At 45.7% G+C, this 144,179-nt stretch overlaps 4 protein-coding genes and 2 non-coding genes across 12 annotated transcripts; 3 read left to right on the top strand and 3 right to left on the bottom strand.

Annotated features, from left to right (window-relative positions):
- Positions 1–7,033: 7,033 nt before the first annotated feature.
- On the bottom strand, positions 7,034–19,777 carry LOC119403332 (zinc finger protein 189-like). Of its 4 annotated transcripts, XM_049418731.1 has the most exons (3): positions 19,521–19,777; positions 15,738–16,234; positions 7,034–7,143 (listed from the first exon to the last, which is right to left on the bottom strand). In XM_049418731.1, exons 1-3 carry the CDS (start codon positions 19,697–19,699, stop codon positions 7,058–7,060), a joined length of 762 nt encoding a protein of 253 aa, XP_049274688.1. In that variant the 5' UTR covers positions 19,700–19,777; the 3' UTR covers positions 7,034–7,057. The 4 variants fall into 4 exon arrangements, 3 of the variants coding, with proteins under 3 accessions (XP_049274688.1, XP_049274689.1, XP_049274687.1); XM_049418732.1 differs by lacking the exon at positions 15,738–16,234 and having other exon boundaries at positions 7,040–7,550; XR_007417300.1 differs by lacking the exons at positions 7,034–7,143; positions 15,738–16,234; positions 19,521–19,777 and adding exons at positions 7,231–7,550; positions 10,405–10,568.
- A 6,505-nt stretch (positions 19,778–26,282) lies between these two features.
- Positions 26,283–30,429, bottom strand: LOC119402829 (zinc finger protein 2-like). The gene is made up of 3 exons (XM_037669891.2): positions 30,322–30,429; positions 28,411–28,573; positions 26,283–27,409 (listed from the first exon to the last, which is right to left on the bottom strand). Exons 1-3 carry the CDS (start codon positions 30,365–30,367, stop codon positions 26,986–26,988), a joined length of 633 nt encoding a protein of 210 aa, XP_037525819.1. The 5' UTR covers positions 30,368–30,429; the 3' UTR covers positions 26,283–26,985.
- Positions 30,430–35,134: 4,705 nt separating this feature from the next.
- On the top strand, positions 35,135–110,781 carry LOC119402122 (zinc finger protein 502). 3 transcript variants are annotated; one of them, XM_049418508.1, is made up of 9 exons: positions 35,135–35,189; positions 62,471–62,612; positions 63,679–63,843; positions 65,132–65,231; positions 68,743–68,838; positions 74,592–74,691; positions 75,922–76,072; positions 81,231–81,659; positions 110,191–110,781. In XM_049418508.1, the coding sequence occupies exons 1-8, from the start codon at positions 35,183–35,185 to the stop codon at positions 81,610–81,612; spliced, it is 1,143 nt and encodes a 380-aa protein (XP_049274465.1). In that variant the 5' UTR covers positions 35,135–35,182; the 3' UTR covers positions 81,613–81,659; positions 110,191–110,781. The 3 variants fall into 3 exon arrangements, with proteins under 3 accessions (XP_049274465.1, XP_049274464.1, XP_037525171.1); XM_049418507.1 differs by lacking the exon at positions 110,191–110,781 and adding an exon at positions 77,349–77,646 and having other exon boundaries at positions 81,231–81,592; XM_037669243.2 differs by lacking the exon at positions 110,191–110,781 and having other exon boundaries at positions 81,231–85,329.
- Positions 82,462–82,535, top strand: Trnap-ggg (transfer RNA proline (anticodon GGG)). The gene has a single exon. It is a non-coding gene; the product is annotated as a tRNA-Pro (tRNA).
- LOC125756269 (zinc finger protein 239-like) lies at positions 89,172–141,445 on the top strand. 2 transcript variants are annotated; one of them, XM_049418505.1, is made up of 7 exons: positions 89,172–89,437; positions 89,503–89,616; positions 90,961–91,083; positions 101,369–101,427; positions 132,172–132,262; positions 134,482–134,623; positions 138,719–141,445. In XM_049418505.1, the coding sequence occupies exons 1-7, from the start codon at positions 89,233–89,235 to the stop codon at positions 139,227–139,229; spliced, it is 1,245 nt and encodes a 414-aa protein (XP_049274462.1). In that variant the 5' UTR covers positions 89,172–89,232; the 3' UTR covers positions 139,230–141,445. The 2 variants fall into 2 exon arrangements, with proteins under 2 accessions (XP_049274462.1, XP_049274463.1); XM_049418506.1 differs by lacking the exons at positions 89,172–89,437; positions 89,503–89,616; positions 90,961–91,083; positions 101,369–101,427 and adding exons at positions 123,392–123,603; positions 128,295–128,344 and having other exon boundaries at positions 138,719–141,444.
- Trnal-cag (transfer RNA leucine (anticodon CAG)) lies at positions 132,679–132,752 on the bottom strand. The gene has a single exon. It is a non-coding gene; the product is annotated as a tRNA-Leu (tRNA).
- Positions 141,446–144,179: the final 2,734 nt, after the last annotated feature.

Here is a 144,179-nt window from a genome sequence, read left to right as displayed (position 1 = left end):
AAACATAATATCATGTCATGTATGACATGATTTACATGCTCTACTCATGGTGCACTTGCGGCCATTTCGCTCCTTTGATATACACCAAAATTGGTATTGCGCGATGTGAATGTGACGAACATAAATGAGAGGTCTTGACATGCGAATCATGTTATGCATGTCATGTACGGTATGATTTACATGCCACTGTCATGGTGCGCTTCCAGCCGTTTTGTTAATGTGATATATACCAAAATTGGTATGGCATGACACGAGTGCGTGATGAACATAAACGACAGGTCATGCATTATATATCAGAATATGCGTTTCATTGGCATGGTGTACACTAGTTTGTGCATGCATGCATGCATGCATGGCCATGGCGATAATGGTGGACTAGATGCCATGGCATGAATGATTCTTTTCTTTGGGCTGAACCCAAGCGTGTGCATGCGGTTGCCGATAGGCCAAAACGAGGGTACGCAGGTTTTTCCTTTAAGTTCTTATTTATTTATTCTATCTCTTTACTTCCCCGCCCTGCGCAGCGGCTTAATACCCGCAAGCACGAAGGCATTATAGAAAGCTTCGGAAAAAAATAGAAAAAAACATGCCAGAGACGTGAGATGGGAGTTTTTTGTTCGCGACTCCATTTGACGAATGGTGTCACATAGTGAATTTACCTCTTTTATCCCACAATTTGTTAACGAAGTAAAATTGAGGACGCAGAACCTTTAATACACCCACCTATTACAGCCCTAAGGGAGTACGTCTAGATGCAGGTAGATTTAAGAAAGGGGCTGAGTGGACCTTAAAACGCCCAATTTGGCTAGATTTTGCTTGCAGTGCACAAGCACTAGCCCCTCAAAAAACAACAGCTACTTCCCCTTCAGATGCGCGCATAACTCATTTAATGCGCGATGAAGGTGCGCGGTGACTTTCTAAGTAACCAGAAGGGGGGAACTTTCGGGAACCTGATGACGTAGTAAGCTGTTTTCCGTCACATCGGTGAATGCAAGTTGCCGAGACACGCTCTAAGTTGCCTAAACACATTTTGTAGGATTAAAGCTACCACTACGGCGTTCGAGCTCATACCCGCTCAGGGGCATATGCCTTGGGACTAGCCAGGATGCGGAGTGGGTGAGGTAACTTGGGCAACTGAAATGCTTTGACTCTATAACAGTGCCGGTGTCGTATGCGCGCATTTGTCGGGGACACTGTGAACAGAAATGATCATCACAATAAATTGGCACGTGCCAGCTTCATCCTCTTCTTCCTCTTCGGATCTTCTACTTCGCTCCTAGCACACGTGCGTCGATTTGTCGTGCGTGGCCTGCAATTACTTGAAGGATGAGAGACGAGTACAGCGAGGAGAGAGAAAGGAGAGAAAGAAAGACAGAGAAACGAAGGAAGACATAGAAAGAGAGGAATACTGGCAAAAAAAAAATTCTTGACAAGCCGGATTCTAGCCCGCGTGCTCAGGGCCCGAAGGCGAGCATCGTAATCACTCGGCAATCAAGTGACGCTAGCAAAGCATAAATAGCCTTGTATAGTATAGTGCATGAAGGGGTGAGAAAGGCAAGTCAAGGTGAGGATCAGAGACGTGATGGTGAAGATGAGGGAAAGGAGGAGGGGAGAGAGAGTAAGGCATAGAAAGAAAAAGAGAAGACAGAGGAAGCGAGAAAAAGAGAGAGAGAGAAGGGAACAGAAGAAAGAGATAAAACGATAGAAGGACCGAGAAATATAAACAAATAATAGCGAAAGGGAAAAGAAATAGAAATAAACAAGACAAAAAAGACGTCGAAAAACCACAGAGAACCGAAAAAAGTGAAAAAATGAAAAATAAAAAAGAAAAAAAGAAGGCCGCCCAGCTCCACGCTTCGTTCAGTCTCGGTACGACTAGAGCGAAGCTGCTGAATTGTTTTATCCATATCACACGATAATTTGAACACCATTGCGCAACAAAAAGACATGGCCAATAGAGAAGTGGAAGCACCCAGCGCAATTTGCCAAGGCGTGTTTCTTCTTTGTTGTCCGTGTCTTCTTGCTGCGCGATCGTACCGAATAATCGGTTACCAGCATGCCCAGACTGCTGCTCCCACAACAACAAATTTCAGGACGCACCCTGTACAGTTTAACTAAAAAGTGAACGCGGAATTGATAAACAGCGCAAAGGTTGCGCGCAGAAAATAGAGCACGGGAGCAACAGCATGGTACGCGAACTCGCAACTGGAATTTCACTGAAACCACAAGGTACACGAACCTTTCATACATCATTTAGACAACGAAGTAAGAATGACATAAGCAAAAGAGGAAAGAAAAAAGACCAACAACACAAAAGAAGTGAAGGTATGAAGGAACAAATGGTGATGCCACCAGATGCGAAAAATTTTCTCAATTCTCTAAAAAACTCTCTAAAAAATATTGGACGAAAAGAAATCTGTCATGTTAGTTCGATGTCTCCCCACAGGTCCATGACCTCACTGCCAATCGTCTATTCTGCAATCCTGGCCTTCATTCGCCGGACTGCTCTTGTGAGAAGGATACATTAACGAAAGTTACGTATAATAGAATAACAGAGAGCTGAGCTAGTTGGTAAGTATTCATTCTAAAAAGACAGGGCGTGCAAACACGGACACAAGAAAGAAGTCAGGAGTCGGCGTTTGTGGTGTCCCGATTTCTTCTTGTGTCCATGTTGCATGCCCTGTCTTTTTAGATGATACCTATGATATTTACATTCTTGCACCATCAATTGCACTTAGTTTCGATAATACTGACGTATTACTTAACGTGAGGGCTGACATGACGTCGCACCATAAGTTACCCTTTAAACGCCAGTGTTGTCAACGTGCTCGTAAGTCCACGATGTGCACACAGCTACTACAATTACAAAAACACGTCGATCCACCTCGTAACGCTGGCTCAAAGCCATAAAATAGAGCATAGAAGAACTCGCTGACTACTTCGCATGAAACCGACTCCCACAACGCGTGGGATCCGCCAATTTTTTTTAGTTTGATGCATTGTCGACACCCCTTGAAAACTAATACTGCCGAACTAATCAACCTAGCAGCTGCTGACTGTGTCCAAGTAGTGGAGCAAGGTATGCCATGAAGTTGTAAAAGCTGCATCTGTACAATTCGGCATGCAAGTTTCGTTCTGGATGTCCGGCATTGTTTTTATTTATTTATTTGTGGTACACTCAAGGCCCAGGGCATTACAGAGGGAAGTGGTAAATTGGAAATGAGTTGTACAACAGTAGAACAGTAGTACAATTCAGTAGCATAGATAAAGGATAGTAATATAACACATTTGTAATGCCTGGCCATACAGTGTTTGCTAATGCCTTACTCAAAGGACCAAGTTCAAAATATAAATGAATAAGATAACAAGAGACCCTTTCATAATTGTAAAGCTAGCTTTCTGCTATGCAGTTTGCCCAACTAATGGCGGCTAGTCACTTACTGCAGCGATTCCACTCCTGCGCCAACTGCGCCAAAATGCGCCAAATTGTATTTACTGCGCCATCCTGATAATCGTCAAAAATGCGCCAAACTGCGCCAAAGTCTCAGGTTTGGGGGCGTCTATCACCGGCAATCGCACCGCCGGCGCGTCAGAACATGTGCAGCTGATTTTGGGGCTGCCAAAGTCGCAACCACGGACCAAGAATTATTCGCTGAATAATAGCGCTCGTTGCGTGCGTCCGAGTAAGCCACCATGCCAGCCCGGTGCCGACGCCGCTTCTGTTCTGCAGTCGGTTCTACAGCAAAATGCGATCTCCGCAGAGGCTCGTGACGTCTAGGCCTATCGGTAGCGAGAAAGTTGCGACGGTGATTCACTCGGCGGACGTCGTCTGTTCCCGAAACGCTGCTGATAGCTCGTTTCAAGCGTCGCACGGCACGTAAGGAAAGCAATGTTCAGTAATACTACATGCGCGCCGCTAAATGTCTGTCACTTCTGTTTCTGCACATCGCGGAGGTGAATCTGGGATCGCTAGCAGTAGATATGGAACGGATATCGGATTTCCTTGCTTCGCGTTTATGGAAGAGCACGCGAACGGTGGGAACGCGTTGACACTTTTCCTCAGATATACTTTATCCGTGGCTCTTCATCAGAAGAGCCTTTTTCATAATTCCTTCCACCCACACATCCAAGTTTGTAATCACTCTGCGGTAAGTACGCCCTAAAAGGCCCTGCCCTTTCGAGCTCACGAGCTAGTGTTCCAATTCGAATTTTTTGCTTGCTTTTTTAAAAATGTATTGTGTACTCAGTTAATGTCGGGATATCTACATTTTATTCTAGCTAGTACCTTCTTTGGTGCGAGCAAACTACTTATGGTAGCAAGCACATGGCAGAATAACTAGCGTTAGGTAAAGGAGCTAGACAGTAATTTCAGGTCCGGAAGAAAATAATAAAGCTCTGCGCCTAGTCATGTTGTGAGGACGAGAGTAGATAGCAGGAAGAAGAGGCACCATTCTTGTGTCATATGTCCAGTACTCACAGATTGAAATAGAAACAATTTAGGGCTAAGTAATGCACATATTTCTAACATCTCCAGTTCAGGTCATATTGGCGTAATTTTGACTCGAACCCGTTGATCAGAGCCAACATTACCTTTAAAGACCAGATTCATCTTAACGTGACGTGTTTATCTTGAGCAGTTGGCATACCAGTCCTTATACTAAGAAATTTGATGTAGTGTTTTGAGTACATGAGTACGTACCTTTGTTTCCAATAGAAAAACTCGTGGGGGCCCAGCACAACTAGAGATCGAAACACAGTGCCTCCTACATTAGAGGCACACAACACACACCCTTTACCACTGCTGTGGTGTGGTGTAAAGTAGCCACCATTGTCAAAAAACTCTTTCCTTGCTTTTTCGCAAATATCGGCTGCACATGCACCCTCTTAGACACAGCGTATTGCTTGCAAATGTCTGTTGATGCTCAGCTGTGCTGCCCCATCTCTACCCGCGCTGAACATACTGCACGCTGTGACATGGGCCGATACTTCTTTTGACTTGAATCTTGTTGTGCGATGGCGCACTCGTGTGTAAAGAATGAACACTTGAACAAAAACGATAAGCCTGTTTACCTCGTTCATACCCCCTTTGGCACTATACGTACCAGATTGTGTTGTACCAGATGCACCAGATTGTTTGTAGCTAAGGCCAGTAATACAATGACTGCAACACGAAAACAGCTGTGGCTGACTAAGTTGAGCCACTAGAGATGCCGATACTATAGTGAACTTCAAGGGCTGCAGAAATAGTCTTAACATATACATCAATACCACAGTTTCCAGCTAACTTGCATAAAGGCGGCAACATAATCGGCAACGGATTTTCCACTTACTAATCGTGTTTCGCGAACCCGTACCTCAAGTAGAGTACGGATGGCCTTGGCTGGACGTGGTTCCCCATGCTGTCGATACTAACCTTGCAATCCACATTGGCGGTTCGCAGAGGCTTGACAAGCATCCTGCGTGTTGTGTTTCTGGTCTGTAACGGCTAATCAATGCAGTCCTCTTGTCTGCATCCATTGTTAGCTTATTAATGGCACACAATAATTCGATGCACTTGACGAATTCTTCCCATACTGCAGTACCGCTAACACCGAACTCTCCAGTGAAGACACTCCACACCATTTCGTCAATTTCACTGGCCGCACGGACAAGGAGGCCATGTCTCAACACCACTGTAATAACACGCGCCGGACAGCAGATAAGCCAGTAACCAAAAAAGATTTATTTCAAGAGTGCATTATAGATGAATCTGTGCTCAAGAAGGCCAACACGATAACAGCGCATGTTTTGCAGGCACGTCACTGCACATTAGTTAAGGCGATGTTGCATTGAGAAGGCACTTAAAATCAAATTTAATGTAGGCTGCACAAAAGTGGGAACCTTGCGACCACCTAAGTCACATGTTCTTGTTGGCTGCCATGCTCCTTGCCCATGCTGTCTGCCTCTGTTGTCATACAGTACTGATCTGAGCGTGTTCCTGTCCACGGTGCATGCGTCGCCATAGGCATATGCAGGGTTCCCCATTAGGGGGGTGGCAAAGTCTCGCTGCATCAACCCCCCTTCATTGGTCGAGTTCGAACAAAAACAAGCTTAACAGTGGATGCAAAAATGAATATAAAGCAATGACGTGCTTCTCAGAAAATGGCCTGCCTTGGTCCCCAGCTTTCAGGGGGTAAAAACGGGAAGTTAAACAGCTCTCTGAATGCAACAGCAATGGTCCTCGGCCGCTATTATCATAAAATAACTGCATGGCGATAACCTTGCACTTTAAACAATGACAGGGCAGGTACGATTAAGTAAAGGTGTGTGGCAGACTTGGGCCCCCCATGCCCCGCTCGTGCACAACGCCTATGTACGTCACTAGTTCATTGGTCGTGTGTGGCAGTTGTGTTTATTATCTCTAAATATATAGCTGCCACACGCTTGAGCAAAACAACATTTCCAGCCGTTATAAATGGGCCATTACCTATTATGCAACAGAAAAGCACAATACAAAATTTTGTGTCGGTGCTTCTGTAAAATACCTTTGGAGCACCCTGTGATAGTAGCAATAGGTGTGCTTTAAAGTGCCAGCCTTTGGAAACGCTGGGCAGTCGAGCTCGCTGCGATTCGCCCTATCACACTCGCGATGCCAACACACCATTCACTGCACCCTGTTTAGGTGCCAAACACTGCACACATCGGACTGCCTTCTTGGAATAGAAAACTGTGGTATTCAGCAGTTGCGTTTATATGACCTAGATGGCACTAGGCACGCCCCTTATCATGTCAGCTAACACATGCATCTGTGTATATGCCATCGTGGACTAACAATACAACAGAGTTGCTCTATGTACTGGGCTGGTGCAGTGAACTTCGCTGTCCTGCGGCTCTCCGATGTAGTCTGGCAGGGCATCGTGGCGGATACAACAAAAACTGAGCTAGTTGATATGGATTCACACATGGGACTATGCAGCACTCACAAAGAGACTAAGAACAAAAGAAGTGCACACAACAAGCACTTCTTTCATCCTCGTCTTTTTGGTGGCGCTGCCACAGTCCTAAGTATGGACTACTTTCATTCTAACTTCACGGTCTGCATCTCTTCCTTGTTGTCAAGTGCCACTGTAACCTGAGTGGTTCGCACGAATGCATATTCTCCGCCTGTAGCTGTTGGCGAGGCTGCTGCGGCAGAGCATGCACTATTGTCCAAAGCCCTGCACTCTTGCGATAGTATATTAAAGTGGCGAAATGAGGGAAACACCTCCTGCACTGCCATGGCCGCTTGTGTGTGTGCGTTGTAAGATGCTGCCTGAGGTATTGTGCCCTCTGGCCAAACGTCTTGCCGCAGCAGGGGCAGGTGTGTGCTTTGGTGTCCTGCGAGTGCTGCTTCTTGTGGTGCCTCGGGCTTGTCATATTGTCCGTACTTGCTGTGCTCCATCGACATCTCCCTAGTGTGTATGTTCATGTGTCTCTCGAGTCTGTCGGCTCGGCTGAAGCCCTTCTGGCAGACAGTGCAGGTAAACGGACGCTCGCCTGTATGGGTCCGCTCATGCCTGGTGGTGTGGGACCTGGGTTTGGAGAGAAGTGTAAAAAGTCGTTAACATCCCTGCCAACCGTATTTCATAAAGGTGCAGTTGAACCCACCTATATCCAACCCATTTACATCAATATTAATGAGCACTAACAGACAAAAATGCCAAGGAAAGTATATTGGACGTTATTAGTAGTAAATGTAATGTAAATGTGAAGAAAGAAAAGTGGATGAAAAGAGAGCTTGCCGTAGGCAGGGACCGAACCTGCGACCTTCGAATAACGCGTCCGATGCTCTACCAACTGAGCTACTGCGGCGGCCATCCCCCCGTCCACTTTATGGGGTATATATGTGTATTTTAAATGTGGGAGCGTCAGTCAGCGCCGCCAGTAGCCATGACACTGCGAGTGTGGAACACTCTTTTTCTGCCTGTTGGCGTCACGTAGCACGTGAACTTATTACGAGCTGGCAGCTGACCAATAATCCCTCGCATACTACCTGAAAGCATCAAGTCTGCCAGAACGAGACCCTCGCTATGAATGAAGAAAAGAAGTGGAAATCTTAAGGGCTTGTTTTTCTCTGTTATACACAATATTAATGAGCACTAACAGACAATAATGCCAAGGAAAGTATAGGAGACGTTATTAGTAGTAAATGTAATGTAAATGTGAAGGAAGAAAAGTGGACGGAAGCTATCAAGCTATCTTTTCGTCCACTTTTCTTTCTTAATAATTAATATCAGCCTTATTTCGGCTCACGTTAATACTCCCGTCGACTCAGCCATACTTCAAAGCGCTAGTGTTCATACGCCAGCTCAATATTTATTGATCAGAGGCGTGAGTTACGGAGGGGAGGTGAGGGGCAGGTGACCCCTCCCCCCCACATACTCTTTCACCGGTAGTTCTTAATAAAATATCTCGTGTGAGTCATCTCCTTCAATAAAGATGTCCTTACTGGATTACAACCACTGATAAATCATATTTGAAGGCACGAGATCAAAAAGCACCAAGTAGAGCACCATTTATGCGAGATATTGGCGTTGACGCCATGGTTGAAAAAGCTAATGATGCGCTAACGGACTGATGAGTCGACTCACTCAGACTTATATGGAGCAGTGAGTCTGAGTTTGAGTGAGTCCGAGTGAATAATATTTTGGTGTGTTCGAGTTCGCGTGAGTCTGGTTGAGAAAATTTTTAGTGATTCTGTGTCCGAGCGAGTCCGGCTGAGGAAACTTTTATTGAGTCTGAGTCTGAGTGAGCTCTAAGGGCAAAATATATTTCATGAGTGAGTCTGAGTGAGCTCCACACTTTTTGCCGACCTATGATAGCTCACATTCTTTGCAACCCTTCAGTGCATAAGATAGAAATGACATACATACAAAAGGCTATACACTCAAACCTCATTATAACAAAGTGGCATCTGCCACAAAAATAACTTCGTTATATCCAAAAATTTGTTAGAAACATTTACTTGTGCACTGTATCTATTACAAGACTATTCTTAATTTACTTCGTTATAACCGATAATTCGTTATATCCATGTTCGTTCTATCGAGGTTTGAGTGTATAATAATTTTGCTGATCAATGTAGGGTAAAAGTAAGCATGTTACAGTGCAGAGCACCCTTCAAGGATCATAAGCAGATTAAAATGATCTGAAATGGTTGACAAGATCCACGAGATCAAGGAAGAAAATGTTGTAACTCTGAAAGTATTTGAGATTGGAGGGCGATATCTTGCTTAATAGCTCATACTGCAGCAGCATCAAACATGGGTGCCGAATTTCATCGCAGTAAGACTAAACATTAGAGCTGTGCGAATAGCAAAATTTTGGGTGCGAAGTGAATTCGAATATTGAAGTCTGAGTGTGAATCGAATCTAATATTTTTCGAATATTTCTCGAATATTTCTAGTATATTTTTCGAATACTTCGAAGCGAAATTGCAGAAAAAAAAAGTTCGAAAGGATTCCTAAGCATATTCTTATGAGATAGCAACATAAAGTGTTTCTTTTCGCTAGGTTGATGAAGCACTGGCGGGGTGGTGTTTCATAGTTGTCCTATCAAGAATGAGGCAATGTAGAGGCCGTATTCTATTTATGTACATGATTTGGTGCAACCTAAGTGTTGCTGAGAACACTTTACACGTGATAGGCAAAGATGCTATTTCCTCAGCCTCTCCTCCTCTTTCAACTTCTGTAGAAGCCCAACTGATGTGGTGGTCAAGGGTGTTCTCCCTTCAAGTCCGGAGTTCCAAATCTGCCTCGTAGACGTCGATATATAAGAACATCTGAAATTTTGGATGCTAGAAAGCTTCGGCTTCCGATTTTTCGGACTACCTGCCCAAATTTCAGGTCCAAAACAGCATCAATTGAGCCCCCACCTCTGCCACATCTTTCATCTCCATGTTGGAACCAGCGTTTTCTTGAGTTAGTGCATTTGCGACCGTAGCAGAGCTCGAAAGGCAGCTTTGCCACAATACCGGGGTGTGATGAGGTGAAGCATATTGAAAATCTAGGGACCACTTTCAATCGGACGTTGACTGCGTCTTGGCAAAGTTCGACCGTAACGGAGCTTGAAAGGCAGCTTTGCCGCAATACGAGAGTGTAATGAGGTGAAGCATATTGAAAATTTGAAGGGGTGACTTTCAATCGGACGTTGACTGTATTTGTTTTTGGGAAGTTCGAATAGTTCGAATAGTAAAATTCCAGTGCGAATCGAATCGAATAGCAAACACTATTCGAAAAATATTCGAAATTTCGAATATTTGCACACCCCTACTAAAAATGAAACTGTTCATAACGATCCCCGCACCCCCCTTAATATAATGCACATAGGACGATTGAGTCACCTATGTACCACTGTGGCAATAACAAGAACTGAAAATGGGCTCACTTGTTATCACTGCTGTAGGGGCAATAAGAGCACCGGTGCTTGCCCTCCGGCCTCTCGTGGTGAGGGTCCTGCCGGTGGTTGTCCAGATCCGCAGTTGTTGGGAAAGCTTCTCCACATACGTCACAGCAGTACACGACACGCCGGATGATCACAGCATTCGTGCCTGCAGTGAAGAACATCACAGTGTTCGTGCAAAAGCAGTTTTGTGACTGTCTCTTGCATTTCAGAACTTGCGCTTTGTCATATGGTCTGTTGGATTCGCCTGCACCACTCTGAACTGGTCGACAAAACTTCAAGGAACGGCGCAAGACATGACAGGACAACACAAGACGCACACAATGCTGAAATCTCTTCGGTTGTCCTGTCATTTTTCGCGCTGTTCTTTGAGTATGTACAGGGTCGTACACATCTAAGATGAACACCTCATTAGTAATTCAATACTTCATAGATAAAGCTTCAGTTTAGTAGATAATACAGAAAATTATTAGTGTGTTTATCGAAACCATGATTAGGAGTCATGTAATGAACATTTCCCTCTTGAAGAAGAATAGATGTAGTTTTACTGGCTTGAATACTTACGAGGTGTTCACTTTAGATGTGGTCGACCCTGTACAACCAACAAGCCCAACTATCTGCACTTTTGGTTGACAATATTCAGAAATTGCACAGCTCAAGTTCATGGTGCAACGCAAAGCTAAAGAAGAAGTTCGTGGTGCTACAACTAAAGAAGAATGGCAAACTCCCTCCACTGGCTACATCAGTGTCATGTTACGTAGACACCTCAGATTCACATAAGCTGGTTTTCAACAGTGTAGACACCCGTGTCCTGCATTGCCTACTTGTGTTACTTTGCAGCTGCATGCTTGCACCAGGCCAACACTGTCACCAGGGAGGGCACAGAAAAATCATGAACAAGACCTGCACCTTTAAAGACGAACATCATGGTTCAGAAGACACCACTGCCAAACCATTAAACTGAATGGTAGGGTGCACCGCCTTGTAAACTAGTTCAGGCGGTGCAAGCAATTCTTAAGCATACCTATAATAAATCAACACAGTAAAAACATCATTGGTAGGATTTTCTCTAAATGTTCATGAACATTTGTGTTGTAGGAAATGTGAATAACAAAGACAACAGCAATCAACACATCAAAACGAAACAATAAGCAAGAAGAGTTAGGGGAATTGAGGTGCAAAGTTGGTTTTTTCATTAGTCGCAACGCAACTAAGAAAAAGTCATGGTTGTCCATTCCTGGGAAAGATGCAGCTCCACTTCAGCGTCCACACTCTGTCGCGAGATCTGAAAAATGCAATAGAGCAAGAGCTGAACCACTGGCAGATGCACAAGTCTCAGTTTATTGCCTTAGTATTCCTCAGCAGAAGTGAAACTTCAGCATATTGACACAGCAGATAAACACACTTTGTTATATTCGGGTTATATATACGAGTTGTTCCATGTACACTACTCAAAGATTGAAATGCAAAAATTTACGGCTTTGTGCAAGTTGTCTGGCTTTGTGTAAGTTGTATCTTGCAGTTTCTGACCTGCTGCTAGCTCTGTGGTCACTCGCCACCGTAGGTCGGCAAACTGAACCATCAGTCGACTCGACTCGGATCGAGCCGTGAGTCCGAGTCTCATTAAGTCCGGGTGGGCAATATTTTGGTGAGCTTGAGCCTGAGTGAGCACTTAACGCAAAACATATTTCTTGAGTGTGAGTGAGCTCTAAGTCTTTTCGCCGACCCATGGTCCCATCTATTCAACTTCAGCATTACTATCGGCCTGGCGTCGGCTCACGTTTATAGTCACGTCTACTTGCACATACTTCAACGAACTAGTGTTCATACGCCAGCTCAATATTTATTGATCAGAGTGGTAAGTTAGGGGGAGGAGGGTCGACATCCCTCCCAAAAGCTCTTTCACGGCAAGTTCTTGATAAAGAAATATTCGTCTCTTTCAATAAAAATGTCCTTTCTGGGTTGCAACCATTGCTAACTCGTATTTGGAGGCACAAGATCAAAAGGCACAAAGTAGAGCTCCAATTATGTGAGATATTGGTGTTAAAGAGCGTTGACACCATCTTCGAAAAAGTTGAGTATATGCTAACAGACTCATGAGTCGACACACCAAATGATGCTAGAGGACTTGGGTAATTGTATAATGTTGAAAGCTGAAGCTGTCGTGATTATAGAGTGGTTTATCAGTCTCAGAAGACTTCCTAGTAGCACCAATTGTTGATGCAACATTGTGAATGTTGCCTTAACGTTGAAGGCATACATTGCTTCAATGTTATAGCAACATTGCGTGCTACTAAGGCTGCTTCTCATTCTGCCTCGGCGTTGTGCTCGGAGCACTTTCTACGCAAAGCAGTATGGTTTACTCAGTTAATGTTCGGAATCGCTACATTTTATTCGAGCTAGTTCCTTCACTTGACGCAAGCAAACTACTTACTGTAATGAAGCGCACGGCAGAATAAACTAGTAGTTAGGTGAAGCAGCAAGACAGTCATTCCAGGTGCAGAAGACCATAACAAAGCTCTGCGCAGAGTCATGCGGGGATGAGAGTAGATAGCAGGAAGGAGAGGCAACATTCTGGTGTCATATGTACAGTACTCGCGGATTAAAATGGGACAATTTAGGGCTAAGTAATGCACATACTTTCGTTCCTACCATCGCCAGTTCGGGTCATATTGGTGTAATTTTGTCTCGAAGGCATAGGTTAGAGCCAAAATTACCTTAAGAGACCAGATTTGTCGCGACATGACATCATTATCTCGAGCAATCATGCATACCAGTTGTTACACTAAAAAATTTGATGTCACGTTTGAATCCGTTAGTACTGTACCCCTCTTTCCATTGAAAAAATTCGTGGATGCCCAGCACAACTAGGGATCGAACCCAGTGCCTTCTATGTTGGAGGCGCACACTCTGCCACTTTACCACTGCTGTGATGTGTGTTGAGTAGCCGTCATTGTCAGAAGAACTCTTTCCTCTCTTTTTCGCAATATATCGGCCCTACATGTGCCCTCTTGGACACAGTGTATTGCTTGCAAATGTCCAATGACGATCAGCTGTGCTGCCCCATCTCTACCAATGCTAAACATACTGTGCGTTCTGACATGGGCCAATACATTTTTTGCTTGAATCTTGTGCGATGCGCACTCGTGTAAAGAATGAACACTTGAACAAAAATGATAGGCCTGTTTCCTCGTTCATACCCCCCTTTTGCACTAAACATACCAGATTGCCTTGTACCAGATGCAGCAGATTGTTTCGTAACCAAGACCAACATATACAATGATTGCAACATGAAAACAACTGTGGCTGAATAAGTTGAGCCACTAGAGGTGTCGAACTATAGTGAACTGTAGTTCCCTAGAAGGGCCGCAGAAATAGTCTTACGCAACATATTCGATACCACAGTTCCCGGCGAACTTGCATAAAGGCGGCAACATAATTGGCAACGGATTTTCCACTTTACTAATCGTGTTTCGCGAACCCGTACCTCAAGTAGAGTACGGATGGCCTTGGCTGGACGTGTTTCCCCACGGTGTTGATAACAACCTTTCAATACACATTCGGCAGTCGCAGAGGCTCAACAGACATCCCTGCTCTTTACGTTTCCGGTCTGTAACAGCTAATCAATGCAGTCCTCTTGTCTGCATCTGTTGTGAACTTATTAATGGCACACAATAATTCGACGTGCTCGGCGTATTCTTCCCATGTTACAGTACCACTAACACCGAACTCTGCAATGAAGACACTTTATGCCATTTCGTCTATTTCACTGGCCGCACGGACGAGGACACTGTGTCTTGTCACCACTGCAATAACTCACGCTGGACAGCAGATGAGCAAGTAACCAAAAACTGTTTATTTCAAGAGTGCATTATATAGATGAATTATATATATAGAATATATAGAAGAGCAAACACAATAACGGTGCATACTTTGCAGGCACATCACTGCACAACGTTAGTTAAGGCGATGTTACATTGAGAACGTACTTAATATCCAATTAAATGTGTAGGCTGCACAACGGAGTACAAAAATGGGAACCTTGCGACATGAATGTCAACTTGGTTTTAACGTAAACGATCACTTAAGTCACTTGGTTTTAACGTAAACGATCACTTAAGTCACAAGTTCATGTTGGCTGCCATGGTCCTTGCCCATGCTGTCTGCCTCTGTTGTCATGCAGTATTGATCTGAGCGTGTTCCTGTCCACAGTGCATGCCTCACCATTGGGGGGGGGGGGATCTTGCCACAGCGACCCCCCCGCTGTTGGTCGAGAAGTTCAAACAAAAACAAGCTTAACAGTGAATGCAAAAATGAAAATAGACCAGTGACATGCTTCTCAGAGCGGCCTGCCTTTGGTCCCCAGCTTTCCGGAGGTGAACATGAGAAGTAAACAGCTCTTGGAATGCAACATCACTAGTCTTCGGGCTCCGTTATCGACAAAACTGTGCATGGCCATAACCTTGCTCTTAAAACAATGATGAAACAGGTACGACTGCCTTTCCCCCATGTGCACGCCTATGCGCGTCACTAGTTTGTTTGGTCATGTCTGCAGCTCTGTTTATTATCTCCAAATAATTAACTGCCACACGCTTGAGCAAAACAACGTTTCCAGCCGTCATAAGTGGGCCATGACCGACTTAATTCAACAGAAAAAACACGATACAAAATTCTGTGTTAGTGCTTCCCTAAAACACCTTTGGAGCACCCCGTGATAGTAGCAATAGGTGTGCTTAAAAGTGCCAACCTTTGCAAACGCTGGGCAGTCGAGCACGCTGCAGTTCGCCCTATCACACTCGCGATGCCAACACACCATTCACTGCACCCTGTTTAGGTGCCAAACACTGCACACATCGGACTGCTTTCTTGGAATAGAAAACTGTGGTATTCAGCAGTTGCGTTTATATGACCTAGATGGCACTAGGCACGCCCCTTATAATGCCAGCTAACACATGCATCTGTGTATATGTCATCGTGGACTAACAATAAAACAGAGTTAGTCGATGTATTGGGCTGGTGCAGTTAACTTCGCTGTCCTGCGGCTCTCCGATGTAGTCTGGCAGGGCATCGTGGCGGATACAACAAAAACTGAGCTGGTTGGTATGGATTCATACTTCGGATCGTGCAGCGCTCACAAAAAAGACGAAGAACAAAAGTGCACACGACATGCACTTCTTTCATCCTTCGTCTTTTTGGTGAACACTGCACAGTCCTAAATATGGACTACTTTCATTCTAACTTCACGGTCTGCATCATCTCTTCCTTGTTGTCAAGTGCCACTGTAACCTGAGTGGTTTGCACGAATGCATATTCTCCACCTGTAGCTGTTGGCGAGGCTGCTGTGGTAGAGCATGCACTATTGTCACATGGCACTGTAATTTGGGTGGTTCGCACAATTGCACATTCTCCGCCTGTAGCTGTTGGCGAGGCTGTTGGGCCAGAGCACGCACTAGTGCCCAAAGCCCTGCCCTCTTGCGATATCTTAAAGTGGCGAAATGAGGGAAACACCTCTTGCACTGCCATGGCCGCTTGCGTGTGTGCGTTGTAAGATGCTGCCTGAGGTGTTGTTCCCTCTGGCGAAACGTCTTGCCGCAGCAGGGGCAGGTGTGTGCCTTGGTGTCCTGAGAGTGCTGCTTCTTGTGGCGCCTCAGGCTTGACATATTGTCCGTACTTGCTGTGAACCACCCATATCTGCCTAGTGTGTATGTTCATGTGTCTCTCGAGTAGGTCGGCTCGGTTGAAGCCCTTCTGGCAGACAGTGCAGGTAAACGGGCGCTCGCCCGTATGGGTTCGCTCATGCCTGGTAGTGTGGGACCTGGGTTTGGAGAGACGTGGAAAAATTCGTTAACATCCCTGCCAACCTTATTTCATAAAGGTGTAGTCAAACCCACTTATATCCAACACATTTACATCAAGTTATCCATACCTGCCAACCTAGGCACCTCGAAAATCAAGAGATTCACAAAACAAAAGGGAGTGGAGGGGCAATGACATAAAAATGACAGCCACTATTGGGGTTGCACTTGCGTTTTCGGTTTTGTTATAAAAAGAATGTCACTGAAATGAAGCGTGCCCAACCAAAGTGTGTAAGTTCGCTATAACCGATAATTCGTTATAACGAGGTTCAAATGTTGAGCTTGGCAGTAGTATGTGTCTGGCCCTACGTTGCACTCCACTGTGCCATGGCCAGACGTATCGCTGGCACCCCCTTGAAAACATACCGTCCCGGCCTGTCTGCAGCACTTGCTTACGCAGCCAGTTAGAAAGCTATCCTTCTTGTCGGCTCCTGCCTTTGCCTTTTAACAGCGAAGCTGTTTAGCAAACCGTTCCTTGTGAGTCGATCCAGAAAACTATCATCATCATAAGCGGGTATGTGCCACAGATGGGTAAATCCCACTACTCACTACTGGTCCACTAAAAATGAAGAAGGCAACAGTTAGCCCAACAAATGGTTGCGAAGCAAAGGCGGAGAGCAGAGGACCCCGAGTATGTACGAGAGAATACTAGAAAACAGGAGAGGCAACGGCGGCTGAGAGAAGACCAATGGAAGGCCTATGCCAGTGAAGACGGTGCCCGTAGATCTATGAGAGGTGCGAACGCTTGGTTTCAGCGCGAGGTTCTGCCTCTGTAGTTTGGACAACCGTGTCGTGCCTGTGACTGTCTGCGGTTTAACTCGAACTTCTCTGCGCTGAGAATCAACGTAGAAACAACCTAGCATCACCTAGCTAAAAGCCTAGCAACGGCCTAGAAGCAACCTAGAATCTGCATAACCTAGCTAAGGCCTAGAAACAACCTATAAGCAACCACATTAGTCTTCAGAATCATCCAGTTTCACTGTTTCAAGCCTTGCGCGTCTTAGTGCAAGCTTCGCCATTTTTTTTCTTGGCTTTTTGGAGGAATTTGAAACTCGCCTCCCTCCTCCACTTGCCTCCGCTATAGCAGGCCATACCCTGCCTTCTTCTCACCCTCACATAATTTCCCCTCACTGTCACTTCCCTTCCCTAGGCTACCCCATGATATATACTATACTATACGAAGCTATGAAGATGACTTTTAAGGGCTCGTTTTTCTTTGTTATAAACAATATTAATGAGCACTAACAGACAATAATGCCAAGGAAAGTATAGGGGATGTTATTTGTAGTAATCGAATATAAATGTGAAGAAGGTAAAGTGGACGAAAATATAACTTGCCGCCGGCAGGGACCGAACCTGCGGCAGGTTCGGTCCCTGCCGCAGGTTCGCTATAATAAATTTGCTGATCAATATAGGGTAAAAATAAGCATGTTACAACAGCACCCTTCAAGGATCATTAAAATGATCTGAAGTGGTTGCCAAGATCCACGAGGTCAAGGAAGAAAATGTTGTAACTCTGAAAGTATTTGAGATAGGAGGGCGATAATTTGCCTAGCTCATACTACAGCAGCATCAAACATGGGTGCCGAATTCCATCGCAATAAGATTAAAAATGAAACTGTTCGTAACGATCCCCACGCCCCCCTTAATACAGTAAACTCCCCTTAAGACGAACTCGGCTAAGACGAATTCTCGCTTATGCCGGACAACATGGGACCATTTGTTTGGTTTCCCATAGACTCAATGCAAAAAAATCTGCTTAAGATGAAGCACCTAACTGTACTCTTCTGTTAAGACGAACTTTTGCAGTGACCGACAACACTGGCAATTCTGTGAAATGAACATTGCAGTCTTGGTGGGGCATTCAGGTGACCGAGGAAAAGAACAAAAGCAAAGAAGTGCTTCCTGGAGCAAAGACGCGAAGCAAACCGCGACGCGGAGGGCGCGAGATAAACGAAAAAGAAAGGTCAGCGGATAGAGCTGGTATCCTCCTCACCCCAAGCCTGTGGGTGGAGGAGGTGCCAGCTTTATCAGCATAGAAAGCCACAACAAGAGTTCGGGGATTTACAACTGGGACCTCCAAGCCATTGTGTCCTTTTGTGTTCCCCCCTGTTCTTTGGTTTCCCAGCTGAAGTACAAAGAACAGAAGAGCACAAGAGCTTGGGACCCCCCCTCGCTGTGGTCAGAAGGGCAAACGACACAAGGACCAAACGCAAGCGGAGTGAAAAGAAATGAAAGTGACAACGAGAACAAAAATTGTCTCTGCATTAGAATCGAGTACGAAACCGAACCAAGTTTGTGGTGCTAGCACTCCCATCAGAGGGATCAGGTGCATTGTCATTGCCATCAAAGAATGGCGGCCGACCACATTTTGTGTTGGTCAGTTTGCATTCGTTCGCATAGGGCCTGTGTGCGTTGTATCTGTCCTCAGTGAAGTGCAAATTGTGATGAGCCATTTTATTATGGAAGTGCACGACAAAGGAAGGCTATTTTGCGCACTCAATATAGCTGCGTCGTGTCTTTTTCGTGCGCGCAAGGCTTGTGACTGTGAGTAGCACGGTGGGATATCTTCAGCTGCACGTCGATCAGGAAAAGTTACTATGGGAAAATATCCGGACCTCAAGGAAAAGCTTGCAGGCTTTCTTGGGCAAGTCAGCGTATAATGACTTTGTCAAGGTAACAGCACGAGACCGAGGCGTATCCAGAAGTGACCTTAGAGCCAGCAAAACAGGCTCACAGAAGAAATTGACTGCCAGGAGAATAAATTTTATATCTTTGAAGGAAAATTGTCCTTGGCTCTCTTTCTTTTTTCTAATCATCAACATTGGAGCATGCTACAGTTTCATCATTAAAATGTGGTAGCAATATCTTCATGAGCATTTTTGTTTTTGAATCCGCAAAATCGGGTGCTCATTAGATTCGTGTAAATACTCTACTTTAAGGCACAGCTTTTATCAAGCTGAGCCAATAAAATCCTTTTTTCTTGTCATTTTGCCCCATTGTAAGTCCACTCCATTCAGTGTTTTCAAGTAACATATTTGGATGCACTTGGCATGTTGGCATGCCTCTTTTTTGGGGGTACTTCTGATAAGCCAAACTCTTGATAAGACGAACAGATGACCATGGTCCCTTAGAGTTCGTCTTAGCGGTAGTCTACTGTACAATGCATACGCTCTCTGGAAACATAGGACGATTGCGTCCCCTATGTACCACTGTGGCAATAACAAGAACTGAAAATGGGCTCACTTGTTATCACTGCTGTAGGGGCAATAAGAGCACCGGTGCTTGCCCTCCGGCCTCTCGTGGTGCGGGTCCTGCCGGTGGTTGTCCAGATCCGCAGTCGTTCGGAAAGCTTCTCCACATACATCGCAGCAGTACACGACACGCTGGATGGTCACAGCATTCGTGCCTGCAGCGAAGAACATCACGGTGTTCGTGCAAAAGCAGTTTTGCGACTGTCTCTTGCATTTCAGGACTTGCACTTTGTCATATGGTCTGCTGGATTCGCCTGCACCACTCTGAACTGGTCGACAAAACTTCAAGGAGCGGCGCAAGACATGGCAGGACAACACAAGACGCACACAATGCTGAAATCTCTTCGGTTGTCCTGTCATTTTTCGCGCTGTTCTTTGAGTATGTACAGGGTCGTACACATCTAAGGTGAACACCTCATTAGTAATTCAATACTTCTTCATAGAAGCTGTAGTTTACTACATAATTCAGAAAATTATTAGTGTGTTTATCGAAACCATGATTAGGCGTCATGTAATGAACATTGCCCTCTTGAAGTAGAATAGACGTAGTTTTATTGGCTTGAATGCTTATGAGGTGTTCACTATAGATGTGTTCAACCCTGTAGAACCAACAAGCCCAACTACCTGCACTTTTGGTTGACAATATTCAGAAATTGCGCAGCTCAAGTTCATGGTGCAACGCAAAGCTAAAGAAGAAGTTCGTGGTGCAACACAAAACTAAGGAAGAATGGCAAACCCCCTCCACTGGCTACATCAATGTCACGTCACGTAGACACCTCAGATTCACATAAGCTGGTTTTCAACAGTGCAGACACCCGTGTCCTGCATTGTCTACTTGTGTTACTTCTTTGCAGCTGCATGCTTGCACCAGGCCAACACTGTCACCAGGGAAGGCACAGAAAAATCACGAACAAGACCTACACCTTTAAAGACAAACATTATGGTTCAGAAGACACCACTGCCACACCATTAAAGTGAATGGTAGGGTGCACCGCCTTGTAAACTAGTTCAGGTGGTGCAAGCAATTCTTAAGCCTAACTATAATAAATCAGCACAGTAAAAAACATCACTGGTACGATTTTCTCTAAATGTTCACGAATATTTGTATTGTCGGAAATGTGAATAACAAAGACAACAGCAATCAACACATCAAAACGAAACAATAAGCAGGAAGAATTAGGGGAATTGAGGTGCAAAGTTGGATTTTTCATCAGTCGCAACAAGACTAAGAAAAAGTCATGGCCATCCGCTCCTGGGAAGAATGCAGCACCACTTCAGCGTCCACTCTCTGTTGCGAGATCTGAAAAATGCAATAGAGCAAGAGCTGTGCAAACTGAACCACTGGCAGATGCACAAGTTTCAGTTTATTACCTTAGTCTTCCTCAGCAGAAGTGATGCTTAGTTATATTGACATAGCAGATAAGCATGCTTTGTTATATTGAGGTTACAAATACCTGCTGTTCTATGTACAGTACGCATAGATTGAAATGAAAATTTAGGACTAAGTAACACACATACTTTTATCTCCAGTGTCTATAGTTTGTGTATCGGCGTAATTTTGATTTGAGCACATACATCACAGCCAACATTACCTTTAGCAGCCAGATTTGCAGCGACCTGACGTGTTTATCACGACCAATTGCTCATGCCAGTCAAACTAAAAAAACGATATTGCATTTCAATCTGTGGGTACTACACATCATAGAGTTTCACAATAATGCACTAGAGGGAAATGTGGCGCTAGTGTCTATGGAAGTTGCAATGCAGGGTGCATCAGCCAGCATGGGCATGCTGGGTAGTACTACATGGATTTGCCTAAGCTTCGTTGTTTCAGCTCTGTGTGACTTTTCTTACTTTTAAAACTGGCAATTACATAAAAAGTTCAGCAGTCTTACTTCACCACCCTGACCCTTTCAGGCTGACCAATCCAAATTGGCCCGTGAGGTTCACAACGAGCCATTTTCTTTATCTGAAACAAAAGCCGAAACACAGCATATAAACGAAGCCACAAGTGCGTTCGAAGCCGCAAGCAGGAAGGCTAGGCAAATCCAGGTACTACCCACCATTCCCATGGTAGCTGAACAATCGCAGTGCCACAGTTCCCTCTACTAATTATTGTAGGAAACTCTACGCTGTACACGATGCATAAAAAGTTACATCATTATGTCAACTGTTTGTTATGCCAAAGCTTGTTACAGAGGCATAAAACACAAAAAGGGGGAAAAGAGGTTGATTTTCATGTATTTTTCTTGTTCCCTTCTTTTTAAACAGAACAATTAGCAGCACATTTTCCCTGGCTTTATCTCCTTTGAACGCTAACAACCAAAACGAAGCCGAGTTGAAGGTTTACGCGGGGCGATAAACTGCGGCCGAAGGAAGCGCTTCTCAATTATGTGCACTTTCTCTATTAGAGTAACAAAAAGCAAAGATTTTGTGGGTCAACCCTGAAACTTACTGGTGCAGCTGTACTCACCAGACTTAGCAAGACAGTTCTTCATGTAAGTTATCCAGTTACTACAAACACACAGAAAGACATGACAGGACGGGCACTGTCATGTGTGTCTGTGTGTTTGTCGCAAAACTTGGTGCTGGATAACTTTCATTAAGAAAAATATGCATCCCCATCTAGTCCTGCAACATGTTTTTTTTGCTTAGCAAGATAATGCAGTAACTCTTGGTGCTTCACAATCAAATGCAGTTTACCGAAATATAAAAAAGCTAACAAATAAACATGTTTAACCATAGTGACAATGCAATTAAAGCATTGAATAAAAAAGGACACTGCAGGATTTATCTTGTTGAATGTTTCGGATACTCGATATTGGTGATGCACAACATTAATGAGAACTAGCAATCAAGCAAAGGAAAGCGTAGGGGATGTTATTTGTAGTAAATGTAATATAAATGGGAATAAATTAAAATGGATGAAAATTGGTAGAGCATCGGACGTTTTATTCGAAGGTTGCTGGTTTAGTCCCTGCTGGTGGCAAGTTACGTTTTCGTCCACTTTAATTTCTTCTCATTTATATCACAATAACTACAAATAATATCCCCTATATATCCTTGGCTTGACTGTCTGTTGGATCTCATTAATGTTGTGTCTAACAAAGAAAAACGAGCCCTTGAAATTCCCCTTCTTTTGTTTATTGGTGATGCAGAAGGTTCAAAAAGCCTTATTCCTCAATGCATATATGATACCCCTGTCACATGGACAAACTTAAGTGTGCGTTAAGCAAGTGCATTGGGAGTCACTTTGGTAGCGTGTTGCAAGACTAGAATAGCAAGGGTACTTTGGAAATGACAGTGATGATGATGGTCAGCAGTACTACGTATATTTGCTGCAATGCAGTGCCTCGAAACACAGGGGACCAGGAAAAGGGGGAGACAACCTGCACATACTGGGTGCATTAACAAAAGAGTTTATTCTTTGAATGCACAGCATAAGTACTGGTTGTGCAAGAATAAGCAGGGGATGGAAAAAATTCAGAGCCCTTCCGCTGCTGGGAAGGTGGAAGCCAGCGAAAGCTGTGATTATAGTGGATCTGGTGTATTGAATATTAGTATAGTGAATTTACATATTATCATTATTGACTGTACTGATCGAATAATGAGACACACACTCAAAGATCCCGGTGCTTGTCTTATGCACGACGCATATTATCTCAACGGTGGTCTCAATATGAAATCGTGTAGTACACAAGAAACCTCGTTGTTTCAAAAGTAAAAAAATGGCATGACATTCATTTCTTATGCAAGTGGTCTTGTCCTTGAGGCAAAATCGTCCACGTCATTCTGCCATGTTGGTGAAAATATCCACCTCTATGTTTACTTCTCTATCACATCCATTTTTTTTGATGCAAGAACGCTGGATTAGCATAGTTAATCGGCTCGCCGAAAATTGTTGTTCAACGCATCTTTTGTCCATGAACAACGATCGACCAGAACGTAGTCATATGCACCTTCACTGCAACATACAAAAACATTAACCCCTTGTAGTCCGTTGTTGGCCCCTGCCCGACACTGCAACACAGCCGCAGCGGTCCATGGTCGGGCATTGCTGGACAAGTTCTTTTGCGGTTGATTCATGTGAGAGTTTTCTCGCTACATTATTGCCATCTGTGAAAGAGTAAGCAAACTTCTTATAATTGAGTCTCTTACTTTTGGATCAGAATGGACGGGAGGTGGGAAAAGGCTTCAAACCGCAAAGGGTTAAGCGGTGACGTCTACCACGTGTGCAAAACAGGTCAGTCGCATCCCTCGTCAACGAGAGAGGCAGACAAGCTCTCCCAGCTTCCAGAACCTGCAAGTTGACTCTCGCAAATGCATTACTAGCTGTCCTGAAAAGAGCACAAGTTAAACCCACTCAGCATCGCCACAGAACCCCCTGCACTGCACAATGACGAGCCTCGTGAACTGACGCCACTGCCGTCGCATAGACCTCGCGCTGCTCTTGGACTAACGAAGTGCGGATGGCAGTGTGCGATGGTTTCGTTAAATCCAAAGTGGAATGTGAAATCGCTTCTCTATTTCGTGAAGTTGCGTATGTTGTCGGGGGAAAAACTGACATTGTGTCGTGTTTGTTTTGAATAATAACAGAACCCTAAAGCACACTTTATGCACCCCATCCTACCTCCACCACTCTTGCGATTTGCAGAAGCTCGTTAAAATCAATGTTAAAACTAGGGGTGTGCGAATATTCGAAATTTCGAATATTTTATTGCGATAGCAATTATATCGACAGTCTCGGCTGGAAAATGTCCGTCCCCGTCGCCGTCATGCACCGTATATGTATAAGTATGTATATATATATAAAAGCCCCAAAGAAAAATAATTCAGAAAAATGCTTCCGAAGCGCGGAATCGAACCAGGGACCTCTTGCTCCGCAGCGAGTGGCGCTATCCACTACGCCACGAAACGCAGATCCTCCACGTAGCTAACGGCGAGCGTTATATACATACCCTTTACCGCTGGACGGACTCAAGAGACGGCAGGCGATAATAAGCGTTTCCTCATTACCAGCGAGATGGCGCTAGCAGCACGACGGGCGCATTTAAAAGTCGTCGTCGAGCTCACTCGCTTCTTATATTTGCGCAGCGAGAACATTGCCCTTCCGTTGTCTGCTCGCGCGGTTTTCTCGCGGTGAGGGTAAGAGGAATGTTTCATGCTTTCACCGTGATGTCCGCGCTCATGTTACCGAGCGTACGAAAGTCACTCGAGCTGAAGGGACGCCGCTAAACGAACAAACAGAAGATGAGCGCGAACTATCAAGTGTCACAGCTCGACAGTTGAAGCACGCTAGTTTCCTTCGCTGCTTCAGCCGCTTTTGCAACAGGAACGCTGTTCAAACTGAGAGTATCCATTGGCGAGCCTCACTTCGTATAGCATTAATTTCTTGCTATCGCATTCATTGCTTCGCCCTTGCGGCGAAACTGTGACTTTTTTTTTTTCGAATAGTGTTTGCTATTCGATTCGATTCGCACTGGAATTTTACTATTCGAACTATTCGAACTTCCCAAAAACAAATACAGTCAACGTCCAATTGAAAGTGACCCCTTCAGATTTTCAATATGCTTTACCTCATTACACTCAAGTATTGCGGCGAAGCTGCCCTTCAAACTCTCTTACGGTTGAACTTAGCCAAGAGACAGTCAACATCCGATTGAAAATGGTCCCTAGATTTTCAATATGCTTCACCTGATTACACTCTCGTATTGCGGCAAAGATGCCTTTCAAGCTCCGTTGCAGTCGAACTTAGCCAAGACACATCGTCCGATTAAATGTGACCCCTTCAGATTTTCAATATGCTTCACCTCATCACACCGCGGTATTGCGGTGAAGCTGCCTTTCAAGCTCCGCTACGGTCGCCACTGTATTAACTCAAGAAAACGCTGGTTCCAACTTGGAGATGAAAGATGTGGCAGAGGTGGGGGCTCAATTAATGCTGTTTTGGAAGTGAAATTTGGACAGGAAGTCCGAAAAATCAGAAGCTGAAGCTTTTTAGCATCCAAAATTTCAGACGTTCTTATATGTCGACGTCTACAAGGTAGATTTGGAACTCCGTACTTGAAGGGAGCACACCCTTGTCCGCCACATCAGTTGGGCTTCCACAGAAGTTGAAAGAGGAGGAGAGGCTGAGGAAATGGCATCTTTGCCTACCACGTGTGAAGTGTTGTCGGCAACACTTTGGTTGCACCAAATCATGTACATAAATAGCATTCGGCCTCTACATTGCCTCATTCTTGATAAGACAACTATGAAACACCATCCCGCCAGCACTTCATCAACCTAGTGAAAAGAAACATTTTCATGTTGCTATCTCATAAGAATATGCTTAGGAATCCTCTCTAACTTTTTTTCTGCAATTACACTTCGAAATATTCGAAAAATATTCTAGAAATATTCGAGAAATACTCGAAAAATATTCGATTTGCACTCACACTCCAATATTCAAATTCACTTCGCACCCGAAATTTTGCTATTCGCACAGCTCTAGTTAAAACGATAACAAAAAAAAAATGCAGAGTCCTTCCACGACTGTGAAGATGGAAACCAGGAAAGCCTGTGGCTGCACATTCTGTGGCAGTGGCTTCACGTCGCCTCCCGCCCGTTCCCACTTCTGTGTGCGTTGGCGCTCATTCAATTCCTGCTCTCCTTCCTCCGAGCGAATGACACACGTCTTCCCCAGAGCGAGTCCAAAGGGCAACTGTTGATAACAGCACTAGCCCGATCTCTAGGTCATGAGACAAAGGGGCGCAACAATTGGTGGGAAGTGCCAACTTTAAGTATCACAACACTGGTGAAAGAGGCATTGGCGGCGGCAAGGGGCACCGAAAAATTGTTGTTCTACACATCATTTTGTCCGCGGGCGCAATCCGCCAGAACCTAGCCATATGCAGATCCACTGCAAACACGACATATATGTTCACAGTCGCATCAGTCGCAGAAGGGATTGTCTGACACTCCAATGAGGAAGGAACATGTTTTTTGAAAGGGACCACTATGGTGCAGCACAGTAAAGTTGAGTCCCAGCGAGAAAGACGTGATGAAATCTGCAGCAATGGGTTTGTTCATCGATGGGTCCAGTCTACGGAGGCATTTCAAGATAGACCTGTTCCTCCCCGAAGTTTTTGTGTAGGTGTGACCAGGCAAATGGGCCTCGCGCCATCTGTCCTTGACAGGGGTATTGGAACACGCCTCGGTTCCCTCCTGGGCTGAGCAGGTGGCATCCTCAGCGAGACTGTTACTAACGATGCCACAATTGCCATTGTATCCCACCACTGTAACCTCAGAGTGGCTTGCATGTATCTGTAATTTCAGCTGGGCCAGTTCGTATGAATCCATTGTTAGTACATCGTTAAATGAGTACACAAACACACAAGAAAGGCAACGGCTTGTTTGCGTCCTTACCTTTCTTCTGCGTTAGCGTCTCTATTTCGCGCTGCACTTACAATGCGTTTTCAGCTTGACGTTGTTGGCGAGGATCTTGCTGCAGTAGGTGCAGCCATGTGCACCTTGCGCTGGTGTTTCTTTACCCTGGCGAGCTGAGTGAAAGACTGGTGGCACTGACTGCACTGGTACAGCCGCTTGCCCGTGTGTGTCGGCAGATGGTTCTGCAGGTTCACCTTCTGGGAGTACGTCTTGTCGCAGTAGGGGCAGGCGTGCTTGCGTGCATCTTCCGAGTGTGCCAACTTCTTGTGTCGGCGCAGGTTCGGTGAGCCGTAGAAGCGCTGGCTGCATTCACTGCACTCAAATGGCTTCTCCGCAGCGTGCGTTCGCATGTGTGCCTTTAGTCCATCAGCCCGGCGGAACGCTTTCTGGCAGATGTCACAGGCAAATGGGCACTCGCCCGTGTGGGTCCACTCGTGCCTGGTTATGTTGGTCCTGGGTGTGGGTGGGGAGAGACGTGTAAAAGCTCATTAGCGTTTCTGCCAACCTGTGAACTTTATTTCGTAAGCATGCGCTTAAGCCGGACTACATCTTAACCCACTTACATTGGATTTATAATTTATATTGAACGATTTAGCACCGCCGTCAGCTAAGGTCTTACTGCAGCCCGATCTGGCTACCTTACATGTTTGTTGTCAGTCGACTAGTTGCACGAAGTATTCAGGCAGATAATTCTCGCATCGTTTGTCATCAGATCTTCACCTTATCAAAAGGTCATTAAGGAACAAGTTACCGACATGCAACCGTTCCGTACGTCACCAAGCTCTGCTCACTGGAGTCAACATGACATTTTCCTACGCTCAAGCCTGCAAATGGCCTCTCAAGCATTCATTCGTGTTGGTGTGTTTTGTCATCCTCATTAGCCTCACTACGACGACCCCTTCCCAGGTGTCAAGGTTTTAAAACAATACTTTACCATGTTGCAAATGGGAGTGAGGACACAGTTGCTTTTGAGAGAATTGAATCTGCCCCCACTGTCAGCCTTTCGACCTATACCACTTAAGAACCGACCACAGTCACTTGAGTCCGAATGAACCCATCTGTGGCATGCCTTTCTTCTTCAGCACAGCACTGGTCAGCCAAGTGAGCTTGTGTCAAGAAGGCTAATTAGAAGAGGAAAAGCTTGTAACGAAAGAGGGGACAAGCCATGATGTCTCTCACAACCCCCGAAATAATGTAGTGGAGTCCTCAGCATTGTTTTGTAGCCCACACCATCTTGGAATTAATTGGGGAAAGTTACCAAAACTGAAAATGCGGTTTTCAGAAAATTGATTTCTTGGCTGCTTCTCACACTGCAAAAACTTCATTTCCCCTTGCCATAATGCATAAGCTTGATAGAACAGGAGGACAATTCTGAACTGCAGAAGTTTAACTAATTAAAGATGGCTGAATTAACAGTGTGTTAGTGTGGCAGTAAGTAGTAAAAACCGACTCACTTATTGTAACTGGTGTAGGGGCAGTAAGAGCACTGGTGCTTGCCTTCCCGTTTCTCTTTGTGCGAGGTCTGGGAATGCTGATCCAGATGTGCAGCCGTTGGGAACGTGTCTCCACATACGTCGCAGTAGAACACACCGCACTGGGTGGTGGCGGGGTTCTCGCCTGGAGCAAACAAACAACATTGCAACGCTAATGCAAAACCTTGCAATGGCCACTTCCGAAACTTGTGCTATGTCATAAAGCCTGTTTGATTTGCGTGCACCACTCTGAACCGGTTCACAGCAGTGCATCAGAAGTTTAGAAATTGTGCAGTTTGAGTTCAGCAGTGTGGGTACAACACGAAACTAAAGATGAATGGCTAGCCAGCCAACGGTGTGAAGGCCTTATAAGTTGTCTGCATAATGTGCATAAGGCTGGCCATTGTGAGAAGCACTTCATTGCTTCATTTTCATTTTTGCATCCGTCCACTACGAAGTTTTTTTTTGTTTTTTTTTCTGACTCTACCAGCTTGGGGGCAAGGTCTGCGGTTAAACTTGCTGGACACAAGGGCCTTTGCAAGCATGCACCAGAAGATTGTCACAAAACTAACTGTGCTATGGGGAGTGATCGCAGAAACTGCCTTGTCAGGGTTGACAAAGCACTGCTATTTAAAGACTGCTTTCGCTATTCATTTTGTCTGTCCGCTTGACAAGGAAATCATCTCTTGCCAAGGAGCGAATCAAACCGTAGTGACAACATTGACATCGAGAAGACAGAGCATCCAGTGTCGCAAGGGCACTCTTGACTGCGATCAGATTGGGTCAGAGTTGATTGCAGTTTCAAACTAATCCGGATCGATTTTAGCCAATGCATCGGTTTGGCACGGAGACTGCGATATCTTCGTCGGGACTGGGGGACTGTGTAGCATAAGCTGACCCGCATCGAGTGGCTTCCACTGGCGTCATCAAAATCGCCATGTTGGTGCACTGCATGGTAGGACGCAAGGTTTGTGATGTTGCGTTTGAGGTTATCATTATGTCACTTGCAGGCTCTTTTGTTATTGACACACAGAGGCCAATAACATTGTGGCCACAACCAGTGGCCCCCCTCCTGAAGTTTTTTTGCCATGGCATACAGAGCACAAAATGACATTCGACCACATCAGCCTTTCCGACCCCCACTTATGATCAAGGATATGCCACCCCTCACCCCCCTCCCAAAAAAAATTTCTGCCTACGCCCCCTGCGCATCGTTATGAAACAGGTTAACTGCAATGTAATTACGCTGCCTTGGGGAAAGTTACCAAAACTGATAAATGGGTGGATACCTCCACATTCAATCAGAACAAGGCTTCGTCGCTTCCTTATTAGCTTCCCCACAGCATGTTCATTGTTCTTCTTCTTTACCGAATCTCGCTTTATAACTACGCGTTCTAAGGCAACCCGACCTCGCTTCAAACAGTACGTGCAAGCTATACGGGCACTTTTGATCGTGATCAGGGCCGATCGGGATTAGGCTCGATACGGATCAGGTGCTGCCACACGATTCCTTTTAATCGCGATCAGACCTGATCGGATTCAAGACGATCGCAATATGTGCATCGCTATCTGGCTCCCAGATCGCTACTTAAACGCACAGCGGCAAGCTCGGTCTGGGCCGTGTACCAGCAATCATTGTTGATCGCGATCAAAAAATCCGGTCCGGATTGGCCCTGATCGCATCAGAAGTGCCCGCGTGACACCAATATAATCTGGATCGCTCCTAATCGCGGTCAACAGTGGCCACACGAGAAGGGGAATGGATAAAAAGTTCGTTTCTTTGTTGATATTGGTCAATGTGTTGTTCATGTGGTTCATAGCACAGTGCGCGGAACATCGGATGCGAATGTTAAACATGTGAAGCGGCGGGCCACAAAATGTAGAATAACTCACCGTCATCTTCTTTGCCGTCTCTGTCACCATTTGTTGCCTCATCCATGGCAGTGTTTCCTTATTTTGTATCTCCGCAGCGCAGTCGGTGCTTGCCGTGCCGCCGTGCTTGCCCGCCACTCAATGCCTCACCTTCCCTAACTCAAATTTTAAAATTCCCTAGATGTCATGTGCTGTCTCTGGCCTAGGGGCCCCAGGTCGCCGTCGCAGACGCCTCCTGGCCTCCTCTCTTCTCGCCGCGGCATTGGCGGTGAGTGTTGACATGTGCAGGCGGCACAACAAATATATTTGTTGTGCATAGCGCGATGCCGGCGACGTGTGCCGCTTATGGACTTCCCGAGGCGTGCCCGGCAGCAACATTCATTTCTTCCGCTTCCCATCGGTGAAACGCGATCGTCAGCGCCGTGAAGCGTGGATCAGAGCTGTGAGGCGACAGAATGAAGACGGCAGTCCGTGGCAGCTTTCGGAACATATAAGACTGTGCGAAAAACACTTCGTTAAAGGTATGTGTGCTAATTATATGTTATAATAGGTGTTTTACGTGGAGAGCATGTCACGTTTCCTGCAGGGCGCGGAACAAGAGTGCCCTTTTGTGTCCGTCTCGGCGCACAGCAGCTCAGTAGCGAGGAAGCTCGCGCTACGGCTTTTCTTTCTACGATAGCCAGAAAGGGAGTGTCTAGCTCTAGACGTAACGGTAGGAGCCGTTGCAGTTACGTCTGGACGTAAGAACATATACCTACCAAATGACTTACCGAACCGATTGGCTCTAGTGGCGCAGCGGCTAAAACGTGTCGTGCTCCGAACTGCGAGGACGTTGGCTCGAACCTCGCTGCTGATTTTTTTTTTTTTTTTTGTCGCAGAAGGTGTTGCAGAAGTCTGTTGCCAGAGAAGCGCGACGCGGCTCGTGGGTTAACGTGCGCCGACGCCTGCCCGCAGGCGCGCGGGCTAAACAGCGCGTGGCCGCGACAGCGCGTGACGGAGACCCTGCCAACCAGACATTGAGCGTTAGCGAAATGGCCGCACTCGCGAAGCGAGGGCGAAGCCACTATTAGTTTTCCGCGCCCGCAGGGCGCAGAGGGCCTTCACTGAGCAACAGGAAAATAATGTACTCACGTTCGTGGAAAACCACATCTGGACTAAAGTCCCTAGATGTTTCCCTGCTCTGCAACAGGGAAAAATCTAGGGACTTTAATCTGGACGTAACGATAGCGGTGACTACACTTATGTCTGGACGTAACCCTAGCCACAGCCTTCTACGATATCTTTTCTGCATTTGTTTTGAAATGACGACAACAGCAAAGTGTTGCCAAGTGCCCTTTGGTTCGCTTCGGTCTCAACATATAATTACGCTGTTGTTTACATTGGTGTCTTCAGAAAAGTCGCTGTAAACCTCCGCTAGAGCATAATGAATGCAGTTTCGTTGCTCGTCATTCATCAACATTTAGCGGTTCGTTTCTGTCGTCAAAGCACATTCGTTGTTCAGCGAAAAAGAAAGAAAAAATCCACGTATCTTGACTGTTGATGTGCCTGCCGCGCACCGATTCATAAATCTTGCGGCGTTTTGCTTATGTTAGCGAAGTTTCAATGTGCGTGCTTTTTTCTAGTCAATCACCGTAGTGTGATGTTCACGGATTTTGCAGGTTCGCCGTCCAACTCGCCCAGGCACCCCGATTTCGTGCCATCTCTGTTTGTCTACACCGATGTGTTTAAGAAAAAGGATGCCTTTCAGCGCTTCTCACGCATGGCAGCACGAACAAGACGACGCGATAAACACCGACCTGGTACGTTTTCTGGAAGGGAACGCAGCATGACGATCGAGTGTGCGCTTGCATAAGAAAACACCAGCTTTTGTACACGGTCTACTTATCTTTAACTACCCTCCGTCACTGCTTTAGTAGCTGTCAAATATGTCAAAGGAATCTTGTGAAGTGTGGTTATGTGTACTTTTTGGGACAAGAGTTCAGACTGCATGAGGTGAACACTCCATTTTTTATCGTTATATTGTACTTCTAAGCACTTTCAGGTATAAGCATCTCGTTTAAACTGTACGGTGTTTGAAGTAGTGCCAGCGTTTATTTCCGTCGCAAATTTTTTGCTTCACTGATTTGCTTCTTTCACAACTTCAGCTGTTTCAGTAACGCCAGTCAAACCAAAACAAGACCCTGGGGCAGCTGACACCTCTTCAGGATGTGCGCCTTGAAATCCTAGACTACAACACTTTTATGCAAGTATTCCAGTGCAGTTACACCTACCAAATTATTTCCTCAGGTGAAGAAAATTCTGTGGAGGTGGAACAGTCAGATAACGGCTATTCTGAGACCACAGGTGAGAATTTTGTAAGCTTAGTCCCCCTAAAATGCGACATGACCTGCTATAGTCAGTGGCAGGTGCATACCTTGGGCTGTTTGTGCATGTGGTGCAAGCCTACGGCACATTTCCTATTGCTGGCTAACAGACGCAACTCTGAGCTCGTTGGAAACACTCATTTTTTTGTTGGTGGAGTGTTTACAAAGGTGAGGAAGAAGTTTAAGTAATGAATAGAACATGATCAACTTGCAACTATATTTTTTATTTGGAAAAACATAATTGTTTACATAGGTACACACAACAAAATTAGCCAAAAAAAAACAGCGAGACATGACAACAAAAAAGCATTGCAACCGAACACTGGCACAGACAAAAAAGCGACACCTGTGTTAGCCTACCGTCCAACACCCCGAGTGATGTTGAGTCTAAGTACCTCAACAGCATGTATATCTGCGAGTCAGTACATGCTGTGCGCATTTATTACACGTTGTCTCCCTCATTTGGTGGCAGTGCAGTGGAAGAAAGCTGTTTGTAACACAATAACACAAATTTACTCGCACTAGAGCAAACTACTGCAGCTTGCATGGTAGACAGAAGGCTGGAACCTTGCATGATGCCTGGGAAGCTTACTGCGACTACTGAGATAGGGTTGCACGACAACTTTCAACAGGAGTTGTTTTTCAAAGTTGTCGTCGCTGGTTCTTACCCGTATCCTCGTTAAAGGCCAGCTGCTACACTGAATGCTCTTGCAGGGCATGTGCTGGAGGGATGAGCGGTGTTATAACGTAGGAACACCATGCGCACCAGCTAGTAGTTGCACAGTGCTTCAATGCTAGTGTCTATGTCCATTATGAAGCCAAACCTCCCCCATCTAACAGGACAGGAGGTACCCACAGAGCAGTCGCATATTTTTCGGGACTACAACTGCCATAGAAAACTGGTCACAACTTGATTTTGAAAAAAAAAAAAAGAGTAAGTGATTACCAGTAATCAACTACAAGAAAATGCAACCAAGTGACCCAGAACATTACAGTTTCAAAAAGTAATAGACTATATTTCAAGATCACAAGAAGATGTAACTGATTACAAGTAATCGATTACTGGTAATGCGTTATGTACAAGTCTCCTGTCTAGCCACCTTCATCTTATATTTCATCTATGCTGTTTTTATATCTTTTTTTGTTATTCACTTTTACTCTCCAATGTGTATATGATTCTCATTGGTAATAAAGACGTTAAAGGGATTGTCTACCGTCCTTCATCGCTTTTCTGTTTTGTACCGCAATCGAAAGCATACAGTCTGAAGTGTCCAGCCTTGCAACGGTTTCTCTGGAAAGTGAGTAGAAATTTTTAAAACAAAATTTTTCGATCTGCGTTCGGTCTTCTTCCATTGGTGTGAAACATGCCCACAACACTGGTTGGCGGACGCGATGACGATTGTACTGCCGGTAAAAATTAAAACCGAAAGCACATGCGATTTCTGTAGGATTACTTTATTTTCACTAAACACTAATGTAATTAATGTAACAGCCGTCTTCAGCGCGCTAGCGGTTAAATGAAGCCTTATTATACGATTACAGAGCACTTGTTTTGCTGTAATCGCAGTCTATGCGTTTATTTTAGCACTGCTTCTGCAATCCACGCCAAGTTGATTCATCAAAAAGAGATGATAAATGCACGCCTTCATGGCACAACACATGTGAGACATCCTAACAATAATACAGCGGCACGGGTACGACCAGCACGGAGGACCGCATGGCAAAACGCATGAGTTGAAGCAGACGAAATCGAAGGCGGCGCTGCAAGGAGCGCCACTGGGCACCTTTCTGGACGCGTGAAAAAAAAAAGCAAAAAATTGCTCTCTGACGCAACCGAAAGCTACCTCAAGTGTGTAAAATACAATTTCAAGTTATACATGTGAGTTTTTATGCAAAATGAGTCTACCTGCGAGGATTTCTTGTCCTACCAGTAGATTGAACCTCATCGCCGTTGGGTGACGCTAGCGGTCATTCTTTCACTATATTCAACATCAAATTAAAAATATAATTCCTTTTTAATGGGACAAAAGCATGCTCGTTGCCGCCGATATGACGAACAATCTTCTCATTTGCACCACAATCAGAAAAATTTTTTCCGAGCGTTTAAGTTTGAAAGCTAGTTGTTGACACGTGTGCTCTGCGATTCGTCATGCGAAAGCATGGTGTCGCATTTTTAATAATGTTCAAGGTACTATGTACATCATTTGATGCCTCATGCATTTTTGCATATTGCAAAAGCAGGCAGCCAGGAGAGACCTTTGTCAACTTCCCAAAGAGCTTTACCGGGTCAGATGGCAACAGTGCCGGTGTTGGATCATACTGCCGCTTTCTCTTCCGGCTCCACTCAAAAATAATTTCAGAAAGTGGCACATTTCCTTCTAGCTTCTTGGCTGAAAAGACAGAAGAAAAGAATAAACTTGTTTCTTTCAGTGACGCACTGCATCAATAAATCTGTCTGTCTTTCCAGAAACAACAAGTTCAGAAAGACCACAGAACATGCAGAAAGCTTCATCCAAGGGATGTCAGGTATGATGACTATCTCATGCATGAAACCTTTGCATGAGTATCCATTATCATGTCTGACAAGATTGCCTTGGCCCTTTACAAGACCTTCGCCCATAGCTACTTAGCGGCTCTGTTGCCTTGTGCAAAGGACACTGGAGAGAACATGTCAAATTGTACTGCTAGTAAGTTGTACTTAGAGCTCCATGTTTTCGGATAAATCTGAAAAAAATCTGGTAAACACTCGCTGGCAAAATTTTTGACAATTCGAATTTATCCAATAAACACCAATTTTAACAGTAAACAGGACCCTGTTCCGCTCTTTATCAAAAGGGCATGTTCTAAGTGTTCATTGATACATCGGCCGGTTTCGCCAATATAAACTTTAGCTCACATCGCCAGTATCTCATACACCACACCCATCACACATTTAACGAAGGGCATGTCGTGCATGGAGCAAAACATGTCAATGTACAACGCACGTAGGGCCCCCGGGAGCACGAGACGACATCTTGATATACGGTCCCCTGGCTGCACTGGGGCACGCCAGACAACATTGAATGTGCGAACCTCGTAAAGTATGCTTGCATCTATTACAACAAGCTTTAAGGTTGTAAGACCCACAAACGTAGACGTTTTGTGTTCAAGTATTTGTGTTTTTGTGCATATGTGTTTGGTGTTAAAACCTTCCAGGCAACTAAAATATCATTAGTGTGTTCAGATATCATTTCAGCTAGGTTATTGAACTATTGAGAATATACTGCAAAATTAAACTGAATTTCAGAGAATTGGGGATTTACAAAAGATAAACTCTAGAAAACATGGAGCCCTGGTTATATTATAGTCAATTTCAGCCTAAGAAAAAATGTCTGCTCCGCACGCGGCCATCACTATCCCTCCCTCAGATAATTTGCATAAGTGCTCTGTGTTCTAGCACTTACTCATTTTCATAACGTCAAGCACTTCTCAAGTGTTTACGAATAATCGACTCCCATACAGACACAGGTTTCTGTCATTGGTTTTAGGTCAGAAACATGAACGTCCTCGTAAATTTCGTCAGAGCTTCTGGCATTGCTGCTCCACCAGACCTAATGCTCTAGGTAATGACGATGAGCCTTGTAACTAGGGATGGGCGAATAGTAAATTTGAGGTTCGAAGCGAATCCGAAGCGAATAGTGATTTGGCCGAATAATTTCGAATCAAATAGTTCGAATAGTACCCACCACATATTATTAAGAAAGATGAGCATTTTGGTCATGACCCTTGCTCAATATTTTTAAGAATTGGAACTAGGTATGAGTGAATGTCACTTTTTTGTTTTGAAATGAAGTGGAAGAAACCTTGAATAGTATCAAAGTTTGAATAGCAGTATGGTGCAAGTTATAAGTGGTACAACACGGTACAATTTAAAGGCTACTGTACTTAGCGCATATAAGCCCACGTAACACGCTTTTAAACTTAAAAAAATATGTACTCTTAAGGGGAGATGCGGGTCGAAAAACGCGAGTTTTCTGAAAAATTATCGATTTTTTGTTTTCACCTGTTTTGTTAAGATTAGTACCTCTACTGTTCTGAAAAAAAAAATCAATGTCGAGACTTAACTGGAAATGCTTTAAAATTGCGTCTAAAGAGCACAAGGTGGCTGTCAAAAGGCCGAAAGTGTGACATCTTCGAGCACCTTGCCGCTGATAATGCGCCGCCGCTCGCCATTGTCGACCGAATGAGGCGAAGAGCCGTGCCTCACTCTTCAAATAGCGATGGTTTCCCGTGCTGCTGCAGCGCAAGAAATAATAAAGAGAAGCACGCTTTTGCCGCCTTTTTCGAGCGCCGCGACTGGCTTTAAATCACGTGGTACGGATCGGGAGCCGCCGTTGGCCGCTGCGCGCGTGTGTGCTGTGAAGCCTACTTGCAGGATCCGTGTCTCGTCGAGCAGCGCAGCTGAACAGCGCTTTTCTCGAGTGCTTATCCGTTATGGATGAAGAAAGCCGTAGGAAGCGCTGTCACCGGCCTCTGAAGTTTCACGTGGCGCACAAATTTCGAGGACGTTGGCGCAAATCAAAGCCGAACACTCAAACCACGAAAAGATCGTCTGCTGCCGCAAGGCGTAGTGGCAGTGGCGCCGATGCGTCCGACGAGTTTGCCGCGGCATTCGAATATGTGAGTGCCTCCCAGAAAAAGATCGGACTCTTCGAAGACGAAGAAAAATCACAGGACGACGAGTCTTCGTTGATTGCTGATATGACAGCACTGAACATGTTGGTTTAATCGAGGGCACTCCAGTTTTGAACGTGTTCTGGAAGAGCTTGGCGTGCTCCTGCCTCATGATCTGGTTGCTCTTGGCACATCACGGGACAGCACACGCCAGAAAAAAAATGTCTCAAAAACTAACAGGAGAAGCAAGGGCTCGTCGGCGTGCGCTGAAGAAAAAATCTCTTGTCAAAGAGTCAGCCTGAAAGAGCCGTGAGGGCGAAACCTATGGTGCTGGCGCATTTTAATGGAAGTGGCCACTACAAGGAGGATTGTTCTTTCTTGTGTACAAATTTTGTGGCATTCAATGACATCTTTGATAAATAAACATGCAATTTGGTCTTTAAAACTCGTTTTTCTCAAAACACAAATTTTGCCATTTTTGCCAATGTGCCCCTCCTTTTTCGGGTACTTCTGGTGCTCAGATCTGCATGAAATTTTTTCCAAATTTTTTCCAAAGTACGAGAAATGCAATTATCTTGTTCAAGTTTCAATATTCTTATTATATAATAAAAAAAAGTCATGTAAACTTTTACTAGGGTAGGAGAAGTATGAACTTCCCGCGTTAAAATTTTTCATGTCTAGTACATATTTTGTATGGACTTCCTAATTAGTTATTTGCATTTCACACTTTATTTGAAACATTATGAACTATCAATTGTAAAAAATTATTGAAGTTTAGGTCTGAAAAGAGGGGGGGCAAGAGGCTTAAGTTTTTCGCTTTGTCATGTTGCAGAACTAAAAGTATGCAACTTGCAAGAAAAACTAATTATATATTTGAAATCAGCATAAAAAGTTCTGTAATCAACTCAAGTTTCATTGCTCTAGGGTGAATATTAAAAAAAAGTGTCTTCGAGTAGCATCTCCCCTTAACCTTGAAGTGTGGCTTCGCGGCAGTGCAGATTTCTCTTGGATAGGTGGTTTCACGGTACAGCAATCCGATGCTGCAGTGAAACCACTTTTACAGGGGGTTATATGCGGTCAAACATATATTCGTTCATTTCGAAGACTTCAAAATTTCGAATAATCTAAATTCGTATCGAAGCAAATTAGAATACTTTAATATTCCTTTGAATATTCGAAACGCCCGAATATTCGCCCATGTCTACTTTTAAGTCTTAATGTGCGTAAAAGTATTTACATTAGCCGGAAAAGAAACACTTAGGGTTCGACCAGAAACCGGCTAGTACAACTGTTTTTCACAGGTGAAGGACAAGGAATCCTTGGTGGGCGGAGCTTACATTCTCTATTCGGTTGTACGGTGCGATCAACAATAGGTGTGTGCAAATATTTGAGACATGCAAATATAAAACTCAATTCAGCCCGTTTTGATTTGGCCTTTAAATCCAATCACCGCTATTCGTAAACGAATGTTTTACAGCGAAAGCTGTTATCACATGACAACAGCATGGGGTAGCTGTTCGCCGCCATCACCGGCGTCCATAACCACTATCGTGCGAAATAAGAAAAAAATGAAATAAAAAATATCCAGGAGCGGTTGGGATTTGAACCAGAGCACTCTGCGTGAATGGCGGGTATTCTACCACAGAGCCACGCTGGTGCTTGAAACTCCTTTGCAAAAAGACCCATACAGGCGTCATGTTGGGCAAGGAATCCCATTAACATGTGTAATATAGTGTAGCAGAAGAGTAAAATAGCAAACAGGCATCACACAGTGCTAATTGCGCAACAAGTGTGTGGTTTAAAGCTTACCACCCACTGCAATGTGCTCAACCATAATTCTTCATTGTCATCAGCCACATGCAGCATCAACAAAGTGTGCATAATGCCTTACGTATGTGTAGTGGCTACCTCGCTTATCCACAGAAAGACGAATAATGGCATAGTGGGTGCTTCCCTACTTCACAAAAAATTATTTTTGGCGTAGTGGATACCTTGCATGTGTACTTGTATTAGCTTCCCCAAGAGAGTTTAGAAAGGCTGCTCTTCTAGCTTTTGCTGTGACTGTGCTGCGCACTCCGAGCAGGCCTGGCATTTTTTGTACTAGCTTACGAATGTTTCAAAATGCAACCTTTGAGGCAAAGTACATAGACATGAGTCACAGTGAAACTATCGGATGCACATGTCGTCTGCTTAGGTGCTGTTTGAAGGCCAATAACTGAGAACAGAAGGCCGCTAGCTAGAAAACCGTACCATTATCAGGCCAGCAGCTTTGCAAATATTCGTTCAGATTAGTTCAGTTAGCCTTTAATGCATCATTTGAGCTCGAAAATTGATCCTTTTGAAATTATTTGAGTTTTCCCCGTTGCATGTGTCCAGACGAGCCTACCAATGACCTGCACTCAAGAAACCCAGACACAGGAAGTTGTTGAGAAGTCCGGGACTGAGCTTCCAGAGGCGCCCTCGAATTGCAGGACGCGTAAGTGCGGTTTGTTTCAGCGAATGTTCGCCTGGCACTTGTGACATTGGGAGAACAAAGAACAGGTTTAGACGCTTGGCACCCAAGAACTGTCTGTAGAGATGGCCCTAGAGCAGGGGTTCTCAACATACTTGAAAGTAAAAGGTTGCGCAAAAAAAAAAAAAAAAAAAACCATGTTCACAGGGAAGGGTATGGGGACAAGCGCCTATGTAGACCTTTCTACTTAGTTGCGGAAAGGTCTACATAGGTGAAATGTTGCATAAATGATAGAGCGAGGGAGCGTCTGCTAAAGGTGAAGGAAAAGGGAAAAAAACTAATTTAGCCGGACATTGTAATGCAGGCACGTGTGATCCTTGACTGTATGAGATTAAGATTATAGGAAGACGTGATAATATGAATGCACGGTTGGTACTTCAAGCTTTTGCTATAACACGGAGGGCAACTACTTGTGTTAGTTATCGTTCCACCAGCCTGCACAGTCAAAAAAAGATGCTTCTGTCCGCAGCGGTGCCATAGCAATTATGGCACTTGGCTGCTGGCTCGAAGGTCACGGGTTCAATCCCGGCCGCAGCGGTCGTATTTCAATGGAGGCGAAATGCTAGAGGCACGTGTATTGTGCGATGTCAGTGCACGTTAAAGAGCACCAGATGGTTGAAATTTCCGGAGCCCGCCACTACGGCGTCTCTCCTAATCATATCTTGGTTTTTGGGACGTAAACCGCCGAATATTGTTATTAGAAGGTGTTTCTGGCTGCGAATGTGTTGTTAGCACCTTATTCTTGGTTTATGTGCATGTGACTTTGGTGTAACATTTTTTTATTTATTGAGTGGTTCCACCCATGAATAAACAATGTGAGTTTGCGCTTGTCCCCATACCCTTCAATACAAACGTGTCCTTCTTCGCGCAACCTTTTACTTTCTAGTATATTCAACACACTAGGCCAACAACGAGTTTTAGTTGGTGTTCTCAAATTGGTTTCCGTGGAACCCTGGAGTTTTGCAAAATGTGTTTTGGAGTTTTGCGAGTGGTCAGAACGAATGCATACCTGCCAACTCTCCCGATTCGACCAGAAGACTCTTGATTTGTGACCAGTCTTCCCGATTGGATGGGCGCGGCCATAAACCTCCCTATAAACAGCCCTAACCCCACCTGAAGTGGAACTAACGAAGGACAGCTGTTCTAAAAATTTGCTTGCCTTGAGGAACCCCAAGTGCTTTCTGAGAGTATGTTCCCTCTACCCACTGATGTAAAGGAAGGGGAAGGCCGCTGTGTTTGTGTGTGGCCTTGGTTATTTACAGTTAGGCATGTCATCTTTATCTCTATGATGAGCTTTAGATAACATCATACTGCAGCACACGCCAGTCAGCTTTGTCGTGCACTGATATGCGGCGAAGTGCAGTTAGTCTGGGAAGGGGCTACTGGATTTCACGGGCCATAGCACATTCTGCCCTGCGCGTATGTAATAACAGCACATGCGCACTGTGGTTATGAGCGCTGGTATGAATGCAGGCATCTGAAAACATTACTGCAATTCTTCAGAGCCGTATAATGTTGCAGCGGCCATGAGAAGCAAAAAAAAAAATAGACGCGTGTGTGTGAGTTTTCTTTTTGTTGCGAATAAGAGATTCTGTGTTAGTTGTAAGTTCCGTTGCACAGGTTTTGAAGCATCGTGTGCAACTGAAAAGACCTCTTGCATGAGTAGCCCAATTTTGTCCACTGCAGGTGACTGTGGTATGACCACAGATCTGACATTCTACTGCAAGGAGTGTGGTGGCACATTTGTGACAGCTATGCGACTGTATAGTCATCAGCGTGCCTCGCACCAAAATGCCTCACTCAAAAAGGATGGTAGGCTCATTTACAAGTGCTCCTACTGCTCCTATTCCAACTACAACAAGTGAGACAGTGTTTCGTTTCCCTATGTTGTGAAAGAAGTGACAGTCAAACCCATGTGTATTGAATTGTTTGCTATGTCGAACATTCCTGGCATCCCCTTCGTAATCCCATGCAAGATTATAGTATTGTACCACACGTACAGACTCTGAGACGGGGTCCGGTAAAAATAATATATCAATCTGATCGGTAAATAACATTGAAATTCTTTAAAATAGTTTCCTCAGGCATCAATACACAGTTTTCAACACCATTCCCACACTTCAAAGGCTCCCTGAAAGTCTGCTGCCGTGACATCTACTAGAGAATGAGACAGCCTGTGGGATGGCAGGCACTCCGTCGAAACGTTCACCTTACAGGCTTCTCTGGAGTATTGGGACCATGAATAAGTCTTCTGGGCTTAGGTCAGGGCTGATGCAGACCTGATGTTCTTCCTGTTCTCAAAGCTCAAGAGGAACGTGAAAGGTCATCATTTCGACGGTGTTCCCACCATCCAACGGGCTGTCTCATTCTCTGGTAGAGGCCGTGGCAGCTGGCTTTCAGAGAGCCTTTGCAGTGTGGGAATCGTTTGGTATTGAGGGTATTGTTGATTGTTGCTATTGTGTATTGATGCCTGAGGAAACTATATTGAAGAATTTAAATAATATGTACCGATTGGATCTTTAAATTTTTTTTACCCGACCCAGTCTCAATACTTCATGAACAGACCCTGTATATCGAAATTCTTTTATTTGAATAACCTCTGCATTTTTTAGACTTAGTATTAAATGTCCATTAGATCGGGTACTAAATATGAAAGGAATGTGCCAAGGGCATTTTGCAACTCACAAACAGTGACTGGGTGCCGTCTTTCCATGACGGCTGTGGACGTCAATTGTAAATAAGTTTCCATTCTGTTAAGGCAGAGTTTGCTCACCCTCATGTTACTACCTATATACAAGAGTGACTATGCTTGATTTCTACTTTGTTTGGTAGTTTTTGATGTCACTTCTACGCAAATTTTCTACCTACATTGAACAACAAGTGTGCATTAGGACTGCACGAATGCTTACTTATGAATCATCACTGTGTTTTGGCATTGTTTTCTGCTCGTTGTTTAATTTGAAGCATGGGATAATTTAGTTGAGTTTGACGGTTCTGTCACATTCAGTCACAGGAGGTGAACTGTACAATATTCTTCTATGCTTCTGCTGTATATATCTTTTTGCCACATAAGTGCATGAATAGCAGTATAGAAAATGCGTATGTATGCTACAGTGGGAACAAACAAAATTTGCCATACTTCCTGCCTCGAATGTTATTCTCATTTTATAATGGGCCCGGGCAGTCTTACAAATTTTTAACGGTAGAGCTGTTTAAACGGAAGTAAATTCCTGGGGATACGTCGTCCCCCCCACTTTTTAGCCCAGCTGCAAGAGTCAAGCCTGACGAGAGGGAGGGCATGGGCAAAGCTAAATGGATGAGAGGGACGCTTAATGTAGCGAGTTGAGCCTGATGGAGAAAGGGTAGCAATGTGGAGAGGGTGAAGCTCAGTAGAGCACGTGGTGTGGAGAGGAGAGAGCAGGGGTGTAATGGGCAGTGCCGGTGAAAGGAGACGACCAATAGTAGCACGTGCTTGAGTACTGGTGAGAGAGGCGGGAGGGCACGCCGAGTGTTGGCGAAAGCGGAGGGAAGGAGCGCTGGTGCGACCAGCTCCTCTGTTTAGTCAGCCTTGACGATCTGAAGTCAGTTGAAGATGCACATATTGTGTTGCAAGCTGATGCACTAACAATCTCTCCACACTCCCACACAGGTCTTGTCACGCAGCGCACGAACAGATTCACGGGGTCAAGCACGCGTATTGCAAGTTGTGCGCCAAGCGCTTCAGCAGCATCGAAGACTTCGAGACGCACAAACGCATCATACACGCAGAGGAAAGGGCTTTCAAGTGCGATGAGTGTGGTCAACGCTTCAAGTATTTGAGCAGCCTCAGGCGCCACGAGAAGTCACATTCGGCGGATGCCGTAAGGCATGCCTGTCCATTGTGTCAAAAAAAGTCTCGCGATCGGAATCAACTCAAGCGTCACATGCGGAGGCATACAGGCGAGCGGCCCTTTCAGTGCAGCCATTGCAACCAGAGCTTCACCCGGCTGAGTGGTTTCAGGAAGCACGAACGCACAAAGCATGCACCCTAGCACCCATGCGACTGACTGCACTGTGACTGGGCCTCATCAACAACTTCAAAGTGTAGGAGCACCTCTGTGTGGTCTACTTTGGGCTTATAATGGCTGCTGATGACAAGGAAGAGAAACCATCAATGCAGACGCAGAAGTTGGGGTTAAGAAGCTTGGATATGCAAACTAGACAATGCATAGTGACAAGGCCTCGTCAAGAACTTGAAGGTATAGGAACGCATCTGTGGTCTCCACTTTTGGGCCTAAAATGACTGCCAATGACAAGGAAGAGAGAAATCAGCGATGTAGACATTGAAGTCAGAGTGAAAAGGCTAGGATATGTGCACTAGATGACATATATCCTAGGCCAGACGCACATCCTAGTTGTGATTAGACGATGGATAGTGGGCAGTGTTTCTCATTGATGTTGCGGTACGGCAGAATGACACAGAGGACCCAGTCGAAGTGCATTGCGCGACCATCACGAGCTTGTGCACTGGAAGCATACATGAGAGCTTGACCAGCATCTTCGTTTTGTGTGTCCGCGAGTTCTGAAGACTGGTACGCTTGCAACCATGGTGCTCACAGGTGCAAACGACACCTTAGGGGCAGCTCCTGTCCCACAGAATCCCAAGCTGGCAAAAATGGCTGAACCAGCAACAGACAAAATGGCACACCTGTGTCATTTAGGTATGTTGTGTTTGTGCACTGCATGCAAAATGGCAGCTAAATGTGTGACAGTTTACAAGTGTCCCATTGCAAATAATAAAGACAATGGCAACAGACTGATGCTCGTGTGACATATCACACCAAACTTGCAATTCCAAAGCAAAAGCATATGATGCTTCTAAAAGACGGCAGGATGACGAATGCTTTTAGCTAAAGAAGTAACTGCAGAGATTGTGTTTATTTTCAGAACTACTTTCTGTAGGCACCTCAATGTAATTTCCATGACAGAGTGTATATAAAGGTAGAAGGTATTGAAAAAATTGTATTGCGCAAAAATAGAGTGCAGCCACATTTCAATTCCTTACGTAATACACACCTGGCATTCTTCGCAATCGTAGGAAAACGGGAATGCCAATGTATTTGTGTTGAGGGAATTTTTGAAGAAACGCTTATATCTTCGGAAATAAGCTTCACCACCTACGGAAATAATAAACATATCTTAGTGGGAACTCCTCAAGGTATGCAAGTAATGGGCTGGTGTAGGGAGTAGAATAGCCTAGCCAAAAAATGTATAGTTGACGTCTTACAGGCCTTGAACTTGGGTGAGGCACTCCAGTAAGTGAGAAAAAATTGGCCGCGTATCTGCGTGCTTCGCTGCAAGTGTCGTCAAAAGATGATAGTCTTCTGCAGGCCGTACTACACGAGTCCTCCTCTTCTATGTTGAATCGCCGCATCTGGCTGGCTGGCATTGATAAAGTAGAGGAGGTGCTGCGTGAGTTATGGACGCCATCTGCCAGTGGAGTCGGGAGACATGAGCTTGTGCAGAACCCAGGGCCACTGCCAGGTGGCAGCACCATATTGTCGGAGAGGGCTTTTTCGTTCATAGCGTCGCATTATCAGCGCAGCCTAAGAAACACTAGGGTCTTTAGAATTGCGTATCTATGTATTTTCTAGTAAAGGAACGCACCACCTAATACTTACGTATTGATGTTGCGCCTCAGGTGTGCGTAGTATTTGCTTTTTGATCGACAGTGTTCACAAGTATGAACGCAGCTGCCAGTTCAAGATGGCTGGGCGTTCAGCAAGTGCTTAAACTTTGGCTGGTTCGCTGAATTGTGTGACAGACAGACAGACCAAAATTTCTGCATTGAAGTATCCCAAGAAAGACTATCGTCTTCAAAAGAAACCACACATAAATGCCCATGGGTGTTTGCTGCATTTCACCCCATCAAATGCAAACATTTCAAGGAAGGGGGCGGGAGATTGAACCCCCGAACCCCCTCACTAGCTCCACCAATGTCACGTTACATAGACACCTCAGATTCGCATGAGCTGGTTTTCTACAGTACAGACACCCATAGGCATGTGCACAGGGCCGCCCCCTAGTGATGCAGAACTATCGATGGTACTATCGATACTATCGATGGTGATAAATACTATCGATAGCACTATCGATAGTAAAAAATTCGATGGTACTATCGATAGTATAAAATCAACAGCGCGAACTCATTGCAGAATAAACTTGGTTCCCCGCACGCATGGTACATATATATAGTGGAGCCGGGGGAGCAGACTGAAGGGCAAGAAGCTTGTGTTCTTCACCTGAGTGCTTTGCTGACACATGATCCTAAAGTCAAGCTATTCAGCTGGAGCGGAAAGGAAGCCGTTACATGTGGCGGCTTCAAATTTATATTGAATTTTATGATTGCACAATGAAAAAAAATATCATGAACTAAGTTAGTTAATTGTAAGGTGTAACTGGTTGATTCTCGATGTGAATTTATTGATGGACATATTCCACCATTTTCACTGCAGAAATAATTTATTTCTCTCGCCAAAAATTGCTCATAATTTAAGTGAAGCTGATAGTAGGCTATCACAAATATTTTGGCAATATGGCCGGGCAGCAACAGCATCATTATTCACACCACTGTCGATAATATTGTCACGTGGTTGTGACGGTGAAGAATGCTGCAGCAAGACGAGGAAATACAGAGCTCTTTATTTGGACGATCTTTTGTCAGTCGTCGAAGCTTCAGCGTTATCGCTGGTGCTCTCGTAAGCTCTCGAATGAACTTGACTATTCGCGTCGGGCACGTGATCTTAACAGAATGATCTCAAACAATCGTGAAGCTTCTCAAATAATACGGCGCGGTCTGTGTCAAATGTTACTAATAGTCTTTGTGGGTGAGACCCAAATACATCAAAACAATGCAATAAACACGCGTGGCAGTAATATCGCTAGTAATATTAAGCATGGTACTACTGATTGCACTATCGATAGTTTGTCGACACTATCGATAGTTTGAAAAAAAACTATCGATGCTGTCGATAGGTCAATTTACCGATAGTTCTGCATCACTACCGCCCCCCCCCTAATCACCTAAGAGGTGGGCGCAAAATCTGCCCCGTACATTGACCGTTCTAGTCACCTAAGAAGGGGGGGGGGCGCAAAATCTACCCCATACATCGACGTAGTAGGGTGGGGGGGGCGCTGCGATGAACCTTCGCCCCCCCCCCCCTGATGGGGAACCCTGCGCACGCCTATGCAGACACCTGTATGCTGCATTGACTACTGTATTACTACATTGCACCAGCATGCTTGCACTATGCCATTACTGTCACCAGGGAAGGTACAGGGAAATCGTGAACAAATCCTGCTCCTTTTAAAATGATCGGCACGGTTCAGAGGTCACGAGATCGAATCCCAGCTGCAGTTCGATGTAGGCAAAATGCTAGAGTTCTGTGTGCTTAGGCTTTGGTGCACATTAAAAAACCCCAAGTGGGTGAAATTTATGGAGCTCTTCACTACAGCATCTCTCATAATCGCACCATGGTGTTGGGACGTAAACACCCAACAGTACATATTATTAGCATGGTTTAGAGGACACCACTGTTGCACTGTTAAAATGCACGGCATGGTGCACAAGCCTGCGAACTATGGTGGTGCAGGTGATTCTTAAACGTACCTATAATAAATCAGTACAGAGATAATCAATGTTGATGAATATTTGTATTGTCAAAAATTTGTACAACAAGGACAACAGCAATGAGCACGTCAAAACGAAACATTAAGCACAGAGAGTAAGAGGGAATTGAGGTGCAAAGTTGGTTTTTTTCATTAGTCACAACAAAACTAAGAAAATGTCATGACCAGCCGTTCCTGGGAAAGACGCAGCTTCACTTCGGCAGCCGCCCTCCGACACGAGTCCTGAAAAGTGCAGTAGCAAGAGCTGTTTTCACCGAACCACTGGCACACATGCAAGTTTCAGTCTATCGCCTGTCTTCCGTAGCAGAAGTGAAACTTAATTATATTGTCACGCGTGTTTATTTTGATGTATTCGGGCTTCACCCACGAAGACTGTTAGCAACGCTCAGTGCAGACCGTGCCACGGTGTTTGAGAAGCTTCGCGATTGTTTACGATTAAGATTGCACGCAGGATGCGAATAGTCAAGTTTATTCAAGAGCTTACACGGGCGCCAGCGATAACAATGGAAGGTTCAATGGCTGATGTATAAAAGGCGACGCGTTCCACCGATCACCACATTACCGACGGCTGACGCCCTCTTCGCCGCTATCAGTTTACAGTGTGAATTGCTTGTACCTTGAATTTTTATTTTCCAGGCACAAGTTCGCCCAAATAAAAAGTTTAGTCTTGAACATGCCGATTGCTGCCTTCATCAACGTCGCGACCACGTGACAGCTAGTATTGACATAGCAGATAAATATGCTTTGATATATTGAGATTATGAATACATGCTGTACTATGTACAGTACCCATGGAATGAAATGCAAAAATTTACGGCGAAGTAATGCACACACTTTTGTTTCCAGCGTCTACATTTTGTGTCATAACGGAGCAATTTGCATCAGAGCCAACATAACCTTTAGCAGCCAGATTTGCAGCGACATGATGCGTTTATCATGAGCAGTTGCATCATAGATGTCATTATACTAAAAAGACAATGTCGTATTTCAATGTGTGGGTACTTTACAGGACGTATAAACCTTTTCAACGTAGAGGAGGATCCCCTCCTTTCTTGGCTGTTGCACGGGAGTACAAAAGCCGACGTCGCAGCCTCAGCAGTGCAATTTTGGGGTGGTCACGCTTATCAACAACGGCCCAGAGAGGATTAAGGCGGCGCCCAAAGAGCCTTCGTTGACAAGGTGCATAAAAAGTTGCATCATTACGTTGACTGTTCATTATGACCAAGGATTATGACAAAGCTTGTTACAGTGAGGTATAAAATAATACCAGGGAAACAGAAGTTGAGTTTCATTCATTTCCCTGGTTCCCTTTCTTAAACAGAACAATCAGCACCACCTTTTCCCCTGGCTTAATTTATCTCCCTTGTACGCTAACAACCAAAATGAAGCTGAGCTGAAGGTTTACGTGGGGCAATCAAATGCGGCCAAAGGAGGTGCTTCTCAATTACATGCACTTTTCCTACTAGAGTAACAAAAAGCAAAGGTATTGTGGGGCAACCCACCAGACTTACCATCACCAGACTCGCCAGACTTGGCAAGATAGTGCAGCAACTTTTGGTGCTTCATGACCAAGGGTACAATTTACTGAAATAAAGCAAAAACTAACAAATATATGTATTTAAGAGTAGTGACAAAGCAATTCGTACAGTGCATTGAAACGGACACTGTTGGATTTGTCTTCTTGAAAATTTCGAATACTCATCCACCCATATTACCGTTGGTGACGCAGAAGGTTCTCAAAGCCTTAGTCCTCAGTTCATGAATAAAAACTTAGAAGACGCTTGAGCTTCACCTTCAAGAGTAATGCGCGATAGCATAATCGAGCTCCGTTAACATTGCCTTCTCAATCACTAGCCTGGCTTCGCATCTCGGTGGACACCTCAACCGTGCCGCAAGAACAGTAACGTCTGTCTGCGTAACATTGGCCATTTCAAGCTATCCTAGAATGGCTACTGTAAGTACAGTTGCGAAGTGCCCACTACGGCGTAATTCCTCCTTTTGCAAATTAAGGTAAACCGTGCGTCCATAGGGCCACACTTGCACCTGTGCAAATGCACGCTTTGTTGATGCTGTTACTGATGGTGGTCTGAAAGCTTTGTAATTGGTGGGCCTTTAAACCACCCACTCACCCGCCACAGTGGTCTAGTGGTTACGCTACTCGACTGCTGACCCGAAGGTCGCGGGATCGAATCCCGGCCACGTCAGCCATATTTTCGATAGAGGAGAAAATGCTTGAGGCCCGTGTCAGATTTAGGAACACATTAAACCCCAGGTGGTCAAAATATCCGGAGCCCTCCACTACAGCGTCCCTCATAATCATGTCATGGTTTTGGGACGTTAAACACCAACAGTTATTATTAAACCACTCACTCATTGCGCAACTGGCATGGTGGGACACCTGGCTCGATTCTACGCTTCTGCCATGCAATTCAACTCCTTGCACTATATGCCATTAGTATAGGGTGTTCTTGCGAAACAGTTTCAAACACTGGCGTGGCTCTGTGGTAAGAACACATGCTCACCACACGGAAGGCCTAGGTTCGACTCCGCCTTGGACCGATGGTTTTTATTATTTGCTTAATCGCGATTTTTCGCTCACAGGCAATGATGCCGACACTGGATTTTTGCAAACGAGCTCTTTAACGCTGTTGCGTTAATACCCCTGTCACGTGGGCAAACTTAAGCGTGCATTGAGCAAGTGCACAGAGTCACTTTGGTAGTGTGTTGCTACACATGAAAGAGAAGATTACTTTCAAAATGGTGGAGCCAACGCGCACACACTGAGAAAATTAACAATTGACTGAAAGTTTATCCTTTGAACTTGCACCATAAGGTACTGGTTGTGGAAGAGTAAGCAGAGGATGGGAAAAATACAAAAAAGAATGTTACACGGTGAAGCCTACCATGTGTACAAAACATATCGGTCGCATTCCGTAAACAAGAGAGGCAGACAAGCGCTCTCAGTTTGCGGAACCTGCGACTTGACTCTCACAAACATCTTACAAACTGTACTGATGAGCATAAAGTAAGAGCGCTCAGCAGAGCCACAGAACCTCGACACACTGCATCATGACAAGCTTTATGGACCAGCGTCATTGCCATCGTGTATAGACCTTTTCACAGGAGAGAAAAAACCGCCTCCATGCTGGGCTGCGCGCAGAAGTACAAAGGCTGACGTCACAGCCTCGGCAGTGCATTGGGGGGGGGGGGGGTCACGCCTATTTAGCGCAGCCCAAGGAGAACTATGGCGGCGCCCAGGGAGCCGTCTGTGAAAAGGTCTATAGGCTTCTCTCTCACTGCTCTTGGACAGACGAATTGCCAACGGCATGCAGCGTATCGTGCGATGGTTTCCTTGAATCCAAAATGGAATGTTAAATTGTTTCTCTATTTTGAGAAGTTGTGTATCGGTGGGACAAATGGAGATCGTGTCGCATTTGTTCTTGAACGATTTGAGAACCCTTTGCCCTCCACCCACCAGCTCCATCAAGCCCGATATCTGTGGAACCCCGTTTGAGGACCCCTGAAACATGATTCACTTAACAATCTGGAGGACATTACATTCGACGTTAAAATGACAAAAAAAAATGCAACGTATATGTTCTTTTGTCCCTTCACAGTTGCATTAGTCACAGGATGGATCGTTTGACACTCCAATGATGAAGAAAGAACGTGCCTTCATGAAAGAGACCTTTCAAGATAGATGTGTTCCTCCACGATGTTCTTGTGTTGGTGTGAGCAGGCAAACGGTTCTCGCACCATCTGTTCTTTACAAGGGTATTGAAAAAGCATCAGTTCCCTCGTGGGCTGAGGGGGCGGGATCCTCAGCAAGATCGTTGCCAACTGTGCCAAAATTGCAGTTGTAGCCCGCCACTGTTACCTCAGAGTGGCTGACACCGAAGTGCACTTTCAGAAGTTGGTAAGCTTGGCTACTTAATAAATGGTAATAAATTACTAATACAGCATAAAACAAGTACGCAAACGCACAAGAAAAATAACGACACAATCAAGCACTTGTCTGTGTCCTTACCTTTCATGTGTCTATTTTGCGCTGCCACTAGCTGTAACCACTGTAACCTCAGTGCGGCTTGTATGGAGTTGCACTTCGGTAATCTCGTTAACAAGCTTGGCCAATTGGTATGAATCCACTGCTAATACAGCAAGAAACAAGCACGCGAACACACAAGAAAGGTAATGGCGCGACCAAACGTTTGTTTGCGTCCATGCCTTTATTCTGCGTTTGGGTATCCGTTTTGAGCTGTACGTGCAATGCATTTTCAGCTTGACGCTGTTGGCGAGGATATCTTTCTGCAGTAACAGAAGTTGTGCGCATGTGCACCTTGCGCTGGCGTTTCTTTACCCTGGCAAGCTGAGTTAAAGACTGGTGGCACTGACTGCACTGGTACAGCCGCTTGCCTGTGTACATTGGCAGATGGGTCTACAGGTTCACCTTCTGGGCAAACGTCTTGTCGCAGCAGGGGCAGGCGTGATTGCGCGCGTCTTCCGAGTGCGCCGACTTCTTGTGTCGACTCACGTTCAACGAGCTGTAGTAGCGCAGTAGTGATCGCAGATCTGGTGTTGACACGATCCCTTTTAAGCGGGACCATGCAGGCCCGATCGGATTCAAGACGATCACAATATGTGCATCGCAATCTGGAGCCAGATCGCAATTTGACTGACGTCAGCGGTAAGCTTGATCCGGATTAGTCTAGACCGTGTAGCAGCGACCATTGTAGATCGCGATCAAGAAATCCAATCTGGATGGGCCCTGATCACAATAAAAAGTGCCCACGTGGCACCTGTATAATCTGGATCGGTCCTATCACGACCAAAAGTGGTTGCGCTAGGCAAACGCGGGTAAAAAAATTACCACGGCTTGCACTAAGTCGCGCGCAAGGCTGGGTCACAGCCAGGGGCGTAGCCAAGGGGGGGGGGTCCCCTCCCCGAAATTTTTCGGTTTTGCTTGCATATGTATACAAATGCACGCACGAACATACATAAAGTATGGTTGAACCCCCTCCCCCCCCCTGATAAAAATTTTGGCTACGCCCCTGGTCACAGCAGAGCTGGTGGGAACCTAGCGTGTCCTCGCTTGGCTTTCCCCCTCTGGCCTCTCTCTTTCCCCCAACTTGTTAAACTATACAACCATAGGCGTGCGCACGGGGGGAAGGGGGGGCGCCCCCCTATTCACCTAAGAAGAGGGGGGGGGGGGGCGCAGTCAGCCCCACACATTGACATAATAGGGAGAGGGGGCGCTGCGATGAACCTTCGCCTAAGACCTTCGCCGCGCCCCCCCTGAAAGGGAACCCTACTCACGCCTAGGTATGTACACTACACATCTTTTTTGTATTTGCTTCTTTCTATCTCTCTTTCTTTTTCTCTCCCTTCATTTTAACTTTCTCTTTTTTTGTCTCTTTTTGTAGTAGTTCTATCTTTTTCTCTCTTCCCTTTCTTTCTATCTATAGTTCTTTCTCTCTCTCTCTCTGTGCTCGTTCTCAGCTCCCCCTCTCCCTCCTCTTCACCCTCACTTTTCTTTATGATGACTGAGGGGCGCGAGAAAACGGCACACAACGAAAAGAAGTACAGGGGACGACGCGCTAGCAACTGGAATATTTTTATTCAGGAAAGACATATCTATAACGCAGTGAAATCAAATTTAAGCCAACGAGTCGGCCAAAAAAATAAAACCATATGCTCAGCATGCCTACGTGAAGTAGCTGTAGATAGGCTATATCTCCCCTTCCTGCAGACTGGAGGGTTGACTGATGCAGTCTGGCCCCGGCTCCCTCTGTATAAAAAGGGCTTCTATAATCTCTCTCTCCGCGGAGCCCCTGTCCCTGTAGATTAAAGAGCTGCTGTGCTCTCGCAAACGCACGTTGAGACATCTACCAGTTTGCCCGATGTATGCCTTGCCGCACGACTTTGGTATTCTATATATAACACCACATGCGCAAGGAACGAACTGGCACATCCTCTTTTTTCACACTTTTATTTTCCCGTGTACTTCTTTTCGTTGTGTGCCGTTTTCTCGCGCCCCTCAGTCATCATGAACGAATACCAACTCGCCCAACTTTTTACTTCACTTTTCTTTGGCACGCCGTTGCTATACTGTACTGTACTATACACAAGGCTTTGCTATGCTCCGCTAGCGTGCCTGGATAGCCGACTGGTAGCGACGCTATAGTCTTCAGATCGTGGGTACGCGGGCTCGAATCTCGGCTCGCCTAGAAATTTTTTTCGCCAAGAATTTCTATTTTGCTCTTTTTGTACTCGTTCTCTCGCCCATCAGAGTTATTGCATCCCACGCCGGACAAATCGGCGCACGTATTCCGGGAGGGAAGCAGAGGATGAAGAGAGCGCGTGCCGGTTCATGATAATTTTCAATCTACGACACACGGCAAACCTGGAGCATAGCAGTTCTGCTGTAGAAGTCCGTTTATTTGTTTATATTTGACCATGTATTGTTCATGTTCATCGCGCAGTGCACGGCACATCGAATGCAAATGTTAAACATGAAGTGGCGGGTCACGAAACGGAGAATAACTCACCGTCATCTTCTTTGCGGTTTCTGTCACTGTTTGCTCTTTATATCTTCGCGGCGCAGTCAGCGCCTGCCAAGTGTGCCTGCCACTCTCAAGCCAGTATTTCCCCAACTCGAATTTTAAAATTCCCTAGATGCCATCAGCGGCATTAGCGGTTTCTGGTCTAGGGGCCTAGGTACAGCCTAGGTACTGAGGAGGAAGAGAACGCCCCAAGCTCCAGCTGAGCTCCACTGTCACTACTGTGACTATGGGGTCCCGTCAGCGTGGTAGAGACGTAGAGAGGCAGCAGCACGTCTTCAGCGTTTCGCGCCGCTGTGTGTGTAGTCGTTTGTTCACGTTTGCACTCGCATTTGCGGTTGAATGTTTGTGTATTGTACTGGAAAATTCATGAACTATATGTCACGCTGCTTTGTGCCTGGTTGTGAAAGCGGCTACGATTCCCCGCGATCCGTGGAAGGCAACAGACATTTCAGAGCACCTCTTGACGCAGGACGTCTTCAACTGTGGGAGCGTGGCATACCAAGGCTGGACAAAAAGTTTTCGAACTCGTGTTCCGTCTGCGACCTCCAGTTTGTCAATGACGACATATTGAAGGTCTTCGAACACAACATTTGTGGTGATATTGTGGTCGTACCGCGTGACAGATGCGCACTGAAAGTAGACGCCGTGCCTCGCCTGTTTCCTAATTGCCCAAGTTACTTGTCAATACCGACGCGGAAACGCAAAGCACCTGCTCACTGACTTTCACCAGCAAAACAGAAGCGCCAGAAAAAACTAGGTGAGCGTGCGGATGTTTCATTTGAGATGACTACGAAGCGAGCTTGTCCAGAGTCCCTGTTTCACATGCTTTCTCGTGTTTCGCATGCCCTCACGGGCTAGGTCCTTAACTTCATTGCAACGCGAATGCATTTTTATGAGAGAGATGCGGACCGCCGCCTCGTTATGTGCAATATCGTTAGGGTCCTGTCATAACAGTGACATAGTGGCAGGCCCTAGTCACCGATGTAGTGGTTATAGACGTTCTCTCGGCAGATTGTAGTGACAAAGACGGCGAATTCTTTTCCTATTTATGACATGGCTCTTCACATGTATAACTCACCTCCACCGCAAACTCTTTCACGGGAAATTCTTCAGAAAAGTATTTCCTGTGAGTCACGTCACGTACTTCACAAAAATGCCCTTCCTGCATTGAAACCACTGATAACTCCTATTTGACGGTACAAGATCAAAAGACGTATCGTAGAGCACCGATTATGTAAGATATTAGCGTTAAACAGCATTCATACCAGGATCGAAACAGCTAATTTTACGGATTCATGAGGCGACTTGCTCAGACTCACGTCAAGCCGTGAGCCTGAGTCTGAGAGAGTCCGGCTGAAAAAAATTTTTGTGAGTCCTCGGTGCAGAATATATTTTGTGAGTGAGCTCCAATTTTTTTGCCGACCTATGCTCGCACTCGACTTGCCGGGCAGGTGTCCTCAAGCAAGTGTCGTGTTTGTTTTTTTTGTTTTTTTTTTTGCTTGTGCTTCATCATCATGGAATTAATGAGAACTAACAGACAATAATGCCAAGGAAAGTATAGGGGGTGTTATTTGTAATAATTGGGAGATAAATGTGAAGAAAGTAAAGTGGACGAAAAGATAACTTGCCGCTGCCGGCAGCTGCCAGCTCTTAAAAAGATCACGTGCTACGTGATGCTAAAAGACAGAAAAAGAGCGTTCCACACTCACCGCCATGGCTGCAATCGGCACTGACTAACACTCCTATGTTTAAATGCACATATAAACCCTATAAAGTGGACGGGGAGATGACCGCCACCGTAGCTCAGTGGTAGAGCATAGGACACGTTATTCGAAGGTCACAGGTTCAGTCCCTGCCGGCGGCAAGTTATCTTTTCGTCCACTTCACTTTCTTCACATTTATATCCCAATTATTACAAATAACACCCCCTATACTTTCCTTGGCATTATTGTCTGTTAGTTGTCATTAATATTGTGTCCAACAAAGAAAAACGAGCCCTTAAAAGTTATATTTCCATCATCATGAAATGACGTTCTTGCGTTCTCTTAGTCGGTGTTGATACCATAGTTTGATTTTACATCGGAGCTGTTAGAACCTCGCTTAGCAATGGTGAACATGGGGACTCCCTAGGAAGAAGCCGCTCGACAGGAGCATCATGGAGAAGCTAATATTCAGCGGTTGCAGTGACAGCGATCCTATGCTAAAGCGAGGGCCAGGGAAGGAAAGCCATGTGTCGCAGAAGAGAAGACCCCTAGTCTAGATTGAGTGGAGGCGAAGAAATGAAGATCCGGAAGTTCATGAGTGCGACCGATTGAAATCGTAGAGACACTACGTGTAACATCGCGAAGGAATCCTGAGCACCAAGAGACAACGGAGAGCAGGAAGACAGGGTTGCGGGTGCTTGTCGCAGATCTCGGGGGCACGTGTTTCGGAGACAGTTTGAGAGGTTGCTGGGAGGCATAGTAGACATGGTTTAATTACACACAAGGAAAATCAGAAAAAGCTCACAACACTCATTAAAACACAATAAACAGTGAAAATCCCAGAAACACACTAAACAAATGTCCAAAACTAAACAAACAAAATTTTTAGTTCTCGCTACACCTAACTACAGTTTGGCCACTTTGACCTTGCAGTCTAGTCAAAGCCCGAATGGAACACTCTTACTTGGTTCTGTTGATCGTAGTCTCCTGACAGTTCGAAACTCGGTTGGGTTGCATCCAAAGCCGATGCTGCCGACGATCCTGATAAAATCGTCGTTCTGGTGCGTAAAGGCCAGCCAAGCTGTTGTAAGCTTTTTTCCCGGTTGCCTTTGCTGACGTGACAGGGCGTCTTCATCGATGAGGTCTAGCTACGAGCTCGGCGTGGCGATCCAGGGATTGTTGCTGGCCAGCCGTTGAAGGAGAACTGCTGCTGATGCGTCCGGAACAGCCACAAGAGGCTGCAGTACCTCCAAGGTGCCTCGCCCGAATATCGTTGAGGTCAACGGCCACACCACAAAGTGCCAGCGTTATGGCCTCCGGAACCGAACACCCACTGCTTCCATCACCAGTACAAAGTTGACGAAGCAACCTTCTTCAACCGTAGCCGCACAAACAATGCCTGCTCATCGTACTTCCACATTCATTTATGGCTCGTGTCGCGTTCGTCGAGCCTTGTGCCACTCCATGCACGCGCTCGTGCCCTTTCGAGTGCCTCTCCCGCTTCTTCTTCGTCGTCTTCTTTGCGCGGTATCCTTACTCATTACAGTGCTCGAGAGTAACAGAGAGCTGAGCTAGTTGGTAAGTATTCATTCTAAAAAGACAGGGCGTGCAAACACGGACACAAGAAAGAAGTCAGGACAACTGAAGAGATGCACAATGGCTGAAAAGAAGGCACGAAAACTTATCTGCGCATGCCCATGCAACTGGTGAACCTATCAATCCGGCACGCGTGGCAGTCTACGTGGAAGATAACCGTCAAGGCATTTGATTTCATCTTTATGCATAAAGTTAATCGACTGTTGGCTCACGCATGCGCTACCACTATTCTCGATATGCCATGCTTCAATCATCAGGCACGTTTCTTCATTTCTATGCCGGTACAACACTGTGCATTCATCGAATTTTGGCGTGCACTTACAATCTCGACAATGTAAAAATAGATTAGAAGGTGAGCCTCCTGTTAGCGATCTCTAATGTTCCAACAATCTCTGGTTAATGCATCGGCCCGTCTGTCCTACGTAGAAGCGGCCGCAGCTGAAAGGGACCTTGTACACCACGCTCGTACGGCAATCAGTGAATTTGTTGGTGTGTTTTACGAAACAAATATCGGTCCACTTCTTGTCTTTTACTCGCTCATTCTTCCTCTGCACAGCGGCACAAATCTTAACTAGCTTATTGGCAGCCGTGAAAACAACATTAACGCCGTATCTACTTCCTACTTTCTTTAGCCTGTGAGATACGCAATGAATGTACGGCATACCTACGACACGTTTCTTCCTATCGCTTTCAGCAACCATGCTCGGACTTAACGTTCAGTGACCGTGGCCACTGCATCACGAGGATACCCTACATCTAAAAGACTCGTAACCTGTGCGTTAGTCAGCATTTGTGGTGTCCTGACTTCTTTCTTGTGTCCGTGTTTGCACGCCCTGTCTTTTTAGAGTGCTCGAGAGCTTTCGCAACATGCAACAAATCGGGACTAACGATGCTGGTGGACGCTTTAAACATAAGTTTTTGGATGTAGAATTTGGCCACGGCTTGAAAGTTTGTGACAGACTATTAGTAATAAGCTTTCAAGATTAGTAGTGGGCATAACGAGGATAGCCAATCAAAAGCAATCCGCCTCTTTCACAATGCCATGGCAAATGCACCCTCCCGCTAGCAGAAAAATTGCACAGTGCCTTTTCATCTCTGTGTGCTTTCGTTCTGGCAATACCGGCTGCCCGGCCCCTACCAAAACGGCAGGGGGCCACACAGGAAAATAAAAAAGGTGGATTAACGACATAGAAATCTCTGTATCACTTGTGAGACTTCTCTACTCGAGAGAAAAGTGTGCCCATGAGTGTATCGAATGGGTATCGATACCCTCCAATGCCAAAGGACTTGCTGAAACTCAACAGTGTGGAGAAACACTTAATCTTGCCTCGTCTTCCCTTAATGTGTATCCGGCTCCTGACTCATCGCGATGGGCAGTGTAGTGTTCGTGGCTAGGTTGTGAATGCACCAGTCAGTGTGCAAGAGGCTGTGAACTGTCTTCCCCAAAATGTGGCTGACGATGTGGCAGTTGACGTTCATCTCAAGCATCAATTTATGTATAAACCCATGTATAAGAGTGGTCTTGTGAAGAAAAAAAAGTTAAGTGTGGCACTATCGCAAATGCTAAAGATCAGCGGAGCTGGGGAAGCACAGCAAAAAGTTATACCCTCTCGCGCAGCACATTTAATGTGCCACGTGACAAATGCCGCGCAGTAAGTGATATTCAGGTGAATATCATTACACCCTCGCATTCCTGATCTACATGAGTGTACAAAGTGGCATTCGTTATTGATGTCAGTGTTTGTCGCTAGTTGAATGAGCTTTTGGCTTCTTATTATTATCCTCTGATGAAACTGCAGAGTTTGCTTATGGCTGGCAAATAGGTATCGTGTGCAAAATTCCTTCCCTGCTACTGCCGCACTACCTTACCAAAAGACATGGAGGAATTGCAAAAGAAGAAAGAACAGACAAGAATTTGTAGACGTGGCCTACAGGAGGCGTCAAGTTGGAGTCTGGGAACAAGAATATCATTGCGCAAGATGCTTCAACTATCATGCTGTACGTCAAAAAGTTATCGAACAGTTAGCAACGGCCAATAATAAGAGCCTTAACATTGATTGCATTTTGCTTTAAGTTTTCGATTTTGTAACTTTTGCCAAGCGCTGTCATGTCATCGAGATTACACATACCGTGATTGCGTGAGTTCGGGAAACGCATTCAATGGGCGAATGCCATTAGCTGCGAATGTCATTCACTATGCTCGTGTAGCAGCAACAAAACTGGCATTAGCACCTAATCACATTCCCCGCGAATGACATTACATGTGCCACGTGACAGGGATACTAGAGTGAGCAAGAGCAGCTTCCCCCAGCTCCTCTGGTCTTTGGTGTTTGCGATAGCAGAGCCTCGCTTAATTCTGTTCACTGCACGATTCGGACGGAGAAAATGAATAGTGGAGGCTGTCAGCAATCTGTAGTTGCTTCCCGTAGGGCACACTTTCGATTCGTGACAATCTGCTTGTGAAAGGCCCTTGTGTCCAGCGCTGTTTCTAAGCACGGCACGATTATTCATAATTTACTGAGCGAGTGTGAAGTTATGTTGATATTGAGCTCGAAGTACCCCCCCTCCTCGTGAGCTGTGGTAAATATGCATGACCGCCCAGAAATGCACTGCTGAAGCAACAACATCAGCGTCTGTCAGCCTTTATACTTCTCTGCCACATTCGAGAAAGGAGGTGCTCTCCCTGTCCGTTTAAACGATGGATGTCGGCAAGAGGTTGCAAAAGGGGCATTTGCACCCCGCCCCCTCTTCCCAACCCACTCAAGTACTTGCCTCCTGGGAACGTGCATAGCCATACATGCGTAGCCATAATCCTGTGCATTAAAAAATGACAATGACATTTACTCGCTGAGTAAATGTATGGGGCAGAATTTGTGCTCTGTTTAGATTATTAGTGGGTGCAGCCACACACACACCCCCCTCCTGCCCCCCTCATGTGCACGCCTGTGGTGTTCAGGATGATACGGATATACTTGTTTTTTTTTAAATGATGCACCACATTCATAAATCCATCTGTCTTTCCAGGAACAGCAAGTACAGAAAGATCACAGAGCATGCAGAAAGCTTCATCTAAGGGGTGTCAGGTACGATGACTATCTCATTGTTACGTTGTGGTTTTTGGTTTCGCACAACGTGCAGGTTCTTTTACTTTTGAAATGTCTGAGGCGTCGCCTCAAGACACTCCCCAAGAGGACGAGACCGCTTGCAACCCACATTTATAACAACACTAATACCAGAACACATAACACTAACAAAGACACAAGAGTACACTACAGAAATAACTGACTATACGACTGAGGTCAAGACACTAAGAACGACTAAGCTACATGCTTAGTTCCCAATCCCTCAGTCCCTTGCCTACAGCTATTCGTGGGGAGAGGTGAAGGCACGGTGCTGATCTCACCAAGGTCAGTGGTGAAGATGCCACGGAGCAAAGTATGGCAGCCGATGAGGGACGCTGTTGCCGTTGGCATCTAGTGGCTCGAAGAACTGTTACATCGGGTAGCCTCCCTAGGCTACAGGTTGACACTGGAGTCGAAGCGCCGATACCGATGCTGTGTTCCGGCCGGACAGCCGCGTTCGAGCTCGAGCTTGACTGCTCAAACCTGTCCACAGGCACAGGAATGTTGGCCCAGGAGCAGCACACGAGCGACCCACAGCCAAGAACAGCAGGTAGCCATGAGTACCCTCAGGTCACCGGTCGAGAGAAGTAGAAGTCTTGGCTCGGGTCCGAAACCCGACAGCCGAGACGCGTGACTCGTCTACTCTCGATGCTTCCTTGCCACTCCTTCTTCCTCTTCGCTTCGCTTCCCTCTCTCTCCGCGTGCTTTGGAACAATCGCCATGGTTTCTTCCAATTGGCGTTTCATTTATTTGTCCTTTTGTTGTTTCACGCCTGTGCCACTTTCTTCTTCTTTATCTTCTCCCATCATTTCACAGCACGCACTTTAAAATCCGCGCACTTCACCACACTCATGCATGAAACGTTTGCTTGAGTATCTGTTCTCACATTCGACAAGATTGCTTTGGCCTGTTTCAAAGATCTCCTCTCATGGCAACTTAGCTGCTCTATTACCTTGTGAAAAGGACACTGGAGAGAATCTTTTGATTAGTACAGCTAGTAACTTATCCTATAGTCATTGACAACCTAACAAAAAAATGTCACCTCTGCACACAGCCATCGCTGTTCCTCCCTCAGCTAATTTGCATAAAGGCTCCATCGAGTGGCGTTTACTCATTTTTGTGGCATCAAGCACTTTTTTGAGCGTTTGACATAGTTGACTTTCTCATACAGACCACACGTTTGTGTCACTGGTTCTAGGTCAGAAACTTGAACGTCCTTGTAATTTTCATCAGAAATTCTTACATTGCTGCTCTGCTAGACATAATGTTTTAGCAGTAATGATAGACCTTGAACCCTTAATATGCATTAATAAAAAAGTACTTACGATTCAAGCGGAAGCCAGCTAGCATGAATGTCTTTTACAGTTGAAAGGAAGGCACGCCAAGCTTCGGTGGGCGGAGCTTACATTCTTTCTTCGATTGTAACCAGTGGCATAAATCTAGAAAAATCACAAGGGGGGACAGAGATCTTGCCATGTGGCCATTTTGTTTTTATAAATATCTAGGTTCTATTTTTACGTATATAAAAATTAAAATGCTTTGAAATCAAATTGAAAAATGAACATGGGTTCTCCGCTCGCGTAATTGCATTGTTCTACTGGGCCTTCTCAGTTGCAATTTCAGTAGTACGAACAGCTGAGGGGTGTTGAACACCGGTACACACTACGAGGAAAGCAAGCATTAAAAAAATTTGAACACACTATACTTAACTGTCAAGCAATTCAGATATGTGATGTTTGAAAGATAAATTTCAAGGGGTGTACCCCAACCCTGAACACGAAGGGGGTCAGGATCTCCCGACCCCCTTCGTGGTTTACGCCACTTGTAACCGACTATAGGCGTTGCGCAAAGCACTAACAACGCTGCCTGTCACCAAGGCTTGGAAGCGTAGGTGGGCTCGGGCGAGCATTGTTCCCATGAGCGTTTAGGCGAGTGCTTTGATAGTTGTGTTTTGTGTTTTTCATTGCAATTTAATGCTTCTGTTGGCCTTCAGTGATGTCAAGAAACAACTGCTGCGTAGTTGGCTGCTCAAACACCTACAAAAACTCGCCGGGAACACACTTTTACAAGTTTCCGGTGCTGTTTTACGAGCAAGAGCGACGGCGGCGGTGGATTGCGGCTGTTCGACGCAGAAGGTAAGCAACCGCGCTTTGTTTACGGCATTGTTAGATCGATTAGCACATTTTTATTTTTCCGTTTATGTCGCTACGCCTTCAGTGAACGCTACCATGTTTACATTTGATCACCTCGTCTACATTCTGGAAGCTACAATGCACATGATGTTGTTGTTACTGATGAAACGCAATGCCTCTCTTTGAAAAACGAATGATGCGAGGTGCACCGCCAGAAAATGTAAAGTAAAGCTATGAAGAGGTAATCGTGCTTAGACGCTTTAAACAAAGGACTCAGTTTTTAAAAGCAGGGGACGGCACCTTTAGAAAAGCGCAGTGTAATCACATGCATGTGCTGTACGGAATCAGCTGCATGCTCTACTTATCGATGGCACTGGAATGTGATCCTCGGTGCAGAATTTTTGCTGTGCGCTTGCCTCAGCTATCTGCATATTGGCTGTACAACACGGCACCTATCCGCATTGAAGGCTTTTGACAGCACATTCAACCTCCTTTTGAATGCCTCGTTACATGACTTCATGGTATTGGGAAACGCCCGAGCTTCATGGTAGGGGAAAAGCCCTGACATCCGCCAGTAATGCTAATTCACTTTACACAAGCTGTGTTACACAGGGTCAATTCCGAAATCTTCGATATTTTTTCTTTATTCTTGCTAGTAGTGCTAGCTGCCGGTTGTTTTTTCTTTTGCGTGGAATTGGTGAATATATGTTCGTCTTGCTTGGTTGTAGTTTTGTGGCTCCTTTAAAAAAGATTTCAATGAAGCACGGGGTTTTCAAGCAATATTAATACCACTCTTAGCATTTTCATTCAAACTGTGAATATTGCAAATATGTACAGTAGACTGTTGTTAAACGGAACCTCAAGGGACCAGGAAAATGTGTTCCATTTAAGAGCAGTTCCGTTTACTGAGAGAGGAGCAGGGTTGCAGAATCCAAGTACGAAACCAATTATATTAGGAGCAGTTGTTCTGTTTAAGCAGCAGTTCCATTTAAGAGATGTCCGTTTACTGAGAGTCTACTGGACTCTTCTAATTCCTTGCTTCTTTGTTTTCTGTTTATGGACATTTTAGAGAGGATGGGAGCCACTGGGAGCCTACCAAGAATGCCAGGATCTGCAGCCAGCATTTTCTCAATGGCAAAAGATCAAATGACCCGAGAAGTCCAGCTTATGAGCCAACTATATTTCCAAGCGTGCACGGACGTACTAAGCATGGCACTTCCAAGAGTTATCAAAGGTAAAATTAAGCTTGGCAGTGTGTATTTTCTGCTGACTGATGAGAGGCAACTCAGCCAGAGAAGCAGCATAATGTGTGCTTTTTAAAGAATCGTTTTATTTGCACAAGGCAGGAGTAAATGTGTGAAAATGGGTTCTAAACAAGCCTCAAGTAGGGTTGCCACCTTTCCGGTTTAAGACCGGCCAGGCCGGTTTATCAGATGGCGAGCCGGTTGCCGGTCCGCACCGGCCGCCATTGGCCGGTTTTTTCTTTTCTGTCATAATATCGCGATTATTTATTTTTTGGGTGTTTTACAAGCGTCAGTTCAACAACTACGATGGTAAATATTTATCGTCAATCGCCAAAACTCTTACGCTATTAGTCAACCACTTTCTTGGATCCCTTCAAGTCTAGCGATCATTGGAATGGAGCATATTATTGCGCGTGTATGGTACATGAATATCCGACATTTTTGTGGCATATGCACATTTTAACGTTCCTTTGTGTCTATAATGCCACTGGCCTGTTGGATTCATACGCAAAGAAGAGCTTTTTTATGGACAAAGCATTGTGGTTCCTTTTCAGTGCCGCACATTCAGAGTAATAAGCGAAGCGTCATTCCAATCACGGGTACTTTTATGTCAGTAATTAGGCTAGTTGGTTAGCTGAGTGTGCTGCTTTTGTTTGTGCATTGGGTTTATTTGGCTCAATGAAAGCAATGTTACATTAAATGGCACTGCATGCCGAAGAATTGATATAGTGTCTGTTGCTCAACGTTATTTTAATTTCCTGTTAACCCCCCCTCCCCGCCCTCCCCCATCGAAGGTCCGGTTTTTCTTTCGGTAAAAGGTGTCATGTGACAGCGCTGTTAGGCAACTCTTGCTTGTTCCTTAGTGCAACAGGACTTTTGGGCACATAGCACAAAATTTCAGAAACGGACAGAGTGGTGCATTTGAGATAACTGCTGTGCATGCAAGATGCGATACATATAACGTCTGTCATAGAGGTAATACCCATCAACTTTGTAGCTGTTTTTATAATAATTTCATTGTCTTCTCTTTGTTGTAACTAAATAAATTTCTTGGCTACGGGATGAGGAAATAGAAACTTATACCAGTGTGCGCGTAGTATTTGCCTACACAGCCTTATTTGTATACTGTGCAGGCAGAGGCTGCTTGTAAAATAGGCTCAGTGTGTGTGTTCAGACAAATACCCATACATTACGCACAAATGTACGTGTTGGTACTGCTTTCCGTTGGGTATAGGCCACCACTTACAACGTTCCTCAACGTGCGACCTATGATTACAGGTTGCGGGCAGGACAGCAAAAGGTGGACAGCATTACTGCGGATGCACAGCCCCTGGAAGATGTCATGATCGATTGCACCTCAGAGGAGGAAAAGACAAGTGTATGTACAGCTCGCTTCACATATCTGCAAGTGAATGTTTGTTTTTAAACACCAATATTTGTTTTGCTCATTACCAGGGAGCGAAAGCCATCATGACTGCTACACTATGGCTTTTGCATATTGATTTGCATCAAACCTAAAAACCATTTCTTTGGGCACTTTTGCTGATGCACCTTTGGAGCCGTAATTTTCCAGTGGCATCACCATATTTTGTGCATGAAATCAATGGCATTACCGAGACTGCATCACTTAAATGATAAAATTGAGAATCGTGCACCTGCCACTGTTTTATGTGGTAAGTACCAGTGAAATCTCGGTATAACGAACTTCAGGGGACCGCGGAAAAATGTTCGTTATTCTGAAAGGTCGTTATAGTGAAAGCCCAAAAATTTACCATAACAATAGAATTTCAGTAACGCAAACGTCCTACCTTTGCAACGGTACGTCCTTGAACTCGTTTCTCACAACAATGCACACGTGAACGTCAGACAAGGAACGCTTATTTGAAATAGTCCGTGATCATTTTTTTGACGGGTGCAGCACAAACTCTGCGTCACGAACGATTCTAGACCGTCCGCATTTTTATCCGCCGCTTCGGTCGCTGTTCCGCTTTTTTCTATGAATATGAGGAGTTTCCTCAAGTAGTCCAACGCATCTGTGGTCGACACGGACTCGTCGCGATCTTCGGGTACGTGCTACCGTGACATCGTCGTCCATGTCATCACTGCAATCCTTTAAGGCCCAACTGCATGCACGCGAGTTTTGAGCGACGGCCGACAGGATTTGCTGTCGCGGAGGGCCATCCATCGCCGTCGCTTGTCGCAGGGGTGCAATCCCGAAACGATGCTATTTCCGATTCCACACGGCTGGCTGATCGCGCTGATAACGCGGACGGACCGTCGTTCTGACCACTGGCCAAGCGCGAAAAGCACGAAAGGCATTGGAATCTGAAATAGAATCGTTCCGCGATAGCATCCCAGGTTTCTGGAAAGCCAGAAAACATCGCTTGTCGCCCGGAAGTGAGCATGACGATATCCAACAACATGGCAGCATCTCTGACCCTTGCTTCGGTTGCAATTTGCTCGTGATGCTTCCAATCGGCGCGTACTTCAAGGAATGCAAGTTATAGACTACCTTATTTACAGCCCCATCTCACGCGGAGAGCGAGGCAGCGGCCGTATTTTGTCGTTATTTATGATCGACGGTTCGTTTTGATGTTTCGGTGGTAGCTTGCTGCAATGTCAACATCGTCGTCGTGTGAGGTAGCCCTTCTCCCTGCGAAGCAACGATGTGAGGCGCTGCGGCTTTTCTTAAACGTTCTATGACAGCAAGAGGAAACGTTGTCGAGATGCGCCTCGTGGACTAACCCCAACATAACGCAGTTTGCAAAGTGCGACGTAGCGTAGGCAGCGTACGCTTCCCGGCGCCCCATGGGATCACAGCAGATACTACTGCCGCGGTTAAACATAAGATTGCGAAAAAAGGAAGTCCCGAAACGCTTTTATGGCATCTTTATCTCAAACAAGACAATAATAAATTTGGCATGTTGTCATTCATCTACTCTGTAATTCTTTTTCGTAATTTGCCTGCGTGCGCGCAATAGTTTTCAATCGAGCAGCGCGACGGAGCCCGTTTGTCGCAGTCGCCTTCGCTCGAAAGTCGCGTGCTATGCATGCGGTTGGGCCTTTACAAAACCTGATGCGTTGTCGCCTCCGCAACGAAGGGAAAAAAAAAAAAATTCTCCGCCCGCGTCTTTCTCCTCCCGTGCCATCTCAGGTTTTAGCGGGAGGGCGTCCGCTCTTCGCGCTGCGTTGTCTGCCACCTTACAGCTCCGACTGCCATGACCGATACACTGAAATGAAAGAATCCTCGCATTTCGAGATATAAATTCGTAGTACTGAGGTGTTGTTAAGATTACACGGGAATTAAATAACGATCGTTATTCTGAAATGTTCGTTACTCTGAAGTTCGTAGTAGTGAAATATTTTTACATTGAAACTATAAGCAGTCGGCACGGGATTTCTTAAAAGTTCGTTAATTTGAAATGTTCGTTAATGTGGTGTTCGTTGTAACGAAATTTGACTTAATCAGTATCATCAAGCACCAACAAAGAAATGTTGCAGAAATTCAGCTGTCTTCAGCTGAATTTATTAGTGACATGCCATATTTACAATGGTATTAAAGGGCCCGTAAACAGGCTGCGACTTTTTTTTTACACCCCCCAAACAAGCTCGCTAATTCGTACAGTAGACCGCGGCGATCACGTTTTCCGAATATTACAGCGCCGCGCAGACCCTTCATTTCGAAAAACAATTCCCGCGCTTCTTTCCTACGCCTGACCAATCCTCCTCGTACGCGCAGTGACGCAAACTCGGCGATCGGTAAGTTGACGTAGCACTGAGCTCGTCGATTGGTCTAAACCAGGTCTCAACAAACAGTTGTCAAGTTTACGTCAGTTCCTGTTCCCACCCACCGCTACGAAACTGCGCCTTGTTTTTTGGTGATGCGGTTTCGGCCACGCGGTTGTCGCGCGTATATTCCTCGCACTGCATAGCATCTGCACGCACTTCGCCTTCGACATGAGGCGAAGCTTTGTTCAGTTGCCGGCTGCAAATCGAGCGGGGAGAGGGGAATCTCCGGTAGCTCGGACGGGTCGCGCTTGCTCGCGCGGCAAGCGGGGTTCTCCAGGCCTTTCTCTCGCGCCCCTTCGACGTCTCGGAAAGCAAGTATGCATTCCTGCTGCATTGTGAACTGTCACAAAGGTTTAAAAATAGTGAAGAGCCGAAAACTGCCCGTCAAGTTACGGAGCACGTGCGACAATATAAACAGTAAACAACCAGGAGTCGCAGCAAGCGGAAGTGCATTGCGACTGATCGAGCTCGCCCATGACGTCAATTGTTGACGTCGTGTCACGTTGCCGAAGTGGGCGGAGTCACGACGACGGGCTACGCCTTTTCCTCCATGTGGCGGAGAAGGGTGGTGAGGCCGCGCGAAAATTTGAAACCAGCTGAAACGGATGTTCTAACCCCTGTAACTTCTTTATTATAGCACGTACTCGCAAAATTCTTGCGGCAGCATGTTCACATGGCAAAAGTGCGCATATTTCTCTTCATTACAATTTTTGGACATCGGGGTTGTTTACTGGCCCTTTAACATTACACTGATAAATGTGGAATACTACTCAGGGTGCGTTTATTGATTAGAATAAGAGAGCTGAGCTAGTTGGTAAGTATTCATGTTAAAGAGACAGGGTATGCAAACACGAACGCAAGAAAGCCTTTGTGCGCCTTTTCAGTTGTTAGTCGGCGTTTGTGGTGTCTTGACTTCTTTCTTGGGTCCGTGTTTGCACGCCCTGTCTCTTTAATATGGAGTGTTTACTGTGCAGCATCACAGCTGGGGGTGTGCCGCATAATCACATTGGTAACTTGTTCTGACTCATTTGCAGTTTCATGACTCATTACACAGGTAGAAAAATATCAACACTTTTTCATCTTTTTTGTACATTCTGCAGGTTGCATCACAAACAGACCCTTGGGAGTGGAGAACACAATTTGACACACCAAGCCTATTCCTTCGCTGTATGCAAGGCTGCAATGCTGAGACACAGGTAAGCAACTGGGTATTTCTTATTTCGGCATACTGCACGATTATATTAAATCGAAAGCCTGAGATGCCTCATCAAACACGAAAATTGACCGTCGGCAGTGTCAACACGAGTGATGCAAAAAATCGTCATCACATAATGATGTCAACACATGACGCCATCATGACGTTACAGATCGCCAAAATTTGTGACACGGTCGTGACGTCGCGCAATGACGCCATCACATGACATTATTGCTTTGCGCTGCCTCCGTGATCGGCCCACCAATCACAGAGGCAGTGCAAAGCCAGCTGAGTTGCAGAAAGCTTGCAATGCCTCCGATCATGGAGGCAGTGCAAAACCACGTTAGGTGCAGAAAACTTTTGGAGGGGGGCGCGTGGGAGGGTCAATACATTGACAGAAGAAAAATAAGAAGATGGCTTTCGCCTTCGAGTCGTCTTAGGCGAATGCATAAGGGACCTTGTGGGTTGTTTTTTTTCTGTTCCAAATACATGCATTGAACTAATGTAATCTCACAGAACAATATAATCGAACATGCATGCTTGAGGATAGCTATTTTTTGTGGTTCAGATATTTTTTTGCCGTATTCTTCAACAAATTTATATTCTTTGTGCAAACTTTTCAAATTCCAACCGTTGCATTTTCCTGGTTTCAGTGAAAGTATCTGTATCTACCATTTATTTGCAAACTCCGCTTGCTAGAAATGAGTAGTTTATTTATCTTGTCTTTGAAGGGCTTGGAACATTAACAATTGAATTCGATTTTTGTCAGCCTGTGCTTCCTATGAAGCATACGAAGGATGCAGCATGGGGCACAACGAATGAGCTCAAGGATAGCTTGTGACCCGATTAATGGGGTGGTGTCAACAAACACTCCAAATTTCCAAGGCCATCAGGCACTTGCAGCTTGTAGTCAAGACAAGGCCGTAGACATACTGAAATCCATTGCAAGAGTTTCGGTCCCAGTCTTTGGAAAGCTGGGAGCAATTGTTATTTATTCTTTTAAACCCTTTCAGACGCCACCTATGAAGAACTGTCTGTAAATGCGTCAAATCGATACAACGTTATTTCAAGACACTCGATTTTCTATTGCTACAAAAATAATGTCATAGTATGCTAATTTGTGTGTTATGTAATTATTCCCAATTCAATTGTAATTAAATATCTGTTTATTCTAAAGTCATTCATGCCTTGTTTTTGCATTAATAGAATCAAACCTCAGACTAGAAATACAGTGCAAATTTGTTTTTGGCTATGTCAATTTTGAGCAAAGAAAAATTATACTTTAGATGTGGCTTGCGGGAAGCAGCACACCGAACGACTCGTCGAATGTGGTAGTGCCTTCAGCAAAGTAACCGTATGCAACAGTACACTGCAAAATGAAGTTAAATGAGGACAAATGTATTGTGCAGGACATTCTATTCATCCAAAGCTCAATGTATCTGGCTCTTTCTTAGCCACTAGTCGATACAACTAACAAAAACAAGTGGTGTACACAATTGTGTACACAGCATGTCAAAAGGTTAAAGCACAGAAAACTGAAGAGGTTGTTAGCGTTTCAAACAAGCTTCTATTGTTTTTAAAAGCGAAGCTGTTCAAGTTGGCAGTGAGACGTCCACTAACAAAAACTGCCTGCTGCGCAGTTGCCATAGCAACCGCCACAGCTGCGCATCATGTGAGCTAAAAAAAGTTACACCATCTCCCGCTAAAGAGAAGCATGTGTGGATGCGAAGCAGCGGGGACATGGTTCGCTTGAGTGGGAGATGGTGTAATTTTTTTTTTTAGGAGCTGGCTCGCCAGGTTCTTAAGCTGGGGTGAAGTCCCTCGCCATAAGCTGCATCCATCCATTCAAAGCGTCATGGAATGCGAAGAGGAACGCTACGTGCATCGTGGCATCCCTCTAGCCTAGCCTGGCCGTTAATTCTCACAGGGCGAGGGAAGAACGCGGTCGACAGGCGGGCGAGAGGGGGGGAGCGTAGGAGAGGAGAAGGGGAGGGGACGCGCATGCGCAGTGGGCGTGTGCACGCCTCCCGAGGCGTGCGAGGGGGGGAGCGTAGGAGGGCGCTCATCGCGGCGTTGCGCAGGAGAGAATGAGGCGCGCGAGAGGGGGGGAGCGTAGGAGAGGGGGGAGGGGACGCACATGAGCAGTGGGGGTGTGGACGCCACGGGAGGGATGGATGGACAAAGCCCCCGCCTTAAGGGGCTTTGCGTCTAAAATAGCCATGCCACTGCTGCACCGAGGAGCAACCGTCACCATAGCAACCGCCACAGTTTCTTACACCATAGCTCAGGGACAGCGATTTCAACAAATTCAGAGTGGCAAGCTTTGCACGTATTTTGGATCCGCTCGTCGCCGTCTCTTGGCTGCCGCTTCCTTGGCCAAGCATGCTGGATCTAATTGCCGCCGGTGTTGTGAATCCCGTGCTGCAGCACGATGAGCTGAGGCACAACCAGCTTCGCTTTGCCACAAGCTTTGCGCAGCTTAGTGCAAACTTCCCGTGACATGACATGACATGACAAGAACTTTATTGGAGTCCTGAGGAACTCGAATCTTCCCGTGTTTTTTTTTTTTTCATGAAGCTAAGGCTAAATCTGTCGTACTGTTCTCTGGCAGTACTTTTTGGAGTACACAGGCCTGCCTGCTCTAGGTACTTCTTCGCAGTGCTTAATGTTCTGCATGAAAAACTGAGACACCTCATTTACTGGCCGTCATGATCGACCAATAAATTTATGATCCCCAAAAGCTTCCTACTGCATTATGCCGCCTGTCAAGTCATCATAAACTGCACAGAAGTGTCTTGTGCGGCACCAGGCACCATACATTAGCGTGTCCTCAAGTTTTCAAACTACAAAGGGTGCTTTACGGTTAAGTTCCTAGTGGTCATCACGCCTAGTGGCATGATAAGCTTTTCTCAAGACCTTATGGCAGCCGTTTTACAGACTCGTTGATAACGTCATACTGTGAAATTTTGCACTTTTCAAATTCCGACCCTTGCATTTTCCTGGTTTCAGTGAAAATATCCACCATATACCATTTGCACCTTTTAATCTTATATTATTATATTTTATACCTTATATTTATAATATAATTTTGCACCTTTTGAAATCGGGGGATCTAGTGCTGGTCGACAAAGGGTTTCCTCAAATAAAAGGCACACTTGCAGAGAATGGTATTAAGTTTCAGATGCCAGCATTTGCCCACCCTAACCAGCCTTTCACCAGAGAAGTGAACACCACATAGTATAAAGTAGCTAGTGCGAAAATCCGCAAGGAAAGGTCCATGCAGCACATGAAAATTTATCGCATTGTGTCTGAAAAACTGTCCTCGGACCTAGTTCCTCATCGACATGTGTGGGGTGCTTGCAAATCTAGAGAAGCCAATTATCAAGGCAATGGGCCACCCTTGAGGCTGAATGCACCTTGATATCATCGCCTATGTAGCTACAGTAGACTCGATAATTTAAACTCAAGGGAACATAAGGATTTTATTTGAATTATCAGAAGTTTTCATAGATATGACTGATAGATATGACATAATAATTGTTGGGGCTTAACGTGCCAAAACCACTATATGACTAGGAGGGACGCCGTAGTGGAGGGCTTGGGAAATTTCGACCGTCTGGTGTTCTTTAATGTGCACCAAAATCTAAGCACATGGGCTTCAAACACTTTCGCCTCCAACAAAAATGCGGCCGCCGCGCCTGGGATTCGATCCTGCGACCTTCAGGTCAGCAGTCGAGCACTATGACCACTGTTGCGGGTTCGTGTGCAAGCCTGTGTATGCAGGTCCTTGTAACTTGTAACATGCTGTGCAAGCTACGAAGCAAAGAAAGAAATTAAGGACAAAACGCGGACTGCCAACTGTGCATTGTGTGAAACACAGGAGTCATTAAATGTAGGGAACCTTTATAGTAACACACACACACACACACGCACGCGCACACACACACACACACATATATATAAGCACATGCACCTCTTGAATACAGAAAGAAAAAGCAACTTAACATTCATGTACTTTGTTTACGTAATATGTGCAGAACTTTACTTCTCTGGTGAGCTGGTCAGGGTCTCTGCCCAGCGAATGGGCACGTTTGAACATCCTAATTTGCTTTTTCACCGACATGATTTAATTAGAAGTTATAATTGTAAAAATTTGGTGACTTTTTTTAACACTAAACAGTACTTTCTATAGAGTTTTCCAGTTAAGTGCGCATAGGGCTGTGATAAGACATAAGTGGCTATAGAAAAAGAGAGAGAAAATTACGTATAATCTAGTCATGTGACACGTTCCCACCAAACCAGGTAAAATCGCGTTACTAGACACATGATATGTTCCTGCTGAAACCACGTAAAATTATGTTACTCACGTGATATGTTCCGTAGACAATTTACATAACTAGTCATGTGCCATATTCCTGCCAAAACCGCATAGCATCATGTCAAACCTAGCACCACTTTGCAACATTTAGCAATACCTAGCACGAACTTAGGTAAGCCAAACCATGACAAGCTAGATGACCACCAGCTCCGCGGTGACCCAGTCTTGTGCCTCTAGTGCAAGCCGCCCACATTTTTTTCTCTCAAGTTTATCGTGCTGGTTTCAAAGTTTTACCAGCACTGGCCCTTCACGTGGCCGCACCTGTAAAAACCACTCGCCAGCGCAACAGCGCTCCCTCAAAATCTACTCTATAAACACATGGCATGTAAACAAAGCTAGTGTGTCCAGAAAAAACGTTGATTCACGCATCAACAAATGCAGCCATTAGCAATCGGGGCATTACAAAGAAAGCAGCATACTTACGATGAGCGGCACTTCGTAGAAAAGCTTGTTGATGCTTGTCTCTGGCAAAGACTTGGCGCGTATGGTGACAATGTCGTCCCATACAGCTGCATCATCGGACACATGTCCACTATTATAAAGTGCGGCTCCTTTGCACACGCTGTCACCTCAGAAGTAATTATTTGGGACGCGCACGAGTGGTAAATCACACGCACGCACTTCCGCCGTGCTTGCAGTGAAAAGAGGCGACTCTGGCACGAAGCCCACCTGCGGTTCCAACCGCTGCCGCTATGTGGCTTTTCATGGCGCCGCACACCGCGTACAGGTACGTGCGAATATTCGAAACTAGCAAATATTTCGAACTGAGTAGTGCCCTATTGGATTTGGTCTCTAAATGAAATAGCTGCTGTTCGTAAACTAATGTTCCTCTGTTAGCTTGCGTATACTACAAAATGCTACCTCTGAGGCAGCATGCTTGGACATGTGTCACGGTGAAACCATAAGGTGCAAATGTCATCTGCTTAGGTGCTGTTTCAAGGCCGATAACCGAAAACAGAAGGCTGCTAGCTAGAAATCTATGCTGTCACCAGCCCTGCAGCTTTGCCAAGATTTATTCAAATTAGTTTCGTTAGCCTTTCGTGCACAATTTGAGCTCGGAAATTGATCCTGTTTAAATGATTTGATCATTTTAACATATGGTATAGTAGCGCAGATTCGACGGGGACAAAGAGGACAAGAAGAAACACGGCACTCACTACACTTGCAACTAATTTTATTTCAGAAGCAGCACTTCATATATAACCCAAATCCCTAGCGACACAGAAATGAACTACGAACACTGAATCATTGCCAAAAGAACGTCGAATTTGCGCTACTACACCATATGTTAAAATGATATGTCACCAACTAGCCCAGCTCTCAACCCTACTGAACTTCATTAAATGATTTGAGTTTTTTCTGTTGCATGTGTGCAGACGAGCCTACCGAGGACCTGCACACAAGAAACCCAGACACAGGATGTCGACGAGAAGTCCAGTACTGAGTTTCCAGAGACGACCTCAGATTGCAGGACGCGTAAGTGCGGTTTTTTTCAGAGATTGTTCACGGCGGACACATCTGGCACTTCTGACATTGGGAGAACAAACAAAAGGGTTAAAAGCTTGGCACACAAAAGCTCACAAGGTCCCTTATGCATTCGTCTAAGACGACTCGAACATGAAAGCCATTTGCTTCTTCGTTTTGTTCTCGCTCGATGTATTGATCATCCCCCACCCTCCTCGGAAAGAAAGCTTTCGAAACCTCACCTGGTTATGCACTGCCTCCGTGATTGGTCCACCTTTTACCAAGTGACGATGTTATGTGATGACGTCATCATGTCACGCCATAGGTAGTAACGAATTTTGGCAATCTGTGACGCCATGATGACGTCATATGGTGACATAATCGTGTGACGATAATTTTTTGCATGATTCATGTTGATGTTGACACTGTGGCCAATGGTCGACACCGACGGTCAATTTGCGTGTTCGATGAGGCATCTAAGGCTTTCGCCTTAAAAGCTGACTGTAGAGATTTCCCTAGAGCGGTTCTCAAATTGGTTTCTGTGGAACCCTGGGGTTTTGCAAAAAGCGTTTTGGAGTTCTGCGAGTGATCAGAATGAATGCACACCTGCCAACTCTCCCGATTTGTGACCAGTCCTCCCAGTTGTACGTGCACGGCCATAAATCTCTCAATAAACAGCCCTAACACCGCTTGAAATTAAACTAAGAAAGGCGAGCCGTTATAAAAATTTGCTCGCCTTGAGGTACCCAAAGAGCTTTCTGAGAGAACCTCTACCCACTGACGTAAAGGAAGGGGAAGGCCGCCGCATGTGTGTGTGGCCTTGGTTTTTTACAGTTCGGCATGTCATCTTTATCTCAACGAGGAGCTCACAATAACATCACACTGCAGCGCACACCCTTTATGTTTGATGCTAAGTGTAGGACGGGGCTACTGGTTTTTGTGCGTCATAGCACATTGTGCCATGCGTGCATGCGTAATAATTATTCATGCACACTGTGAATGTGAGCACTGGTATGAATGCCAGCGTCTAAAAACGTTACTGCAATTCTTCAGAGCTGTACATGACGTTACAGCAGCCACGAGAAGCAAAAAAAAATGAACACGTCAATGTGCGTGTGAGTTTTGTTTTTGTCGCAAATACGAGATTATGCGTTAGTTGTAATCTCCATAGCGCAGCTTTCACAATATCATTAGCAACCGAGGAGGCCTGTTGCGAGAGTAGCACAATCTTGTCTGCTGCAGGTGACTGTGGTACGGCCACACATCATCCGGAGTTCTACTGTGAGGAGTGTGGCGGCACATTTGTGACAGCCAAGCGACTGAAAGCACATCAGCATATCTCGCACCCAAATAGGTGCACGTGCTCCTACTGCTCCTATTCCACCAACAGTGGGTGAGCCAGTGTTCCGTTTTTCTCTTTTGTGAAAGAAATGACAGTCAAACCCATATGTATTGAATTGCACGCTGCATCGAACACTTCTAACATCCCCTTGGAAAACCTATGCAAGAGTATAGTACTGTATCACATGTACAGGGTCGAGACTGGGTCTGGTAAAAAGAATTTATCAGTTAGATCGGTAAATAGGTTATATTAAAAATCTACAATGCCATCTGTCAACAACGCCATCAGCTCGATCCGCTATGTTTTGTTGGGCGCGAAAACGAAACCAGTCGCTATCGCAGCCTTTCAGGTGCTATCTGCTGGTTGTTTATCTTCATTCTGCGATGATTTCTCAATGTTTGGTGCTCTGTTCAGGCAAAAAGGAAGCCCTGACAATTCTGGGAACGATGTAACACTAATTTTAATGAAATTTATCAGTTACCTGAACGAAGAAAAATAAAGTATACACCGACGTGAACTTGTTTCGTCAACAAGATCAGCACTGTGCTTGAGTTCGGAAATGACCGGCGCCCGCAAAAGCGGTCTTCAACCTCAGTTCTTATTTGTCCGTGCAGTTTAGTTGCTTGCCTGCAACATTAGACTTGCAGAACAATACTACAATATATGCATTTTAAAACAGACGGCTGACATCGCACACGCGCGAGAGAGCATGACGGATCAACATTAGCTTGTCGGTGCTGCAGATCAACGAAAACAATGATTTACGTATATAAACGTGTGTAAGCAGTGCCACAGACGCTGCTGGGCACGTTCGCGGAAAGTCGTTGCCGCCACACGAGACTCAATCGGCGCAAAGATCCCAACAGGCATCTCTTTACAAGCTTTGCAAGACAGTATGCGCCGAAGTACATAGTCTGCATGCCGCGTTTTCCCTTCGCTTTACACCTCCTTATCCCTCCCCTTTTATTTTTAGGAGCTTGCTCGCCAAGCTTCTTATACTCACGCCTTGTCTGTTGTTGGCGGCGTGTACACTAGTTCGCATTGTTCCATCCATAGGCGCAGCTGCGCTCTCTCCGGTGATTTCAAGAATGCTCAATAGATGGCGCGCCGCTGCCCAAGACGGCGAGCCTGGTGCCACACTTGTCACCGCCCCGTTATAAAGGGGACGCTCATAGCATCTATCCATCCATCCATTGGCGCACACCACCCTCGGCGCGTGCGCTAGTTAGATAGGTGGCTGCTAGAGGGCCGCGCCTCTCATTTGGCACGCTTCCTTTCTCTTTGCCGGGAGCTCACTCACTGAACACTCTTCGTTACCACTCCGCAGCATGAACACCCCAGAAGCCAAGGCAGCAGCACGGCGGGCTCGCAGAGCAGCAGCAGCTCGGGCTCGCCGCCAAGACCCTGCGGTGAAAGCCCGGGAGGCCGAAGCGAAGAGGGCTCGCCGTCAAGCAAACCCGGAGCTGCGGGCCAGCGAAGCAGAAAAGTGGCGGGCACGCTGTCGAGCGGACCCTGCTCTGAGAGCTCGCAAAGCAGAAGCAGATCGGAAGCGGCGGCAAGAGAACCTCGAAGAAGTGCGGGCGCGGGATGCTGCGGCCAAGCGACGAAAGCGGTCGCTACCTGAGGTTGGCGGCGCCGACGCGCGCTTCAAGTTGTATATATAACAACGTTGTTACGTCTATATATGATGGTAGAGGAATGTGTACGGAGGATTCGCAGGTTACCCAATCATCTCTGAGCAAGCTTCTCTAACATCATTCACTTTATGGATATGGCGGTGATTTTTTATTTTGCTTTCTTCGGTCAGCGTGCACTGCGAACACGGAGCTAAGTGTTACGGAGCCGTACAGTAGATGGAGCTGTTTGTCCAGTAGATCACACTCACGGTTTATATGTTCTCTGGCACCCATATTTCCGCTGATTGTAGACCCTCGTATGCTGTCCGCAATTCTCTACACTGTAATGCAACGCCACCGAGGGATGCGAAAGCAAAGGGCGCAATATTTTAAAAAGATACGTCAATGAACGTACACGTATAGCGTTCAAAAAAACCTGAAGGACAATACTAAATTCACGTGATAGATTACAGCCACAAAACATAAACAACCAGTGTGCAGTAAAAGAGCATTACTCAGGCCGCTCTCTTTGTACACAGTTATAACACGCGATCAGTATATTTGTTTGGTATGCGGTGCACCGCTCGTGCACATGTCCATGCCTTGTTTATTTCGAAAAACCTATGACCCAAACTATTGCGAAGGGTGTAGACATACCTGTGGTTAAAGAAATGAGCCACGGAAAGCAGTACACCGTTGCACAGGTCGCACAGAAACAATGTGGTGTCGATATCTGACGACTACATGTTTATGACGCATGATATAATCGCAGTGCGTGGGAAATACAATGGAGATGTATCACAGTACAAGGTTACCTTAGAAATTTAACAGTCACATGTACTCTGCAACGAACATTTTTCTTGAACGCCTACCTCAGATCAGAAGCGCACGCCACTAGAGAACAGCAGTTTGGCTTTGCGAAGCAGTACGCCTCCTGCAACTGCCGTCCGGTTGAGTTTTTAAGCGTGTTCTCGTGAATATTGTGTTCTCGTCGATTTGTTGTGGCACAGTGAGTTCCTTTGACCATTTGGCTCTGGAGGTAGAAAAAGACGACCACATTTTCTTGGCCCGATAGATCCGCCAACGACTGCTGCTCAACCTCTCTGTGGCCTTTTCTTTGGAGCCACTAGCAGACGATGCCGCGACGCCGCCCAACAAAAAATGGCGGAAGCGCCCAGTGTTGCCGGAGCACCAAGCATTATGAATAACTCCTATATCTTTAAAATTCTTCAGAATAGTTTCCTCAGCCATCAATACACAATTTCAAAAGTGATACCCATGCTGTAAGGCTCCCTGAAAGTCTGCTGCTGGGACCTCTGTCAGAGACTCTGTGACAGCCTGTTGGATGTCGGGAATACCATCGAAACGGTGACCTTTCAGGCGTCTCTTGAGATTTGGGACCATGAAGAAGTCTTGCGGGCTCACGTCAGGGCTGATACAGCCCTGATGGTCTTCCTGTTCTCAGAGCTCAAGAGAAGCCTGAAAGGTCACCATTTCGACGGTGTTCTCGCCATACAACGGGCCGTTACAATCTCTGGTAGAGGTCACGGCAGCCAACTTTCAGAGAGCCTTTGCATTATGGGAATCGTGTTGGAAATTGTGAATTGATGCCTAAGGAAACTATTTTGAAGAAATTTAATAATATCTACCAATCGGATCTAAATTTTTTTACCTGGTTCAGTCTCATTACTTTACAGACAGACCCTGTACACCAAACTCCCTTTAATAAATAACCTCTAATTTTTTGGACTTAGTATTAAACGTTCATTAGATCGGGTGCTAAATATGAAAGGAATGTTCCGTGGGCATGTTGTGACTCACAAACACTGAGAGGGTGCTGTCTTTCCATGAAGGCTGCGGACATCAAATGTAAATAAATTTTCAATATGCTAACTCAGTTTGCTCACCCTCATCATACTGCCAGTATCGAAGGCTTGTTACATTTTCCTCGTTAAAGGGGTACTGACACAAAAATTATGATATGGCGTTTTTTTTTGTTGCAATATGTTACTGGTGGCCTATTAGTCATAACATGGCACATCGCTTGCCGCAGCATGCGACAGATAATTAATTACAGTCTGTTTGTTACCGACCAGTCTCACTTTCTGTTAGGCAGAGCTCCGAGAACGACAAGCCGCCGTGTGCAACTAATGCCATCTAGCCTATGAAAGGCACACAGAACCAACATTATTAGTCTAGTAGTAACGTTGCACAGAACTGCGAAGCACTTTTGTGCTGCCTGCATCGTCCACTCGCATTCTTTTGCATATGGTTGTGCAGAGCAATGTCGTTGCCGTCATCGTCATTGTCGTCACCTGGTGGCAAAGACTTTCCCCACGTTCGCCGTGGGCATGCGCCTGTGAGCAGCCGCCGAATAGTAGCCTGCTGGTGCAAGCGCGGCATAAGCACAATGGCGACTATGACGTCGTGATTTAGCTGGGCATCTCATGTAGAACTTGGCCACAATGGTGACATCATGGAGTTTGGGTCACCTCCAGGTCACTTTGTATGATGCCGATGTCACGAGGGGCGGAGTATAGCGGTGGAGCAGGCACGCGAACTTCTAAATTCATGTAAATTACCTTCCAAGCCGTATTCACCGTTCAGATTTGGAGGATGATGTATGCATGTTCATGATAATCGATCCCGCAGGCTATCTCAGCCACAAAACTTTGCGTCAGTACCCCTCTAAATAATCGAGAGTGATTGCGTTTGATTCCTACTTTGTTGGGTAACTTCAATGCCACTTCTACGCTAATTTTCTACCTACTTCGAACACTTAAAAAGCAAGTGTGCCATTAATATTGCACAAATACCCACTTATGAATCATCAGTGTGTTTTGACATTGTTTTCTGCTGCTTGTCTAATTTGAAGCATGGGATATTTTAGTTGAGTTTGATGGTTCCGTCACGTCCAGTCACCGGTGGTAAACTGTATAAGATTCTTTTACGCTTCTGCTGTACATATCTTTTTGCCGCTTATGTGCATAAATAACGGTATAGAAAATGCGTATGTGTGCTACAGTGGGAGCAAACAAAAATTCATCGTCCTTCCTGCCTCGAAAGTTATTCTTCCTTTATAACGAGCTCAAGCATTCCTACAAATTTTTTAACAGTGGAGCTGTTAATACCGAAGGAAATCCTTGGTGATCCGTCGTCCACACTTTCTAGCCCAGCTGCGAGAGTCAAGCCTGACGAGAGGGAGGTCATGGGTTAAGCTAAGTGGGTGAAGGGGAAGCCTAGTGTAGCGAGTCGAGCCTGGTCGAGGAAGTGTAGCAATGTGGAGAGGGTGAAGCTGTGTGGAGAGGAGGAGAGCAAAGGCAAAGCTGTGGTGCTAGTGGAGCAGGTGGTGTGGAGAGGAGGAGAGAGCTGGAGTGTGATTTTCAGTGCCGGTAAAAGGAGTCGACCAATGGTAGCGTGTGCTTGAGCACAGGTGGTGCCGTTGAGAGAAAAGTAAGGACACCCCAAGAGTTAGCGAAAATGGAGAAAAGGCACTAGCCTTGGCGACGTTAAGTCAGTTGAAGCTGCGCATAATTCTTTTGCTAAGTGATGCGCTAACAAATGCTTTCACGTCTCTCCACAATCGCATGCAGGTCTCGTCTCACAATGCACGGACAAATCCACGGGGTCAAGTACGTGTATTGCAGCGTATGCAGCCAGAGCTTCAGCGGCAACAAAGACCTCGAGATGCACAAGCACATCGTACATGCAGAGGAAAGGCCTTTCAAGTGCAGTGAGTGTGGTCAGTGCTTCAAGATTTCGAAGAACCTCAGTCGCCACAAGAAGTCACACTCGGAGGTCTTCATAACGCATGCCTGTCTCACATGTCAAAAAATGTTTCTCAATAGGAAGGAACTTGAGTGTCACCTGCGGAGACATACGAGCGAGCGGCCCTTTCAGTGCAGCCATTGCAACCAGAGCTTCACCAGGCTCAGCAGCGTCAGGAAGCATGAACGCAGAAAGCATGTGGGCTAGCACCTACATGACTGATTGCACTGTAACTGTGCCTCATCGACTTTAAGGTATAGGAGCACCACTGTGTGGGCCACTTTTGGCTTAAAATAGTTGCCAGTGACAAGGAAGAGGAACAGGTGGTGCAGACAATGAAGTCTCAGTGAAAAGGCTAGGACGGGCGCAACAGCTGTGCCACTTGCGCCAATTCCATACAATTCCTTATTTTTGCGCCAAAATGCTTGACTAGTCCCAAGTGTTCTCAGTTGCAATAATTTCAGCAAGAAATAGAGGCCGCCTTGGCCACCTGCAGTTTGGGCATCATCATCCAATCCAATACAGAAGCGCAGACGCTAACCTTAACCCCACCACGAAAGAAAAGGAGAAACATGAAGGTAAAAAAACTCCATGAGAATAAAGGGCTACGGCTTTAAAATTTCCTGGCCTTCTTCTATCGTGTGCAGGACGCTTTTAAGCCACTTTCGCTGCAGTACGGCGATGTTTTGTGGAAAAGTGTGCTAAAATTTAGAAGAGGCTATTAGTACTAGCTGTCGCAGGACACAGAACATTTTCTGCTTACGCCATGTAATTGTGATCGCTGACGTCTAAAAAGTTTATTGGCAGTCGCTCAGAGCTGTAGTATTGCAAATGAGATCTACGGAATCCCACAAGGTAGCAGAAGGGGAAATAGACAACCTGAGAAATCCGTATGGATTTCCTTGTGGCTTCATGTTATAAACGAGTGGTTGTCTATTTTCCCTTCCTTCACCCTTCCGCCACCTGGCGGGATTCTGCAGACCTCATTTGCAATACTATGTGACCATGTGCTTCGAGATGTCAATGAATTTGCCCTCGCGCTGCCAATTGCTAGCTTCCTGGTTAGCTCAATTGGTAGAGCGACCACCCTGGGAAGACGTTGGTCCCGGGTTCAAACCCCGGACCAGGACGAAATTTTTCAGCAACTAAGAAGCTTTCTTTCTGAGAAAAAAAGCTGCCAGATCCCAACGCATTGTCGGAATCGATGTAATGCAAAGCAGCCAGCAAAGAGCTGGATACATCGCCTTGTCTGTCATTGAGGAAAGTGCGTGCCACTCATGTTATTTATGTTCGTTACACAGTAAACGTCGCGCATTACCAATTTCGGGGTAGATCAAGCTAGCGAAACGGCCGCCAGCGCACCATGAGCGCGGCACGTAAGTCATGCTGTACATGACATGCTTTCATGATTTTCATGTTAAGTTGCGTTATTTATGTTCGTCCTACAGTTACATCGCGCAATACCGATTTCGGGGTAGATCAAGCTAGCGAAACGGCCGCCAGCGCACCATGAGCGCGGCACGTAAGTCGTGCTGTACATGACATACGTGTCATGATTTTCATGTTAAGTCATGTTATTTATGTTCGTCACACAGTCACATCGCGCACCAATTCCTGGGTAGATCAAGCCAGCAAAACGGCCGCCAGCGCACCGTGAGCGTGGCACGTAAGTCATGCTGTACATGACATGCGTGTCATGATTTTTATGTTAACTCATGTTATTTATGTTCGTTACACAGTAACGTCGCGCAGTACCAATGTTGGTATATATCAAGCTAGTGAAACGGCCGCGAGCGCACCATGAGCGTGGCATGTATATCATGCTGTACATGACATGCATGTCATGATTTGCACGTTTGGACCTGTCAGTTATGTCCGTCATACGCTCTTGTCACGCTGTATCAATTTTGGTATATATCAAGTTAACGAAACGGCCGTAAGAGCACCAAGACAGCGGCATGTATATCATATCGTTCATGACATGCATGTCATGATTTTCATGATATGACTAGTCATTCATGTTCGCCATACAGTCGTGTTATGCCATACCAATTTTGGTGTACATTCGATTAACGAAACGAGCAGGAGAGCACAAAGTTGCAGGCGGCTAGATAGATAGATACTCTCAAAGTCGCAGAAGTTCGCTAAGAAATGCTTCGCATTTAATATGAATTTCCTTGTGGCTTTGTGCTACAAACGGGTGGTTGTCTATTCAGAGCTGTGTATGATGTTTCTGTGGCCCTGAGAAACAATAAACAAAAATGTACGGCAGTTTTCTTGTTTGTTTGTTTTTTGCCACCCCCACTCGGTCCTGCTTTGTGAATCTCCAGATTTCAAGGTCGCGAAGTTGGCGAGTCCACATTAGCATTTGCAGCTCATGTCAAATCATTTGGCAGGCACTGCTAATGCTGTGTCATTGTTATCTCTATAGGGCAGTTCAATACACTGCTTTTATTGAAATAGCAGTGCTCATGTGCACTGTGCAAGAGCTAGCTGATGTTGAATTGTTTGTACATATTTTTGCTTTCTTTTCTAAAAGTAAGCCTTCTTTTTATACTGCTCCAAGTTTGAGATTTGTGCTAAAATATGGAGTTTTTTTTCCCCCGTAACCTGCTCCAAACTTGAATTTTCATGCTTCAAAAGCAACATTCTGCTGCCCAGAGAATTGCTCCAAATCCTATTTTGGCTGTTGCACCCCTGCTAGGATATGCGCGCTGGACGACACACATCCTAGCCTAGACGCATATTCTAGTTTCGACTGGACAATGGACAGTGTTTGTCATCGACGTTGCGGCAGCGTAGAGGGATGCAGAGGACCAGTCAAAGTGGACTGCGCAGCTTTCACGAGCTCGTGCGCTAAAGGGACTGACTTGCACATTCGTGAGGGCCTGACCAGCACTTTCATCTTATAGGTCCTTGAGTTCTGAAGACTGGTGTGCTTGCAACCATGGTGCTCACTGGTTCAAACGGCACCTTTGGGGCAGTCCTTTTCACACAGAACTCTAAGCTGGCAAAATGGATGAACAAACAGTGGACGAAACAACTTGTCTCCATCATTGTATACCTGGCGCTTGTGTTCTCCATGAGAAATGGAACATGAAGGCATAATGGCTCGCAAGTCTCCCATTTTGAATAATAAAGACTGTGGTGACAGACTTAAGCTCGTGTGAAATATCCCACCAAGCTTGGAATTGTGAAGCAAACGCAAATGACAGTGCTTCTAAAAGGCAGCAGCATGATGAATGCTTTTATCTGAACAACTAACCGCAGAGATTGTGTTACTTTCAGAACTGCTTTATGTAAGCACCTAACTGTAATATCCATGACAGAGCACATATAAATGTAGAAAGGTTGAAAATGTACACATGTTATAAGAAATAGAGTGCCGCCACATTCCTTGATGCACACTTGGCATTATTAGCAAGTGTAGGAATGGGAATGCCACTGTATTTTAAGGCAAGCTTGGCAAAGGACTTTTCGAAGAAACACTTATATCTTTGTAAATAAGCTTCGCCACCTACGGCAATAATAAATATATTTTAGTGGGAACTGTTGAAGGTATGCAAGTGGTGGGCCGGTGTAGGGAGTAGAATAGCCTAGCCAAAAAATCTATAGTTGACATTTTACAGGCCTTGAACTTGAGCGAAGTGCTCCAATAAATGAAAGAAATAAGCCACAGTCACACATAAATAAAATCTTGTTTACTTCAACATTGCGTAAACGAGTGGTAAATAGGTAAGTTGTGCAATTCACGTGTATAAAATACACGACTGACCAGAAGGTTGCTACCGAGTACACTTGATTTCCATATTAGACTGGTGGTGTGTGTATAACTGTGTGCCACCATGCATGCTCAACGGCACTCTTTTTTTTTTTCGCATTGGTGTGTGTGCTAAACCTGCACATAGTAAACGTGACAAAGGGCCTTTCTTCATCATCAGGACTGCTTCACTGAAGTGTTCAAGCCTCGAGGTACTTCACCCTCAGTGATATGACATCTCTTACCAAACGCTACGTAAAATAGGCGTTTCTTGCAGCAGTATCATATCATACTGAATGTCTTCACATGTTGTTGTTCTAGGTATATTGAGAGAAATGAAAGAGGGAAATGGGCAACCGCATATAACGTGAACGTATGCATGTGTCTTCACCTCGTGCTGCCTGAATGTAGGCTATCGCGGCCACCACACAAATCAGCAACGTTCACAGTTCCGCAGATTGTGCATTGGCACAGGCGTGCGCAGGGTTCCCCATATCAGGGGGGGCGAAGGTTCATCACAGTGCCCCCCCCCCTCCTGCTAAGTCAATGTACAAGGCAGATTTTGCGCCCAACCCCCTCTTAGGTGACTAGAAGGGGCGGCACCAGCGTATCGGATGGACTGATTTGGAGTCGGTATCATCGCGGCTGTGTGAGGTGAGTACCGGCTAGCTGACCTGTATCATTTTGCTTTTGCTCGTGCCTGTTGTCTCAAGCTGTGTGCGTGTTGTGTAAATGTGCATGCCAGATGGCTTGATCCAGAAATCATCCTCGGGTATGTTACAAAGTACATATGTAATGCATGTGTTCAAGTGCGAATTAAATTTTGTTTATTTGCCTGTTTATACAGTAAAAAGCTCGTTAATTTGGAAAATTGGGTAATTCGGACGTGTTCTGTGGTCCCGGCAAGCATACTTATTGTTCAGTGGCATCAAACTCTCGTTATTTGGTCATGTTATTTGGTCAACCAATACGTTGAACTAAATAAATGTAAATCAAACCTTCGGCCTATTGAATTTGGGGTTCCTCAGGGTAGCATACTAGGACCGATTCTCTTCCTTTTCTATATTAATGATATTGTGAGAATCTATGAGGATTGTAAATATATTATATATGCCGACGATTGCTCGGTACTTCTTGAAGGAAGAGACTTGGAGACCATAAAACGAAAGGGTGACACATTCTGTCATAACTTACAGGCCTGGTGCAAGTTCAATAGGCTTACTTTAAACGAATTGAAAACTAAATGTGTGTTGTTCCGTGCCCCGGGAATTTTAAGAAACATCGACGATTATATAATTCTCGGGCCATTTCAAATCAAAGTAGAGAAACATATTAAGATTCTCGGCGTAATTTTTTCCGAAAATATGTCCTGGAATGAACATGTGAAAACCTTATTGCCAAAATTAAGCAGAGTAGCCGGTGTATTAAGCCGGAACCGTCACACTTTTCCTGTTAGCATTAAAAGAATGTTATATTTCGCGCTCTTCAACTCTTACTTATATTATTGCACACTAATATGGGGAAACACAACATTATCAAACTTACAGCAAATATTCTTGGCCCAAAAAAAAGCACTTCGTTCAATAGAAAACGCCTCGTTTCTAGAACACACAGAACCTTTATTCCACAAACATAAAATTATGAAGATTCACAACATATACAAACAAACTACTGAGAACATACAAAAATGCCACATTAGGAAGAACAGAGCTATTCGAAGCAATAGCAAATCTCCGAGCAAATACAATTTCCTATCCTTTCAGGATCACCCACCATACCATGTTCCTTTCTCGCGTACCCATTATGGAAAAGAAAAACTTGATTACGTACTTGCAACCACACTAAATGAACTAGAACAAAGAAATGTTGATGTTCTTAACTGTACTAAAAAAACCTTACTAGATCTGTTTTTATAAATGTGTTGGAACTACTCATGTTCGTATATTTACAGCAGCCGGTTTTACTAAAGTGATTGTAAATTAAAACATACATTGGTGTTTTTTTTTTTTTTTCAGTTCAGCAACGTAGATTAGGTAACTACTTTTGGTAGTAGCACTTGTATATACTGCGGCTACATAGACTTGCTTAGATGTTTCGTCCTGTCACTGCTGCTGTACGGGTGACCAGAGCTTAGTCAAGCTGCGCAAGCGCAGCTTTTTTCTCTGGTCCCCTATTTTCGCAGCGACAATGCAGTGTATTGTCTGAAGCGAAAATAACATTTGATTTGATTGATTGATTGATTGATGTTCGGCCGCAACCCGGTTGCTTCGGACGATGCTCGGAGCGCACCAAGCACGAAACGCCGCAAATGTGCTACGCAAGGAAGCGAAAATGGCATTTGCTAACAACCGAAACAGCCGCGGGCTTACAGAAAGACGTACGTCGCCATCTACAATCGCTTGTTTCTTTCCATTTCGATTTTACTCGATGCATGCAAACTATATGATCGCGCCAATAGCGACTGGGGTCAAATATGTGACAAGCAGTAGTTTCGTTGCTGCCACATGCCTTTGGAACTGCGTAGTCATCATTGATCATTGTGCATTAGCCAGCCAGGGTAATTCAGCAGCCGATGTGCTCTGCAGTTTCGTTTCAACCCCCCCCCCCCCCACCCCGAAATTTGTCAGTTTTGCTTGCGTATATATACACGCACACCTGCAAATGTACGCTCGAACATAAAGTATGGTGACCCCCCCCCTCCCGAAAAACATTTCTGGCTACGCGCCTGCCTCCCAGGTACAGTATTCCCAGGTGAACTGTCTGCGACGCTCAGTGGCTTGGCAGCTGTTGAAGATGGATCTCCCACTCTCATTTCCCGACCAGACGCTCTGCGATTCCTCCTTTTTTTGTGTGTGTGAGTGTGTGTGTGCAGAAAACATTGCGCCGATGGACATATTCATTCCCAACCATAGACGTGCGCAGGGTGCCCGCTCAGGGGGGAAGGTTCATCGCAGCGCCCCCCCCCCCTTTCCCCTGTGCGCACGCTTATGTTCCCAACTGTGTGAGTCTACGAAGAAAAGCTTGGCCCATACCAAAACGGCAGAGGGAGCACAGAAAAATGAACAAGGCAGATTGAAGGCAGGGGCGTAGCCGGGGGGGGGGGGGGTCAAACCGCCCCGAAATTTTTCAGTTGCTTGCGTATATATACACGCGCACATACAAACGCACGCACGAACATACATAAAGTATGGTTAACCCCCCCCCCCCCCCCCCCCGAAAAAAATTTCTGGCTACGCGTCTCTGAAGGGGCCATGACGGTCATCCAACAATTTGCGGTTTTCAGCGAGAATTGGAAGCGGAGGGTCTCCTGTGCCTGTACATATATATGAAAGACGGACTGTAAGTGAATATTTCAGTGCATCGCCGGCGACCGTCACTTTTCCATGGCGCGTGTGACGTCATGTGCTGCTCGGCGCGGAGCCGTTGTATTCTACCAAGTTTTCAGCCGCTGCAAACCGTTCAATTTCAATGCCAACAGCTATCAACAGCTGAGCACGGAACGAGGACACGAGAGAGTTGTGCGCTTCCTACCAAGATGGATCCATATACCAACTTGCCCGATATAATTGTTTATTGAGCACGGAACAAAATCGTTCGCCGTACTGCAGGCGCTTGCACGGCTAGCAGCTTGTTACATCACGGCTCGCGAATTTGCCGGTGTTGCCATACTCTCAGTTTCATAAAAATATTGAGTTTACTAGTGCTCGACTAAATGCGCTAAAATTTCGCCAGCTTGTTTGTGAACGCAGAAGGATTAACCCAACCCAGATTATGATAGAAAATTAGGTGTCATGGCCTCTTTAAAAAGATCTCCAAAGAAGACAACGTCGACGAACTCTCTGTGTGCGCAAGACTTCTCTACTCAAGGGAAAAGTGCCGCCAATGAGCGTATAAAGTCCATGAGTATCTCTAACCCTAGCGCCGCGAGGGCCACCACAGAAGAGACCGGCGCTGCTATCGCTATGACGTGTTAAACGACATCACGTGACCCTCCTTTGTCGCCGAAAGCTTTGCCAACGTTGCTCGTTGCATCTCATGCCCGAGGTTGAAGCTTTGTTTTCTTCAGCATGGTATATTGCTCTGTGCCGCAGTGCCGAACGTATTCGACCGAGCCCGGTGTTAGTTTCCATGCATACCCCAAAACCAAGGAGCAGCGAGATGCGTGGTTGATAAAGCTTAAAAGGGGGAAGCAACCCAGCATCCATCAGCGCGTGTGTAGCAAGCACTTTCGCGAAGAAGATTTTGTGTACTGCGTTGGAGCTAAAATGTTCGGTAAGTGCTACGTGAGACTTTTCGTGACTGTACACATAGGAATTTACGACGTTTATTTGCGCCAGGCTGGAAAAGGCGGTGCCTGGTTCCCGAAGCAGTGCCGTCGCAAAACCTTCCTGACCGGCCCTTGGACCGGTCAAAACACACCGAGCGTCGCCGTAACCGGGAGCTGGAGATAAGTACGTGACTGTCCTCCTTCGGTTTGCGTAACTTGGGGGTCACGCGCAACATGCGATGCGGAAACTGACTCGCGGATCATTTTTCTTGGCAATGAAGGAAATAAGGCTACGGGAGCGGAGCTACTGTACATGTACTGCTCCGCGAAGTAGTCCGGTTAGGCGCGCGTTTCGAATTTAGTTTTGGTTTGTGAACTTTCCGGATCTCCTGTGACGGCCGTTTCACTATTCGAGCGGGCGTCACAGGCTTAGCCATTTGTTAGTGCAATTCGTCACAAGCTCCCTCGGCGAGTCGTCGGATAAGCTAGAGGGTGACGATCATGAGCGCTCACCTGAAGACGAAGACGCTATTTTTGCTGTGAGTTGCACGTAAAAGATGCGACGTTTTCACAGGCGCAAAAAACGCGAAATGACACTGCATAAAGTAAAACAAACATAAATATCTCCTTGGTGCGCGCTGATCCTCTTTTCAAAGAGCGCCCCGTAGAAAGAAAAGTAATGTTGTTTTTATTCTCACGCAGAAAACACAGATGCAGTTGCGGGACTATATTCTTCAGCGATAGCACACGCGTAGTTCGGCTCTGTAGCCTTCCCTTAATTGCCAAGAAAAGTTGTCCGCTAGTATAGTCTTGGTGTAATTTTATTACGTAGACCGCGACGGGTGCATTTTCGAGCCCTCCACTATGGCGTCCCTCATAATCGTATCATGGTTTTGGGACGTTAAACCCCAGATATTATTATTGATTTCATTACGTAGTTTTTCTTTTTTCTTGGCAATAGCGCACATGCAGCATCTCGCGCAAGGGATACCTTGTAAAGCAATTAATTTTGTCATAAGCAAAAGCGAGGTGCGTTTGCGTGTTCTTTTGTGCGTGGTTGTTGTGCTCAGTTTTTGTGAAGCGTTGCCTTGTGGTTATGTATCGCCAGCTGCAAGTGATAGTCTAGTGAGCGTGGCTGTGTAAAATAAAGTTCCGCTATGACGAATTTGTTTTGTGCAGCGCTGGACTTAGGTAGTGTCAACAATTGCGGGAACCCGGAAGAGCTGCGCTTTTATGTGTAATGTTTCCTGTAGCTTATAAGCAAGTATTTACGGTGTCGCACATGCAAATTCGACCGTTTATGAATCCAAAGAGAGGCTTTTTGGGGGTATTTGGGGTGTGTGGAATGAATTGATGAAAAAGAAAAGCACTGCAATGGAAAGTTTAGCATAACTTGTGCACAATCAAAGCAAATCACTGCAATTTGCTAGAATGCATGGAGCTCGCTCTAATGCACTGTTAGTGTGTACACTATAAAGAAAGCTGAAAAAAATTCATCGCATAGACGCTGCTGTTGTTACATCTGCAGATGATCTGCCATTGGCAGAGGTCTTCGCCAAGGACAAAGAAGCAGCAGTGGACAATGAGCCGCAGCCCTCCACCAGTACAGCGGAATTCGTAGACGAACAAATGACTGCTGCTGCAGATATTGGTAAGCATACTGGTACAATTTTTTCTCATGCAATAATATTTCTGCTTTCAAGGGTCACTCAAATTTATTCTGCATGCTTCAAATGATCCCGTAAACATTGAAGTAGTGATGGCGGACATCGGTATCCAAGTTGACACAAGACACCAGCCACTAAGTATATCGAATGTTCGTGACACGAAAGCCCTCAATGAGCTGACCGGTGTTCCATGTAGGAAAATTTGCGCTAAACTAGAAAAGGACAACACAAAGAAGGAACACTTAAACAGATCGAGCGCACACTACCAACTGTTTTTATTGAACGTAGAGCATCAGTTAAAATAGGGAACCCCGAACTGCGCAGACACCCCGTGGCTGCGCATAGATGCACAGACACATCGAGGAACATCACGTGTTAACGCACCTTATTCATCAAAAAAGACACTTCTGCGCCGTAGAGCGTGTTCCATGTCTAGAACTTTTCTATAATTTATGCGATATCTATACTGACAGCCGCATACCAATGCAGTCTAAAAGCTTCTGCATAGCTAATGAGGATGTAGTGCTCCTGAGTTTGATTAAGTTGCACGACAACCTGCCATTTTCTTTTTTGGGTGTCCTTTTTGGTATTCACCGCACCACAGTGTCGGATATTTTTAAGTTGACTGTCACCGTCCTTGGTGAAATCTTGAGGAAGGCAGTATACTGGCCAACCAAGGAAGCTGTAATTGACAATTTGACTGTGCACTTCAAGGACTATCCTAATGTGAGAGCTGTTCTAGACTGCACAGAGATTCTACTTCAACGACCGAAGGACATGGAGTCCAGGTTATTGACGTACAGCTGGTACAAAGGTACATACACTGCTAAGGTATTGGTGTCTGAAATTCCAGGTGGGCACATAAGCTATGTGAGTCAGGCTCACGGGGTATGGGCTTCAGACACCCACATAATTAAGGAAAGTAAGATACTGGAGAAGTTCCTTCCGGCCATTGATAGCATCATGGTCAACAAAGGGCTCCATATTGATCAACTTTGCCTTGAGCATCATGTGGCAATGGTGCATCCACCATTTTTACGAAAGCGGAAACGACTTTCAAAGAAAGATGCTGAAAACAATCAGAGTATTGCGGCTGCTCGTGTACATGTTGAGCGGCCTATCCAGTGCATGAAAGTATTCAAGATTCTCTCAGGGAACTTTGGAATTGAGCTCTTTCCTTACATTAACGACATTGTAAACATTGTAGCTGGCATTGTCAACCTCTCCAAGCCGATCTTCAGCCAGGATAAATATTTACTTCGGTAACCTTGTTTCAACAATTAAGTGTGGATCAATGAAAATTGTTGGACAGTGGTGTGCGGTCGGGTTAAGTTAAATTTTTTTGCGTGCTGTATGTTATCAGCTACATACTTTCTTTTGCATAACTGCCTGTATTTTATCTATTATGAGATATTCTATTACATTTTGTCGGCACATTCATCGAGCTTCTTCTCGCATGCCTCTGTGAATTCTACATAATCAGTGCATAATAATTTTATGTAAAGTATATATTCATGAAGTGTTTGCATAACGTTCTACCTCCATTGCTTTACTTACATTGAGAATCATGTGCATGTGTGCTGAACTCGCAGTGGATTAGGAACCTCTGTCAGGCCACACAGCCTTTAGCTCTTGCTCCTCTCTATGGATGAGCAACAAATAAACTTCAAAGAACCAGTGCCAGCCTGACATAGCATTTGCATGAATTGAAGTCATGGTGAGGGAGTGATCAGCTCTCATGCAAGCTCAGTAATATAGTGACGAAAGGGAAGTCACTTGTATGGCTGAAAAAAACGAACTTGCAGGGTAGTCACAAGACTGAACACGAATGTCTATATAATCTAGGTGTGTTGTGAAAACTAAGAACATTTCATGGACATGTGCTATTTTTACTGCTTTATTTTGTCCTGGTGATGATAGCCTTAGAAAGACTACAGTTAGTTGCATGCTGAAGGTCTTGAAATAAGTTTCTGTTTCGTGAAACGAGGTCAAAACACCTTCCTCCACATGTGTTGTATCCAAGCTGATTTGCGAGTTCCTGCATCGAAGATTTTCCGATCCAAGTGAGGAACTTGCTGCTGTTTGCATCAGTGTTGGAGTCTCCCATAGGGAGCATGGTTTGATTGTGCATACTAATCACTCACATTTGTAAACGTATAAACAATGTGTATGTATATTGTCTCAGCGGTAAATGGCCACATCTGTCGCACTGTTGCCTTGTCGATGTCAAGATACACAGCAGTGGATGTCGCTTGTAGTGGCACCTCATGCTCTATCAAAGTGTCCTAAAAATGCTGTACTGAGGAAATCTTCAATGTGCGGTCATGGCAAGTGCCTGCTGCATGTGCCACCAAATTAGTGTGCATTGATTGCTGTGATGTAGAGAGAACGCAGTTGCTTGTGCATGCCCATGCAATTTGATGAGACAGAGTCAAGGTGATGTGACGGAACTTATGTATTCTTTTCTTTGTAACAGTACAGTGATTTTTGTATCAGTTAACACTTCAACCACTATTGTCTTAATGCGACCTTACGTTGGTGCAATTTCGTGAACAATGTGTGGTAGAACATAAAACAGAAAGAAGTACACACATTTCTCCACAACATAAGAAAACAACATCAAAGGGCACAGAAAACAGCACACAGTTCGCAACGTTTTGGAAGGCGAAAAAATCCGCACTGCTGACTTTGCAAAGTGTCATTTCGACTTGCACTTGGCAATAATGTTTGCTTGTTTTCTTCAGGTACAACTTTCCATTGTCGCTGCTCATTTCCTTTACTTGGAACCTTTCCAAGCTAAGAGGGCACTTAATTTCTAGAACCCTGTTTGGGCAAGTCACAGCTAACTATAGGCCATCTGGGATAGCCCCAATACATGGGTGGTCTTCTGAAACTAGAAGGCCACTGTTCTGAACTATAAGGTTTTGATGGCCCGTGCAAGATTCATAAGTTGCTCTTGCTGTTGTCTCCATCACACTGCCCCTAGCCATCGGGGCAGTTTGTACGGTGCGCACCCGCATTACAGTTCTTAATAGAGGTCTCGCGTCGAGTGGACCCATTCTTGTTCTCAACGTGTGCACAGCATATGCAATTGATGCAGTTATTAATCCTTTCCTGTACTCCATCCAACCGGGTGACTGCTTGGTCTAATGCAAGTCTCAAGATTTCATTTGTGTGCTTGTTAGTGAAGGTATTAGTAAGGTGTTCATAAATGCCCTGCATAGAGATGACTCCAGCTGAAAGGGCCGCTTTCACTGCCTCTACCAATGTTGGCGACTTCCTCGGGGAATAATCGTCTGCTGTAGTGGCTGCACTGTTGCTTGCGTTCTGTTGGACAGTCAGGAGAGGCACTGTACAGTTTACTTCACTGGACTGTACCAATCTTGGTTACTTCCTTGGGGAAGGACAGTCTGCTTGAGTGGATGTACTGTTGCTTGTGTTCTGCTGGACAGTCAGGAGAGGCACTGAACAGTGTCGTTCGCTGCACCTACTCTGCCTTTCAGATGTGTGGCATGTCATCGTTGAAGCACCGCTGCTCTGGCTTCCTGTGAAAAATGTCACAAAAAAGCAATGTAGACCACAGTAGCCATTAATTTCATCCTGTATAAACACATGACATGAGGCTGATCACACTATTAAGAAAAGTGTGATTACTTCTTGTGTTTCTTTATGACAGTTATATAACATTGTGCTGGCTAACATGAGAATTAAGAGAACACAATGAAGCTAACAGTGCAGCTTTGAAGTGTGGCATGACAGATAAAATGAATAAATCTAAGACATGAAATAGGCACTGGTCATTTTCAAGCATGACTTACCGGCCCGAGCCTTTGAGATTTTAATGTAAGACACACTACAACAACTAGCTGATTGTATCGCACTCCATTCACTTTGGTACATGTACAGATGGGTCCACTGTTAAAGGGAACACTTACAGACAGGGCACGTCCGAGTTTCGCTCCCTTGCAAAATCACAGTGGCTTAGATTTGCACAAGACTACCGGTGGTCGACAGTTCTGACTCCTTTTGACAGACTAGTGCCATACAAGGACAATGTTTCCATATCCACTTGCAGTTAGGGGGCCAACAGTATGAAAGGTGATCATTTGGGTGTTCCCTTTAACAGTGGACCGTACTGTACATACTGTTTTGGCTGTGGCAAAGTGCGGGTGACGTGTATGGCAGCTGGTATAAGAGCCTCGTGAGGATGTCTCCTTCGGGAAGCACAACATTGTTTTTCCTTTGCTGAAACAAAACACATATGTGATGCAGTTTGCAGGATTGGAGCCAAAAACAGATAAATTACAATTTATGACTGCGTATGTACAAATCGGAGTTACTTTTATCCGTTGTAAAAATGCTCATGCTATGGAACATCCATGCAACCTACTGGGATAGCTATTTACCTTTTTTACACACAGCAAGTCAATAACTTTTCTTGGTGCATGCTTCTGTGATACGCCTGCCTTCTAGGCTTTACCCAGTCATGGGCACGTTACCAGTAAAAAGTAACAGTGTTACAGTTACAGTTACCTAAGCCAAAAAAGTAACTCTGTTAGTTACAGTTTCAGAGTTTCCGAAAGTAACTTGTTACAGTTACAGTTACTGTGCAAAAGTAACGTCGTTACTTTTCCGTTACTGTATAAAATAATAGATCATAAATCAAATTATAGAATTTATTTAAGGGTTGCACGTCGTAAAACCCTAGACGAAGGAAACATAAAAGGGGGCCCAACACCAGCAATCACTTTGAACGCCTCTTACTTGAAGTGGAAAACGTGGTTGATGTACTGGAACGACGGCAGCATATCCTAAGACGTTTATTAACTATACCCAGAAGCGCATGCGAAGAGCAGTGGGGTGATTCCACGAGAGATCGAACATGCCTGTCCGGTCGCATTTTTTGTTTTGCCTGGGTTTTTTATATGTTGTGTGGGCACATTCAAAGTGCACGGAACTGAAAATTTTATTTCCAAGAAACGCTCCCAGCGCGCCAAAAAAATATTTGAAGGTGGCGGCGCATGCCTCCTGTTTTTGCTCACTGCAATGTTTTCGGATTTCACGGCCGAATTTAACGCGAACTATAAATGATGTGTCGAAAATTTCTTTTGCTGGTTTTAATACGCATTACTGTGAATTACATCCATGCTTTTTTTATGCCGTCCTCAAAAAGAAGAAAATGTGAAAAAATGGCAAACACGGCCGAAATCAAAAAAGGGTCCGAAGTTTGAGGCGCCTTGGCGCCTTTACTATTTCAAACAGAAACTTGAAAACAGTGTCAACTATAGAAAAGAGCCTTTGCAACATTTATACGGAAGATCATTTTCCTACGGGTAGCACAAAAAAATAAAAAAATAGTTAAAGAAGCGAGTTTTTTCAAAAAAGTACATTTTCAAAAAATAAATAAAAAAAACTCCGGTCTCAATTTTGACGGCAATTTTTTATCGAAGAGCGCTTATGTCAATGAACACACGGTTTTAATATCATATGTCCTCATTTGCTTTGTTTACGAGATATAACTGGCCAAAATGACCCTTGCTATGAGTGCTCACTTCAGTGCGACTGATGGTTGTTAATAGCTTGCATTGTGCGTAAATCGCAGTTTTATTTATTCTGCTGCAGCAAAACCTTGCTCTGGTGGCTTTTCGTCAAGAAAACTGTGTTCTCAGATTTTATTTGTGTCTAGCGTGTGCAAAAGCGGGCTGCTGCCGCCCTCTAAATGGCTCACGTGTAAACAGTTTGCAGCCTACAACCTCGCCTACAATCATCAGAGGAAAGATGGGCGCGCCTGTTCAAGATATCAACCGCTTCTTCTTCCTGAAGGAATGCCTGGTCTACCTCATCGCGGTTAGATGTAGACAGGTTTTCCTTGAGGAGCCTAAAGCAATGCAAGCAGACATCGCAGGTGTCGCGAAGATCCTCAGCCTATGACAGTAGCTTCTGGAGGTAGGCAACAACAAAAAGAGCAAAGAAAATAAATTTGCGCAACGAAAACGTTTTCCTCAGCAATCTTCTTTTTGTGAACGCGTAAATAATCGGCACAGAACAATCGGACGTAGCCATGGGCCGCGCGCATCGCGTGTAGTGAACAGCTAGACCTATAGAGCAAGTCGAAACGTTCATACTGAACGGCGCCGCACAAATTATCTCACATCTGCGCAGCTGTCATGAATGCCTTTCCAGAACTGCTTACGGTTTTATGACTAAGGGTGTCTACTTTTATGACTAAGGGTGTCTAAGCGCTTTGGGCTGTAATATTTAATTTGTAGGCCGCACTCATTGTCAAAACTAAGGGTAATGTCCGTCTGGTGCCACCAATGACCTTTGCTGTCCTCGACGTGGGAAAGCACTTTAGTAAAGTGGCAACAAAACATCAAAAATTGGGCAGCTTCGGCCACTCATGGCTTAATCATGCCGCACCGCACGTTTTCTGGCTGCTGAAACGCTGAGGTAAAGGTCGAGATGATACAGGAAGACGTTATCTGCGACGCCGAAAACATGTGATTGTGGGAAGTGAAATAAACGGTCGGAAATCATTGAGCTAACTTTTTTACAAATGTTGTTTAGGCACAATGTGCGTCGAATGGGGAAGATGGTTAGAGCGTACAATGCATGTAATGGAAGGGAAGCAAGCAGGCAGTGAGAAAACAACTGCATAACAGCGCGCCTGCTGATTGTGGCATTCAGTTACAGATTAAGTTGGCCTTCGCTGCATACAGATGCTTTATTCTGTGTGCAAGGAGAGTTTTGACAAAGTGACCTAAACCATGTGTTCGCGGTGTCTCGCGTGCTTCTGATTAACGAATACTGGCGGGTAAGTTGAGGTTGTAAGCTGCAAACTGCGTACGCGTTCGGCCTTTAGAGAGCGGCAGCAGCCCACCACCAAACACGCTAGACACAAAGTTTGAGAATGCATTTTTCTTGACGACAAGACACCAGAGCAAGGTTTTACTGCAGGAAAATAATTAAAACTAGATTTAAGTGCAATGCAAGCTGATGACAACTATCGATCGCACTGAAGTGAGCACACACAGCAAGGGTAATTTTGGCCCGTTAAATCTCGTGAACAAAGCAAATGAGGACATACATATTAACACGGTGTTTTCACTGACATAAGCGCTCTTCGAAAAAAAAATGGCAAAATTGAGGCCTGAGTTGTTTTATTTTTTGAAAATGTACTTTTTTGAAAAAAAACACTCGCTTCTTTAACTATTTTCTTCTTATTTCGCGCTGCCTGTAGGAAAACGATCTTCCGCATAAATGTTGCAAAGGCTCCTTGAAATACTTGGAAAAAAGCATGGATGTAATTCACAGTAATGCGTATTAAAACCAACAAGAAAATTTTCGACACATCGTTTATAGTTCGCGTTAAATTCGGCCGTGAAATCCCAAAACATTGCAGTGAACAAAAACAGGAGGTCTGCGCCGCCACCTTCAAATACTTTTTTGGCACGCTGGGAGCATTTCTTGGAAATAAAAATTTTGGGTTCCGTGCACTTTGAGTGTGCCCACGTAACATATAAAAAACCCAGGCAAAACAAAAATATCGACCGGACAGGCATGTTCGATCTCTCGTGGAATCACCCTTTAGGGGGCGGCAGCAGCCCACTTTGGCACACGGTAGAACCAAATAAAATCTGAGAACACATTTTTCTTGACTAAAAGCCACCAGAGCAAGGTTTTGCTGCAGCAGAATAATTAAAACTGTGATTTACGGACAATGCAAGCTATTAACAACCATCAGTCGCCCTGAAGTGAGCACTCACAGCAAGGGTCACTTTGGCCAGTTATATCTCGTAAACAGAGCAAATGAGGACATATGATATTAAAACCGTGTGTTCATTGACATAAGCGCTCTTCGATAAAAAATTGCCGTCAAAATTGAGACCGGAGTTTTTTTTATTTTATTTTTTGAAAATGTACTTTTTTGAAAAAACTCGCTTCTTTAACTATTTTTTTATTTTTCTGCGCTACCCGTAGGAAAATGATCTTCCGTATAAATGTTGCAAAGGCTCTTTTCTATAGTTGACACTGTTTTCAAGTTTCTGTTTGAAATAGTAAAGGCGCCAAGGCGCCTCAAACTTCGGACCCTTTTTTGATTTCGGCCGTGTTTGCCATTTTTTCACATTTTCTTCTTTTTGAGGACGGCATAAAGAAAGCATGGATGTAATTCACAGTAATGCGTATTAAAACCAGCAAAAAAAATTTTCGACACATCATTCATAGTTCGCGCTAAATTCGGCCGTGAAATCCGAAAACATTGCAGTGAGCAAAAACAGGAGGCACGCGCCGCCACCTTCAAATATTTTTTTGGCGCGCTGGGAGCGTTTCTTGGAAATAAAATTTTCAGTTCCGTGCACTTTGAATGTGCCCACACAACATATAAAAAACCCAGGCAAAACAAAAATTGCGACCGGACAGGCATGTTCGATCTCTCGTGGAATCACCCAGTGGAGAGTGCATCACGAGTGGTTACGACGTCCATTGTGTCTGCTCCATATGTTTAAGGTGTGTCAGACTCTGTTCGGAGAGCTTCCGGTCCGCTGGGCATACAATCCGTTTTTAAGTCCCGTTATTATACCTTGGAACATGGCAACGTGTGTTCACGAAATCCTAAGACTGCACACCTGCGGATGATCATGGCGGTATCTAAAAGTGCGATGCGGGGATCGGCGAAACGGGCAGGAAATGATCAACGAGGCCTAAAGAACTCAAGCGGAATGTCGCTAAAGCAACCCATGCAACGCGTTCTAAGACCGAGCTTGTTGAGCACTGCTGGATGACATGTTATAGCTTTGACCTAAACAATGCGACGACGCCGGTTTGTGAACGAAGGTGGGGGAAAAGCAACTCCTGGAATCGTGGTTCATTCGCCGCGGCCCCCCACTGGATATTTACAAGGACATGTGTGACTAGTGGACTGGTTGACCTCGGCTCATTTTTTTTTTCTTTTTTAGGATGCCACCTGCATTGGGGGTGAAACGTCTGTCATTTTGTTAATAATTGTTGCATTAAGTCGGAGTAAACATTTTACAACCAGTTACAAAGAAGTTTTAAAATATCGCTTCGCTAGTTCACGGAATTTCTGGCCTTAGCCGTTTCGAGTTCTGCTGTTTTCTAGCCACCTGTCAAACACGATTAGCTCGGAGCCTCAGACGAGGGAGACTATAAACATGGCACCCTAATGCTCCTCCACCTGTACACCGAGAACATAGCTAGATGCTCAAGTGACGAAAAGGATATATATGCTGAAAAAAAAAAACGGACGCGAACTTAGCAGGCTGTTCAGTTGAACCACGATTGATTTACATGTTGCGTTAATGACAGACCTCCAACCTCGGTCTTCTGCAGGGAAGATGATACGCTTAGTCACCTCCTCTCCTAAACTGCGAAGGGAGCCCTATTCTGGAAAGTTGAGGGGTGGAGAGGATATATGGTAAAGAAGAAAGTTCGAAAAATTGTTGCTGTTGGATAATTTTTCATAAAGACAGAAGTAACTGTAACGGTATTTTCCGTTACAGTTACTGCGAAAAAAGTAACAGTGTTACAGTTACAAGTTCCTCTAACTTAAAAGTAACTAGTTACAGTTACAAGTTACTGAACAAAGTAACTAGTTACCGGTAACGCGTTACTAGTACCTAGTTACTGCCCAAGACTGGCTTTACCCCACCGCTGGGGCAAATCATTTGAGGACAGAACTTCAGAGCTCTGTTTTGCATGTATGTGCAGGAGCACGGCTACCGTGTGCTTGCATTTGTGTTGCCTGTAACATTGTCAACTGTGCATTAGCATGGAGAAGTAAACCTTGTTTCTACAATTGAATATGCCTGCTTATTGCCTTAGTTCAATTCCAGTAGTAGAATATATAACTAGCTTGTGCAAGAAATAAATACACATTTATGCATGAAATATGCTCATACACTATGCAGAAGCTAGGTGCAAGCGAAAATTGCCTGAGCGAGCAGGAAAGAAAGATGTTCATGTGTCATCTCTTGCTCTCATTATTGTCACAACGAAGTTTGTGTCATCAAGAGCGATTATGTAGTCCTTAAAGCAATCTGATATTTTTCTGTAATGTTTTACTAGCAATATTATTCAAGAAGCAGATAGCTTCACTGTCATTACAAAATAATATGTATGTGATGCACAGTTTTGCTACAGTTCGCCAAATTCAAGCTCATTCTTGTTGTGGGTGTCCAGGATGATAAGGATAAACTTTTTTTTTTTATATACAATGCACTACATGAATAAATATGTCAGTCTTTCCAGAAACAACAAGTGCAGAAAGACCACAGAACATGCAGAAAGCTTCATCCAAGGGATGTCAGGTACAGTACTATCTGATTCATGAAACGTTTGCATTAGTCTCCATTATTGCATTTGACAAGATAGCCTTGGCCTTTTTCAAGATCTCCTCTCATGGCAACTTAGCGGCTCTGTTACGTTGTGAAAAGGACTTTGCAGAGAACATGAATTGTACTGCTAGTAAGTTATACCAGGGGTGTGCGAAAATTTGAAACTTGCAAATATCAATTCAAACTGAACAGTTCCCTACTGGATTTGGTCTTTAAATCAAACAGCTGCTATTAGTAAACAAATGTCTCTCTATTAGCTTAAGAATATTTCAAAATGGTACTATTGAGGCAGCGTGCCTATAGACATGTGTCACAGTGAAACCATAAGGTGCACATGTCATCTGCTTAGGTGCTGTTTGAAGGCCGATAAGAGAAAGCAGAAGGTGCTAGCTAGAAAACTATACTGTTACCAGTCCTGCAGCTTTGCCAAGATTTGTTCAGATTGGTTCCGTTAGCCTTAGTGTGCAATTTGAGCTCGGAAATTGATCCTGTTGAAACGACTTGAGTTTTTCCTGTTGCGTGTGTGCAGACGAGCCTACCGAGGACCTGCACACAAGAAACCCAGACACAGGATGTCGACGAGAAGTCCAGTACTGAGCTTCCAGAGATGACCTCAGATTGCAGGATGCGTAAGTGCGGAAGGGGAAGGCCACCGCATGTGTGTGTGGCCTTGGTTATTTACAGTTTGGCATGTCATCTTCATCTCGACGAGGAACTCGCGATAACATCACATTGCAGTGCACACACTTTTAGCTTTGCCATCGTACGTTATGCTGTGAAGCGTGCTAAGTGTAGGACGGGGCTACTGGATTTTGTGGGTCATAGCACATTCTGCCATGCGTGCATGCATAATAATTATTCATGCACACTATGAATGTGAGGACTGGTATGAATGCCAGTGTCTAAAAACGTTACTGCAATTCTTCAGAGCTGTACATGACGTTACAGCAGCCACGAGAAGCAAAAAAAAAAATGCACACGTCAATGTGTGTGTGTTTTGTTTTTGTCGCAAATACGAGATTATGCATTAGTTGTAATCTCCATAGCGCAGCTTTCGCAATATCATTAGCCACCAAAAAGGCCTGTTGTGAGAGTAGCACAATCTTGTCTGCTGCAGGTGACTGTGGTACGGCCACAGATCATCCGGAGTTCTACTGTGAGGAGTGTGGCGGCACATTTGTGACAGCCAAGCGACTGAAATTACATCAGCATGCCTCACACCACAAGAAAGGGAGGTTCACGTACTCCTACTGCTCCTATTCCACCAACAGGGGGTGAGCCAGTCTTCTCCTTTTCTGTATTGGGAAAGAACTCACATTCAAACCCATATGTACTGAATTGTGCACTGTATCGAACACTTCTACCATCCCCTTGGAAATACCATGCAAGAGTATACAGTCGAGCCCGACTATATCGAACCCGTTTATATCAAATTATCCCGTATATCGAACAATTTCTAAACACGGTAAATTTACATTGAGAATACATAGCAAAAGTTACTGTTACATCGAACGAAAATAGCAACGACAACCGATATATCAAACTCCATGTGCCTCAAAAGTGCCCCAGCAAGTTGGCTTTCCCTTGCGGTGGCGGGGAAAACTGCCGGCACCACCCTAGAAAAAGTGGTTTAGACCCGGTTGTGCACGGGCGAACACCCCCCTGCAAGAAATGATCCTGGCCCGCTCGCAGCGCTTACAGCCAATCAGAGACCGTCGTGCTTTCTCCGAGGCGCGGAGGCGGTAGAAGTGAGCGCCATTTTTTCTTTCTTTATGCTTGTGTGCCTGCTGCTGCCTGTTTTCGAGTCCTCATTCAGCGTGGTCTGTGCTGGTGGTGTTGCCTGTTGATGCTCTGTGAACTTTATTGGCGCGCTGTCGTCATGGCTTGTGCAAAGATGCAGAATTTGCCGTTCGCCGCGAAACTCGAAATCATAAAATCGGGTCGAGCGCGGTGAAAAGAAGTCCGACGTCGGCGCCGCGTACAAAATTCCAAGGAGCACCTTGAGTACTATTCCTGAAGAACAAGGCAGACATCAGGGCCAAGTCGGACAAAAGGCCAGGTGCCCGTGGCGCCCGACGTGTGCGCACTGCTGTGTACGAAGATGTTGAAGTGGCCGTTTACAAATGGTTTGTGGACGTTCGGTCGCGAAACATCCCGGTGTCCGGCCCTATGATCGAGCTATTACCGTCAGCTATTACTGTAAATTGACGATGGCCCATTGCCTACATCCTCCGATGTGATTAGTGCACTTGCGTTGGTCCGGCGCTATTGCGTAAATGTGGAAGGTTGCGGCCTCAGCTGCTCCAACTCGTTGGACAACGTGGAGGCGTGCGTGCTGTCGCAGGCAGCGAAGTCGTTGACACAGAAGAAAATCCAGGACTATTTTGTTCCAAAGTAGGGCACGCAAGTAAGCCACCATATTAATAAAGTACTTTTCTTAATGTTATGTGCCTTTGTGTCAAAATCCTATAGTGGGCCTATATCGAATTATGCCATATATCGAACTAATAAACGTTTTTTGGCGAGTTCGATATACCCGGGTTCGACTGTAGTACTGTATCACACATACAGGGTTGAGACTGGGTCTGGTAAAAAGAATTTATCGATTAGATTGGGGACATTAAAAATGTACAGCGGCATCTGTCAACAATGCCATAAGCTCGATCCGCCATGTTTTGTTGGGCGCAAAAACGAAACCAGTCGCATATCGCTGCCTTTCAGGTGCTAGCTGCTGGTTCGTTATCTTCATTGTGTGATGGCTTCTCAATAGTACTTCATGCGCTGTTCAGGCAACAAGGCATAGGTGGAGAGTACGCGTGGGCTGGGGGGCTTGCCCCCCCCCCCCCCTGACTGCTTCAGTGGGGGTAGAGCCTCCACTGACGCCGGCCCAGGATATTTTTTAAGAGCTTGGCTTAGGTCCCTGTCCATTGACAACATGCTGTTGGCCGTCCTGTCTGTCGGTTATTTCACAGGAGGCTGTTTATGCCAACTTCTTTTTCATTTCAGGCTTTTAAAGTTCGGCTCATGGGCCAGTGACAAGTCAAACATTCAGCGAAAAATGCCCCTCAAACATATTCGTACGTACAGAATATGTTGTATTGATGATCAACTGAAGCGACGACTTAAGCTATGACAAGTTAAAAAATTCACCGCCGATTACGATATACTGCCTAATTCGCTGAGCGCAGCTTTGTGTTCGGGCAACGCCAGCCATTTTCAAGTTTTCACTGTCTGCATTTGTAGCAAGGTAACGTTCGTTACATATTGCCACGGAAACTGCCAGCACTCGAGTGCTACGCACACTACTCTGTACATTGCAGGCGTCGCGAACCAAGTGAAACGCCGACAGCCCCGTTACGACAAGCGAAGCCAGCGGCAGGGCATGTGCCAGCCGTGCATGTGCATGAGCTCCGATGGAGGGGCCAGCACGTGCGACGGAGGAAGAAAGCTAGGTTAGAGGCCAGTATCTCGTGATAAAGACAGACTCCGCGTTCGCTCTCTTTCGTCCTCGTTCGCGCTATCAGTTACGCCGCCGACGCCAACGGCGATGCCGCTCAACGCAAGAATGGACGCCTAAGAGCTGCGCTCTAATTGTCTTGAACCCCGTAGCGAATGGTGTTGAGAACACAAAAGTGCTACTGAGAATACAAAGCAATCCCGACACAGTCAGTCCAGTGAATGTTTCCCCCAAACATACTCGCCAATAAAAAACGGGTAATTTCTTGGCTGCCTACAAATTGGTACCCTTCGACATGCCTGCCTTTATGTGCCGAGAAAAGATGGCACGCATTTTTGATTTATCAGTAAAGGGTTTTACTCCAAGTTCGGTCACCAATGAGCAACTCCATTACTCGTCCAGAAAACAACCATTGCCGGAAAGATTCGTAACCGCCGCTTCGTGTGGTAGCAAATGGTATTTGCTACCATCTGAGAATTACTTTTGGCCATCTTGAATTGAACTCACTGGCATAATTAAAGCTTCCTGTGCCAGCGTTAGGTCTCCTGTTTGGTGCATGTTTTAACAAAGTAAAGCCTATTAATAAAAAAAAATTCGGCAGATTCCACGCATTGCGGGAATCGATTTTACGCGATGCGGTCAATGAGTAACAGCCTATGCAGCCTTTTTTGCTTTCAGCCAAGAGTTATGAGGTGGATCGATGTCTGTGTAAATTCAAAAATAAATCTGGAGTCTCCCACTTACAGACCTTCATAATGATACCGCGGTGTCGGCACCTAAGAGACTAAAGTTACATTAAATTCTTCAATTTTTATACATATGGGGAGAGATAGAGAAATGTGCAAGAGCAAGTCTGGTCCCCACCTCCTCCGGTAAAATAAAAACTCTCCACTTATGGAACAAGGTACTAATTTTAATGGAATTTATCAGTTACCTGAACAAAGAAAAATAAAGTATATACCGACGCGAACTTGTTTTGTTATTAAGATCAGCACTGGTGCTTTTGTTCGGAAATGACCTGCATGCGCAAAAACAGTCTTCAACCTCAGTTCTTATTTCTTCGTGCAGTTTAGTTGCTCGCTTGCAATATAGACATCGTACATGCGCGAGAGAGCATGACTGATCAACATTAGCTTGTCGGTGCTGCAGATCAACTAAAACAATGATTTACGTGTATAAACGTGTAAGCAGTGCCACAGACGCTGCTGGGCGCGTTCGCCGAAAGTCATTGCCGCCACACGAGACTCGATCGGCGCAAAGATCCCAATAGGCATCTCTTTAAAAGCTTTGCAAGACAGTGTGCGCCGAAGTACATAGTCCGCATGCCGCGTCTGCCTTTCACTTTACACCTCCTTATCCCTCCCCTTTTATTTTTAGGAGCTTGCTCGCTAAGCTTCTTATGCTCGCGCCTTGTCCGTTGTCGGCGGCGTGTACACTAGTTCGCATTGGTCCCTCCATAGGTGCAGCTGCACTCTCTCCGGTGATTTCAAGAATGCTCACTAGATGGCGCACCACCGCTCCAGATGGCGCTCACCACCCTCGGCGCGTGCGCTAGTTAGATAGGTGACCGCTAGAGGGCCGTGCCTCTCATTTGGTGCGCTTCCTTTCTCTTTGCCGGGAGCTCACTCACTGAACACTCTTCGTTACCTCTCCGCAGCATGAACACCCCAGAATCCAAGGCAGCAACACGGCGGGCTCGCCGCCGAGACCCTGCGGTGAGAGCCCGGGAGGCTGAAGCAAAGAGGGCTCGCCGTCAAGCGGACCCTGCGGTGAGAGTTCGCGAAGCAGAAGCAGCCAAGACAGCAGCGCGGCGGGCTCGCAGAGCAGCAGCAGCTCGAGCTCGCCGCCAAGACCCTGCGGTGAGAGCCCGGGAAGCCGAAGCGAAGAGGGCTCGCCGTCAAGCAAACCCGGAGCTGCGGGCCAGCGAAGCAGAAAAGTGGCGGGCACGCCAAGCGGACCCTGCGCTGAGAGCTCGCAAAGCAGAAGCAGATCGGAAGCGGCGGCAAGAGAACCTCGAAGAAGTGCGGGCGCGGGATGCCGCGGCCAAGCGACGAAGGCGGTCGCTACCTGAGGTTGGCGGCGCCGACGCGCGCTTCAAGCTGTATATATAACAACGTTGTTACGTGTGTGTATGATGGTAGAGGAATGTGTGCGGAGGATTCGCGGGTTACTCGATCATCTTTTTGAGGAAGCTCCTCTAACATCATTCACTTTGTGGATATGGCGGTGATTTTTTATTTTACTTTCTTCGGTCAGCGTGCGCTGCGAACATGGAGCTAAGTGTTACGGAGCCGTACAGTAGATGGAGCTCTTTGTCCGGTAGATCATCGCACTCACGGTTTATATGTTCTCTGGCACTCATCTTTCCGCTCATCGCGGACCCTCGTATGCTCTCTGCAATAGCGCACTGTAATGCAACGCTGCCGTGGGATGCGAAAGCAAAGAGCGCAATATTTTAAAAGGTATGTCAATGAACACATATAGCGTTCAAAAAAATCTGACCGACAATAGTAAATCTGCGCGATAGATTACGACCGCAAAGCCTTATAAGCAACCAGCGTGCAGTAAAAGAGCATTACTCTGGCCACTCTGCTTGTATACAGTTGAAACACGCGATCAGTATTTTTGTTTGGTTCGGTGATTTTTTATTTTACTTTCTTCGGTCAGTGTGCGCTGCGAACACGGAGCTAAGTGTTACGGAGCCGTACAGTAGATGGAGCTCTTTGTCCGGTAGATCTAGAGTTACTGTCTATGCTACCTTTAGGTAGCAGAGTTGCACATAGCAGAGTTGCGCAGAGTTCCGGCTAGCAACCACAGATATGTGGTGAAGTCGCACTTCGTTTTTGCAGGCGACATGCCTACCGTGTCGCCGATTAACATGTCAGGCGTGTCGAAGACCGGCGATAAACATTGGCTGTCGATGACAAGTGTTAATTCAGTTCGCTGTCGCGGCGGTGTCGAGAAATATAACGATTAGCCCGAGCGTCAGCTTCTCCACAATGCATGGTTGCTCACGGCGTTTGGAAGACAGATGCGCAACTCTGCTACCTAAAGGTAGCATATACAGTAACTCTAGGTAGATCTGGGTAGATCATCGCACTCACGGTTTATATGTTCTCTGGCACTCATCTTTCCGCTCATCGAGGACCCTCGTATGCTCTCTGCAATAGCGCACTGTATAATGCAACGCCGCCGTGGGATGCGAAAGCAAAGAGCGCAATATTTTAAAAGGTATGTCAATGAACACGTATAGCGTTCAAAACAACCTGACCGACAATAGTAAATCTGCGCGATAGATTACGACCACAAAGCCTTATAAGCAACCAGTGTGCAGTAAAAGAGCATTACTCTGGCCACTCTGCTTGTATACAGTTGAAACACGCGATCAGTATTTTTGTTTGGTTTGCGGCGCACCGCTCTTGCACATGTCCATGCCTTGTTTATTTCGAAAAAGCTATGACACAAACTATTGCGAAGGGTGTAGACATGCCTGTGGTTAAAGAAATGAGCCGAGGAAAGCAGTACACCGTTGCACAGGCTGCACAGAAACAATGTGGTGTCGATATCCGACGACTACATGTTTATGACGCACGATATAATCGCAGTGCGTGGGAAATACAGTGGAGTTGTTTTAAGGTTACCTTAGAAGTTTGACAGTCACATCTACTCTGCAATGAACATTTTTCTTGAACACCTACCTCAGATCAGAAGCGCACGCCACTAGAAAACAGCAGTTTGGCTTTGCGAAGCAGTACGCCTCCTGCAACTGCCGTCTGGATGAGTTTTTAAGCGTGTTCTCGTGAATATTGTGTTCTCGTCGATTTGTTGCGGCACAGTGAGCTCCTTTGACCATTTGGCTCTGGAGGTAGGAAAAAACGACCACATTTTCTCAGCACAATGGTGACGTCGTGGAGTTTGGGTCACCTTCAGGTCACTTTGTATGATGCCGATGTCACGAGGGGCGGAGTATAGCGGTGGAGCAGGCACGCGAACTTCTAAATTCATGTAAATTACCTTCCAAGCCATATTTACTGTTCAGATTTGGTGGATGATGTATGTATGTTAATGATAATCGATCCCGCAGGCTATCTCAGCCAGAAAATTTTGCGCCAGTACCCCTTTAAATAATCGAGAGTGATTATGTTTGATTTCTACTTTGTTGGGTAACTTCGATGCCACTTCTACACTAATTTTCTACCTACTTCGAACACTTAGAAAGCGAGTGTGCTATTAATACTGCACAAATACCCACTTATGAATCATCAGTGTGTTTCATCATACAAAAATTCATCGTACTTCCTGCCTCGAACGTTATTCTTCCTTTATAATGAGCTCGAGCATTCCTACAAATTTTTTAAACTGTGGAGTTGTTAATACCGAAGGAATCCTTGGTGATCCGTCGTCCGCACTTTCTAGCCCAGCTGCGAGAGTCAAGCCTGACGAGAGGGAGGTCATGGGTTAAGCTAAGTGGGTGAAGGGGAAGCCTAGTGTAGCGAGTTGAGCCTAGTCGAGGAAGTGTAGCAATGTGGAGAGGGTGAAGCTTTGTGGAGAGGAGGAGAGCAAAGGCAAAGCTGTGGTGCTAGCGGAGCAGGTGGTGTGGAGAGGAGGAGAGAGCTGGAGTGTGATTGTCAGTGCCGGTAAAAAAAATGAGTCGACCAATGGTAGTGTGTGCTTGAGCACAGGTGGTGCTGTTGAGAGAAAAGTAAGGACACCCCGAGCGTTAGCGTAAATGGAGAAAAGGCGCGTTGATGCTGCCAGCTCCGCTGATTAATTAGCCTTGGCGACGTTAAGTCAGTTGAAGCTGCACAATTTTTTTGCTAAGTGATGCGCTAACAAATTCTTTCACGTCTCTCCACAATCGCATGCAGGTCTCGTCTCGCAATGCACGGACAGATCCGCGGGGTCAAGTACGTGTATTGCAGAGTATGCAGCCAGAGTTTCAGCGGCAACAAAGACCTCGAGATGCACAAGCACATCGTACATGCAGAGGAAAGGCCTTTCAAGTGCAATGAGTGTGGTCGGTGCTTCAAGTTTCCGAAGAACCTCAGTCGCGACAAGAAGTCACACTCGGAGGTCGTCATAATGCATGCCTGTCTCGCATGTCAAAAAATGTTTCTCAATAGGAAGGAACTCGAGTGTCACCTGTGGAGACATACGAGCGAGTGGCCCTTTCAGTGCAGCCATTGCAACCAGAGCTTCACGTGGCTCAGCACCGTCAGGAAGCATGAACGCAGAAAGCATGCGGGCTAATACCCACACAGCTGAGTGCGCTGTAGGAGATATAGGAGCACCACTGTGTGGGGCACTTTGGCCTTGAAATGGTTGCGAATGACAAGGAAGAGGAACAGGCAATGAAGTCGGAGGGAAAAGGCTAGGATATACGCATTGGACGATGCATATCCTAGTTGCGACTAGACGATGGACAGTGGGCAGTGTTTGTCATCGACAGTGTGGCAGTGTAGAGTGATGCAGAGGACACAGTCAAAGTGGACTGCGCAACTTTCGCGAGCTCGTGCACTGGAGGCACTGACTCGCATATTCATGAGGACCTGACCAGCACTTTCATCTTATAGGTCCTTGGATTCTGGAGACTTGTGTGCTTGCAACCACATAGGTCACCGGTGCAAACGGCACCTTAGGTGGAGTTCCTGTCTGACAGAACCCAGAGCTGTCAAAAGGGATGAACCAGTAGCAGACGAACTGGCATATGCCTCTGTCAATGCGTATCTGGTAGGCTGTGTTCTCCATGAGAAATGGAACCTGAATGCATGACAGTTTATGTCTCCCATTGCGAAAATAAAGACAGTGGTGACAGACTTATGCTCATGTGAAATATCCCACCAAGCTTGCAATTCTGAAGTACTAAAAGCAAATGACAATGCTTCTGTAAGGCAGCAGGATGGTGAATGCTTTTAGCTAAACAAGTAATTGCAGATATTGTTTTATTTTCAGAACTGCTTTATGTAAGCACATAAGTATAATATCCATGACAGAGTGCATATAAAGGTAGAAGGGGTTCAGAAATATATATATCTATATTCCACAAAGCTAGAGTGCAGCCGCATTTCAATTCCTTGATGTGCACCTGGCATTCTGAGAAGTGTGGGAACGGGAATGCCACTGTATTTTAAAAAGGACTTTTCAATGAAACACTTGATAATCTTCACCACCTACGGCAATATAAACATATTTTTCAGTGGAAACTCTTAAAGTATGCAAGTGGTATGCTGGTTTCAGCAGCAGAATAGCCTAGCCAAGACATCTAGAGCTGACATCATACAGGTCTTGAACTTGAATGAGGTGCTCCAATAACAGAAAAAGAAGCCACAACCACACATAAATAAAAGCTTGTTTACCTCAACATTGCGTAAACGAGTGGTAAATAGGCAAGTCATGCAATTCACATTGTATCTAAAATTAAGGGCTAATCAGAAGGTTGTTACTGAGTACACTTAAAGGCTCATTAAGAATAAATGATTTTTCTCATAATAGTAAATAACTATTTGACAATACCAAAAACACCATGCTTCTTGCGGTGAGAAGACACGCAAAATTTAAAAGAAAATGCGGGGCACGCCACCACCTTGAATTTCCCGCACCAGTTGCCGTGACGTCATAGATTTAGGCAGCGTCTAGTGGGGCCTACATTGCTCCTAATCGGTAAAAAAAAAAATGTGCACAGCTTGCACCAGTGGCACAAGGCTGGAACCAACAGCAGAGCTAGTGTTCCAATTAGCTAATTCTTCTATAAGTATTTGCGAGGAGGCACGAGTAGTGTTACAAATCTACATCGTTACTAGCAATGCGAAGGTTTTGCTAGAAATGGTAAGTGTTTGCTAGTAGTACCAAGTATGGCTAGGCTTGGCTATTCTCCGGCTTCGTTCGGTTCCCCAGACTATGCACGTGTTATGTTGTTTTATCAGGAAAAAGTCACGGGGCTAGCTATTACGTGATGTGATTTTAGTCAAATGACTAGTTGTTACTTGATAAGTCATTTTAGTCATGTGACATACTAGTTACGCGATTCTAGTCAAATAGCTAGTTAAGTGGTGTTACCTGATATTAGTCATGTGACTAGTCGTTACGGGATATTTACTCACGTGACTAGTTGTTACATGCATATAGTTTCCCAATATTTACTAGAGGGAACTCTGGCGCTGCGATCGTTCAGCCACCATGGGAATGATGGGTAGTACATGGGTTTGCCTAACTTTTATGTTTGCGGCTTCGTTTATTGTGTTTTGGCATTTGTGTCAGATAAAATAATGAATCATTACGAACTTCGTGACCCAATTTGAATTGGTGAGCCTAAGAGGTCAAGGTGGTGAAGTGGAACCGCTGACCGTTCGCTGAACTTCGTCTTGCAACAAAGCGGCTGCAGGCGACATGGAGCCAAGCGGAGGTGAAAGAATGAAGCTTGGACAAATCCGTGTACTATTCATTCTCATACTGGCTGAAGCGTAATGCGTTGCAGCTCCCATATACACTAGCACCAGAGTTCCCTCTAGTAAATATTGCAGGAAACTCTATGGTTACATGATTTTAGTCGGGTAACTAGATGTTACATATGATTTCAGTCACGTGACTAGCTGCTGCATGGTTTTGGCGGGAACATGTCACGTGACTAACTGTTGTGTAATGTTACGCGATTTGAGTCATGTGAATATAGTTACGTTACGTGATTTGTAATCACGTGACTAGATGTTACGCAATTTAAGTCACGTGACTAGATGTTACGTGATTTTTAGCCACGTGACTAGATGTTACTTGATGCGTGATTTTTGGTCACGTGACTAGTTTTTACGTTCCGTTACGTGATTTTCAGTCACTTAACACACTCGCCTATCATATTTATTGCATTCCTCAGCCGGACTAATCGGCGAAGACGTGGGTGCAATCAGAAGCTGAAGAAAAGAAGCGATCCGCGCACTAACCTGTTACTACGTTCTGTTCACACTACCCGGTGCTACGAAAAACTTAAAACAGCTCTGCTGTTAAAATGAAGTACTCCGTCTTCTGAGGGAGCCACGAAGTTTCAGAAAATTTCGTGTAGTGTGTCCAAAATACGAAGAAACGCTTCGAAATCCGCGAGGTCTCCATTGGAGATTTAGGGGGGAAATCTAAATTGAAACTTTTGACAATGATTTTCTTATTTATTAATAAATCCAAGGTTTTGATATTAACGACACTAAAATCTTCAGAGTATAATTTATCAGTTTAAACGAATTTATCTTTTCACTTTAGTGTCCCTTTAAAATTTCCATAAATGAGACTGGTGGTATATATGTATTGTGCGCGCCGCCATCGCTCGGCGGCTTTTTTACATTGGTGTGCTAAGAAAAATTGACTATTTGGGGAGTATATGTGCCACCGAACAATATCCGTCATCCGGCTTGCTGGCACATCCTTTCCTAAAAACTTGGCTCTAGCGGCTTTCCTATCAGAAATGTTCCGCTGTGATAACGCAAGGAAAGCACGGGAGCTAGATGATGTGTTTGCAGAAATACTCCCCAAAAACTCCATTTTTAAAGGGACACTGAAGTGAAACACTGTATCAGCTTTGATTGATAAATTGTACTCTGAGAACTCTAATGTTGTTAAACCAAGGTCAAAGTTTCATTTTCAAATTTCGCGCCGAAACCTCCGCGTGTGACGTCACAGATTTCAAAGCGTATTTTTCGTATTTTGGCGACATTGGCCTAACGAAATCTCATGAAACTTGGTACGTTAAGTATATGGTCCCCTCGGAGGACAATGTACTTCGTTTTTACTGATTAGGAACAACGCGCCTTGGCAGACGCCATCAAAATCTATGACGTCACGGCGTTTGGCGCGGGAATTTCAAGGTGGCGTGGCCACCCGCAATTCCTGTTTGCACGTTTTCGCGCTTATACCAAGCGTCTTCTCGTGGCGAGCAAGGTGATCTTGCACTAAAGAAAGAGCAATTTACCAGTATGAAAACAATCGTTATTCTCTTTAGGGTCCATTTGACAGCTGAGCTGTAAAGCTCGGAGAAGCATATCCGACGGCCGTCTACAGAAATTATCATGTACCGGCACCAGTGTTGCGGAATGGGGCGCCTCCATTCCATTCGAGTTCCATTCCGAGGAATTAGAACTTGCCGCAGTTCAATTCCTTTCAATTCCTCGGAATGAAAAAAAAAAAAATTCGGCAGATCCCACGTACCGTGGGAGTCGATGCATGTTATGCGAAGCATGCGGCGGGAAGGTGACTGGCGTAATTTTTTTACTGTGCCAAACATTACAAATTGACGTTAAAGATTTGTATGAATTTTATACGCACACAGATATGTTGAAGAGCCGCGTGTGTGTTATACAACCGGTTGTTTACAGTTGGGTAACGCTGCCAACGGCAACGTGAGTATTATACCAACACCAGAAGGGGTAAGCTGATGTATAGTGCTTATACTTGTCGCTTACGATGTAGAACGCACGCACGTTTCACAAACCCGTGTGCATGTGTGGAAGAAGTTCTTGACAGTTCTTGAACAAGGTCATCATCACCGTGATCAGTGAACACCAGCAGCTGGTCATGACTTGTTATCGGACCAGGTCGTGATCGCGGCGACGAGGGGTCCATGTGTATTGCAATATGAGGTATGGTACAGCTGCTGGAAATCGTGGATGCCTCGGTCATTTAGTCGGCAAGTTGTCTGTCGATAGAGCCGGCGACATGTCGGAATCTGAAGTCACCCTTCGCGTTGGTGACGTATGGGCCGTCGAGGCTGGTAGGCCTGGATAGTGCTACGTAGACCAACATCAGTGGATGGCGCCTGTCATATTCGTAGACTACCTGGGCGTATGTGGCTTACGTAGCCTAGCCTACAAAGCGGCTGTCAATCAAACCGGCATCATCCTCGGTCAGCATGAGGCCGTCGCCCAGCCTCGTAAGAAATGGACACTGCGTCGTTCTGGCGGACTAAGTGCACTTTACGGTGCGATGATGTGAATATCATACGTAACTTTCGTTAATGCATTCCTCCGGGGTCGAGTAATGCTTCAATATAGCTTGCTGAATCATAGGAATGCAAATGTAATGTTTATTAGACTGCTACAAAAGCGGAGCCACCACTGGAACCACAGACGTTAATCTGATATGACACCTGTGTCGTAGGAGTAAACACATCGTCCGTAGGAGTATCATATATATATATATATATATATATATATATATATATATATATATATATATATATAGTGTTTATTGCTTTCTTGTAAAATTAGATAGCAAGCACCGCAACCACAATTGACGTTGCACCGACATTACGCCTGCATAGGCTGTTTTTCCAAACCAGTTTATAGACCTGGCGTGGCTATATGGTATAATACCCGATTGCCATGCAGAATGCTCGGGTTCGATTCCTGCTGGGATCCTAATTTTCATTCTTTCCATTCGTCGGGTCAATGCTGCCGGTGCCGGTTTTTAGATATAAACTGTCAATCACCCGTGGCGCATACCCGTACACCGCGGCCCGTGGTAAACGGGTATGTGCCATACGTGTCTGGAGGAAAGGGTTTGACGACGTACGCGACGGGATTTTCACGCTATTCATGTCATAACCCGACAGTCATATTCGTCAAATCCTCTTAACCTCCCATGCCAATTTTGGTCTACACCAAGTTAAGGAGCTCGTGATCATGAGAGCCCAGATAGATATAGCTAGATAGATAGATCGATAGAAATGCTCAAAGTGCCAAAGGTTCGCTAAGATATGCTTCGCATTTAAAACTTAGCCCATTCCCACTCCGAGAATGGCCGGGCAGTTCAATTCCATACCTGTAATTCCTCAACGTGAGAAAGGCATCTTGATAGTTTTATCGAGTTAAAAATGAACGCCCCATAAAGCTGATGTCATCATATGCATTAAGAACTGCAAAAGTGCGCAAAACACGTTACCAAGGTCGAGGGATATAGTAGCTTGGTGACATATCTCGTGCAGTACAGGCACTCTATAGTAATTCCCACAGGGGCCCCAGGTGAAAATGCGTAAGTGGGAATCCAACTGGTTTCAACTGGTGTTAACTGGGATCAAATGGTCCCAGTTGCGGGCCAACTGGCCCCAGTTGGAAACCAACTGGTCCCAGTTGATTCCAGTTGCAACTGGTTCCAGTTAGCAGCTGGTCCCAGTTACAACTCAACTGGTTTCAGTTGGTTCCAATTGCAACTGGTTCCAGTTAGCAGCTGGTCCCAGTTACAACTCAACTGGCCACCAACGGGAACCATGACCAGTTGAACTGGAGGCAGCTGGTCCCAGTTGGAAACTATATCCAGTTTTGGAAGCAAATGGTCCCAATTGTACGCTAACCTCGAAGTGCGACCAGTTACTCTGGTTGTACGATTCTTCACAGTGAACGAAAAAAAAAAATTGAACTCGAATGTATACGACGTAGCATTGCTGGACTTGAGCGAATGGGTTTTATCCAAGAGTTTTTTGTGTCATACTCACAGAAGGGTACCTGATCACTGGCCTCGTATTGTAAGGGGCCGTTATGAACACAGATGATAGGACGATGAGAGAATAAGAAAATAGCGTTTCATGGTTTGCGAATGAATTATCTTTCTTGTTTAGACGTCATCCTCCTCTTCGCGTTGTACCCCATTACAATAATATAAACAGTCTTACCTGACCTGATATGTATTTTTTTAAAATCGTGTATTATCGTCGATTATTCCGATGAGCAAATGCGCAACACAGTGCACTCAAACGTACGCTTTCTTTAGCATCAGTACTGCTGTCATCAGCTGTTTGTCAATCTTTTTACGTCCATCGCGGATACCCGCAGGCGAAGCGGGCCCGATTGACGTCGGGGTGTTTATGCTGCCGTTGTCTGACTGAGAGCATGCCTGCTCGATTGGCTTGTGTGCAGCACAGCGATTGCTTCCGTACGTACGACAAAAAAAAATCGAGCAGAGCCGAGAGCTACCACTTGCGAGACTGCCGCCGACATGCTTCTACGTCTACGATGCTGCTATGCGGCTATGCTGGCTATTCTGCCGACACACACTCTCTCTGCTCTCTCCCCAACTGCCTCGACTACCTCGACAGCCGTCACATCAGTTTCGTATCTCATACGCTCAAACAAATGAAGCAGTAAAGTAATGAAACATAAAGATTACACATAAAATAAACTGAAAAGAATTATTTCATGCCAATTCCGCACTATTTATTGGAAGAAAGAAGCTCGATAATAAAGGCAGAAAATTTAGAAACACAGCGATACTAGTTTCGTACACCACATGTGTACGAGGGCTAGCTGCCGACCCGAGTGGTGGATGTGTTCTGTGGTGGTGGTCCGTGCAAGCGGTGCTTAGTTGTGCTGTTTTTCAAAAGGAACGTGCAGATGGTGTGCGTAATTTAGATTTTGTCGAATTAGTGTCCGACAGTTTCATCTCTAGAAGTCTTTATGGGTGAACGCCGGACAAGTGTTTTTTCCTGTGACAACACAGATATGTGTATCCATTGTGTGCGGAATGCTGTGCAAGCCTGCGCCTTGTCGGCGATGCAGCCGTTTGAAGGTAACTATATATCATGCACTTATGCTTCGAGTGCTAGTTATTCAATATCCTAGGGAACATCTTGATATAATGCAATGCAAAGTGTTTTGAGTGTTCAGACGATGGAACACCGCATTGTAAACAAGTTCTTTCGGCACTGCTCTGTAATATGTTTGTTTAGGGGTTTGTGCGGAGTGCTTGCTAATTTTCTGCCATTTGTTTTGGAGCATCACAGAAAACGAGTGCCGTGCAATACTTGTATTTTGAACGGCATGCTAAATAACTATAAAGTATACTCGTGCAAATTTGTAGCTCCGTCCGCGACTTTTAAAGAAAGCGCAAAAAGAGGCCCGTATTTTGCACTGCAAATGGATATTCCCGAACCTGTTGCATCTGTAGATACATACATTCGAGTAGAAACAAAGATGCTTTCGATCCCCTTACTGCCCGTAGTTCTTATGTTTTTGGCGCTGAGGTAAGCGACTTAAAAAAAAACGGATTAAATCCGGCATGATCTCGGGAATAGTGTTCGTAGTGTGAATTTTTAGAAGTCTGGTCTGCTGTGTATAATAAATTGATATGGCTATTCTGAGACATGCATGTAACATATGTTGCCTCTTATTTTGCAGCAACGCTCTCCCATTGGTCACGGGTACGTGAATCTCACGGAAAAAATTCAGGATTGCCGCCAAACACTAAAAAAATTGAGTGCTGTGTAATGTTGTAAAATAAACATTTGATGGAGTATCCAAGGCTGTTTTTTTTTTATCTTGCACTGGAGCCCCAGGAATTAAATAGCCACATCAGGTTTAATTTTTAATGGGAGCAGCTTCAGACAGTAGTTCCTAATGGGACACCATTTGCAACGAGCAACTGGCTCTTATTGAGATCTCAGTAAGAGCCACTGGCCCCCGCTGCGACCCACTGCCAACTGGAAATAACTGGGACCAGATCAAGTGGTTTATGGCAGGATTCCCAGTGGGGACCAGTTGTCAGTGGGTGCCAACTGGGACCAGGTCAAGTGGTTTATGGTCAAATTCCCAGTTGGGACCAGTTGCCAGTGGGTCCCAGTTGGGAAATCGGCCCCAGTGGGTCCCAACTGGGAATTTGACCATAAACCAGTTGAACTGGTCCCAGTTGGGGCCAGTTGTTTCCAGTTGCAATATTTTCACCTGGGGCAGTTCACTCGACCTATAGTATTCGCATGGTCAGCATGTTTGAACGAATGGTAATGTGTTAATATTGCTTAAGCTTAAATGTGTTAATGCAAAAATGACGACATAGCGTATTTTTATGCTGGCAAAAGCAGTGTTCAAGAAGACCAAGCAGTTTTGCCACGCGTCTGGAGCGGTCGTGAATATGGAGAAAACTAAGATTTGGTTAATGGGGAACAAAACCCTCTAGATCTGTGCACCGCTCGGGCACCTTGTGCCTTTTATCGAATACGGAACACTGGGCCGCACTGCTCGTCAGCACTCACGCTTGTCAAGCGCGCCTCGCAAGCATGGGCAGGAGAACTTTCTGTGTTCGCCTGTGCGCAGTATGCAATTGTCTTCCTTGTCGCAAAGGTTACGTGTGTCGGGTACTATACTGCTCGTGAGATAAAGATCAGGCTGTGCATTGAGTATTCGCCACTTTCGTGTGGGGGTATATCAATGGGAACCAACGCGCAGGGATAATTGATTCCACCCCGGAGCAGTGGGAGTGCGGGCTGACCAGCTCTCAGCTCGAGACTCAGGAACGCCTGATCTCCCTGGCTAGAGCAGCAGAGGTTGCTCGCTAGTTTTCTGAACTTAGAAGAGGCCACCCACCTTTATTTTATTTTTATCGGCTCAAACAAACGTCTCTACAACAACAACAACACATGTCCGACAAATGGTCACAGTTCTTTGGCAATCACTGCGTCATAAAAATTGCTTAGGTGTCCTCGTGATTTTTAAATGCTGCAATAAAGGTCTCAAGTAGTGCAAGGTGCAAAAGGAAGCTTTATTTTGGTTTTATTCATCGAAATTTTGCAACGAAATGTTATGAGCTAAATGGGCGATTCCCCGTTCAGTTTTTAAAACACGAAGTGCGAATGACGGCTGCTTCAATGATTGGTTCTAAAAAAAAAAAGAAAAAAAAGTGAGATAAAACAATTGCCGTCCACCTAACTATGTGTTGCCCTTCACAAATATGAGCTGCTCGAAAGAGGTGCTTGAGAGCCGATTTCCCTTCGCTGTCATAATCAGGGATGCCGTCGAAAACGCGCGTTCACTTAAAGGGACACTAAAGGCAGATATTAAGTCGACGTTGATTGTTGAAATAGCGGTCCAGAAACCTCGTAATGCTACTTTTGTGCCGAGGAAGTGCTTATTTTGAAATACAATCACGTTTTAGTGGTCCGCATCGCGTTAGCACATTTCAAATCACCCGCCTGAAAGCGGTCTTTCTCACGTCACTGTTGCCGTGCCCAACGTTGCCCGCCTTTTCTGCGCGGCGGCGTGCACCATTCGGGCATCCGGCGACGTCACATGCATGCGGCATTTTGTCGAACTTTCTGTCAGAGCGACTTTCACGCGCGCCGCGTCAGGTACTCGCAGTGGGTACGGCTCGCCGTCTGGTGTGCGACCCACGGAGCATAGCCGCAGAACATCGATCTGCGGGTCCTCAGGGTCTTGCTGGTAGCCCCCATGGCCACGCTTCCCAGGTCACAGTACGTTGCCGCGAAGGCTGGGGCACTTCTCCAGGAGCTCTGCTGGCGGACCTCAGGCGAACGCCTTGCCACTACCACCGCGCTCTTCCGCGCCTCTTCCCGTTCCAAGCGCGCTCTGCCAACACCCTCTTCTGCCCTCTCTCCTCCTCGCCGGCCACGTTGCCTCTCGTGTTCTTGTTCTTGTTCACCTTCAACTGTGGCTCACACGATCACACCCATTGTGGTGGATTGGCCAAGAATTGAGTGGTTTTATAAAATGTTATAGTACTTTAGAAGGGAGGTTACAGAATAGAAACATTACAAATTTAATTTGATAGGAAATATTGGCGTTCGATCAAATATGTAAAAAAATAGTAATAATAAAATGAAATAAATCAATACCTTAATTTTTAAAATATTGTTACGGGGAGACGACAGAAGAAGGCTGTATTTACAATGCTGCCTGACACAATCACAGTGATCGGGGTAACAACCAAGATGGCAAAACAGCAAAGAACCCGTCCTCTTCTTCGTCCTCTGGGTAAACGGCACATAACATTACCCTCCGGCGGTGAAAGCACCGACTCGGTGCACCTGGGCAAAGACGGTCGCGTCAATAGTCATTGTACACACGCGTCGGTGGGTTCCGGTATGCGATAGGGCTTCAGATGGACAACGTGAACAATGTCGGCACGGGGCTGAGTCGACAAGGACGAAGACATTGCAATGGCTCGATTTCATATGTCACGTCGGTCACTTGGCGGCATACACGGTATTGTCCGGTGTACGGGAAGAACAGCATTTAAAGCCCGACACGGCGTGCTGGAGAGACCAAAGGAGGACAAGAGATCCAGTCTCGAAGAAAGTGGGCGTTTCTGTGACGGCGATCGTAGCGAGATTGTTCGCTTGCGATTCGGTCAACCGAACGCGCGCAACTTGACGTGCATGGTCGGCGCGGGCAATGGCTTCTTGAGCGGTACATGGAAGGAGGCATCATCGTGTCCATAGGAAACGCTGGATTTCGGCCGAATAAGAGAAAAGAAAGGCGAATAACCAGCCGTCTCGTGCCGGGACGTGTTATACGCGAACGTGACAAAAGGCAATGTTGTATCCATAGGCGTGTGCAGGGTTCTCCATCAGGGGGGGCGAAGGTTCATCGCAGCGCCCCCCCCCCCTTGTAAGTCAATGGATGAGACAGATTTTGCGCCCCCCCCCCCCCTCTTAGGTTATGTAGAAACGACCAGTAGAAACGACGGCCAGTAGAAACGACGGCGGGCACGATCGTAGGTGCGGGAAAATCCGAGGTGCCCCGCTGTCGGCACATCATGAAGTTGGGCCAGAACAGTCGAACGAAGGTGTGCCGGAATCACAAGCAAGAGGTCAGGACCGTCAGGTATGAAACTGCGACGAAGCAAGGTTCCATCGCGTAGCACGAAGAGACGAAGGGAGGAATCAGGAGTCGCTGAGTTGAGGCGGTCAATGATCTTGAGTCGGGTCACGGCGGTTGAAGAGGTCAGTTATTGCGAGCACAGATGGAATGGTATGGTTCGCCGAAGGTTCCGGTGGGTCTATAATTTTCATCATCTCCTGAATTAGCTCCCAGCACTCGGCAAGCTCCTCCTCATCCGCGCCAGAGTCCTTAACTGCCTGTATTAAATGTGGCTTTCTATGTATAGTCGCCACCTCAAGCCCCAGCTTCTCGCACAACAGCACTAAATCCGGTTTCCTCAATTTGTTCAAATCCATGGTCACCCCGTGCAGCTAGACTTCCGTTGCTCAAGCTGCCGTGAAGGTACCTCTAATAAACACAAGCCTTCAAAAGGCAGCAACCAAACTACCTTTTTGGATAAACATCACCATCTATCCAAAACACCTGGCAGAATTCCTACGGAAAGTGAGCACTCACCAGCATCGGTACCAGGAGAGAACGCGAACCGATCCCGCCTCTGCCAACCAGCCCGAGGAGGGGTTTAGGCTGGCACCCTAGGCTAAGGCGAAGGAGGACTCTTGCGAGGCTTCTCACGTAAACATAGAAGACGCGTTTTATTTACATATTTACAGGAGTCGTTGCAACAAAAGCGTAGAGACGCGCCTATATACATTACAAGAACAAAGAGACGACAGGGCCAGCGAAGGCCAGAGAGAGCGAGCCCTAGCGCACTCCCGACGACACGCTCCTTTTATAGCGGTCCGTGCACGCGCTTCTCGTCAAGCGTTTTCGCTGGACGCGGACTGCGTATTGCAGCAACGCCGATGCGCGTTCCTCGCAACGCACCAGGAGATTTCCCGCATGTGGAACGCGGAGCAGCGTATGGCAGGTACGCCGATGAGCGTCCCTTGCAGGCCGGATCAGATGGGCCATAGAGTAACATAGTATGGATGGGCCGGACCTTTGCATGGCCGGTTATAACATTGATACATACTACTACTACTACTACTACTACTACTACTACTACTACTACTACTACTACTACTACTACTACTACTACACTACTACTACAGAGGAGGGAACGACCCACACCCTAAGGAGCTTCGCCCCTAAAAAGAGGGAGAGGGTACGGAACCGGGTTACCGGACCATGCGATTGGTTGAGCGATCACTAGATCATTGGATGGAGGCGATCGTTCGAGATGTTTCGATGCAGTGCGATGGGAGACCGCTAGGGGTGAGAGCTATAAAATGCGCTCGCTCTTGGCGCGCTTGCTATTTCGCTCGGAGTCGCTGCGCCATATGGAAGACAAGGCGGCGGAGCTGAGGGCACGGAAAGCGGCTGCAGCGCGCGCTCGCAGACAGAACCCGGAGGTGAGAGCGCGCGAAGCCGAAGCTATACGGAGGCGCCGAGAAACGGATCCCGACCTTCGAGCGCGCGAAGCAGAAGGTGCACGGCGACGCCGAGAAGCGGATCCAGAAACTGTGAGAGCTCGAGAAGCGGCGAGGAAACGCGAGTACAGGCGAGCGGATCTCGAGGCTGCGCGAGCGCGGGAAGCTGCTGCCAAGCGCCTCCAGCGAGCTCGGAAGAGTCATGAACCTTCGAAGCTTCGCCCAATCATCATTCACCCCGTGGATATGCTGTGATTTTTTTTTTTCAATTCTCTTTCTTTGTATTTATTCTATATTTCTTCGTTTGATGTCCGTCTTTTCTCTCATTACTTCTTCCTATTCCCCCGCAAGTCGACATACTCATGACAAGGAATCTAGGGAATTTTGTATTTCCCTAGATTGAATAGATGGTCAATCTAAGGAATTGTCTAGGGAATATTAGCGAGATTGGTAGCTTGTTCTTCAGTTTTACTACAGATACCATCCCCTATACTTACCTTGGCAATATTGTCTGTTAGTTCTCATTAATATTGTGTCTAACAAAGAAAAACTAGCCCTGAAAAGTCACCATCTTTCCTTCACATTACTCCGACTTGTTGCAGTGAGCGAAAAAAATACGAAGACACTGCCATGGACGAGGCAGAAGATATTGACAGAGACGGCAAGGAATATGACGGTAACGGTAAGTTATTCTCCGTTGTGTGACCTGCCCCTTCACACGTCGAACTCATTCGCCCCCGATGTGCCGTGCAGGTTGTGCGTTCTCATGCAAGTGTTGTGTTTTCTTGTCTTCCGTAGTCCTATTCCTGTGCGCTTCTTGACTCACACGGAATGATATTCGTGTGTACTTGCTGTCGGTGTTGTCAGCACGGTCTGATTCGCTCCTCGGTAACAGCTAGATAACGTCCTAGCCGCATGATTCAAACAGACAGAGAAAATGAATGTTGGAAAGCTGCCCGTTTACTGTGCTTTGTGGGCCCCCGATCGAGGAGTCGACAGTCTCTGCAGTCAATTCCCGTCCTGCACATTTATAGTCCGTGACAAGCTGCTTGCCCATGCTTGCGAAGGTCCATTGTGTCCAGCACTGTTTAAAAACGGGCCAAGATTATTAATAAATTTCCCAACAAGCGCGGACTTGCGTCGGTATTGTTCTCTGGGTATATCACCCTGCTAGATTCCGAAGCACGTCTCCGGAAGCTGTTTGGACACTGTGGGTAGCAAAACGTCAGGTGATAGCGCGGGTACATAGCCCGCTTTACAGGCTGCATTTCTGGACCTGAGTACATTGCACGGTGGACGATTACATATGGTCCAAGTCCAACACGCGGACGATCAGGCCCTTTGGATGTCGATAACACGAGTGCACGCAGTCCGACCGGTACATCACTGTATCGAACCGGAGGGTCGGCGATAGTGCTTCGTTTACAGACTTTGAAACCACTACCCTTGCAGCCTCCCCTCCCAAGTTTTTCTACTAGGGCAGAGAGGGACGGGGAGCAAATTGGAGCAGCACATTAATGCATGTAGCGGTGATGTGCAAGGTGTACAGGAAAGGGATGTTCAAACGCCTTCGAACGTGCTAGAAGAAGGGGCGCCCCCTCGCCCCCTTTTTGTGAAAAAAAACCCTAGCGCCACCCCGGGCTGGAAGCCGTTGTAGTTGCACACCAATACATTGAGCTGAGATGCCAGTGTGAATGTGCTCGATGTGAAGCTTATAAAATGAGAATTTCTGATGTTGCACTGCATGATCGTGAGTGATCCGCAAGCAAATGGGGGCTATCCCCTTGTGCATTGCCCGTGGGATGTTGTTTAGGTCAACAAAGATAGCCTTGTCGACCTCGTTATATTGAGAGAGTGCAGAGAGCATGGAACCGGTTTCTGTGGGCATGGCCCCTGAATGAGCTGTTGGCCACCATTGCAAAGAAGCCGCTGAATTTCCATAAATGTCTGTATCTGGAAGGACATCAACCATTCCGCACACAGAGTTAATTGAGCTTGGGCAAGTGAAGTAGCTTGGATGGATATACGTGCCCATTAAGCTGACAAAGGCGAGACCTGACCTTTCCGAAGTGAACCTTGGCAGAGGCTGCAAATGTTGAAGGTTGTTACGTCAGCTTCAGGAAACTTGCTTCAGCACAGGTACCCACGCCTTGTTGATAGAAATGTTGTCTCACAGACGATCACACACATGTCAATGAGCCTCTGTCGCTGTAACGTCGCACCACAATGTAGATGTGGGGTCAGTCAGCCCCACTACCACCATAGAGGAAGAGGAGAAAGGTCCGGGTAGGCAGAGCTTCTCTGCTGACTTCCAGTGGCAGTTGCGAGGACACCTGTTTGCATGTGGGTCACCTGATTTCACGGAGGGAAACATCACTAACTTTTACTGCCTACCTACGTTATTCTTGGCTCACATGCCCTCCTTCCGTGAAGCTTTCTCACTTCACCTTCTTTCTTCTTCTCTGCATTGCCTCTAGATGGCGTTGCTTTGCGTGAACACAAAACTTTCAAGCAGGAAATTGCCAAAGAAGAGGCCTACCATAACTCTTGGAGTAGCTGTTTTTTGAAGCCAGGATGGGAGTATTGCGGATCGAGCCAAGTATGAAGGGATAGATGCATTATGCGGTGCTTGTGGAGAGGAGGAAACAGCTGAACAAGTGGTACCTTTCCATAAAGGGCCTCACCCTACAGTCCAAGGCAATGGGGCTGAATTTAGAGCGAAAGCTGTTATGAGATCACAACAACTGCTGTTTTTGGCGCCGTCGTTGTCCGCTGCAACCGGTGTCCATAATCACTATTGCACGAAATAGGAAAAAAAAAGAACTAAGTAAGCAAAAATACTCCTGATAGAATGGGATTCAAACCTGGGCCCCTTGCGTGGCAGACGAGTATTCTACCACAAAGCCCCGCCGGTGCTTGAAAATCGTTCGCAAAAAGACCCATTGTATACAGGGTTCCTGTCAAAGAAGGAATCACATTCACGTGTGTAATATAGCTTGGTAGCCAAGTAAAAAAAAAAATTGACAGATCCCACGCCTTGTCGGATTCAGTTTCATGCGAAGCAGTCAGTGAGTAGTTGTCCATGCTGCATCTTTTGCCTTTGAGCCAAGCATTGCAAGGTGGATCGATGTGTTTTTATAAGCGTGCACATCGTGGCCTTACCAGGCACGTCGACTACGCCAGCATTTAAAGGGTAACTTGTGGTCTGACATAACGTCAGCTCTCACTTTAGTGCACAGACGTGAGTATTATCGAATCTAAGTGCACTTTATGGTGTGATGATGCGAATATCATATGTAACTTTCATTAGCGTATTCCTCCGGGGTCGAGCAACGCTTGAATATAGCTTGCTGAGTCATAGGAATACAAATGTAATGTGTCATTACGCCTGCATAGGGTCTTTTTCCAAAGATTTTCAAGACGAGGCGTGGCTCTGTGGTAGAAACCTGACTGCCACACAGAATGCCTGGGTTCGATTCCTGTTGGGACCCTGATTGTTATTCTTTGCATTTGTCGGGTCAGTGCTGCCTATGTCAATTTTTCTTTACGCTCATGCATTTAAATTACCAATGTCTATTCTTGCTGTTCCTGGGAAGATATAAACTGTCAATCACCTGTGGCGCATACTCGCTTACCGTGGTTGATGGTATACGGGTAAATGGCACACGTATGTGGAGCAAAGAGTTTAATGACGGTTGTGACAGGATTTTCACGTTAGTTGCATCATCATGACGAGACAGTCATAGTCGTCAAACCCTCTTCTTCCCATGCCAATTTTGGTCTACACCAAGCTAAGGAGGCACTCTAGATAGATAGATAGATACGTAGATACATAGATAGAAACATTCAAAGTGCCTTGGGTTCACTAAGAAATGCTTCGCATTTAAAATAACCAGGCGTTACACAATGCGAATTGCGTAACAACCAGGCGTCACACAATGCCACTGCGTAACGGTTGGGTAGTTGAATGCTTCCAAGCCATTACAAAAGGCTCAGCCATAATTCTTCGTCGTCATCAGCCACAGAATCAACAATGTGCTCATAATGCCTTACAGATTTCTTGCGGGTACCATGCTTCTCCGCAGAATGACGAATAATGCAGCATAGTGGATGTTTCCCTACTTCAAAAAAATTTTCATGATTTATGGCGTAGTGGGTACTTCGCAAGTGTAATTCTGTTGTCAAGGAATCATGTTAACGTATGGAGAGTAAAATAACGACCAAGCATCACACAATGTGAGTTACGTTACTAGTGGGTTGTTTAAAGCTTCCAACCCATTTCAAAGGGATCAGCCGTAATTCTTCATCGACATCAGCCACCGCATTAACAAATTGCACTCAATGCATTACATATGTGTAGTGGGTACTTCGCTTGTCCGCAGAATAAAAAATGGTGTAGTGGGTGCTTCCCTTCTTCACAAAAACTATTTATGGCATAGTGGATGCCATGCTAGTGTTCTAGTAGTAGTTGCCCCAATAGAGTTTACAAAAGGCTTTTGAAAGGCCTCTCTTCCAGCTTTCGTTGTGACTGTGCTGCGAGTTCCACACAGGCCTGGCATTTTTTCAAAGCATTGTGTTTAGGGACAGTAAAGGCAAAATAGACTTTAAGCAGGTAGAAATAACCAAGTTTAGGTTATCTGATTGATGGCTAAAATTACTGCAGGAGTGAAATTTAGTTCTTCACTACATAGAGTAAGTACCTCATTACGTGTTATGGCTAGTTGGTGTGAGCCGCTGCCTGATCAAAAAGGGTACAGCCCTATCCATCCATCCATCCACATTTAACAATGCCGATTTCACAGATGGGGCATTTACACTCGTGCATAAAAAAAGCTGTAGCAAGTACCTGTGGTTAACAGCAGTGAGCTGGCCTTGGCTTTTCATGCAATTAACGTTGTCAGGGTACTCAATATACCCTCTAGGACGTTTCCATTTCTGTAACGATTCTCCCGGTAACTTGGGTTGCAATAATTTATGGTCGAATTTTCTGCATGAATGAAATAAATGTTTTTAAAACCTTGCACAATGCATTTTTAACTTGATGTACAGTTCGCTGGACATTTCATGCATGCCTGGCTGAATAGGAAAGATGGTTAACGTTTCATCTGCTCTATAATTGTCACAATGAAACCTATGTATCAAGAGTGCTTATGTAGTCCTGAAAGAAATTTACGAATTTTCTGCACTCTTTTAGTAGTATAATTATACAAGAAGCAACTATTAGCTCAACTGTCAATACAAATATGTATGTGATGCGCAATATTGCTACAGTTGGCCTTCAAGCTTATTCTTGTTGGGGGTGTTCAGGATGATGAGGGTGAACTTGTTTCTTCATATGATGCACTAAATCAATGAAACTGTCCGTCTTTCCAGAAACAACCATTATGGCACGGCTACTGAGAGCTGCATCTAAGGGATGCCAGGTATGGTGGCCATCTTGTGCGTGAAACGTTTGCTCGAGTCATCGCAATGTGCCAGAGTGTCCTGGCCTTTTCAAAAGGTGGTGGTGGTAGTGGTGATGTTGCTACAGGTGATGTTAGCCTGTCAGACCTGGCCGGCAATTGCTCTGCCCGAGCATCTCTTTCCGCAAAGTATCTTTCACCAAGTGTCACTTAAAGGGGCCCTGCAACACTTTTCCAAGTGATCATTGAATGGCTTCGTTACTGCCTCACGAGTTGACTGCTGTAAATATTTTCAGAATCCGTCAGGTGCGAGCGGAGTTGCATGGATTTGTCGCACGGTTTAAGCACTTTCTTTCAACTTTCGTACAGGTGAGCGCGCTGAAAACTACACAGAAGGAAATGACAAGGGGGGGCAAGAAGCGTCCGTTTGTCAGTGCACGTCATAAACTTGAGCACTTTTTCTTTTCTTTTTCTTCAAACGTGTGGCTTAGTTTCAGCGTGATCGCGAGCGAGTGCGCGGGCACTTGGCAGCATTCCACGGCTGCCGTGGCAATTATGCAGCTCACTATGCTCAAATCAGCCAGTGGTCGTGGACTTTGGGTTTATCGCATCATTTGTCGAGAGAAGAGCTAGTGATTTATAGCTGACATTGAGAATTAATTATAAATTCCAAGTCGCGTGCTGTGTTACAATGTCTGGATTAACGTGTTCCCAGGAACCCCTACCACCAGTTGGCAGCATTTTCTGACCATGCTGAAAAAGTGTTGCAGGGCCCGTTTAAGCCAGTTTCTCCCAGATAGGTTAATTGAATAACACAAACTTTCTTGCAAACTATTTATGCACCTTCTGGAAAAGCAATATGCTCAGTACACCAGTGGGCAAGCACTCTTTTTTTTTCATGCTGTCCATGAGCTTTGTTCTTTCAGGGCGAACGTGCTTGCTGGACCATATGTATTGATCTGTATTGTCCACTTAATTTTATTCAGTGGGCACCGGAGAAGCAGTACCCCCCAATTTGAATGGCCATGCGGGAGTGCAGGCTGAGTCAGTTCTTGCCCTATGGAGCAGTGTTGACTCGGCGCAGTTGAGTCCCCTTATAACACAGGGCCGGTGCGGCAAATTCCCGTCGTAGTGACTCAGTGCTTCTAGTGTCTTGTGAGCAGGACACTAGAGAAAATGTCAAATTGTATTGCCAGTAAATCTGCATTTTTCATAATGCCACGCTCATGCGCCCTTCCCCTGGTGGTAAAGTCATGAAACACCTCTTGATCTCAGAGGCATTCGTTCTGGCGATACCGGTTATCTCTGCCCCTACCAAAATGGAAGAGGGCAGCACAGGGAAATGAAAAAGGCAAATTACACTGGGAATGTGCCAGGATTTGGAATTTGCGAATGAAACTGAGTAGTGTTCTGTTAGATTTGGTCTTTAAGTCGAATAGCTGCTATTCATAAACAAATATTTCTCTATTAGCTTTCGGATATTTCAGAATGCTATCACGGAGGTGGCGTGCCTGTACATGAGTGACAGTGACAAGTACCAGCTGCACATCTGCTTAGGTGCTGTTTCAAGGGTTAACTAGAAAACTAGAGGCTTCTAGCTTGAAAACTACACCATAATGAGCCTTGCAACTTTGCCAATATTGGTTCATTGGTTCAGTTGTCCTTTAACACATGATTCAAGCTTGAAAATTAATCTTGTTAAAAATATTTAAAGGCACACTGAAAAAAAAAAATTTGTAGCGTTAGCTACACTTGCCTAGCCGAAGCCGATTTCGCGTGGAGCGTCATGAGCCGTGCTGCGCATGCGCGAGGATCAGTCATGTCACACAGCTGGGTCGCCGGAGCTGGCATCTCGCGCGCTCTCCGGCTCGCCACTGCTGGTCTGCGCGTTCGGGAGGAATGGCGTCGTAGGCACGGCAAACAGGCTGGCGCTGGTGCGCGTGGCTCGCCGCTGCTGGTCTGCGCCGCTTTCGAGAGGAGTGACGTCGTAGCCATACACACAGTGGCGCCGGTGCGCGCGCAGCTGTTCGCCTTCGCTGTGTAGTCGCCGTCTGACGCTGTGCTGGGGCCGCTTGATAGCGCCTCCGACTGGCGTTTGCAGGCGGGTAACGCCATGGAGAAGGAGAGTGCAAATGCTGCTCGACGGCGCAGAAGAGCCAAGAAGCTTATCTCATCGGATCCCGAAGTAGTTGCCTGGCAATTAGCGGTTCAGCGTACAAAGAATGAACAGAAGAAGGCTAAAAGTCCTAGACAATCTGGAAAGCTAAGAATAATCAGCTGAACCTTTGCTAACGCTACGTATATCCTGGCATAGCCGAGCTAAGCCACTGCAAATTTTTTTCTGATATTAGTAAGTTACTCTTTCACTGTTCCAAAATCACCAGACTTACCGCGAGAAGATGCTTAGTAAGCGAGAAAATTAGCAAAAAGAAATTGTGGGTGGCGGCAGCACCTTAAAATTCCTGCACCAAGTGCCGTGATGTCATAAGATTTTGACAGCATCTGCTAGGTCCTACGTAGTTCCTAATCAGTAAAAATTAAGTACGTTGTCCTCTGAGGGTGGCCATAGACCTCAGAAAATTTCGTTGACACCAAAATAAGAAAAATACACTTTGAAATCTGTGACGTAACGCGCATAGATTTCGGCGCGAAATTTAAAAATACAACTTTAGCCTTGATTATCTCCTCTATTAATAAACCTATGATGGTGAAATTAAGGATGTCAGAGTGCTCAGAGTACAATTTATCAATCCAAACCGATTGAGTGTTTCACTTTAGTGTCCCTTTAAGATTTAAGTGAAGCTGCCTTTGCGGACCCTGCACTGGTGCTGTCCAGGCTTTGCTAAAACAGGTCACATGACCAGGGATAAAGGAGGAGGCTCGCGAGAGGGCGAAAGGGAAGGAGGTTATGTGATTGACCACATAGAAGGGGGGAGCGAATAAAGAAACAAATAAAACAAAATAAGCTAACTTAGCGCGGCGGGGTTTGAATCCAGGCCCTCACGGTCCGAAGACAAGTGTCATAACCACTGGGCTATACACCCACATTTGCTCAACATGAATTTATAGGAAGCATATGAATGCACTGTATTATCACGTGAATGGGCGGAAAGTGGGAGTCTTTTGAAAGGGGAAAGGGGAGGAGGTCACATGATCGACTGTGGAGAGGTGTGACTGTAGGTGTATGAGAGTTGTGGCCGCTGCGGAACACTATCAGTGCGGCTGTGCATGTCATGTGCAGCAGCAACGCTTGCAACACTGCTTGAGTTGCAGCACAGCCGTGACAGTACTAATACATGTTTTGGACATGTGGGCGGGTGCAGTGGGCAACGGCCGCACTGGAACGCCACTTTAGCGTTCCAGCGCGGCCATGAATGAGCATGTCGTCAAGCGGGATCCGCGTGGCTTAACCTGAAGAACAAAAAAACAAGAAATAAATCTTTAGTGAAAACTCCGCCGAAACTTAGGAGCAAAGTTAAATGCCTCACGAAAGCGGTGACAGCTTCGCTGTTTTGAGCCACGTCGGAATCGATGGAAATGAGAAGGCAAGTGAATGTGCAGCGAAAGCTTGGCATAAAAAAATCAAGAACGTCGGCATCCCCTACAAAGACATAATAAAATCAGTGCACCACAAACTCTTAACCTGTTGGCATCCTCAGGGTCCTTGTTCAGACAAGGACTCATCGAGACATTCCGACATCTTGAGAACTATGCCATGTGCCATGGAACTATGCCATAGCCTAAGTTGCTTGTGCATCATTAAAACCAAAAAGCCAAAGCTTCGCTGTTTGACGGTTTTCACGGCATAAAGCTGGCTGGAATATTTTCTTCCTTTTGCATGTGTGCAGACCAGCCTACCCAGGACCTGCACGCAAGAAACCCAGACACAGGAACTTGACGAGAAGTCTGGTGCTGAGCTTCCAGAGATGCCTCTGAGATGTAAGTGCGGATTGTTTCAGAAATTGATCTTGGTACACGTCTGGTATGTGTGACGTTGGGAGAACACACGACAGGTTTAGATGCTTGGCACCCGATTACTGTCTCTAGAGATGGCCCTAGAGCTGGGGTTCTCAAATTAGTTTTTGTGTAACCGAGGGGAAAAATGTTCAAGTTCTATAAGTGGTCAGAGCGATGGGATCGCGTTTTGTTTCACCCCATTACCTCATACATTTTTGTTTATTTATAGAAGAAAAGTTGAATGGCATTATGGATTTAACAAAGCCATTGCAAATGAGTTCTGCGGTATCCTACAAGGTCCCGGAAGGGTTATGAAAGGGATAATTGTGTGGCCAAAGCCACGAGGAAATCCATATGCATTCCTCAAACAGGAAAGCTTCCAGTCTGAAGAAAAATTCATTCTGGTCCGGGGATCGAACCCGGGACCAATGCTTTTCTGGGGCAGTCGCTCTACCACTTGAGCTAACCAGGATGCTAGCGATTGGCAGCGCAAGGAACAACCTTGTGGCTTTGGATTTCCTTGTGGCTTCTGCTACAATGAGGTGGTTGTTAATTATTCCTTTCATAACGAAACCATTGCATGATGCTTGTGATTTGGTACAGTCGGATTTCGATATAGCAAATCCAGATGTAATGAATTTTCGGTTATAACAAAATAAATGAAGAATTGCATTGCCATTCATTCAGTGTGATGAATATACATTTATAACGAATTTTCGATACACCAAATATATTTTCTTTCAGATATGGCTTAGCTATAATGAGCTTTTACTGTATTGTTCAAGTTGCAAGAAACCCAGCCAGCCACATCACTTGTGACTTGTCATAACTGCATGATTTGCAAACCCGCGGTGGCTGTGCTGAGTGCTTTTAATTTGTGTTCACTAGTTTAGTTTGTAACCTGTGAATGGTTATCAATTTGAACATTTTGCAAGCTTAGAAGCCACTTGCCTGCTTAGAAATAAAGAAAGAATGCATTCGTTTTTACGAACAGCCCAATTTTTCAGACGATTTCACAGTCCCTATGTAGTTTGAAAGTTGGATGTTGACTGTGGAACCTTGCCAATGGGAACCTTTTTAATCTGAAAAATTAGATAATTAGGCTTTATCTTGTGCTGCAAAATGAAAGGATTTGCGCAGTCTTTCAAAAGTAAATAGTGTTTGCTATTCGATTCGATTCACACTGGAATTTTACTATTCGAACTTCCTGAAAACAAATACAGTCAATGTCCGATTGAAAGTGACCCTTCAGATTTTTAATATGCTTCACCTCATTACACTCTCGTATTGCGGCAAAGCTGCCTTTCAAGCTCTGTTACGGTCGAACTTTGCCAAGACACAGTCAACGTCCGATTGGAAGTGGTCCCTAGATTTTCTATATGCTTCACCTCATTACACCCCGGTATTGCGGCAAAGCTGCCTTTCAAGCTTTGCTACGGTCGCAAATGTATTAACACAAGAAAACGCTGGTTCCAACATGGAGATGAAAGATGTGGCAGAAGTGGGGGCTCAATTAATGCTGTCTTGCACCTGAAATTTGGGCAGGAAGTCTGAAAAATCGGATGCCAAAGATTTTTAGCATCCAAAAATTTCAGATGTTCCTATATATTGCCACGTGTGTTTCTTATTTTTGCTGTATTCGGTTTTCGCCCACAAAGACTGTCAGCAACACTCATCGCAGACCGCACCTCATTGTTCGAGAAATATTCAAAAAGTATTCGATTTGATTCGCACTCACACTTCAATATTCGAATTCGCTTCGCACCCACAATTTTGCTATTCGCACAGCTCTAGTTTTATTGTATTTGCAGAGGTGCAGAGAAATTTGTCGCAATTGTGGGATTTCGTGATACCATAAAACACTGATCAGCCCCCCCCTCTCCCCCTTTGTTGTGGTGATGATGCAAGGAACGTTGGCAAAAATTCAAGGTGGCGGCCAAAATGTGCAACCCTCCGACAGAAAAAAAAAGTTTATTAATGTACTGGAAAATTTGAAATGAAAAGCTTTATTAAAGAGCATTTGTTCTAATTATTTTAAAACTTTAATTTCTCAGATTGTGAGAGGGGGGGCAGGCACTTGCTGGGTGGGAGTGTTTGATCGGCATTTTGCGGTGATTATTCTCTGCAAAATGCCAGTTTTGAAATGTCAGTTGCAACCGGAAAAGCCTGTTGTGCGAGTAGCACAATGTTGTCTGCTGCAGGTGACTTTGGTACGACCACCGGTCTGGATTTCTGGTGCGAGTCATGTGGTGGCAGATTTGTGACAGCCAAGCGACTGAAAGCACATCAGCAGACCTCGCACAAGCACAAGTGCCCCCACTGTCGCTATACCACCGACACAAAGTGAGCCCTTGTTCTGTTCTTCTCTATTGTGAAAGAAATGGCAAACTAACATGTGAATGAATGAATGCTTTATTTCCACTGAATAGTTGTGCAATAGAGGAGGGTGAGAAAGAATGTCGTAGAAAGACGGCTTGGGAAACCTCAACCTCTTTACAAGCAGCTAGGCAGGTCAGCAAGGCATACAATGAAAATAGAAAAAAGACAGTAGAGCCAAAACTTTGAGGCAGCATGTAAGCACATATGATAGACACTGCTGACATGTATTACCTTAACCATGCGTAAGGTGTTTCATCAATACTTCTTTTTGGGCGAGTTGGTTCATTGTAGAGCAAGGGAGTAACAGCACGAACACACACCCACAAGAGAGACGACTGGATTTAATGACAGAATGATACACCTTATATATGCCACAGTGAAGCATGGAAAAGAAAAAAAGAGGGATGAATAACAAAGTTTAACAACACGCAGCACCAACAACGCAAAACAGCCAACCAAGGAAAAACTGCAGGAAAACGTGAGCTAAGACCCGGCAGCCGCATCCAGAAGATAAAACTCAGAATCAAGGAGGGCAAGAGATGGTGTGCTCATGCACTTGTTGTCAAATTTCTTATGTGATAGGCTTCTAAAGGCTTCTAAACTGATACATGTAGTCTTGTCTTCACTCCAACCAAGAATTGTTGTCCCTTCAAACCGGGCCACACATCCTGTGCACTTAATGACATGCGCAACTATGCCAGAAGAACCACAAAACGCCATTTGTTAAGTATTCGTTAATTTTCGAGCTGACTAGCGGAAGCGAATGTTCAGAATTGGAGAGTACCGATAATTAGTGCGTTGAAGCAGAGCCATCAACAAGCAAAGGCCTCTTGAACAATGCTGCTGATGATGATGAAAGCATTCAGTTTGAACGTAACCACGAACGCATTGGCAATGATGACCAACGACGATGAAGATGATGACGAACACGTTGTAGTAGAGCTGTGGGCAAGCAAACGGACCTTGAATGGTCATATTGATGATGATGAAAGAGTTGAACATGAAGATTAGTGCGTTCAAGATGACGATAATGAACGATGATGATGAAAGTTGAATCAAAGCCGTTAGCAAGTGGCCACGTGAATATTTATGATGATGATGATGTTAATGATGAACGCGTTGAACTGATGATGAAGACTGATTATGGTAAGTTGGGATGATGGTAATGATTAATCCGTTGGAACAGAGCCGTCGGCAGGCAAAGTTCCCATGTAGGATGAACAAGGATGATGGACCTGTGTAACTGGTGTTTCCAGCATCCACATATGTGGACACTTGTTTTATTCCGGAGATAAAGCTAAATTTTCCAGGATTTTGGTTTATTCCCACTTTTGTATGTTTAGTAATTGCATGTAGGCAAAAAAATATTTACCTGCGCAACTGGATTGGCCGTGGGATACAAAGGTTTAATGCCCAGGTCACACGGGCGTTTAGAAGGCCTTCCAACCGATAGTCTGTTGACTCAATGGTCAAGTACGAGCTGTTACACGGGATGTTTCGAAGGCCATCGAGTCAATAGTCTACCGAGTCAAAGGAGCACCCCACAGCTCTATCAAGACTTCGATGGCCATTGAGTGACGGAAGCGGAAACAGTGAGAGAGTGCCCCCTTGTCCACAGTGTGCTCGCACTCACGATTAGAAAAGGAAAAATTGAACCAGTATGTTTTAAAAACGTATACAGTCGAACCCGTTTATAACGAACTCGAAAGCGTCGCGAAAAGTAGTCGTTATATCAGTAGTTTGTTGTATATGGACTCGCCCTTAAAAACGTGCGCTCAGCGGCCAAGCCATTTTTTTTCTTTGTGCACTTTTATTAAAGTGCTAACAACCCCTTCGGTGATAAGCTAAGCCTTTTCGCGTCGTGAAGCGACGCCCGCTGCGTGCTCACGAGTGAATTAACCGGCTTTGCAATGAGCTGACACCGTTTCACCGAAGCGCGGTACCGCGACGTGGAGCCGATCATCCCTGGCTAGTTGCGTGCAGCGCGTCGCCTACTCGGGTCGCGGAGTCATTGCCGGGCCGCTTTCTGTATGTATGCGCGCGTTTGTACGTTCTTCGTGCTTCTTCACTCCGGACCGTGCACATACGGACGGGTGCGGCGACTGGTCTCTTCGTTCAACGCGGCGAAAACAAGCATTTTCCTAGCAACGCGCACTCTACGTCTCCACGATGCTCTCGCGGCCCTGCACGACGATGCGCGGCGCACTTCAGTTGTCACCAAGTCAAACACGCAGTATACGCTCGCTGTCAGTGCATCGACGTCGTCGCTGTCGATGCTCGCTATCGACGTGCATCGACATTAACAACAGCGAGCTACTTTCGTTTCTACAAAGTGACGCACACTTTAAAGCGGTCTTGCACGGCGCGGCGGCGGCGAACTTGCGAACGGCAGCATGGCGCGCTCGTACCGCCGTCACGCCGTCAATCCGCAGTGCACGGCGTGCGCCACACGCGCAGCCGAGCAGATATCTACAGATGACTGTGATAAGGTAGTCGGCTATAAGGCATAACGGCACGTTCTTCGACGGCCGCCACCTCGCCTTCGCTCATTTCTGATGCTTATCCGCGAAAGCATCGCCGCAATCGCGCGGAAGTCGTAATCACCGATCGACCGGTCTCTGCCGTTACCGAAAAGACGGACGACCTTTCGCGGCACATTGTGGCGTCGACGAGTTTAGGGACGCAATGAACCTTTTTTGCGATGGAAAGTTATTGCATTTATGCCTTCTTGCGTTCCAAGGCATTGTTTGGTTCATCGCAGGTGGTCGTAGCTGCAGAGAACGGCGTGAGGAAAGGTTACCGTGCGAAAGCTGACCGCAAGGCTTCATGCTGCCTACTATTTTTTCCCCCTCACTGCCATTCTCCACTGAAGAAAAGGCTGGAAAGTGAGCGACCTCGCTCGCAGCGTCCGAAATCTGCGTGCGGTGCTCGCCGATCTGGGTATCTTAGTCGCGAGTAAACTGGAGCGGGGCACGCGCGAGCGCGCGCTCCTGTCACGCTTTAGAAGGCATGTTTTAACTTTTTTTTTTCGCTTCGTATGCGCCATATTTTTACCGCGACCGTGTCTGAAGTTTTCGTTGTAAAAGTAGGAGGCTTTGAAAAATGTTCGCTATATCTGGACGCAACTTCAATGGTTAGCATAGGAAAATCGTAAGTGCACACAAATGTGGTCGTTATAACCGATAGATCGTTATATTTGGGATCGTTATAAGTGGGTTCAACTGTATGTGAGCGTTATGAATTATTTAATGAACTATTATTGCCACTTGAAATGTGCTAACTGCACACACTTTCGACAACGGCAATGTGCTTGTATTCATCTTGCCATGTCTCACTCACCACAGCTTTGCAGCTACGCAACTTAAAAAACTAAATATGTATTCATAGCTACGAATAAACAGTTTATTGAGATGTTTAAACAAAAACAACTGACATATCTTTGCTTTTAAGTGTACTTATCTAATTTGGTGACATGAATACGAAAATATAGGTTCGCAGCGCCACACAATTTTTGCGAGAAACGCCTGAACCCCTCAACGGCAATTCAAAACTGCCGTGTAGCAGCTCGACAACTCCATCGAGTTGATAGAGTTGTGGCATTTCGGTGGCCGTCGACTGGATGGCCTTTCTAAAGTGCCCGTGTGGGACAGGTATAAGTAAGAAGAGTAAAGAAAATCTGTATCTATGCCACAACGTGAACAAACATCTGTCGCGCTTCCTACTGAACAGTAACCTTGTTTTATAATGGGCTTGAGTGTTTCTACAAACTCTTTCATACTAAAGGGGAATGGTGAGATGGGCTCTTTTTCTTTGCTAGACACAACCAATGAAACCAACAGAGTAATTGTAACAACCAACAATTAATTGTAATGATTGTGACCTAAATTGAATTTATGTCATAATCATTACTCTACAGTTACAAAACAACAAATGATGTCCCCTATGCTTTGCTAGGCTTAATTTTAATTGTTTGTCGGTTTCATTGGTCACGTCTAACCAATTCTTTTACTAGCTCATGTGCTAACAAATTCTTTCACATCTCTCCACACTCACATGCAGGGCTAGTCTCGAACTGCACGAAGTGATGCACAAGGACTATCGCGTCGTTTGCATCATATGCGGCAGGCGTTTCAGCAACAACGAAAGCCTCGAGATACACAAGCAGGTACACACCGCGGTGAAGCTGTACGAGTGCGACGTGTGCGGCCAGTGCTTCAACGTCCTGTCGAACATGAGGCGCCACCGGAATCTGCACTCTGGGGCCGTTGGGCCACACACCTGCTCCGACTGTGGCCGAGCATTCCACCAGAAGTCACACCTCAGGTCACACATGCGGACCCACACGGGCGAGCGGCCATTCCAGTGCAGCCAGTGCAACGAGCGCTTCACCGAAATCGGCAGCGCCAAGAAGCACGAGCGCATGATGCACGCGGGGGAGTACCCGCACTACTGCCCGCACTGCAGCAAGGGCCTCGCCAACACCTACAAGCTCAAGAAGCACGTGGAGGCATGCTACCGTAGGATGGCGAAGGAGGAGGCGAACCAGACGACGGAAACTATGATGAAATGAAAGTGGTGGCAAATGCACAGACTACCAGCCGTGGTGGCCTTACGTCCTCAGGTGTGGTGCTTCTAAGCATTAACGTGCAGCTCTTGCAGGCGCAGTAGACCTTTCCCCGGGGTACTTCACGCAGCACTGTGGTGGCAAATGCACAGACTACCAGCTGGTGGCAAATGGTGGCCAAAATGGTGGCACAACTGTGGACTACCAGCCGCGGTGGCCTTACGGTTCAGGTGTGGAGCTGCTAAGCATGAAAGTGCAGAACATGAACTTGTATAGCGTATCACGGAAAATGAAGAAACAGCCGAGCCAGCCAACCTAAAGGACAGAACGCCATGTACTTTCATTTAGCCGTTTCTTTATTCTCCGTGATGCGCTGTAGCATTTCAAGTACGATAAATCAACTCGGCCAATCATCAACACTTGAACATGCAGGCCGTGCAGGCACAATAGACCTCTTCATAGGCACTTCACGCAGCGCTAACTACGTCTTGGTTCGACGTCACCAGCACGTGTAGTGACCACGGATGGCAAAACACCATCACTGCCACTTTAATGTATAGTGCAGTCTTGGTGCAGTTGCACAGTGCTTGGTGCAGGAGTGAGCGATGTAGAAACGTTTCTTTTTTGTCTTGAACATCTGTAATCATCTTATCGTTTAGTTTACAATATGTGCGAGAGAACATACATGTGTGTGGCAAACTGTGTGATGAAGGACTAGCCATGCTGGCTGGCTGTTTAACTTGAAGAAGGGAACCCACATTGTGGCTTCTGCGAGGAACAGCAACATTGTCTTCGAAAATGTGCCATGTTTGTTGTGGCATATAGCAAGGAGGTTTACAAAGAATTGCTGGAGTGGAAATCATGCCTCAAGAGTGAAGCTGTGCCCACCCTAAGATGACAGCTGCAGCAGCCATCTTAGCAGGGGCAAGATAAAAGGTTCGCGTTCAGCGAAGAAAAGGGAGTCTTTTCCTCCCATGCCCTACGAGTTTAATATGGCAAATTGTTTCTGGACAGATACTGCTCAGTCTGTGTTTTGTGTTACTAGTTTCCTCAAGAAATTTCAGAGTCATGGCAAATTGAATTGGTGATGAAGCCATCATTGCTGATGGCTTGTTACTTTTGTCGGGAAAAACAGTCTCTTATTTTATAATTAACCTAGCTTTTATATTAAATGGATACTGACACGAAATTTTGTAGTTGTCATTTTTTTTTTTGCAACAAATAAAAGGTGGTACCCTCAAATGTCTAGAAAATGTACTGCTAAGCTCGATTATACCCTGAAAAATTAACAGCATGTTTTTAAAGGCTAGTTTCATTTCCTACTGTACCCTGATGCCACAACACGGTATGAGCCTCTCGTCACATGCTCATGCAAGATCGTAGTAGAACAGCGCCGGCGAAAACAACAGACCAGACGAGGAGACGAGGTTCGTCGAGGAGACGAGGTTCGTCGTCTAACAGACGCGGGGTACCCGCGAGCAATTCTGTCTAGCGTTGCAGAAAAGATGCTAAAAGTGATGAACCAAGGCGCTAACGCCAACCGTGCAGCAGCACAATTGTGCGGTACAAAGAATGTCTCCGCTATTCCTTACGTACATTCCGTTTCGCACAACTTGAAGAAAGTGGCGGAAAGGGCGGGAGTAAAGGTGGTGTTTACCGCACCCGACAAGCTGGCAAAAATGTGTCGGGCGGTTAACGCAGAAAGTAAGACACCTGTGTGCACTAAGAAGCATCGCGACAGGTTTGTACAGTGCACCGATAATGTGGTTTACACAATCCCTTTGTCTTGCGGTGCGTCATACATAGGCCAAACAGGAAGATGCCTAAATGATAGATTAAAAGAGCACAAGTACAACACAACGAAAGTGGTATCGGGGCATCTAGGTATCCATTGCAGAGACTGCGGTTGCGCACCTCGATTTGAAAGCACTGGCGTCATGTACAAGTCAGCTGACAGGTTAACAAGGGAGGTTGTCGAAGCCCTAGAGATTAAAAAGCTCGGGGAATCTTGTGTCAGCATGCCTTCTGTTTTGCTTTCAGAGAAGGATGTCAGATTTCTTTCAGGAACCGTTTTGCACGCACAGTAGGAGTGACCACGTGATACAGTGTCATAGCTTTTGTAACCTTCTTTCTTCTGTTTATTCATGTGAAGGCAGTATTTATTCTGTGCAGATACCGAATAAACTTTCAGTTGTTAGTGCGCCTTGTGTTACGTGTCCTTCTCCTCGTCTGGTCTGTTGTTTTCGCCGGCGCTGTTCTACTACGATTATGAACCAACTAGCCCAAAAGTACATTTTGTCATGCAAGATATTGTGACGTTTCCACGGCCGCTTTGCTCTGTGGCTCCGTTGGTGATGCACAAGTGGCCATTTTGAAAGTTTTGTTAACTGACGTGATCGCAACTAGCCATACTGGTGCATGAAGTCACTGGTATTAGTACTGTGGCCTGACGACACGCTTGTGTCGATGTCAATAGATGCGCCATGTGAAAAATTGACCTTAAAATCAAAATAAGATATCTTATCAGCATTTACTTAGCTTCACACTTGCTCTGAACTGTCTCTGTTTTCAGGAAATTTGTTCAGGAGAGTAAACTCGCTTTCAAAAATTGGTGTCAGTACCCCTTTAACAGAGCAAAACCACTTGACCTCTAAGCGGGCACCTCCGAGAAAGAGTGTTTCCAAGATAAAAGGGTGGCCAAGGGCTGCCTTCGCTTTTGTCGGTAAGGCATTGCGAGAGCTTCTGCTCCAGCGTTTTTGTTTTAAACCTCCTCTGCGTGTAGTGGGTAGTGAAGGGAAGCGACGCTATCAGCTCGTCTTTACAAACCGGGAAACTGACAATACTGTCTGTCGTGTACTGTGCGTTTAACAGTGTTTCTTGCTTGCAAAAATGTTGCCGCATGTTGTGTCTAATAGGGCCAGTCGCAGTGACATTGGGGCGTGTTGTGTCTAATAGGGACTGTCGCAGTGACTGGTTGTCTACGAAACTTCACAATGTGACATTTTAGGTAAAGGTAAAAAATTGCCGACTATTAAGATACTATTCCCTCTTGTTAAGCGTAATCACAGCTGACAGACAGACAGACAATGAACTTTATTTGATCCTTAGGAGCTTTCGCGGGAACCCCTATCGGGGACCCGCAGAAGCTGCTGGCCGCGTCCAGGTCGGGGCTGGGACACCGTGATGTTCCGCCCTTTCTTGGGCCCTCTGGATTGCCTGGATTTGTGCCTGGAGCGATGGGCTCCGGAGTGCCTCTTCCCAGTCGGCTTCGCTGGATAGTGGGCCGTTAGGTAACGCGGGGCATCGCCAAAGCATGTGCGCTAAGGAACAATAACTCTCATTACAGTCCGGACAGCTTGAATCAACGTCTGTGGAGATACGACTGAGAAAGCCGCGCGAGGGGAACGAGCCCGTCTGGAGCATTCTAAGTGTAATTGACTGAGACCTATCACAGCTGTATGCATGTTTTAAATTGGTGATACTGTATACACTCAACTAAGGGCCGCACTCATGTAAGGGCCTCTCCCCCCAACATGGCAGTACAAATTTTGAAAAAAGTAAAATAAAAAAATCTCGCCAGCAAACGGCAGCGCCGTCGCATCTCGCGTATGGCGAGACGCGACGACGCTTTAAGGTGACCGGGATTTCCAATGCCATGGACCGCACTGAGGACGATTGGATACATGAACATGCGGATGGTCTGAGCAGCGGCGATGAGCCGAGCCCGAGCAGCGATATCGATGAAGACATCTAGTGAGGATGTCCGCAGCTAGACGCCAGATATCCCATTGTTGGGTATATATGGCGCGATTAAATGGGTTTTTCCATACGTGGATCGAAAATTGAACAAAAATTTCACACTTCCGTGGACGGGCCGCACCCCATCAAAATCTCGGAAAAAAAGTGCGGCTCTTACACAAGTGTATACGGTATACTGAGGTTAACATTGTGAGGGAGATGTGCATGTACGTACAGTTACAGGCAACTCAGTTATTTGATTTTTAAGCAAAGCTTTTATAACGCCCAGATTTTGGCGTTGTCTGCGAAAAACCCGTTGCCGGAGAACGTACAGAAATGAGGCCCTCTAAGGTGCGCCAGTCACGTGTATTTGCGCCATTTTCCAATAATCGATGCTCTCTTGATCGTCAGTGATCGGCCATTTCTGATATGGCAATGTGATGATTTATCGCGGTGACTTGTCGTTTCATTGTTGCCACATTTCATTGTTGCCTCGGAATGAATGCTTGACTGTCATTGTTGCCTGTAGCAACCAAAGTGTTGCACTCCTATGCATATAGATGAAGGTCCAATCCCCAGCATGGAGGAAGGAACAAATCAGGAGGGACCATTGCGTAATGCGATAGGGAGAAAAAAATTACAGCATATCCACGGGTGAATGATGAAGAGCTTGGGCGCAGCTCCTGAAGCAATCATGGTCTCGGGATTCGCTTCTCGTTGAGCCCGTTTTGCAGCAGTGTCCTTGGCGCGCACCGTCACGGGATCCGCCTGGCTGCCGCCAAGCGAGCGCCCGCCGCTGCGCATCCATGCTCCGCCAACGATCCGACACGTACGGCGGTGATCCAGGAGAATGAGAGAGGCGCTCGCTCCCCGCGCATCCCCGCGCAGCAGCCAATCGGAGAGCAGCGGCACTTCTAGTGCCATCTAGTGTTGATTCACACAAGCGCCATATTGCACACAATTCTATTGGACCAATGCCATCTAGGAAATGAGACGAGAAATGGTGATGACGACACAGATTGTGTACAGCGCCATCTAGAATATCGTCCCTGAACTGCAGTTTGTATGTACTTCTATGAGACAGCGCCATCTATTGCATCATACGGGAGATTCGTTTACGCCGGACAACGGAGACGTGACAAGGTTAGACTAAGAGGAGCTACGCCCCTAAAAGAGTACGTCGAGCTCGCAGACGCAAAGCTTCGCTTGCCCCCATTT

Source organism: Rhipicephalus sanguineus, chromosome 8 (assembly GCF_013339695.2).
Source record: "Rhipicephalus sanguineus isolate Rsan-2018 chromosome 8, BIME_Rsan_1.4, whole genome shotgun sequence".
NCBI classification, from domain to species: domain Eukaryota; kingdom Metazoa; phylum Arthropoda; class Arachnida; order Ixodida; family Ixodidae; genus Rhipicephalus; species Rhipicephalus sanguineus.
Note: the sequence above shows the minus strand (reverse complement) of the source record. Positions and strands in the feature narration are given on the sequence as shown.

Coding starts and splice junctions, on each gene's coding strand:
- LOC119402122 (XM_049418507.1), top strand. Junction 62,613..63,678: donor GCGGCTGTTCGACGCAGAAG/GTAAGCAACCGC, acceptor TGGACATTTTAG/AGAGGATGGGAGCCACTGGG. Junction 74,692..75,921: donor GACCTCAGATTGCAGGACGC/GTAAGTGCGGTT, acceptor TGTCTGCTGCAG/GTGACTGTGGTACGGCCACA.
- LOC119402829 (XM_037669891.2), bottom strand. CDS start 30,367: ATGGATGAGGCAACAAATGGTGACAGAGACGGCAAAGAAGATGACG. Junction 28,574..30,321: donor AGACGGCAAAGAAGATGACG/GTGAGTTATTCT, acceptor TGTTTGCTCCAG/GCGAGAACCCCGCCACCACC. Junction 27,410..28,410: donor CCCTACACCAGTTACAATAA/GTGAGTCGGTTT, acceptor ACCCACACCCAG/GACCAACATAACCAGGCACG.
- LOC119403332 (XM_049418730.1), bottom strand. CDS start 19,699: ATGTTCTTCGCTGCAGGCACGAATGCTGTGACCATCCAGCGTGTCGTG. Junction 16,235..19,520: donor CCCTACAGCAGTGATAACAA/GTGAGCCCATTT, acceptor CTCCAAACCCAG/GTCCCACACTACCAGGCATG.
- LOC125756269 (XM_049418505.1), top strand. CDS start 89,233: ATGGTATATTGCTCTGTGCCGCAGTGCCGAACGTATTCGACCGAGCCC. Junction 91,084..101,368: donor GACTGCTGCTGCAGATATTG/GTAAGCATACTG, acceptor CAGTCTTTCCAG/AAACAACAAGTGCAGAAAGA. Junction 134,624..138,718: donor CGCTATACCACCGACACAAA/GTGAGCCCTTGT, acceptor ACTCACATGCAG/GGCTAGTCTCGAACTGCACG.